Below are 139,364 nucleotides of genomic sequence, written 5' to 3' on the forward strand. Positions count from 1 at the left end.
GGGGCAGTTCATACCTCAGCTATGGTTTCAGAGTCTGCAGACCAAGGCATTACTGAATTACACTATTCATATTGAGACTCACAGCTGGAGATTTGTTTTAAAAACAAACAATCTTAGATTCTGGAAAACAAGGTGGGAGCTTGAAGAGGTGGCCAACAACTGATTGGTGTGTACCAACTGAATCCAAGACACATCTGAACCCCTTCCACAAAAAGGGAATTGAGCCCAGCAGAACACCTTTTATTTTATTAAAGTACGCAAAGTAGTTAATTCGTGTACACTATTAAAACCTGGCTCAGTCTTTAAGATTAACATCTCTACATGTTGAGTGAAGCCACATGACTGGTGATCTCCATCAAGGCACAGCACATTTCAGCCACTTGCCTCTGTGAAATTGTTAAAGCTACTCAATATAAAATAAAATAATGGAGACAGGCATTCATTAAGAGGAGTCCCAAGTTAGATGCAGGTTTTTTCTCTACACCCAAGAGACTGGGAAAGGAGGGCTCCGACACATTGGTGCGTTATCAACACTGAAATCGGTCTGAAAAGTTCGGAGACTTTGGCACGGTCAGAGGCTGGTCACTTGGCTTCACCTCCAGACTGCGGTACTTGCGAACTGGGTTTGCCTTGTGTACCTATAAAAACAAAAAGGACCGCTAAGGGTCAGGTACCATAGCTTTAATTACACTCATCCCAATTCTACCACAGTACAGATCAGCAACCACCAAGAGGATGCAGTCAGGGATCTGTGTTTAGGCACTAAAGAGTAATCACTGTGCTTCCAGTGGCCTGGGTACAACAACCTAAGCAGGAGTTTTCAACCAGAGGTCCAGGGGCCCCCTAGGGGGCCTCAAGCAGGTTTCAGGGAGCCTTCAAACAGGGCCAGCATTAGACTCGCTGGGGCCCAGGGCAGAAAGCTGAACCCCCAACGCATGGAGCTGAAGCCCAGGTCCCTGAGCCCCGCCACCTGGGGTGGCGGCTGAAGCCTGAGCAATGTAGCTTTGTGGGGGCCACAGGGGCACGGGGCCCCAGGCAGCTGCCCTGTTTGCTACCCCGGAACACCAGCCCTGGTTTTTATATGCAGTGGCGCAGGTGGCTGTAGAGTTTTTATAGAATATTGGGGGGGCCTCAAAGAAAAAGAGCGAGAACCCTGCCCGAAGCAACAGGACGTGCATTTGTAGGAGCCTGCTTTGGTGTTTTTACTGTTCCATTCAAGCCCTGTACATGTACCCTTAGGGGCCTGAAGTGCTGATGTGCCAGGTTAAAGAAAGCAATCTGGCACAAGTATCAATAATACCCCAGAGGGACTGGTTTTTAGACCAATTTAGGAGACGGGGCCTTGGCAGGTCATTACAGCAGTAGACTCAGGACTGCACTTGGCTGCTGCATGTCCAAGACAGACAAGTTCATAAGCCCAGGCAGTCTGTGTTCCAGCCCCTGACCAGGAATAGCCTGTTCATTTACCAGTTCTTGTCTCAGCCTGGCGAGTTCTTCTTTCTCCCGCTCGGCCTCTAGCTGTCTGGCTGCTTCGTGAAGCTTCTCTTTTTCGGTTTCCAACTCAGCCAGTCGCTTTTCGAACTCTTGACGTTCTTTTGCTCTCTTTTCTGTCGCTAGCTCAAAGCTTTCAGCAACTATGGAACCAGAAAGGTTCTCTAAGTTTAGAAAGAGGGAACAACATTGGCACAACAGTCACCCAAAGCATAGCTACATTAGGGTTAGACGGAAGCCTCCTCCTCTAGAGGACCATGCTTCAAGTGTATAAGGAAGAGCTTTATGCATCTGGGATGCTCTGATACAGTATCAGTTCTCCAATAATGGGCCAATGAATGTAGACGCTGGTCAGTCTAGGGCAGAGGTTCCCAAACTTTTCTTATTGCGTACCTCCTTCCAGAGCTACCAGCTGCCAATGTACCCTTACCTTTCTCATCACTGATACGGTGTGCGTGTTCCTCTTAACACACCCGTCTTTAGCCATCTGTCCATATTTCACAGTTACGTGCACACACAGTTATAGTGCGATGTATACAGCCGAATCCAAACAAAAAAACCACCACACCCCGACTAAGTTCTGAGCTCAGCTAGACTGGACAGTTGCTGGGCAACTGAAGCACACTTGATGGTGATTGGAGGTGACGGCTGTGTGTGTCAACGTCTGTGTTTTCATTGGCACATTTTGAAGTAAATTAATGACTGTATTTTATATAACAAATAGCCAAAGCTTTAAATCTCTATGGGAGAGTTGCCTAGTTTGAAAATGCAATAAATAAATACAATCCACCATTACACAATTTCTCCCATGTACCCCCCCCCCCCCCCAGAGAGATCTCTCATACCCCCAGGTATATGCACACCACAGTTTGGGAACCCCTGGTCTAGGGCACTTCTTGGAAGAGTTCTTTACAAACAGGCTTTTAAAGGAGAAAGTTGTTGTAGGATAGAGAACAGACAAAAGCTCCCAGTTCCCACAAACCAAGCTTTGCCCCTCTTCATAAAGGGGAAGGGAAGGAAAGACTGGCAGCTGCTACAGAAGTGTCAGCTGTCTCTACAGGGAGCTCCTTGCATGTGCTGTACCTTATCCCAAGCTAGTAACCATTATCTGCCAACTGCAAAGCTGTTAACGCAGCTGCCATGTTAGAACAGAAGATGGGGCAGTGAAGAGGAAAGCCCCCCACCCCTCTTTCCCTAGGGACTCAGGCTGTTAAGAGAATTTGTTGATTAAGTATTGCACAAGTACCACTAGCTATGTGGATACTAAAAAGGTATCAGCAGGTTTTCCCAGTGCAGTTCAACAGCACTTATGCGTCAGCCCTGGACTGCCAGCAAGCCAGTGCAGTGAGTGCATGTAACTCCACCTGATATTGGCTTGCTATCCTTCTTTGGCACAAAAGGCTCCTGGTGCACAACAGTATTTGGATTAGCTTTGAAACACGCTGCCTCTTTCTGCCGTTTCAGGTCTTCTTTGATCTGCAGGGGAAGAAGGGTCCTGTCAAGAGCTGAGTAACTGAAATGCACCCCACTCACTGCTGCATGGAGAACAAAGTTTAGACTTTAGACAATTCAGTAATTGAAAATGGAGCGAATTTAAACCCAGAAGAGATGTAGCCAAGCAGCTCTTGTCTGCTTGGTATTTGTACAGTGAGCTGCCTGGAGAGCAGCTTCAGAAGCTAATGGTCAGTTTTATTGTAGCACTTGGAATTCCAACATCAAACAGACTACAGGAGAGCTCCAGCTGTGCACAGCTGACCTGGGAAATAGCAAGTGACAGCTGTTCAGGGGTGCTTTTCACAATACCAAAGGTCTGATGAGACTTGAACCCAAGGCAGGATAATTCGCTGCATGAACCACTGTGACTAATGAACTGATTTTAGATGCCAACAAGCATTAATCAGTACTTGATATAGACGCCAGACTCTTCAGGCCCAGCTCTGAAGAGTTGCTGTGGCCCAAAGTGCCATAGAATTGCTGTCCCATTAGTCCTACCTGTTGCTGCCAGTTCTGCGACTTGGTAGCTCCCCGTTCATCTGTCTGCAGATGGAAGGGCTCTGGTTGTGTTGCATTCTTCACTTTTTTTTGTGGCAAGTTGATGTGGTCAAACTGAGGCAGGGGCAGTGCTTTGAACTTTGGTACCTACAAGAAACAAATTCAAACCTGAATAATGGTAAGAGATGTGCTGCTTGAATTAAGATCACCCTTACTTTTCAGGTGGCAAATCTGAAACTGATTAAGGGAAACACTATACTCCCCCATCCTCTGGAGCTTACTGGCACAAGAGATGCCAAGGGTAGGGTTTTCAAAGGAAACTAAGGAAGTTAAGTGTCCAATGCCTATTGAATTTAAAATGGGATTTGGGCTCCTAAGTCCCTTGGATACTTTTGAAAACCTTAAGAAATTTAGCTGACTCAAGAGGAATGAGCATTTACATGGATAAGGTTATTCAGCAATGCATTAGTGATTAAAAAGATAATCAATGGTTTAAAGGAGGAATAAGGTTTTCCTGCTTCAGGAAATGTATCAGACTAATGGGGTTAGGAAGAAGCTTGCTTTGCAGGCCTGCCTTTCCATAACTAACTTTTGAAGGATTTCTGGCACCTTCCTCAGAAGCATCTGTTAGTGGCCCCTAGACCACACAGCCCAATGCATCGATCCAGAATGGCAGTTCCCAAGCATCCTCTGAATGTTGGGCCAACAAGAACAGAGGGAGAGAAAAAACAGGAATTCCATTATTTTCCTCCAGGAATTTAAGGACACTAAGATGGACAGTTGGAATATCTTCCCAGGTGAAGATATTCCCTAGAGATCCATTTACTCTTATCAGGGAAACTGAAACACCAGCCCCCAGTGATTTTGTAGCACTCTCTTGAGACCTTGCAAAATAGGTTTCCAAAAAGCTGTCCATTTTGTCAGTCTACATGAGCAGTTTTGCTTGAACATGAAACCCCACAAGCATTTCTGCCAGAAGCAAGAAACGGGATTTTTTTTTTTTTGGAAACAGAGTAATTAAAGACATTTCCCAGCACGCACCTCCTCTTTCTGCAGCTCTTCTATTTTTTTCTCCTTTTGCACCCACCTCTCTCTGTCACGAGAGTCAAAAGAGAAGGGGCACACTTCCACATGCCTCTGCTCAGGGGCTTTAGGTTTGAAGGGCACTCCATAGTGTGGCATGGGGTTAGCTTTGATCACCGGGACCACCTCCTCTCCCTAAAGAGAGATCAGCATTAGGAGACAGGCTGAGAAACACAAGAGATACTTTCATCCTCTGACCAGTGTTCTTTGATGGCAGATTTAGGACTTTTGGTGATGGGAGATTCGTAGTGTTGCTAAAAGTGAAGGGCTTAAGACCGGCACGTTGTCCTCTCCTACTAACAGGCACAGTACAGTGTAACAGACTGCTACAGGAATAACAACGCAGATGCATCCGATGAAGTGAGCTGTAGCTCACTAAAGCTCATGCTCAAATAAATTGGTTAGTCTCTAAGGTGCCACAAGTACTTCTTTTCTTTTAACGCAGGTATCAGTCTTGAGGCTTCTTGGGGAACAAGCAAGATTTTGCATTGTTCATAGTATTACTAAGTTCTACTTTTACTTTTTCAATTTCCAAGTCAAATCCAATAGGCTGTGTGGGCTCTTTCACAGGGGGTTTCCTGGGCAGGATTGGCCCACCCTCTATGATCCTTGGATTAAGCTCCTGAGCTTTGAATTTGCATCTGCATGAAGAATGAGGGGACAATAATCTACACAGAGAACAAGGCTGAGAACAGTCACAAGGTTGGATTGTAGTTTCTCCATCCACCCTCAAGGGCCCTGGGTCTCCCCAGGTAGACCGTGGTAGCACCAAGGTGTTTCAGCCAGAAAGGCCTTCACCCTGCTTATGAAGACGCTCCCCTTGCCCTGAGAATAACTGTAGGGGAAAATACAAATCTTGAACACCCACCTCCCTCCCCAGCAGATTAGCATCAGGGCCAGAGTCCTCACTCCTCAAGAAGGCTATAAGCCATGTAGTTTTCCCCAAGACGACAAAGTTAGTGGCAGCAGCAAGGGGCACACCTTCAGTACCTCAGGAGCCCAAACAATGTCCCTTAAAAAAAAAGGTCTACTCAGTTAAATGTATTTTCTAAAAAGAGAATTTGATTTCTCTGTAGGACAGATAAAAGTGATTCCCTTTGGGAGGTAATGGCCATGGGAAAGAAGGCTAATTGGGGGTCTCTCCATTTAGTCATTTAACCAGAACACCCATTACTGCTTATGAAGTCACTGCTGGTTGGCTATGGGAAGGGTAGGGTCCCAGCTGCCACATGCTATGGAGCCCAGAAACCATCCCAAATTAGTTACCTTTTCTTCCTCTCTAGTAGGCATTCGGACTCTGTTCTTCAGTGCAAAGGCTGGGGATTTAGGAACTGTAACAGGAAGGGGCTTCTTTTCTGGAACACCCTGTCAAGAGGAGATACTAAAGTGAGAATTTAGCCCTGACTAGGCAATACTTCACAGGAGCACCCTGGCATAAATTAACCCACTGTAGTTCTTAGAATCATAGAATATCAGGGTTGGAAGGGACCTCAGGAGGTCATCTAGTCCAACCCCCTGCTCAAAGCAGGGCCAATCCCCAATTTTTTTTGCCCCAGATCCCTAAATGGCCCCCTCAAGGATTGAACTCACAACCCTGGGTTTAGCAGGCCAATGCTCAAACCACTGAGCTATCCCTCCCCCCAAAAACTAAGAAAGAAAAAAAAATTAAAGGGACTGGATAGTCATAGGTAGGGCTCTGTGTCTGTCATGACGATAGTCATAAGTTGGAGCTTTGTGTCTGATGTGAAGGGATATTTGGAGCTCTTTGGTAGACACTAACTGCAGTACAGCACCATAGAGAAATATGGAAGTATGCTCTGAAATGGAAGCTTACTGCTACTTCAGATGTTCTCATTTCTTGAGCGGAGCTTGTGTTGCCAGAGTTCTTACCACAACATCCTCCAAGATTTTAGCTGGACATGGCCTGGAATGGAATTCAAAATGCTCTTCCTTCTGCTGCTTCTTGCTCTCTCGCTCCTGAATCCTTTTTTCAATTTCCAAGTCAAACCCAATAGGCTGTGTGGGCTCTTTCACAGGGGGTTTCTTGGGCAGGATTGGCCCACCCTCTATGATCCTTGGATTAAGCTCCTGAGCTTTGAATTTGTATCTGCATGAAGAATGAGGGAACAATAATCTACACAGAGAACAAGGCAGAGAACAGTCACAAGTAGTTTCTCCCTTGCCACAACAGCAGAAATCAGCAACAGTGACCAACAGTTGAGCCTTCCATACTTCACCTTATGCATAGCTCCACTTCCTTACTAGGAGTAAGCAAGGATCAACTAAGCCACTCACCACATTTTGAAGGTGGAGTTCCCCAGGCTCAACCTTACCCACTGTATTAAGTGACTACGTGTTTTTACTTTAGAACTCAACTACCAAAAAGAAAAAACCACCAGTCTGGTTGTAGGAGAGTTTATACTGCACGTGGTGATTGTACTTGCTTATTAGGGGAGTGTTACTAAAAGTAACTCTTGACTAAGAGTTAGAGTCCTTTCCATTTTCCATATCTACTTTAAATTATCAATCCTATATCCTTTTGCTTTAAATATAAATACATAAAGCCCATTTATACTATTGTTTATAGCTTTACACAAGACTCTTCCTCAGAAGTGGTAGTTTAGCACCTGGAGACTTTTGGGTTGGTTAAAGGTTGCTCTATGACATAGTGTTAAGGAAAAGTTAGCACATGTGACTCCATTTTGGTTTGGGGCCCACCATTGTCTAAAAGCAAGCACATCATGCACCAGGAGGAGTGTTCCTTAGATAAGACATAGGATATTTCAGTGTCCAAACAATGCTTCTACTTACTGTCGGAGCTTCTCTATTTCCTCTGCCTCCAACTCAGCTGCACTCTTGCAAGTTACAGGTCTGAAGCGCTGTCTTGTTTGAAGCAGTGGAGTTTTGGGCTGTGTAAGCCTGGCCTTCAGCGGCTTTACTGGAATTGGACCTACAAATCCAAACCACAGAAACTAGCAATTAATAGCTGGAACTGAAACAGACACAAATTTTAATTAGAGCAGACGGCCAGGCTCAGAGACACTCACACAAAGTAGACAGAACCTTAAGAAGTTATTGCTTCCTGCTCCCGTTATCTTGGTACACAAGTTACCAGCTAGCCCACTTTGCTAAAGCTTACTTTCATTGGTCCTCCTGCTCCTCAAATGGTAACGAGAGGGAGTACATTTCTGGAAGTTTTCAATCTGCTGAGCAAGGGGGACATACTCTGATGTAGTTTCATCAAACTTCCTTTTGTTGCCACAGGAGAGATTGAAAGGTTTGGGGACAGTGGGCCCCTTCACCACTCGTGCCTGGAAAGAGAAGTTGCTGGTCATTATAACAACCTAAACAAGGCACCCCACAAAAGCTTCACTCTTACACCAGTGTAAGACATCCATCTTCCAGCTAGTAAGGGAAAGTGTCAGTGCTTAACATGTAACAAGGAGGGAGGCTTTGTACAATTGTTCATTTAATCCTCTATGCCAACTGATTAAAGCATTCTAATCTCCTCCTTCAATATGTTCTAGTCTGCCACCTCAGATACTGTAGTAATATCTTCAGCTTATATTAAATGAACCCCCTGAAGCGCTCTCCTCCCAAAACTACTTTAACAGCAAGAAGAGAGAAGAGAATCCATGCAGAGATGAGAGCACTGCTCCCACTGATTTGAACAGATGTGCACGCTCAGTGCTGCTGAGCATAGACCCTACTGCACTGATAATCAGATGTAGCTAAATAAACAGACTCCAGGTTGGAAACAGAATCCTTGGTATGTTACTAGGGATGAGGACTTGTAATAGCTTTGCTGATAAGGAATCACCTGTAAGGGAAGAATACTTAGTTCCCACCTCAGAGATCTGAAGAGTAGGTGTACTGGGGAAGGCATACTACTCTATTTTCAGAGGATCCTCTTTTTGGAGCCTCATGGGAACTCAACCTGTTGGAGTAATAGATGGGATTCCAGATTCCACTTACACCACTTGTGAGCTGACTGGACATACGACAAGCTCTGGGATGGGCCAGATTGGAAACCCTGCAGAGATGCTGACAGCCAGCATGGTGATGCTCAGTAAGACCACAGCACCTCTATTAGTCTGTCACATCCCACATGACCTCTTACATTCACACCCAGTGAATTACTACCAGAAAATCCCACACTAGCAAACAGTAGAACAGGAAGAGGCACCAATAGATTTAGAACAATCAGGTAGCACCCTTGCTGCCCTATCCTCTCACCGGAGATGCAGGGTGCTTTCTCAGTGCTGCTATGAAATCCAGCTTCTTGTATTCATTCCCAGCTTGGCTTTCCGTGTGCTGTTTAATCCTCTCATCTGTGCAGAAATGGAAGTCAACTGGCTTTGTTACCTGGCCTGTGGTTTTCTTCGCAGGTTGTCCTAAAAAGGAGAAAACCCCATGAGACTGATACCGAGGAGGAGCAGTTTATGTTCGTCCAAAACCTGTGTTCTCTAAGCAGTTATGTGCATTATATCAGGCCTGCAAACTCCTCCTCAGCCCTTTATATTTCACAAGATAATTAAGCTTTGTTTCCAGGTAGATTTGTGGCCCAATACACTTTAGACATGCCATTTGATATGGTTCCAGAAACATGCTGTTAAGAATGTGGAAAATATGTTTTTGTGGATGTGTCTACCTCTGTCCATTCAATTATGGTCATGCCATCTGCTACATGGTGCAGAGATCTGACAGACCCAAGCAGAGTTACATCTGCAAGAAGGCAGATGATGGTTGTAGCCAGCCCAAACCCAACACTTAAATACTAAAGAACCTGGAAATGGTTAAAAGCTTGGTTAAAAGCTTCAGTCCTGAAACTATGGGGAAGAGGAGGGTCTGGAGATTAAGGCCTACGTGAAATTAATGCAGATTAAGGTAAGGTGTGAATTTAAAGCAGAGTAGCCATTCCTCACTAACTCCCTGTATGAGTGCTCTTATCCTGGATTAACTCAATCCACTTCCAAAGTGGATTACACTAATATGGAATAAAGCCCTTATTCCAGAAATCAGAGTATCCACACAGGGAGCCATAGTTAGGGTTGCGAAACACTCACCAAAGTCACTGTTTCCGTGACTTTCTGCAACCTCTGTGAATTTTGCAGCGCTGGAGCGGTTGACCCCAGGACCACCCTAGCATCTGGGGAAGCCCCAGGGCAAAGCCGCCACGGAGGAAACCGTCCGGGGGGTGCCTGGCCACCTCCCGACCAGAGCAGCAGCAGGGACATGGGCCTGCATGGATTGTTGTGGGGTGGCCCCACCCCCCAACAACTGGATCCTTCCCCAACAAATCATGTTCATCTATATGTCTGATAATTATGTTCTTTACTATAGTTTCAGCTAGTTTGCCTGGTACTGAAGTTAGGCTCAACAGCCGGTAATTGCCAGGATTGCATCTAGAGCCTTTTTTAAAAAATTGGTGTCACATTAGCTATCCTCCAGTCATCTCGTAGATAAGCAGATTTAAATGATAGGTTACATACCACAATTATTAGTTCTGCAATGTCACATTTGAGTTCCTTCAGAACCTACCATCTGGGCCTGGTGATTTATTACTGTTTAATTTATCGATTTGTTCCAAAACCTCCTCTAATGACACCTCAATCTGGGACAGTTCCTCAGACTTGTTACCTAAAAAGAATGGCTCAGGTTTGGGAATCTCCCTCACATCCTCAGCTCTGAAGACTGATGCAAAGAATTAATTTAGTTTCTCCACAATGGCCTTATCTTCCTTGAGTGCTCCTTTAGCATCTCGATCATTCCATGGCCCTACTGGTTGTTTAACAGGCTTTCTGATGTACTTAATTTTTTTGTTATTACTTTTTGAGTCTCTGACTAGCTGTTCTCCAAATTCTTTTTTGGACTAAATTATATATTGTGACAAAGTTCCTCCTCTGCCTTGGTAGGTCCTGCGCTTATTGGCAGATTTGCTCGCCTCAGAGGTTTATGGCAGCCCTCAGTTTGGCCACTTTCGTGGCTCAAATCTGCCATTCACTCAGTTAGCCTTATCCCTGGCCAGCATGGGGAAGAGGAAGAACAACAATCCCAGCAGTCTCTGCTGATCTACCTAGTGGATCGGGGAGCAGGCCAGAGACCTTCCCCTCTGGTGGAACCCACAGTCCAGGTCAACTCCTCCGGTATCAAGTAGGGAGTTGGGGGGATGGAGGGAACCCGGGTCCACTCTCTACTCCGGGTTCCAGCCCAGGGCCCTGTGGATTGCAGCTGTCTACAGTGGCTCCTGTAACAGCTGCGTGACAGCTACAATTCCCTGGGCTACTTCCCCATGGCCTCCTCCAAACACCTTCTTTATTCTCACCACAGGACCTTCCTCCTGATGTCTGGTAATGCTTGTACTTCTCAGTCTTCCAGTAGTATGCCTTCTCACTCTCAGCTTCTTGTGCCTCTTGCTCCCAGCTCCTTGCACGCACCACAAACTGAAGTGAGCTCCTTTTTAACCCAGGTGCCCTGATTAGCCTGCTTGTCTTAATTGATTCTAGCAGCTTCTTGATTGGCTGCAGGTGTTCTAATCAGCTTGTCTGCCTTAATTGTTTCCAGAAAGTTCCAGATTGTTCTAGAACCTTCCCTGTTACCTTACCCAGGGAAAAGGGACCTACTTAACCTGGGGTTAATATATCTGCCTTCTATCACTCTCCTGGAGACATCTGGCCTGACCCTGTCAATATTTATACTTCACTTTCCAGAGTTTATGCTCCTTTCTAGTTTCCTCAATAGAATTTAACTTCCACTTTTTAATGGATGCCTTTTTGCCTCTGTTTCTTTTACTTTGTTTAGCCACGGTGGTGCTTTTTTGGTCCTCTTACTATGTTTTTTAGTTTGCACCTGTAGGGCCCACACACAGGGACTTACAGTGCAGTACTCTGGTGCACGCTGATACACCGCTGTGATCTGAACTGTGGTATAGTGGAGATAAGACAAGAGTCCTCAGAAAGCAGGGATACCAGGGTTAAGTCAGGACTAACTAACAGTTTGTCTACAGATAGACACTCAGGAAAATTGAGGTCAGGTGCGGCCTTTTCCTGCTGCTCCTATTCCTCCTCCAGGAACTGTCCTGACGATTCTGTTGGTAGAACCTCAGAGGAGGTTGTGGCCTGAAGTGCTTCCGCTGAGTGGCGGGAGTGTGTGGGCCCAAGGATTTGAGGGTGGCTCTAGAAAGCTTTCAGGCTATGTAGCCTTTTATCTGTCTTCTTGGCGAACAGTCACACCCTCAAAGGGGAGGTCCTGTATGGTCTGATGGACCTAGCATGGGAGACCAGAGACCTGGATCCAGGAGCCCCTTCTCATGGCCACCCCTGTAGCCATGACTCTCGTGGTAGCATCAGCACCGTCCACCACAGCCTGGAGGGAAGCTCAGGAGATTAGCTTGCCCTCTTCAACCAAGGCCGAAGACTCGGCACGGGAGTCTAGGGGGAGCAGCTCCGTAAATTATGCCATTGCCACACAGGTATAATAAGAGTACCGCCTGACAACAGCCTGTTGGTTGGAAATATGGAGCTGAAAGCCACCCATACAATAGACCTTTCTCCCGAAAAGGTAGAGTTTTTTTTAGCCTCCCTGTTTTTGGGAGAGGGGCCTTGGAAGCCTTGCCGATTGCATTGATTGGCAGCGTCCACAACAAGGGAATCAGGTTGTGGGTGGGAATATAGGTGTTTGTAGCCCTTAGAGGGCACAAAGTATCACCGTTTGTTGCGCTTGGCTGTGGGTGGCAATGAGGCTGGGGTCTGCCACAGGGTCTTGATAGTGCCCGCAATGGTTTTTGTGAGCCGCAAGGCAATCTGAGAAGGTCCAGAGGGTGCGAGGATATCCATCATGGGATCAGAATCCTCAACTACCTCCTCTGCCTTGATGTCCAGACCCTGGGCAACCCAACACAGCAACTGCTGCAACCCCCTATTGTCTTCAAGCCCCGGCACTATGACAGTGCCTGCCAGGGCTTTGTCCGGCAACAACGAGGCCCCCGAAAAAGGCAGCTGCTCCCTGCCGTCAGTAGCCAAGGGGGCCTGTGACTCCAGGAGGTCCCAGGTAGGTGCCGACGTGGACAGCGCCATGCCCCTCAGAGCTGGGGCTGCGGATGACAGTACTGGTGCTGCTGTCAGTGCAGGAGCCGCTGTCGGCGAAGGAGCCAAAGTCTAAGCCAGTGTCGATGGTGTTGACGCAGGTGATGGCTGCTTAGTGGCTGGTCGATTGACTGGAGGTGGAATAAAGGTGGCTGAAGCTACCAACACTGCCGCTGAGTGGGACCCCTGGCTCCTTCCCTGGCTCTGGTGGAAGGCCCAGAGAGGCCAGAAGGGCCACTGTGATAGGTTCTGCCATTGCGGTGGCCATCGTGCCGGGTAAGCCCATCTGTCCTGACGCAACCTGGACCTCCTGCTCCTGGACTCTGATTCCAAGGTCTCCGAAAAAGAAGACCACAGAGAAGCTGTACTTTGGGGAACCGATTGTTGGGAGCTTGGGGACCGACTGGGCTCTCTCCCCGGAGGAACTGGCGCCGGAGGGTGCCACGGAGAAGGAGAACGTTGGGACATCGTCAGCTTCCCTCTTGACTGCACCTGGTGCTGGGGTGGTGCCAACGATGCCGGTGACTCCTATGTGCTAGGGGGTGCCGTGAGGCGCAGCAAGTCCTGAGCAGCCTCAAAAGCCTCTGGTGTCAAGGGGAGAGGCAGTTGCTGGCCACTAGGGTCCAGCAAGTGCAGCGGGCCCCAACTCAACTGCCTTGCCTGGGCAGGAGTCGACGCGGCCCTGCCCGGGGTCTGGTGCTGTGGCCCAACTGAGGCCTCACAGTCTTTGGCTCCTTGGGTCTGACCCAGGGAGAACGATCCCTCTCCGGCTTCTTTTTCTTCTGAGGCACTGGCAACTGAGATCGGTGCCTGCCCCAATTGGCCGCAGGAGGAGCCATACCGGTGCCGAGCGTCTCGGGAACAGTCATTTCTTGGCACAAGTTCCCAGGATGACGGTACTGGGGCGTTCTGCGTTGACAATGACATGCTGGGTGAAGGGGTCCCCTGACCCCGGAGCCAAGTGGGGATGGAGAGCTGCCTCTACAAGGAGAGCTTTGAGCTGCTGTTCCCTTTCTTTAATAGTTCTGGGGTGGAACTCGTGGCAAATCTTAAACCAGTCCTTTTGGTGACCTTTCCCTAGGCACCTTAAACAAGAGGCATGAGGGTCACTCTTTGGCATGCTCTTAGTGCAGACCTCACAGGTTTTAAACCCTGGGGACCGCGGCATACAATGGCTCTGGGAAGTTGGAGGGTGTGTGTAAAAAACCCCAACTACCTACTATTCAAAAAAACTTACTAAAGATGAACTATGGCACTTGACAGGAAGTGATGTGTACCAGTGCTGGTGAGGACAGGCGGGAGCTATCAGTATCACCAAAGCTAGGAAATAGCCTCCTCTTCGGAAAGTCTAGGACGTGAGGCATACCGCTCTCAGTTCTCGGACATTGATGTGGAGAGCGAGTTCCACCTGAGACCAGAGGCCTTGAGTCACCTGATTGGAATTGACATGAACAAGCACTCGAAGAAGAAAGCAGGGATACCAGAGTTAAGACGGGACTATCTAACAGTTTGTCTACAGACAGACACTCAGGAAAATTAATCCAAATTAATTAAAGGTGTGAATTTGAAAAACAGATTCGTTAAATTCCATTAAGTCTCTGTGTGGATGCTTTTGTTCAGAATTAAAGTGACCTTAATTTGGCACAAAAGTGAATTAAGCTAAACTAAATTAAAGCCACCTTAATTTTGAACAAGAGCATCCACATAGGGTTTTAATGCAATTTAAAGGTGTGAATTTAAAGTGGGTTAGTTAATTTGGATTAATTTTCTTGAGTATCCCTATGTAGACAAGCCCCAAGTCTTTAGGGAAGTGATCAGCGTAAGTAAGAAGATAGGCATGTAAACCTTTTGTTATTTTTACCGTTTTGTTTTGGAGAAGCTGTCTACAGTCACTGCTTTCATACGGAGGACATGCCCAAAGGAAAGCATCTGGCAGGTGCCAAACTCTGTTGGGTCCCGCCGCCTGCCAAGGAACCAGTCTAAAACGGGGCTGAATCATAGGATTCTACTCTGAGAAGTGGAAGTGCTGCTCCTGGAACCATGACATGCAACAACCCAAACCCTCTGGACTAGAATTTATACAAGACATAAGATAACCTGTGGATGGGTTAGTGAAATCAGGATAGATCAGATTCCCATGTCAGGATCAGTGCATTTTACTTAGAGTACACCCACCAAAGAAAGGAAGGTGAGAAGCAAACAGCTAACGGGGCTCCAACTGCGTTCCTTGTTCTTAGAAATGGCCATTTGTTGACAATTCCCTCCAGAAGGCACTATCCATAGCCACACCCTCACAGGTCACTAGGAGGGCATGGGATGCTAAGCCTCCATGTTTAGCTAGAGCCTACCTGAACCAGCAATAGCAGCTTTCAGGGACTCTTCATTCTTTTTGCGCAGCTCCATTGTTTCCTGCTGCAATTGCTTCATCTTTTCCAGCTCCTGCTCCTCTGTGCTCTTTAGCTTGCCAGAAAGATACTTCCTCCTGAAAGAGTGAAGTACATCAGAAAGGTAGAAAGAGGAGTTGTGATGCATGGCCAGAAAGGGTTAAATATCCTGCAAAATAAGTAACCCTCAAATGACATGTGGAGGAATGATGTTTGTGTGTATTTACATATACATGAGTAGGGTCAACGATGTAATCAACGGTCCCTGTCTATGCTGTATTCTGATAGTCCAGAGATCAAAAGAACATCCTAGCATTTAAATTAATCAAACATGGAATATCCTGGTATTCATCTTTCTTTGAAATGTACTCTGAATGGTGGAGGAACAAGCAAATGGCCTTATGTTAATTTGTATAGTTAAGTACTAGTGATAGACTCCCTTCAAAGTCATCCTAATTACCTTTTGTTCCCAGAGGAAATCCCAACTTGTCAAAAAAGGACATTAAATTGTATAAAAGATCCTTGGGTACTGATACTGTCATCTGAGATCTGCTTAGGCTTCATCAGGGGAAGTCTGAGTCGCAAGACTGAGGTCCCATTTATGCTGGTACACCCTGAATATGATATTTGGGCATCGGACTATAACCTATGAACTATTTCTAAAAGAACTCTTTGCAACTACAAAGCTCACCATCTCTGCAATGAATCTGAATCTTACGAATTGAACTCATGTCTATGTATATTGATCTTTTAACTATACTCTCTCTCTCTCCTGTTTTTTAGTAAATTTTAGTTTAGTTTATAAGAACTGACTGTAGCATATATTTGGGTAAGATCTGGAATATTCAATAACCTGGGAGGTACTGTGTCCGATCCTTTGGGATTGGTAGAACCTTTTCTTTTATATAATGAAATAAGATTTTCAGAAATCATCATATTTGACTTAGGTACCTGGATGGAGGCCTGAGGCTGGATCCTTTAAGAGAACAGAAGTTGTTTGGACTTCTGAGTAACCAGTAAGGTAATAAAGAAGTTGTTTTATGCTGTCTTGGAACATCTAAGCGTTGGAATATCCACTAGCTTTTGGGGAATTGTCTGCCCATTCTTTGCAGCTCACCCTAATTGAGTGACCACAGCTGGCCCCCACTAGAACCCCAGTCACAGGAGTAAACAACTTCCACAAGTTTACAGGAAGTTTACCTGCTCCTCTTCAACAGCCTGAGGAGATACGAACCCCTTGCCAAACCTCTATGATCTCAACAAGCATAACTTCCCATTTATATTTGATATTGCATTCCCACCTCACAGACACATCAAGTGAAGAGCTACAGAGCAGAGTTGTAACTTCAGTGCAGAAGTCTAACTCTCAAGTTCCAGAGACACTGTTCAACAGAGTAAAGCCTAAATTTTTGGTTAACTACAGTCTTTGATTTTGTATCTCGAGGAGTACACATACAGCTAGTTGGGCACCTAGAGGCTACCTCCTCATTTGTACTGGAGGGTTACTGCATACTTGCTCAGAACACTTGTGGGCACACCGCCTCTCCCACCCCCCAATATAATAGCAAGACTTGAGACCACAAGCTTTCCTTGAATGGTCATATTTTAAAATTACAGCTACTAGCACAAAAGAGGTTGTTTCCATTCACAGGAAAGCTACGTACTTCAGCATTGTTGGCGTGGTAGGCATGGTCAGCTTGCCCTTGGATCTGGCTGGGGAGAGTTCAGTGCTCTGGGAGTGATCTCTGTTCATGGATACTTCAGTCATTCTCTCTACACTGCTAGAGCTACAGTAACAAAAATAGATAAAGATCAACACAAAACTGAGCAAGCCACTCCTGGACGCCGGTGTTTTCAGTGCAACACTGGTTCTAGCTGTCACTAACATGCACTGGACATCCCAAACACCTAGTGAATTCACTAGTCATCTGAAGGTAACCCAAGGAAGAGCTTACCTGGCCATATACCATGGCACAGGTGGTCTAGTTTTCCCTGGTACTCTGTTAAAGCTGCAAAAGGAAAGACTAATTACTGAAGTTTCAGAATGTAGCTTCTCCTTCTGGAATGGGCTCTGATGTAGGTACTGTCCTCTGTTAGGTGGAGAGAGTAATTGCTGAGGCATACATCCCATCCTGTGACAACTGCACTAGTGTATTGTTTTCTTGCTCCAAAGTTTCCTAGCATATAGTGGAGTCATATTTAAGCTGAATCTGAGAAACATTCTCTTCTCCTAGTCTAGAACTGTTCGACTCCATCCTCACTAGTAGCATGAATCAAGTTTAAAGACAGTTCACAGAAGCACTGGGCCCAGAGTGATAGGGATTAAGAAACTCAAAGTTATATCACTCACTGTATCTCCCCCACCCGCCCAGCATTCCTCCTCAAATTTGTGGGGGCAAAAATAAAACACAAACAGAATGACTGGATTCATTTGTTATGGAATTAGTATCATGAACCAGGTCTCCATCACCTCTACCTAAGCCTGCAAGTCCACCTCATCTAGGCTGAAGCCTATCAGAAGCATGGTCTCTAAGTAATTCGAGAGATAAATAGCAGCACTCCCACCACCCAGCCTCAAGCAGGACTTTGGTGATGTACATTTTCTGTTTCTTGGTGGGTGGATCATCTTCCTTTTTGATGGAGGTGACATTGCATCTCTCTGCTTTGACTTTGGCCTGACGTTTGCGTTGCTGGGCATTCTTCTGTTGTGCTGAAAGTCTTCTGGATACCCTCCTGCAGGAAAGAACAGTGTCAAGTCTCTCATGCAGCCTTTGGGAAAGACAGTCAGTTCCACATAGTGTATTTCAATATCTGCTGGAAAGAGTCACTGAAATCCAGATAGCACTACATACAGATATGATTCAGAGGAGACTAACAGCAGCTAATTGTTACACTGCTAATTGGAAACCTAAATCACTCCTGTTATTTGTATTATGGTGCAAAGCCACCTTGCGCATCTAGGTTGCAAGTCTGAACTCAGCCTCGCTCAGTAGAAACTTCTGAGTATCACCATCAGCAAAGGGACTCTCACAGCCTCAGTCCAATTCCAGATATCTACACATCCTGGAAGTCACCAGCACAGCTGGCTATCTCAACCAACAGGTGTGAAACTGAACTACCTTCTTACCCCTACAGATGGGGCCTCCGGGTTAGGAAATCGTCACATTGACAGAATAGCACAGACAAGCTCACACAGTGCTGTATATGGTGGGTTAAGCTGATGTCAGTCTCCAGTTCTATCTATATGGAAACACTCATGAAGAGTTGAGACTGCTATGCCATCGTTGCCCACCTAGCCCAGGACACAGCTTGGACATGCTGCTGCTGAGGGTCATCACGAGGCCTCACACAGAACTTGGTTAAGCTGACAAGCATTCTTACCGCTGAGAAGCTCCTGAAGGGGCGGGAGGTGAAGCATCATTTGAGGGGACTCTCCAGGCTGCTAGAGAAACAACAATATTCTGTGGTCTCAACATTGCCTGTGCCATTTCTCCCGCCTCTGTCTCATGGTTTTCACCTAATTGGGTGAAACAGGGAAGTTAGTCTCTGCTTTTGAACAGGTTAAGGCTATGGCTACACGAGACATCTTACAGGGGCACAGCTGCACCTGCGCTGTTGTAAGCTCTCTAATGTAGCTGCTGTAAGCTGACGGGAGAGCTCTCTTGTCGACTTAATCCACCCCCAACGAGCAGCAGTAGCTATATTAGCGGGAGGAGCTCTCCTGCTGACCTAGTGCTGCCCACACCAGCGCTCAGGTCAGTGTAATTTACATCACTGGGAGGTGGCTTATTCACACCCAAGTGACAAAAGTTATACCGATATAAGTGGTAATGTAGACATAGGCTAAAAGAGAGTAGAAGAAAATACCACATGAAAGCTTGCTAAATGAGAATAGACTAAGGTGGTCCTGTACAGAACAGACTGAAGGGCCACCCCTTCCCGCCCCCTCCCAACATTTTTTAGAGACTGAGCCTCAGGAGATGTTAGTATGCAACCATAGAGATAGTTTAGAAAGCCAAGGGCTTATGTTTATAGATATTATAGCAGACCATCAGGAAACAGAGAGACACCATACACACCACCCTTGTCCTAGGAAAAAAAGGACACAGGGATTTTAATGAAAAAAATCAGACCTATGAGTTTGGTCTCTGAAATATGTAAGTTTTTAGTTCTCTTTTCTGCAACTTAAGACAAAGATGCCTTATCTAGTTTAACTTTTGCCAACCGTTAGTTATGATAAGAACTTATTGTTTCAAATCCTTCCCGCTACATTTTAGTAAGCCTTGTTTTACAAAGAATTCTGCTGTTGAGTGGGATTTTCACATAGTTCTCTCTCTCTGAGAAAAGCATCCCAGTTTCCTGGAAAGAGACCTAAAGGATAAAGAGTTCTGAAACACAGATACTCCACGCCTGTCTTGGTCCAAAGAGCATGGGTGCTCCCAATAAAATGTGCTGCAAGTGGCTCCGGCAGGTAACTCTTAAGGGGGAAACGTAGAGGATACAGAGATGGAGGCAAGTCTATTGGTGGCATTTCCCCATCAGCAGGGGAGTAATATTAACCCAGGAAAGTGTGTTTATAAGGTGACAAATGGGTATGGTGTCTTGTGCAGATGTAAGATCCTTTATAGAAAGTTCACCAGGTTTTGAGTTGACACCACCTCTAGCATTAGAACCCAACTGGAGACTGTGTAAACAAACAAGAGGAAAAAGTTAAACGTAGAACCCCAGAAGCAAGAGTTTTTGAGAGACCTCACTAAATTGGACAGTAGAGAGGCATGACCGAATACGAAGTCTGGTGAGAAGACAAATCTAAGAAGGCAAGAAGAAATTTCACACATCTCCAGAGTTCATTTCTAAACTTTGCTCGTGAACTAGCAAGTCTGCAAGTGTACTAAGACATGTCTGTCATATCTTTCCAAGAAGGCCATAACAAGCTCACAGATCCATGCTGGACTAAGCCATTATGCCCCTTAGCACCAATGCCTCTCAACTTCTAGTGGATGGAGGTTATTTTTTCAGAATTGTGCCAACTTACTGGATTTCACCATTGGTGAAACAATAGCTTGAGGAAGATTAGCCTTTGAAGAGGCAGGCTTGTGCTGCAAGAAAGTTGCCACATTCTCTGCAGGAGGGACATTCTCTGAACTGGCTTTCAGATCTGTGAAAGAGTAAACACTGTCAACACACTCTATATTAAGCATTTGTAACAATACCACATGGTATACAAGTAATTATGATGTTCATTAAGCCTTTCATCAACTCACTAGTTCTGATCAGGAATAGCATTTTACTGTACTTGGGTTTTAGACATGTCATTTACTGCATAATTCAACATAACCTACTTGCTATAGAAGTCAAGCCTAACGCAAGAGAGTTTCCCAGGGCAGGGACATTTTCCTTTCCCAAAGCCTCACCTCAGCAGAAAGCAGACACCATAGTCTCCCAAACGCTAAGATACTTACCAAACCATGAATCTACACTCTGCACGTCATCATCATTCAAAGTCCTGAAGTTGATGTAGGTACTTTCTGCATCATAGGAATAGGAAGACTGTGGATGAGACATTTTCACCGCAGTCTTGTCCCCAGCAGTCTGTCACATGTACAACCACAAATCAGTTTTAGATTAATCACTGGAAAAAAGTTTTAAATTTAGGTTATTTACTCTAAATCACAGTAGGACTTGTTACTGCTCCACACAATGGTGGAAATGTTAGACCCTGAAAGTCACCAGTATCAAGCATCTCTAGAGATGGAGGACAGAATGCATCAAACAAGACTCCTACTTGGGCTCAGAAGCACTAGGTACTATTGCAACTGCACAGAGCATCTGTACTACTTTTCATGTCAAATTAGAACAGTGGTTTATCTAAAGTTTGTTGCCCTCTTATTATAAAGCTCTAGATTCACATGAAAGAATCATGCCACACCCCTGAATATAGAAATTGCCCCTGAACATTGCTGAATGGCTAACACTTTGGGGACAAGCCCAGCCATGGTTCCATCCACAGAAGTTGGGAAGGAAGATGCTGAGTGTTCTACCAGTGTTGACCCTAGCTCCTGCAGAGGGTCTTCCATCTGTTGGATCAATGCTAGTAAGTGTCTAAAGCTTAGATTTTAAGATGATACCACACCTAGTCCTCCAACTGTCCTCTTTCATCCACATAGCCTCCTGGCTGCCGTAAAGATGAAGCGAATAGGTCTCTACTACTACTCTATTCCCTCTCCCAGTTTGTTCGGGAGGAATGTACAGTTTCACAATTCCACAGAGGATTCTGAACAGCAGTGCAACACTATAGTCTTGTTAATTTAAATCTACTGCTGCTGCTGGGCAAAACCAAGAGCAGCTTTAGCACTGTAGTTGTAGAGTCAAATAAAAATCATGGCATCAGGTCACATTGAAAGTTTTGCAGCTGTAATGGCTAGAAGCTTATTTTGAATGGAAAGTTTAAGTTCTGCAAAAAGTGATAGCTTTGCTGTGCACCCGCCTACCCCACCAACCACACTTGGTAGGGAGATCTTCCCATTCATTGCTGGCAAACACATTTTTCAAGTTGTGGTCCTTAGTCTGATCAAGAGAAACCTTCTACGCTTTAGTGTAGCCTTCATAAGCAACTTGGGAGTTCTGCTACCATCTTATTATATTAAGCACCTCCATAAAAAAGGACTCTCAGCAACAATCACTCACTCAGTACAACCACGCCTTTGTACAATGAATGTTTAATTGCAATACTACAGAAACAGACAAGTGTACTAAGCAACAATGCTGCAATGTCTCTTTATTTAAGCATACATACAGGACGGCAATGTAAACCCATGGAGAATGCCACATCACTGCCCTCACAAGTTTGTCCATGTATGCAGAATGCCAACAGCAGACCTTATGGTTAGTCAAAGAAACACTGACAGACAGAAAAAGTAGTCCTAACTTTAATTACAATAAAAGTTGGAGACATGATACAACACTTCAAGTTTAAGTGCCAATATTAGGACATGTCTACGCTGGCAGAGTTATAGCACCGCTCAGAGCGCGTTGAAGGGAAACCGCTGTTGTATGTTCACACTGTCAGCTGCCTGCGCAACAGCGTGTTCACACTTATGGCACTTGCAGCGATATTCAGAGCGGTGCACTCTGGGCAGCTAGCCCAGAGAGCACCTCTTTCTCTTATGCCGCTAAGACTTGTGGGAAGGCGGAGGGTCAAGGGGCATCCTGGCTCCTGTCCCAGTGATGCATTGCTTCGCATCCCAACAATCCCTGTGCTTCCGTCCGCATTTGGCGCCATCTTTCAACGGTTTGTGTACTGGGCGCCCTGCCTCTTTCGGGCTGCAGGAATGGATCCTGAACTGTTGACCAGTACGCTGCTCACTCTGACCAACACATCATGAGTGGCAGTGGAGTTATTCCTTAAACTACAAAAGCAAGAGAATTGCGACTTATGCATAGTACCTAAGACATGATGGCTTGTGGCATTCATGGAGGTGCTGACCACAGTGGAACGCTGCTTTTGGGCTCAGGAAACAAGCACTGAGTGGTGGGAATCACATCGTGATGCACGTCTGGGATGACAAGCAGTGGCTGCAGAACTTTTGGATGAGGAAAACCACATTCATGGGACTGTGTGAGGAGCTCGCCCCAGCCCTGCGGCGCAAGGACAGGAGAATGAGAGCTGCCCTGCCATCGGAGAAGTGCGTGGCGATTGCACCGCGGAAGCTGGCTACTCCAGACTGCTACCAATCGGTCGCTAACCAGTTCGGAGTGGGAAAGTCTATTCATGTTGACGGAAGTCTGCAGGGCCGTTAATCGCATCCTGCTCCGAAAGACCGTGACTCTGGGCAACATGCGTGACATTGTATATGGCTTTGCACAAATGGGCTTCCCTAACTGCAGAGGGGCAATAGATGGGATGCATATTCCAATTCTGGCACCAGACCACCTTGCCACCGAGTGCATTAATCACAAGGGGTATTTCTCAGTGGTTCTCTAGGTGCTTAAGGATCACCGTGGGCATTTCACAGACATTACCGCAGGCTGGTCCAGAAAGGTGCATGACGCACACATCTTCCGGAACACTGGCCTGTTCAGGAAGCTGGAAGCAGGGACTTTCTCCCCAGACCAGAAGATCACTGTAGGGGAAGTCAAAATGCCCACTGTGATCCTGGGAGACCCCACCTACACCTTAATGCCATGACTTATGAAGCCATACACAGGACAACCTGTCAGCTGCAAGGAGCGGTTCAACAACAGGCTGAGCAAGTGTAGAATGACTGCTGAGCGTGCTTTTGGCCGTTTAAAAGCCTGCTGGCGCTGCCTCTATGGGAAGTTGGACCTGGCCAAAGACAATATTCCTATGCTTATAGCCACATGCTGTACGTTCCATAATATTTGTGAAGGGAAAGGTGAAAGCTTCACTCAGGGCTGGGCCGCAGAGGCTCAGCGCCTGGAGGCTGAGTTTGAACAGCCAGAGACCAGGGCTACTTGAGGGGTGCAACATAGGGCCATAAGGATCAGGGATGCCCTGAGGGAGCAATTTGAAGCTGAAAGCCACTAATATCTGCTGCTCTGCTGGGAGGGCAGTGCTTGTAATGCTAGGAGGTGATTGGTGCAGATGATGCAGTATGTGGGTTTAACAGTTGTATGCTGCTTTGCAGGGCTCTTTTTACTTTCAATTAATAGAATAAAGATTGCTTTCAAACCAACACAATCCTTTTATTAAAAACAACAACCAGAGGAGAGAATCAAACAAAACAAAAACAAAACCACACCAGCAGTGAGAGGAATGGGGGAAGGGAAGGTCCCAGGAGAGGTGGGGTCCTGGGACGGCTAAAGATTTGTGTATGTCCAGGGATCACATCCAACCTTCTCCTTTGGAGTACAGTGCAACAGGTACTGTACTTCAGCAGGGCCAAACTGCAGAGGGATGGGTGTTGAGTGTAGTGAGTAGTGGGAATCCGCAGTGCTGGACTGGGGGGGCCGGGCGCACAGGAGAGGACTGGAATACCACAGGTATAGACCGGAGCCAGGAGGTTGATAAGAGTGTGTTCGCGGTGTCTGGGGGGGGAGCATGGGAAAGAGTTTTGTGACAGCGGCTGCAGAGGAGGACAGGCATGGAGCTGCTCAGTTTGCAGAGCTAGTATCGCCTGGAGCGTGTCTGCTTGGCGCTCCATAACCTTTAAGAGCTGCTCTGTGGCTTCATTCTGGCTTGCTGCATTCTCCTTTCGGTCCCTCGTCTCACTGTCCCACCACTCCTTCAAATTCCTGTTTCTTGGCTGTTGAGTGCATCATAACATCACACAGAAAGTCCTCCTTAGTTCTTCTTGGCCGCTTTCTAATTCTGTGCAGCCGTTCAGCCGCTGATAACAAAGAGGGAGGCTGGGCTCCCAAGGTCATCTCTCTGAAGTTTAAATGCAACATTTTACAGAAGCAGTAATGTTTGCAACACACAGAACAGGGATTTAAAACACAGCCAGTACTCACACACCTGTCACTAACTGACTGACCCCAGGCAAGCACACATGAGCCTCAAGACCCCCCAAATGGTGAGTAGCCACAGGGGCAGGGGAAAATCAGTCTTCCCGGACCCTGCTGTACACTGGGCACGTGGGGAGAGCCAGCACTGTACGGTGGGCCTGATAATCATTCCTGTCCCCACACTTTCCACAGTGGCGTGGGAAAGTTACCGTTAATGGGGCAAGAAACAAAGCAGCTCTGCCGGAGAACTTGCGGCAGCGGATTGCCCAGTATCGCCACAAGAGTTTCCTGGAGATCTCTGAGGTAGATTTCTGTGAAGTGAGGGAGTCAACCAGCAGCTTATTTCGCTGCTCAGACCAAGCATGTGGTAGGAGACAAGCCTGCTTTCTGCAACCCTCCTTCCCCCAACAACTTGCTTCTGCGATTCCCAAAATCAAATCCACTTACCAGGGGCCTCCTCTCCTGTTTGCGCTTCGCCAACATCAGACAGCTGAGACTGGCTAGCCTCCTCCAGGGTAGAAAAGAGCTCCTGGCTGCATGCATCTCTGACCTCAGTCATCCTCTGCCTTTGGGTCCCCCTCCAAGATTTCCTCCTCCTGACTCGGTCCACTCTCGACTGGCACGTGAGCCACCGAAGTATCCACAGTGGTCTTCGCAGTGGAGGTGGGGTCGCCACCGAGTATCACGTCCAGCTCTTTGTAGAACCAACAGCTCGTAGGCCCAGCACTGGAGCGGCGGTTTGCCTCCCATGCCTTGTGGTAGGCGTTCCGCAGCTCCTTCCCTTTGATCCTGCACTGCAATGTGCGCCGGTCATGGCCACTTTCCGTCATGCATCGTGAAATCTGTCTGTAGGTATCATAATTCCTACAGCTGGAGCGCAGCTGAGACTGGACAGCCTCTCCCCAAATGCTGATGAGGTCCACCAGCTCGGCATTGCTCCATGCAGGGGATCGCCTAGTGCGTGGAGCAGGCATGGCCACCTGGAAAGATGTGCTGAAACCACCGCATGCATCACTGAGCAAACAGGAAGGGGACTTTCAAAATTCCAAAGGAATTTACGGGTGGGGATGACAGTTGACCACCTGAAGGCAGGGCAGTAGAGTTCAAACAGATGACCATAGAGGCGAGAACAGGCATTGTGGGACACCTCCTGGAGGCTAACTGCAGTGCTGTAATCGACCACGGTGTCTACACTGGCACCGCAGCGCTGTAGGCCTAGCACAGAAAGCTGTACACCTCTCGTTGGGGGTGGTTTTTTGTAGCGCTGCAACTGCGCAGTTTCTGTGCAGTAAGTAGCTTGGTAGCGTGTATACCTCGCAAGTTACTGCGCAGAAACTTGCCAGTGTAGACAGGGTCTTAGAGACTCTCGGATATAAGAGTAATCCAAGAATGAAGTTACAATTACTTACATTGCAACCATTTAACATTTTGCACACAAGATATTTGGTCCTTTCATCAGAGCTCGTAATGAATAATGCAAACGTTAAGACAATATGTATGCTGCAAGAGAAATATTTTGGCCGGGGGGGTGGGGGGGGTTGCGCGCAGCGGCACTGGAAACCATACTGCAAACGGCTGCATAAATGAACACAACCACTTCGGAGGCAGGCGATATTCTTGATCACCAGAAGCTGAACAGAATAGTTCACTGCTTAAACAAGCCAGGCATGTTTCAGTCCAGAGCAGTTTATATATGCCTAAAAATGGTTGGCTCCCTTCAGCAGGAAGGTTTGTCTGGGTATAAATCAGAGTACTATTAGCAGGTGCCATTGTAATTTACAACTCATGGACCCTCCCTTCCAAAATTTGCTGCATACTTGAGAAACCTCCAGTCCCCCTAACATAGAAGTGCTGTAGCTAGGGAGAAAGTTGTCATTAGAGAAGAGTCAGCTACATGATTGTGGAAATGTCAGGGCAAGAGCTTAAAAAACTGATAAGAGGCAAGCAGAAAAGAAAGCCATGGCCAAAACCAACTGTAACTGAGCTCAAGACATGGCTGGAATCGGAGGCCTTCCTGCCCCTCTTAATCAGGATTGGGTTTCTGTCAACACTACTAACTTTTTTTTTTTTTTAAAATCAAGTGCGTCATCTGCATTCTTCCCTCTCCAAACAAGCCAATCTGCCAAACTGGAGCACCAGGCATCAAATTTCACAAATATTTGTACCCACTGCAAGATTCCAGTGCCAGACTGCTGTAAAGTTAACAGCTCACTGTGAAGACAAGTTACTTCTGTTCTTACTGTGAGAAATCTAGAGAATGTTGCCTGATAATGGGGAGGCAGTTCCCGAATTAGGAGTACACTTATGTTCTGCAAATGTATGTGGTTAAAAGGATGGTCAGACAAGCATTAATAAAGTGGGAACGTTACCCCAGTTGTACACAGTGCACTACACGTTTCTTAGAAAGCTAGCATGGAGCTGGCAATTAGACTCCAAAGAGACGGAGATACGCCATTTCCTTATCTAACAGTTTGCTCAGATTGACATTTATAGGTCTCTTCTCCCATTCCTCACACTCTGCATCCATTCTCCAACCAAGTCAGATTTATAGCAGAATAGTAGTTTACTAGAATAGCATCTCAGAGTTGTGCACATCAGTTTGAGCTCTGGACTCTGCCATTTGAGTCTAGGCAGATTATGGAATTTAAGATGACTTGACAACTCCTTAGAAACGGTCATTCTAGTATTTATAACCAAGATGAGTTTAGTCAGTTTGTGGCTTATATACTTGTATACTGTGCAAGGTGCTGATATGCATTTTGAAATCCCAGATACACTGATTAACCAACACATCTGACCAGAGGAGTAAAGGCTGGCATCCCACCTCAATTTTTCCTGTAATACATTGTTAAATAGCAGAATAGGACAATTTCTTCTCCCATATGATCTGCACTGGGAACATGACCTGCTGACACCATTTTCATCAAAGGACAGTTTTTCTATGGTGCCAGGCATGGGGCACATCTACTTTGCCAAGTTCTCACTCTGGCTGTGCTCAGCTAGTTGACCAACATATGCTGCATGTGTGAAGGACAAACATGGTTAGTTACAGAACTGCACTTCATAGAGTACATAAAGGACAAGAGTTCAAGTGGTCAGTTTCTGTTCAGACTAAGGGCTTTTCTATGTATGGAGTTACTCCTGAATAATTATGTGTTGACACTCTTATTCCAGAATAAGGTTGCCTTGGAGTAAGCTAAACTGGAACAAGGCACTCTTACTCTGGAATAAGAGTGCCACAATTATTCAAGAGTAACTCTTGCGCTTTAAAATTTACAACCAAACCTAATCCAAAATAGTTTTCAAGCATAGACAAGCCCTAAAATCAACCAGAGATGTACCCAACTTTCCAAAGAACTAATGAATTACATATAACACGAGCATGTAGGGACAAAATTAGAAAGGCCAAGGCACAAAACAAGAACAAGAAAACATTCTACAAATACATTAGAAGCAAGAGGAAGACCAAGGACAGGGTAGGCCCATTACTCAATGAGCTGGGGGGGAACGGAGGCGGGGAGAGAACAACAGAAAATGGCAGAGGTGCTTGAGGACTTCTTCGTTTTGGTTTTCACCAAGCAGCTTGATGGTGATTGGACGTCTAACATAGTGAATGCCAGTGAAAATGAGGTAGGATCAGAGGCTAAAATAGGAAAAGAACAAGTTAAAAGTTACTCAGACAGGTTAGATGTCTTCAAGTCACCAGGGCCTGATGAAACGCATCCTAGAATACTCAAGGACCTGACTGAGGAGATATCTGAGCCATTAGCAAATATCTTTGAAAAGTCATGGAAGATGCGAGACATTCCAGAAGACTGGAAAAGGGCAAATATAGTGCCCATCTATAAAAAGGGAAATAAGGACAACCCGGGGAATTACAAAGCAGTCAGCTTAACTTCTGTACTGGGAAAGATAATGGAACAAATAATTAAGCAATCAATAAAACTCATGGATTTTTACAAAGTTCAGTGGCCAATGGCCTCAGATATTTTTGAGCATATTTGCCTACTTTAACCAGGGAAGCAAGATCTGGGCTTTGGTTGTCAACCTGCGGCCCAGTCAGCACATAGCTGTGGCCCATGTGACATTCTCAGAGCCACACAGGTAGTATTGGATGTAGCCCACAAAAGGTAAACAGGTTGAGAACCACTGGATTAGAGCATAAGGAACAAAGAATCATTGTGCTCAGTTTTCATAATAAGCAGGTACACATCTCTTCAGATTTTAGAATAGTCTAATATTGGATAGACTTAAGATTGTCAGTAAAGACAAGACTCTCTCTCTTATGGAGAGCCAGAACTGTTCTTTGTTCCAGACTTTGTAACCAGAGTGTTTCTGAATTTCAAGACTCATCAACATCAAACATGCATAGTCTACCGAGGACGACTGTGCCAACCAGAGAGACCACAAATGATGATACAGCAGGAGGCATCGTGTAGTAAATTTCCCAGCTGTGGCTCAATCCTGCAAATGCATGAATCTCTGGGGCTGCCCCCGGGCAATCCCAGGTAAGGTCAGGATATGCACCTCTTTGTGCATCAATGGACAGTTTGAAAGCGGTGTGATGGGGTGTTTTTGTCCATTCTGGCAACGTGGCCAAAAAGCATCCAACACTGCTTTTGAATGAGAGTGACTGAAGGAAGATCAGATATTTTTTTAAAACTTGTGTCTTGACACCTACCTTGTGTTAGTAACTTGTTACATTGCTGTCACATCACAGTGCCTTTCAATAAATAATGGAATAAGCCTTAAAATCCCTACAAGATCTTATTATTCAATTTTACAGATGGGAAGACCAGGGCAAGGTAAGTAACCTGCCCGACTGAGACACTTTCTCAGGGCATGTAGTATCATAGGTCATCTGGTTACCCCCTGCCTCGAGTGTGAGGAGTCTATCTTGTGGCAGCTCTTGTACAGCACTACTCTACCACTCAAACCCTCTTCTCAGGACTCTGCCAGTCCTATTTTGCTTTGCAGGTTAACACAAGATATACCCCTATCCCTGAAGGGCATTCTCCCTATAGCATCCAGCCCCGTCACTGGACACTCAAAACTTACCAGTTAAGCTTTTGCCAAGAGACAGTATACATTACTCCTAGGGAAATTCTGCAGGACTGCACACCCGCAGAACCCCCCACCCCGATTGCCTGTGCTTCCCTGCAGAAAACGGCAGGAAAGAAAAGGGAAGACGCAAGGTGGTTTGGGGGGTGGGGGGAACTTGACCATGCATGCCCTTTTTGGGGGGGATTGCAGAGAGGTGAGGCATGGGGGGAGCACAGGGGTTACTTCCTGCTAGCCCCCTGCCCATTTCTGCAAGCGCAGAACTGCCCAGCTGATGGACTCCCCTGACTCTGCAGCTGAACTCTGCCTCCTAGTGCCAGTCGTGCGCCCCTTCTGCACGCTAGAAACCTTCAGGTTTTCTGTGCAACAGTGAGTGCCGGCAGTGGAGCTGGGTAAGGCGGTGTGGGGAAATGAGGTAAGGGGGGAGCAAGGAGAATGTGGGGAAGGGGGATGAAATGGGGATAGGAGAATTGGGCCCCCCCCCCCCCCACGGGAGGAGCAAGAGCCCGGCATGTGGCATCCCCTCAGCAGCAGCAGCTGGGGCTTCCCTGTGAACCAGGTCAATCGAACCCTCACCCTGACAATCCCTCCCCCGCATACACACACACCTGGACCCAAACTCCACTGAGCCCCAACCAGCTGCACCTGGACCTCCCCCCGACCCTCCCCGCCAATCCCCACCTCCATGCACCCCCCCCCGAGCCCCATCTCCCCACATCCAGACCCCCCCCCCGCTGAGCCCCAACCACCTTCACCTGGATCCCCTGCCCAGTCCCACTGCTCCTGCACCCAGAAACACCCCCCAAATGAGCCACATGTGTATCCAGATATCCCACTGAGCTGCTTGCACACAGATTGCCCCATGCAGAAACCTCTCACCCCACATCTGGATCCCCCCCATGCTAAGGCCCTCCACACTTGGATCCTGCTGGGCTGAGTCTACCCACTCACACCTGGTGTACCTGGCCAGTGGTGCTAGAACAATTTTTATAGTGGGGGTGCTGAGAGTCATTGAACCAAACTGTAAACCCTGTATATAATGGAAACCCCTTCAAGCCAGGAGTGCTGCAGCACCCACCACATCCCAAGTTCCAGCACCTGTGTGCCTGGCACAGAGGGGCAGGGCACCAGGGTGTTTATGGGACAGACCCGGCCCTTGCACTGTGTCAGGGTCGGGTGCAGCCTCACTGCCCAGTCCCTGTACCAGCGGAGGTAGGGGCTTCAGGGTGATCTCCTATCTCAGTGCGGCCAGTGACCTGTGCTCCCCACTGCCATGCTGAAGCCACATTTATTTATTGACAATTTTAAAATATTGTGCACATAATTTTTTTGGGGGGTGGGGGGGGGCGCACACAGAATTCCTTCAGGAGTAATATATAGAGCTAGAAGCTTACACCTTGAATTTCACACTTTGCTTAGTACCACAGCACTGAGGTGTATTTAACATAAGAATAAGTTTAAGTGATACAGAGTAAGGATAACGCAAACTGAACTGGATACAAACAAAACAGAAGTATAACATCGTTTCTAGAGACTAAAAAGTAACTTAGGCTACCATCCTTGCCTAAAGCAGTTTCTCTCCGGCAAACTCCTTCGGCAGAGCATGCCTGTTTTCAGTCAAACCAAGCAGGAGCCATTTCTTCAAGAATCACCCCCCTCTGCCAGGGAAATGGCCAGTGTTCCTCAGTGAATCAGATCACAGGGTGTTGTCTTTGCACCCCATTACAGTACAGTAAGCCTCTTAAAGGCATTCCCACTGCTTGTTCTCTAGTATGTTGACACCATGTTGCTTTCTCATCCCCATGTTAATTTGTTTTTCCTGTTTACTTCACCTGCAAATGTAACTCCCATTGTATTTGGCTCAGAATGCTTAATTTATGTATGACTAGGGCCCTACCAAATTCACAGTCCATTTTGGTCAATTTCACAGTCATAGGATTTAAAAAATCCTAAATTTCATTATTTCAGATATTTAAATCTGAATTTTCATGGTGTTGTAACTGTAGTGTTCCTGACCCCAAAAAAGGGGTAATGGAGGCGGTTGCAAGGTTATTGGGGGCGGGGGGGGGGGGGGGGGTCGTGCTATTGCCAGCCTTACTTTTGTGTTGCTGCTGGCGGTGGCGGCACCGCCTTAAGAGCTGGGTGGCCAGAGAGCAGCAGCTGCTGACCAAGAGCCCAGCTCTGAAGGCAGCACCACCGCCAGCAGCAGTGCAGAAGTAAGGGTGGCATGGTATTGTATTGCTGCCTCTACTTTAGTGCTTCTGCCTTCAGAGCTGGGCCCTTGGCCAGCAGCTGCCACTCTCCGGCCACCCATACTTCTACACTGCTACTGGCAGTGCTACCTTCAGAGCTGGGTGCCTGGCAGCAGCTGCTGCTTTTTGGCCACCCAGCTCTGAAGACAGCGCAGAAGTAAGGGTGGCAAGACCACAACCCCCTACAATAACCTTGAAACCCCCATCCGGCCTCCTTTTGGGTCAGGACCCCCAGTTTGAGAAACGCTGGCTTCCCCTGTAAAATCTGTACAGTGTAGGGTAAAAGTACACAAAAGACCAGATTTCACGGTCTGTGACATGTTTTTCATAGTCATGAATTTTGTAGGGCCCTACGTATGACAGAGAGATAACTACCCTTCCCTCTGGTCTGGAAGAAACTGGTTTCTCCCTTTGACTGGTTACAGACTTTAAAGCATAATATAGTAGGTATACATCATTCCTCATAGTGTTAATACATACACATAACAATGATACTAATGATCAGTGCATTACTAGCTTTTACTGATAAGTCACAACATTCTTTACATATAAATAATAGGACAGCAATGTGTTAGGTGTAGTGAGTTTGGCAGGTCCCATAGAAGTTGCTGACACTACAGTGAACCCTTTGCCAATTGGCACTGAGGGGTTCAATGCCATCCAGGAATTCTATGGCAGAGCTGCTACTGCAGTTCCACTCGACCAGTGGTTCTCAAATTTTTTTTTTCGCAGACCACTTAAAAATTGCTGAGGGTCTTGGGGGACCTCTTAATGATCTTTCCAAATGTTTGTACCAGTGTAAAGCGCTTTGGATAAAAGTGCTATATAAAAAAAAAAAATTAATACTTTTTTTTGTTCTACAAGTAAAAGCACATAACTCATTTTAATATCAGTAATCTTACCTTTTAATGCAATGGATGTGCCCTCTTCCCCCGCTGCAGCAGCCCCTGAGCTGGGACTGGGAATAAGAGGTTGTCTCTCCCCATCTCCCTCACCGCAGCCACAGAGCAGAGGCTGGGAAGGAGGGTCATCTTTCCCCAGCAGCCGCAGCCCTGGAGCTGGGGAAAGTCGCCTCTTTCTCTGGCCGCCGCAGCCCTGCACGTCCTAAATTCTCCCAACCCCCACTTCTCACCCCACTACCCCCTCCCACCTACCCCTTATTCTCCCACCATTCCCGCAAGGCCACCTCCTCACATGACATGTGCATCTTCTCCATGGTCCAGGCACCTAATGAATGGAACCACACCTGCGTGGGTCCACTAATTAGGTGGGTGGCCCTTTATTCTCTTGTGTGTGGCCGCCCAGGCAAGCGCATCTTAGAGGGAACTATCCGTGGACCACCCGAATGGAGAGTGGTCCGCAGACCACAGTTTGAGAACCTCTGCACTAGACCTTCCTTTATGAGTTCTAGCCAAAAGAGAATAGCAAGTGCTCTATGACCACCAATTAAACACTATTTTAGAGTCCTGTGGTATCCCAAGAACAATACTGTGTTGACATCAGCATTGATGTTCAGAAGAGACAAGTCTAGCCATCAAGACTAGCTAGAAAACACCAAATACTACACCTAGAAGATTTCTATTAGTGAGTTATAAATAGCTTCTGATACCACACAAGCCCCTGGGTCCCCATGCCATTCCCCCCCCCCCCAAAATACACATTCCTATTTTCAAAATTCTTTCCCCTCTTGTGTGAAAGCCATAATACATGTGCATGACAGCATTCTGCAAAGTAAGACTGGAAAATAAGAAATATTCCCGTAGTCTTAAGTTTTGCTTGTAAACCACATTTCTGTCTAAAATCTTTGGTTTAAGTTACCCTTCTAAAGGAGTTTAAGAATACGATAATCTAACTCATGAGTAGAGCTGGTTGAAAGTTTTCCAAGAAAATAATTTTTCCATTGGAAAAATGTCAATTTGTTGATATAGAAATATTCCATTCTACAGGAATGTGTTGATTTTGACAAAATTATTTCTAAAATGACTTTTGAAGTTCTCTTTTTAAATGTGCTATTGTGTAATTTTTGTTGTTACAACATAGGCACAACAAAAATAGAAAGCGTTTGTTCTTAATAGCTAAAGGAATCTACCCGTCTGATGCCAGATAAGTGTTTGTCTGTATATGTTTTGCTTGCAATGGCACCCGAGTGCCACAGAATATGCTCCAAGAAGAAAGTCTGGGATATACACCTTAATACACTTAAAACTGCCTTCACCAAACAAGGATATTCCACCAAAGAAGTAGATGGCATCATAAAACAGGCTACCATGAGTCCCTGAAAGAACCTGCTCCAATACAGCAAAAACCCACCGATCACAAAACCCCTGCTTGTCAGCCACCACCCCACACTAAAACCCATACAGCATATCAAATAACGACAGGACATTCAGGAAGTGCTCCCCATCAAGACAGACATCTTTCCCAAAACCCTTGTTCTGGCCTTCAAAGAACCCCACCCCCAAACCTCACCAGAAACCAGCGCCCCACGGACCAGGCCACCCCAGACCGGATGCAAAACCTGCAGCCACATCTCCACTCCTCTATTAACCCCCAACCCCCATTTTGATTTGGTCAAAACTTCGGCAAACGTGCCAGCTGAGTCAGGGCTGAGAGACGGGCCTGGACCCCCGCCCGCCCCTCCTAGCAGCAGGCACCGAGCTCAGAGCCAGGCACGAAGCCCGAGGAGCTGAGCTTCCCCCAGCTGCTCGCCCCTGCGCCCCCAAGGCGCGGGGCCCCCAAGACAGACACCCCCAGGGACCCACTAACGCCGCCCCACCCCACAGGTGGAGACCCCCCGCCGGGGAAGGAGCCCGCCGCGACGGAGGCGGCCTAGGGCCTCATCCCCCCTGCAGCCCGGGACGGCGGGAAAAGCCCGAGCCCTCGAGAGGCGAAGGGGCCCCGTTGCTCAGGAGCCAGCCGGGCCGAAACCCACCTACCACCGCTACCGCCAACCCCAGCCTCGTTCTGCTCGACAGTCTCCACCACACCGCTTAGCTCCGCCGTTAACGAGTTTGAACAACGGTCCCTAGTCCAAACTCACCAATCACCGCGGGCTGTCGTCCCCATCGACCGTGAAGATTGGACAAGTCGCGGGAAGGGGCGGGAAGAAGCCGAGTACCCGGATGAAAACAAGCCCGCCCTGCTCTCTCATGACACCAACTGCCATTACGGAGACTTCTGGAACATGTAGTCTCTAGACTGAGGGTGGTTTGCACGGCAGCCGAGCGGGGAAACCACACCTCCCAGAAGGCATCGGGAGCCGGAGTGTGTGGCCAATCCGAGAAGGAACTTTCAACGCTGGGGTTGAAGTGGCCAATCAGCTTTTAGTAAGTAAGGCGCTGTTTGACTACGTTCCAGGGGGCGGGGCAATTGGTGTCCTTGGTGGCTGGAATATTCCATTGTGAATCCGAGAGGTAACTATGGAGGTAGGGCAGGCAGACTAGAGGTGAGACTGGCACATGGGCTATCCCCATACCCAACCCTTCCCCCAACTCAGTGGGGTGCCATGTCTCCCTTTCCTTCCAGCCCCTATTGCCTCCCACTCAGTGGGTCGAGCCACGTGATCTCCCCCAGCTTAGGGCCTTATGAAGGCTCAGACAGGGGACAGAGAGGAAGTTCCTAAGAAAAGGGCTTCCTAGGGAAGCAGGTGAGAGAATTCACTAGGAAAGAAAACGGGGGAAGAGTACTCCTAGCAGGAAGAGGATCTGGAAGGAAAGACCTGTAAATACCAAGCCCTAACAAAACCTAGAGCCAGCAAGAGGATTTCACCAGGTAGTAGTGGGAACTCCAGCTTGCAAAGGAATGCTATGCTGTTCTGGAGAAGGGTTGCCTTGGCTTGAACTCTGCAGGAACCTTGAACCTAGATGAGAAATCCTTTCGTACTTGATGACAAGAGGCACTGACTCCAGTAGAGGGTCCTGGGTCAAAAGGCCTCAGTGGTAAGGAGCCTGTATGGAGGAGGTGGATGGACTAAAACTAACTCAGTCCCCTTTGGGTGGAGGTTTACATGCATAACACATTCTGCCATTGGATTAAATAAACTACACACCTGAAGGGGTACAGGGCAATATATATAAGCCTCTTGGGACTTTAGTGAAAGTACACTATGGGACAGTAAGGCTGAGATGCAACTGCAGTTCTGCACAGGACTGGCATGGGACACTCCTTGGGTGACTGCCTACCATTACAGGGGCCAAAATGAACATATGTAAGGAACTCACCCAGGAATAAGGACTACTGCAAACCTTCCCATCTTTTGCAGCAAACTCCAGGGAGGGGTGCTGGAACAATTTGTATAGTGGGAGTGCTGAGAGCCATTGATCCAAACTGTAAGCCCTGTATATGATAGAAACAAACTTGAAACCAGGGAGTGTGGCAGCACCCTAGTTCCAGCACCTGTGACTCCAGGGTGCCAGCCCCCCTCTTGGCCAATACACTGAGAATTAAACTGGAGCTCTCCAGAGCTGAAAAGATCAGCTGTTACAACTTGAGCTACTGTAGCTGGGGACTGTAACAACTCATATCCGCTGTAGACAGGCACAGAGGGGAACTTGAAACACACAGTCATCACTGGATTACATCATGCGCACACTGACCTGCCTGAGCTAACAGATGCAGAGTAGCATGTACGCAATTAAAAAACCCCAGCAAGACATGAGATATAATTCTTCTACTCTATTCCATGCGCATAAGGCCTCAGCTGGAGTATCATGTTGAGTTTTGGGTACCACATTTCAGGAAAGATGTAGACAAATTGGAGACAGTCCAGAGGAGACTAGATTAAATGATTAAAGGTCTAGAAAACATGACCTATGAGGAAAGATTGAAAACATTAGATTTGTTTAGTCTGAAGAAAAGAAGACAGAGGGGGACATCACTTTTCGAGTACGTAAAAAGTTGTTATAAGGAAGAGAGTTAAAAATTGTTCTCCTTAACCTCTGAGATAAGAGGCAATGGTCTTAAATTGCAGCAAGGGTGGTTTAGGTTGGACATTAGGACAGATTGCCTACGGGGAGGTTGTAGAATCTCCCGCAGTGCAGGTTTTTAAGAACAGGTTAGACACCTTAGGGATGGTTTCAGAGTAACAGCCTTGTTAGTCTGTATTCGCAAAAAGAAAAGGAGGACTTGTTGCACCTTAGAGACTAACCCATTTATTTGAGCATAAGCTTTCGTGAGCTACAGCTCACTTCATGGGATGGTCTCAGTCCTGCTGTGAGCCCAGGAGCTGGGACTAGATGACCTAATGAGGTCCCTTCTGGGCCTCCCCTAGTGATTCTATGGAAAGGCTCCACTGCATCCCCACTTCTTTCTGCCTGGGGAGGGAAAGAGCTGGGCCAAACCTTACATGCGGGGCGACCAGCTGTGCTGATTTTATAGGGACGGTCCCCTTAGTTGGGGCTCTGTCATATATAGGAGTCTAGTACACCCCACCGCCCTCCTGATTGCTGCCTGGTGGCCCTGCATAGGTGACTGATGCAGCCCTGGGGCTTTCCCGCGGGGAGCCCCGGTCTTGGGGGTGGAGGCCCCGTAGGCTGCAGGCGGGGCTGGCCCCGGCAGGACACCCAAGCCCACAGGGCCCAGCCCGCCCGCCACATAGTGACCTCACGGGGCGCTCAGGGCACGGAGCGGGCCGCGCGACGCCGTCCCTTTAAAGCGCCACTTCCCCAGGGCGGGCACGCGGGGTCGCCCGAGCCTGCGCTCTGTCCCAGCCGCCCGCTGGGTTGCGCATGCTCACCAGTCCTGCGTGCGCAGCCGCACGCTCAGCGCGACATATCTCGCGCATGGGTATTAACGCCCAGGCCTGGCCGGAAGTCCCCGCCCCCAGCGTGAGACCCCCTTCGTGCATGCGCACTCCCCTCTCCGCCCCGCCCTGCCCTGCCCTGCCCAGCCCAGCCTAGCCCAGCCAAGGTGGCCGTTGGGGGAGGGGCAGGGCAAGGCAGGAGGCCGCTGAAGCGGCTCCGGCCCCGCGGGCGCCCAGCGATCTCTGCCCCGGCGTCTTCCTCCGCGGGGGGGCGGGGAGCAGGGGGCTGGGCTCTTCGCCGGCCTCCGAGGTGAGAGCGGAGGGGGGCAGGCGAGGCGTGAGTGACAACTGGGTGCTACCAATGGGGGGGGGGTGCCTGTTGGCCCCGCCCCTGAGCCCAGGGGCGGGGCCATGGGGGGCACAGTGGGGGAGGGGAAAGGAAAGGAAGTGGGGGGGCTCCCTGTCTCCATCTCCAAAGTGTGTCTTTTTTTTCTTGCTGTTTGTTCCCCTCCCAGTGCTGGGGGCTCTCCCCAGCAGGGCCTTGGGCTAGGGCGGATCTCAGGTCCTGGGTTCCAGGTAGTCCCTCGTTCATCCCCTGAGCCTCTGCATGTGCGTGTCCTTTCCCCCCATCGCTCGGGGACAAGGGAACTGGAAGGCAGAACTCTTCAGTGACTTTGCCAAAGCCAAGAGATTAGGTGTATGGAAGGCAGGAGTCCTGTGCTTAGACCATCCTGCTACTCGTGGCTCAGAAATCACACTGGCTGCTCAGCAAAGAAGCCAATTCCTCTGTGGGCAACCAGCTAAGAGGGAGTTTCTGGTAGCGTAGAGCCAGCAGCAGCAACTAATTGGTACCTCTCCCACAGCCATGAAAAAAGAGGGTCCCCCCCAAGAGTGGTTTGCCAGGGTCCCAACAGTCAGCCCTGGATGCTTGTAGGAGACTATGAATAAGTTATGATCACTAGGACAAACTTCCAGCTCTCAGCATCAGTGAGTTACATCTGTAGGGTTTTCTTCACAATGAAGGGTGCTGGAACTTTAGCCTCCCTCCCTCCTCCAAAAAGTAACAAAGGCTAAGACCAAAAATGTTGCTGATTCACATGCAAGACCTATCAGGAGTTGGTGGTATAGTACTGAGTGAGCGTCATTAATCCCAACAGATCCTGCAGCAATTAATCATGCTCACTCTCCTTTTCAACATATATGTGGGACCCACTGAAAAGTTTATGAAATGCCGTGTGTTCTAATTCTGCACCCTCTGTTGATGGCGTGTATCCCTCCAAACAACAAAGGAGTATGAACTCTTGGGTTCTCCTAGGTATACAGATTGCAACACTGGCAACAAAGACCACCTTGCCAGGAGATTGCAGCTCTTTCTTTTGGATGAGTACTTAATCACTGTAATCAACTCTCTCCTAGCTTCTCAGTTAACTACTGTAACTCCACCCGGGTCTGAAGATGAAGGATACATAGAAATTCTAAATTGTGCAGCATGCAGCAGACTTTGTTTAAAGAAAGAAACTGCTAAGAGCTCACCACCTGGGGACTTAAAAGAGACCAGGGGCTCCCAGTTCATTCTAGAATATAAGAACAACCATTGTGGGCAAGACCAATAGTCCATCTAGCCCAATAGCCTGTCTTCTCACAATGGCCACTGCCGGATTCTTCAGAAGAAATTAACAGAGCAGGGCAATTAACAAGCAGTCCATTTTCTGTCATCCAGTCCCAACTTCTAGCAGTCAGAGGTTTTGTGATACCCTGACCACCTTGGCTAATACCCATTGGTGGACTTATCCTCCAGGAATTTATCTAAATTATTTTTTGAACCCAACTAATAATTCAGACAGGTGAATAGCAATCTTTTCTTTAAAGGAACACTACAGACTAGATTTTGACTATCTTTGAGATCACCTTGACATCTGTGACCCTGTGAAACAAATGGTGCTCCAAGCCAAGGGAATGCTCTGGCTGACAGAGTCCAGATGAAACTTGCAAGAGCAAAGCCATCTCAACAACTGGAGCTCCTCAGCAGAGGATATAAGAACTAGCCCAAGTCTGTTTGCTTTCAGAGGATGATTTTAAGAGCTTCCAGTGCTGATGAAAGCAGGAGAATGAATTTAAAACAAAACAACAATAAAAACCTAGGACCTCTATGTAAGGTGTCTGAGCAAAGTATCAGAGTAGCAGCCATGTTAGTCTGTATCCGCAAAAAGAAAAGGAGTACTTGTGGCACCTTAGAGACTAACAAATAAATTCATTAGTCTCTAAGGTGCCACAAGTACTCCTTTTCTTTTTGAGCAAAGAATATTTGGCACCTAGATGCTGTGTTGAGGGGCTTACTACAAATGCCTGAAAGAGAGGGCAGCAGGAGGGGACTCTTGCTATGTATAGAGTTCCAAAGATCTGGGGGCTGGAAAGGGGGTGGGGCAAGGGAAGGGTTAGAAGACTAGTGGGGGAGGGACATGAGGGATGGAGAGTAGGGCAGCTCAATGCATCTTGTGGGAGGGTCAGGGAGCTGCCTACTGCGTGCTGAGTCAGTGGCTGTCTTTCTCCTCTACAGCTGGTCCGACAGGGGCAGTGAACTGAGATTTCCCAGGCCAGAGCTTTCTCCCAGCAGCTACTCTAGAGGGTGAGTAGAAACATGCATGTATGTTCTCTCTCCAACCCGTATTCTGGTGGGGAGCCTATGTATCTTGTCTATTGTTACAGATCCTTGTGTAAAGGAGAGGTTTAGGTGAGGCCACTCTATGCTGCTTCCCCTTGTAGGACCTAGGGCAGGGTAGAAATGAGACAGAGAGAAGCTGCTCCTAGTAAAATCATAGAACTGAATAAAATGCTTTTAATAAAGAGTATTGAGATGAAAGTAACTGCAGTCAGTGACTGGACTACCTGGTGATTTCTTTGTGAAACAATAAGATTTCTTAATACAATTGGTTACAGAAAGCGCTGAATATTTAGAATAACAGAAAACCCTGGCCCCCTTTCCCCTATACATGGTGACTGTGTATTTGTGATGATAAAACATTGAAAAAGAATGTCTCTGTAGGGTTATTTTTGTCCTTCTATTACTCTCGGGTTCTCTGGTAATATTTCAGGGTTTCCCTCAAAATTCAAGGGTGCCAAGTCTCTCTCACTTGTATATGTGATTGTATGCATTCCTTTTCCCTGGAAACCTCCCTCTGCAATGATTAACTACCTCAGAAGTAATACAGCATAGATTTAATGTGCTTCTAGCCTTTACTTGCTTTTCATGGGCACTCTGAAACTATTATGTGACTTCCTCTCCTAACTTTTTCTAACAAAGTAGGGTTGAGGGTGTGAACCTATAACTGGGATCCCAGTAAAACACATAAGGGGTCTCTTATAGGATTTCCCCAAGGTTGTAGTGGCACTCAAATCCAGCAAAGAGGAACTGTGCACCTTCAATACACCTGGAAGCTGGTGAAACTCAACCCAGGGCTAATCCTCTCTGGAATGGAAAAAGGAAAATGATGCTGTAAAGCTTTAAACAAGTCCCTGTGCAGGCTGGCAGCTGCTATTGTTCTAGACTGAGCCTGTCTAATTGTTGGAAAATGTTACTTGACAGGAGTGAGAGAGGGCTGCATTGTTCTTTTAGTGCAGAAGCAAATATTTCAAGGGACCTCACCCAGTAGTACCGGTCCCTTTAAAAAAAAAAATCAGGGAGAGCTTTGATCTTCTCTGGGAGGCGGGGAGGAAGGGGGCGTGAGGGAGGGAGGGTTCTTTGCCTTCCTGCAGCAGAGCAGAGCTGCATGCACCACTCAATCAAGGTAATGGAGGAACAGGCAGAGGGTGAGCTCTTGGGGCTCCAAAGCCTCTTTCTTTGCTTTCAAATGTCGAGCCTGCAGTGTTGCATGATCACTTCAGCAAGAGCTGCTTTTTCTTCTGAAGCTTAGATTGAGACTAATCGGCAGTGGCTGGCTGGGCACTGAGCCCTTGTTGACCTTATGCAGAGGTGTAGAAACCCCTCAACCTTCTGCACAGCTACATGACAAAAGAGCTTTCAGGCTTTCCTTGGTTCATGTAGAGGTGGCTGAACTGATTGCATTTCATGTGCATGTGACTTGTGGCTGTTTTAGAAGCAAGTCCAAGGGTTTTCAGCCTAGTTCTCATAGAATTTGATGGTTTTCCAACAGTTTTCTGAGGTTCTGCCTAATGTATGACTGCAAAAACACTTGAGGGTCTCAATTTAGGAAGAAGCTACGGATGTTAATGCCCCAAATGTGAGTATAATGTTGTATTAACAGTTTATTTGCCTCTCTTTTCCCTCTGAAGATTGTCTGCTCAGGGTTCAGATGTTTGCCTTGACTCCAGAGGAGAGCAGAGTCTGGACCTGGTAAGCACATTGGTCAGCTTGTGTTCTGGACCATGGACTCCATGAGAATCCCCCTAATGTGAAAATGTCGAACACGAACAGAGAATTAGTGATTGACTTTCTCTCCTACAAGCTATCGCAGAGGGGATACAGCTGGAGTCGGTTTGAGGGGGAGGATGAGATCAGGACTGAGTCTGCAGAAGAGGCTGAGATGGCAAGCGTCCCTAATGGGAGTCCATCCTGGCATCCGGGTGCCAGCCACATAGTGAATGGGGCTGTCGGGCACAGTAACAGCCTTGAAGCCCACGAAAGGGTTCCAGCAACTGGAGTGAGGCAGGCGCTGAGAGAGGCAGGAGATGAGTTTGAATTGAGGTATCGGAGGGCCTTCAGTGACCTCACTTCCCAGCTCCACATCACCCCTGGCACGGCATACCAGAGCTTTGAGCAGGTGGTGAATGAACTCTTCCGGGACGGAGTGAACTGGGGGCGCATTGTGGCTTTTTTCTCCTTTGGAGGAGCCCTATGTGTGGAGAGTGTTGACAAGGAGATGCAGGTGTTGGTTGGACGCATCGTCTCATGGATGACCACTTACCTGACTGACCACCTAGATCCCTGGATCCAAGAGAATGGCGGTTGGGTAAGAACATGTCTCACTTCCAAGGGGAGCGCGCTCCCCACTCATCTGACCTTATTGGCAGCTATAGTGCAAGTCTGATTAAAATGTAACTGGCTGAACACCTTGTGCATGCTAGTAATTGTCATAGATGTCCATAGTGAAACAAATGCAACTGGAATGGGCCTTTCCCTGCACATTCTTAGCGGTTTGTCACAAGGGGTCACTCCATTGTGGCAGAGCAAAAAGAATTGATACCGTGCCCACCAACCAGGCATGTCTGAATCACTCTTTCTTCTCGGCCTCCTTGGATGTTGGAGAAACCCTTTTGGCAGCCCCATAATCCAGGCTGGCTCTTGAGATGGAACCCCTTGTTCCTTAGCATGTCCGACAGTGGTTGGGAACCCAGCTCAGGACTGAACCTTCCTTCCACCTTTGTTAATGCAATGATCCTAAAATGCTGGGGGTGGGCTTTCCAGCCTAGTGAGATGGATTATATGCTAGCCCTCCACCTCTGGAGACAAGAATTCACCTTCTGATTTGCTCACAAATAAAGTAGGCCTTCTTTCCCTGGGTATCTGTCCTCCATGTAGTCTGAGAATTGAGGTGCATGGCTAGAACTGCGTAAAGAGAGCCAGCCAAAACTCCTGCTGCTGTATACCTGGCTCCAATCATGGTTGTTTCCCCCCTGCTCTCCTGAGCACCAAACTTGCGTACCTTTTTAATGGATTTGTGTTAACATGAGTAGGTGTTTCCAACTGAAGCCCTCAGTCTATTCTGCTCATCACCAGATGGCTTGCACTGTGGAACTTGGTGTGTCCAGGGGATTTTGCCAATGGGAGATATGTGGCCTGATGCTCTAGTTTATGACTTGTTTTAACTCCTGCATTCTGGTGGCTCTCTGTACTAGTACTGGCTGGACAGGGAGGACAGTTCCAACTACGAAAACAATGAGGAATCCAGTGGCACCTTAAAGACTAACAGATTTATTTGGGCAGAAGCTTTTGTGGGTAAAAAATCACTTCTTCAGCTACTGGCAGTGGAGTATTGTTTCCCTTGCCCATTGATGAGCTGTGGTTTTGAAAATTGTGTTCACCTTCACAGCCCCGAAGCCACAACCAGTAGCCCACCCTGAAATCTAGAGGAGACTTGAGGAGGTGCTGGGGAGTCTGGAGACAAGGTTCTTTCAGCCTGGCCTTGCTCTGCACCTGCTCCTGGCACAGGTGAATTCGATCTGCCTCTTGGAGCTCAGGGAAGCCCAGCATTGGATCCAGGATAAAGTAAAAGAGTGGAGGCAGAAGGGAGGATGTTGCGCCCAGGAATGCTTGGAATGCAGTTGTCCTGGGGCACTGCCTGGGCTGTGGCTACCCAAACGGACTGAATTTTGTTTCATGTTAATAACCAGGATTCTCACTGACCATCTCAGCAGGCTGTCCCTGGCCCATTAGCTCTCTAGCCTTGTAGATCACCCTAGCAGCAGCTAAATGCTAGGTTTCATCCCTCTCCTCTCCAGCTTTGGCTTTTAAAAACAGAGATTAGTCCTGGAATTGGGTGATCAAATGGAGGTTTCCCAGTCTCTGTGGCTGTTGCTGCTGGTGACGATTGGGTTGTATCCTGGAGACCTAGGCGATAATGCAATCTGATTTTGTAAATGAACTCCCTGGGAGATTTAGATTAAATCACTGATGGAAAGTCACTGGTCTCTGCTTGTTGGGAATGCAATACCCCTCCCCCACCCCGACCGAGTATCACAGTGTGCTTCCTTTTTGTCTGAGCACAAATTCATTGTTTGAAGCAAATATTTGTTCAGCAGATTGCATGAGGGCAGGATTCCTCTGTGTCTGACACACCCACTGGCTCCTGCTCTTAAGATGGCTATTAGCCGTTTTTGTTTGTTTGTTTTTTTTTTGCCAGACAGAGAAGCAGCTTTGCTCTGTCCCGGTATCCCTGATTGTGATTCTGGCTGGTTTGTATTGTTTGTTGCAAGCTGGCCGAACTATGTGACACAGCCATTGGTGCAGGGAGGCGGTGCAAATGCCCATGATGCCCAAAGAGAAGGTCTGGGCTGTTTCTGTAGGTTCTTCTACACTGCCAGCTGTAGAAAAGATGTGGGATGCAAGTCTATTACAGTCTGGGCTTCGAACCAGACACCAGACTGGAGCTTTGATAGCTTTAGTGGTGGTGCTTTTGGCCTTGTTAGCACTAGGCCTTCCCCCCACCCCCAGATTTCCCAATCTTGTTCCCTTTGTTCAGCTCTGCTGCTGCTAACACTGGTGCTAATGTTAATATTGCATCACAACTGTTTGTAAAAGTTCAGCCATCCTAATAGGGGTGGAGGGTTATAGTTATCTTCTGTTTCACCTTCCCCTGCTTCTAGGTGCAGAGAGAAACCATTGGCCTCTTCGTAGGTAGTTCTGCCATGAGCCTTTAACCAGTGAGTGCTCCTCCTGGCCCAATGATGGAGTAATCTCTCTGTCACTGTCCTGTTTGCACAGGGTTACTGCTCACCTACAGTGTGTATGGTGCATGCTGAGCAGCTATTGCCTGGCCCATTCACAAAAAGGTGCCATAGCCAAATCTCAAACAGAGGAATGCAAGTTCTGGCTGGCCTGCTCCTGGTATATATCAGAATAGTTTGTTTTCTAGAAAAAACAAGGAGTCGTCCTTGTGGCACCTTAGAGACTAACACATTTATTTGGGCATAAGCTTTCGTGGACTAAAACCCACTTCATCAGATGCATGGAGTGGAACATACAGTACAAGGTGCCACAAGGACTCTTCGTTGTTTTTGCTGATACAGACTAACACGGCTACCTACCACTCTGAAATTTGTTTTCTAGAGAATCACAGCATTTTACTGCCTGCCGATCCCTGAGAGAGGGCAGGAGTAATACCAGACAGTCTTTTCGGGTAAGAGTTCCTGCTTTCCTGGTGCTGGTGAAAATGAAAGAGCTGCTGTGATGCTTGGGATGGAGGGCCAGGGTGCCATGATCAGAGTGAAATCCTTGCTTTTTTAGAGTGGGTGTGAATAATGCTTTTCTGAGAGCTCCGTAAAGGCTGGGCGTGATTCATGATGAATGACTCATTTACATTTCTAATAGAGATCTGGTCAGAAAGTAAAGGCTGGAATTGAAGGTTCTGGCAACATCTGTGCAATTCCATGAATAAGTGGGAACTGGAGAATATACTTCTGTTTGCTGATGCTGACTGTCCTGTCTCTTGACTGGGGCATTGAGCTTTGTCCCATTGGAGTAACGCAGACAGTTCCCTAAAGTACTGATTTCCTGGATGCTTAACATGTAAACACCAAGGAGGCAAAGAAATTGAGGATGGCTCAGGGGAGTATAATGAGAAGTAATGGGTGAAGATTCACCAAAGGAAAGGTTAGGGTTCAGATTTCTCACTGGAAAGAACTATTAGTCCTATGCAATAGTGGAATAGTTTCTCAAGAAAAATAATGCCAATAGAATTATCTGAAGTCTGAAAAACTTGACATCACTGGAAGAGGGATGGACTAGATGAAACCTCTTCCCCCTTCCTCTGACCTGCCCAACCCAGATTTTCCAGATGCTGAATGGTAGCCAGGTTGGACAAAGTCCTGCTGAGTTGCATTGCAGCAGGATGGAGTCTTGTGGTGCTTTGTGGAGAAAACCGTCTAGAAAATATGATTATGGAGAGTCTATTTTCTAATTGTCGGTTTTTTTGAATGATGGGGAAATGACACAGACACTTGTCGTATGACAGCAAGTTGTGCTCTGCATACACCCTCTGCTTTCAGAGAGAGAACTTGAGACATTGCATCTCACCCTACAGTCAGACTTTTTGCTCCTCTTCATGTCTACTCCTATGATTAACCAATTTATTTGAGCATAAGCTTTCGTGAGCTACAGCTCACTTCATCGGATCCATACTGTGGAAAGTGTAGAAGATCTTTTTATACACTCAAAGCATGAAAAAATACCTCCCCCCACCCCACTCTCCTGCTGGTAATAGCTTATCTAAAGTGATCACTCTCCTTACAATGTGTATGATAATCAAGTTGGGCCATTTCCAGCACAAATCCAGGTTTTCTCTTCCCCCCCCCCCCCTTTTCTTTTTGCGAATACAGACTAACACGGCTGTTACTCTGACTCCTATGATTGCTATTCCACTGTAGGGATTGGGAATAACCATGTCGAGGCATTCATCTTGTTCTCTTAGAGACTTCTCGAGTGGACTCAGTGGTAGAGTTTGTGGCTGCTGAATTGGAATTAATTTGCAAACTGGATACAAAAAGAAAAGGAGTACTTGCGGCACCTTAGAGACTAACCAATTTATTTGAGCATAAGCTACTTAGGCTTGAATAGAGTCTGGGAGTGGATGGGTCATTACACAAAGTAAAACTATTTCCCCATGTTCATTCCCCCCCCCACTGTTCCTCAGAAGTGCTTGTCAACTGCTGGAAATGGCCCACCTTGATTATCACTACAAAAGGTTCCCCCCTCCCCCTCCTGCTGGTAATAGTTCACCTTTAGTGATCACTCTCCTTGCAGTGTGTATGGTGACACCCATTGTTTCGTGTTCTCTGTGTATATAAATCTCCCCACTGTATTTTCCACTGAATGCATCCGATGAAGTGAGCTGTAGCTCATGAAAGCTTATGCTCAAATAAATTTGTTAGTCTCTAAGGTGCCACAGGTACTCCTTTTCTTTTTGTGTGCAGATGCTAAATCCCTGCTTGGGTTGGATGAGCAAACCAGATGTGATCTTAAGCCCTCCTATCCTGGTATGCCGATCTCTGTTCCTAGCATGTAGGACTCCCATTGCCATCTAATGGAGTTTGTATCTTTAATTATGCCTATTTAGACCTTTCTGCTCGGGCAGTGAGAGGTTCACTGGCTGATCAAACAGCTTGGATAACCAAGATTTGGTGTGTAGTTAACACTGTGAGATTAACTCCTGTTGGAGTAAGCATTGATTCAAATAGGTATATTGTATGTTTAAAAGAGCTTTATAGAATCCACTACATTTTTCAAGGAAATGCAGCTATCTCTGGGTGGAATGTAGTCGTTTAACACACAGCAACACTGCAAAACAGCTCGAAGACATGGAATGAAGACTAGGTACTTGGGTACCACAGTGATGAGCACAGTATAAATACCAAAATAGAAAAATACCGTATTCTTATTAAGTTACAAGGGAAATCCATGTGGGCCAAATACAATTATGCAAACTGGACTGTGGCTAGGGTACCAGAATTAATATTCAGACTCTTATACAGAAGTGCCATGGGATCTTTAATGGCCATAAGTTGTCAGTATGACATCTTGGACAAAGGATGGTATTTCCAGGTGCACAGACCGCTTTAGGGTCTTCTCTGAGAATGCACGTTTTCCCTCTTTGTGACAGAGAAGTGCTCTCTAACTGTAAGGCTCCTGCATTATCAGGCAACTGGCTTTCCCTATTTTCTTTGCTCCTCCTGTCTTCCAAACAAATATCCCACCCATTCATCTACTCTGCATGCTATCTAGGGCTGGGGAAAGATGTCTCTCTAGGCATCACCTGCCTGGGTTAAATAAATATTTTTCTGAACACCAGATGGTTTTCTTCTCTCCCAGCTGAAGCCCTGAAGATTCTGTCTTCTCTTCCATCAGATTCAGTCACACTTGTGTGGAGCAGGGAGGGTGTATCCAGGCACTCCCTGCAATCATGATGATCAGTTCCCGCAGAAGACTAACTCAGTACCAGGTGGAAAGAGAGGGTGGCTAGTTGCAGATAGGGGCAGTCTGAACAGTGGGATTGTTTGAGATCTCTGCTCAGTGTGCAGACCTTTGGCATCTTCTCAAACTGATTCAGAGGTGGGAGGCTTTTCTGCACAGCTCTTCAGGAAATGCCATTGGAATGACTTCCATTGCTGCTTCCTGTCCCAGCCCAGCAGCAGAATTCCTGCCTGCTAAAAAGTGAAAGATGGAAAGAAATCTTTGCAGACTTTCACTCTTCACCCCACTTCCTCAGTTTCTGCCTCTCTTCTCTCCCTATCTTTTACCTATGCAGCGTCTCTCTCTGTGTTGTGCAATTTGATTACATTTTTGAAGGTCTGTGATCAAAGCAGGAATTTGCATGTTAGAACTCCTGATCTCTCACCCCCTTGTTCTGTCACTGACTTACTCGGTGACTCAGAGCAAGTCCCTTATCTCCTTTGGACCTCAGTAAAAGGGCATAACACTTCCCTACTTTGCAGGGTGGACTGTGAAAATTCATGTTTGTAAAGTTCTCTGAGATCCTGGGATTCAAAAAGCAAAGTACTTTAAAAATACCCCAAGATGCATTTCCAAACTATTTTTCACTGTTACCGATTCTCAGCTGTTTTCGTTAACTTTAGTTCCCCAGGTCTGCTGGTGCTGTTTGAAATTGGAGTTCAGGCCCCGACTGTGAGCTGCCCAGGGTCTTTGCATGTCTGTGCTATTGAGATGCCTTGTCTGACCCAGCCAGAGGGGTTGGGAATGGTGAGCCCTCACTCTCACCATGGAAATTGCTGCTTTCTATGCATGTGCCTGACATGCACTGCCACACTTTGTTTCTGGATCCCTAACTGGATGTCAGAAACTACATAAGCCTCCCTTTATATAATCCAAATGGGAATGCACCCAGCAGGCCCTCGGGGGAGTGTGGTGGAGGCTCAGTGTGGAGGCTGAGCCGTCATGTGATGTTTCAGGGCCTTTGCAGCTCTTCTTTGCTCTCTTCCCCCCCCCCTCCCCCCAGCCATGTTGTTGAGTGAAAGTAGGAATGCTGTGGGAATAGAGTCCCCTTCTGAGAGAACCAGGGGCGCTGCTCTAGGGCAAATAACTATTTCCCTAGCAGCTACTAAGCCTAACCAGTCCTGGGAGAAACTGGATTGGCAGGGTCGGGAGGGGAGGTGGGAATGAGGATGGGCTCATCCGAGAACCTTAACAAAGTCTGATGACAAAAGTGGGAGCCATCCCTGATCGATGCTGGTTGTTTCTGAGACAACAGCAGAATTGCTAGGCAGAGATGTCTCCCCACCTCTGTGGTGATCTGTATACTGATGGCTGTAGGAGCTGTAACTGTTGTTGGCATCCTCCAGGGCATGCTTAAGTGGCCTTCTCTCTGCTGGGTGGTGCTCTCCTCTCCTGCTGCCCCTTCTGGCAGGGATGCTGCTCATGGAAAACCCTTTGTTCTGAAGTGGCTAAAGACTAACATTGGTAACAGGGAAGGGAAGCATTTGGTCCCTCACAGACATCGCCTTGGTTAGGATGGGACCTGGGATTGTCTGTTTAGCTTTCCTCTCCAGGGCCAGAGTTTGTCTCTGAACATTCCCAGAACTCCCCTGGTCCTATCTATGCTGTGCCAGTGACAATGACAGTCTATTGGCACAAGACCTTCTTGCCCTGTGGTGTGCACTTAAAGCTGGACCTGCGAGAGCTCTCTCCACTTCACAGCATCAGACCCATCGGTCTGTTTCTAAAGAAGGAAGTGTGGCCTCGTCTGAACGCACAGGGCAGCTTCAGTTGTGTCCTCTGGGGCAGTGTTCGTTGCTGTAGCGTTCAGGTGGGGGGATAAGGTTACAGTTTGCCACACAAGCAAAACAGCCTAAGCTGACTGGAGGGCAGAACCGTTAACAGACGGCTCCAGCTGGGGGTTACTGGGGAGCAGGTGTGGGTTTCGTGACGGGAAAATTTGAAGAGAGACATGTTGATTTTGAATTCAGGAGGCCTGTAAGGTTGTGTGCCTTCTGCCACAACTCACATGCTGGCAAGCTGGGTGACCTAGTTATGGTGCAGAAAACTGCTTGCTTTGTTTTTTATTTTTAGGCATTTCACTTATTTTTATCCTTGTGTTTATTTTAGATAGAGCGCGAATACAGGAGCTCTCAGTGCTGGGAAGGGCAACCTCCAGGCAGAAACGCCCAGTACAGCTCCTCCATGCAGCCAGCATCTTTACATCCGCACGTGTTTTCTCCCAGGCACATGCTCACGTGTACTGATCCACTGCTGTCTCTTAGGATCCCTTTAATGGGGACCCAAATGCCCACAGTGCTGGCACCTGCCTCAAGGAGAGGGAGGGAGGAGTGGATGAAATTCAAAGGCCTCTTCGGAGTTTTAACCAGAGAAGTTCCTGCTGCCTCTGGGATTATTTGAATGCAGTGGTGGTGGTGGTGTTTGTTTTTCCCCCTTTTAAAGGGAGCAGAGAGTTGAATGAACCTGGAGTTGAATCTACTCTCCTGATTGCAGTGGGCTTTATACCCTCTGGACTAACTTGCAGTCTCTTCTCTCTCCCAGTATGAGAGTGTCAGTGTCCTTTTTTGGGGGGAGCAGCACCTGACTGGAGAGGGAACAGAAGGCACAAAGAAGGGCAGTACGCTGGGTCTAGTCCACGGGACAGCCTGATCATAGAACAAAGAGCAGCCAGTTTCTCTTTACCCCAAGTACTTGGCCTCCAGTTGCCATTCAGACTTGGGAAGCAGAGATTTGGAGGTAACATTTGCATCAGAGGAGCTGAGCTACTCTGTAACATCGACTTCCGAGGGAGGTCAACATGCAGCCAGAGCTTCTGAAGCAGGATTCTGTCGCTGTTGTAAACTGTGCATGAAGGGATGGATATGTATAGCGTACTGTGAGGTGCCTTGCCTGTGACGAAAGCAGCAGGTGCAGGCTGGGTTGACTTGTTGGTTGGAAATAGAATCGTATGCTTGGGCTGAAGAGGGGGCAATGGACAGAACTGTCTGTTTGACAGCACAGGTGTCTGAGCACCTGGAGTCCCCTTACAGAGTGGGGACAAAGGGGGGAGAAGAATGAAAGATCTCTCCTCCCCCTCTTCCTCCCTCCTCCACTGCTGTTGATACCAGTGCAGTCCTTCCCCTGAAGCAAAGAGCTCCACACTAAACAGAGCAAAGGTGAGGGAAGCACAGGGCTCTCAACACCCAGCCACACATGGGAGTGAGCTGCCAGGCTTACCATTGTGTGCACTGGAGTTAGAGCAAGGGCTTGTTTGACTGCTGCATGCTGGGACTGGTCAGTGCAGAGAGGAGGGGAGCAGCAGGACAGCTTCCACTTGGATGGTTTCTGCCCCTTCTGGACCATTTCACCGGTGTTTTGGACATGATCTTGGGCCCACTCACAAGTCCATGGGAGTTTTGCCATTGGCTTCAGTGGGAGCAGATTAATGGCATTCCGCTGGCGGGAAAGGTGTGGTAACGCTGTTGTCTCAGGCAGTGACTAGCTGTGCTGGCTAGTGATCCCTGGCCAGGAAATGGAGGCTGTGTGCAGATGGTCACGAGTATCCCTCAAGTGAAGCCCCAGCTTTGTGTATCGAGGGCATCTGATTTGAACGCCTGTAAACCTGTGGCCATAAGCGCTTGGTTATGCTTATTCCATCCTGAAATGACGTGGCTCACCAATATCTTCTTGGATTAAACAATTATTTGCTTCCAGTGTGTGACAAGGCCCAGAGCAGAGTGCTGCAAAGGAGCTCTCCTGCTGCAGTAGTTCCTGTTGGTCAGGAGGTTTCTTGCTAAGTGACTTCATGGGCTGAATCACTTGAGACTTCACATGGATTAACAGGAACTAAATGAATGCATCTCCCTCCCCTTCTCTGGCTCCATCCCAGGGCGGTGTGGGAGGAGGAGCTCTGCTCAAAGGGTCCCTGGGACTTACCCAAGAGAGAGGGGCTGAGACAGTCTATTTAAAATTGGAGTGGGTCCGTGTGTGGAAGGAGGAGCGGGTCCTGATTTCTTGTCTGTTCCCAAACCTGACCATTTTCCCAAGGCATGTTTTTTGTGGGGGAGCAAGAGGAACGGGAGCATGTTCTTACATGCAACCTCTCAGTCTGGGGGGAGATGCCTAAGAAATGACAAGATCGCACTCTGGTCACGGGCTTGAGAGCACTGTAGGGCGTGCCCCAGCTCTGGCTCCAGAGAATGAGGAATGTGGTCATGGTGTCAGGGTCCAGTGAAGCCCAAAGGTTGTGTCTTTGCAAAAGCTGCCTCCTTGCAGAAACTGTTGCCTCATACCCAGTTCTACCAGGATACAGGAACTTTCTTAATGCTTGGGGGCGAAGAGTGTGGCTGGGTGAAAATGCGGCTCCGTTCCTCTCTCTGGGCACCCACATGCTGTAGGCATGGTCTCCCCCAAAAGGAGGTGCTTGTGTTACACAGCAGCCTCGCTAGGCACACAGCCTAATATCTTCTAGGCTTCAGATAGTTCTGACACGAGACAAGGAGTCTTCCCACTGCCCCTAACATGTGCCTCTCTCACCAAAGGCCAGCAGACTGGTCTGCCCTGTTGGGGCTCAGACACCATCTGTCCAGTGGGGAGAAGCCGCATAGAGACTGTTTTTCCAAAAGGCATTAAATGGGTTAGTCCACGGAAATGCAATCCCATTCCCAGCAGGTGCTAATCTCCTGCGTGGATCCAGCTCGACCTACATGTTCCTCACTGTGCTTTTGTATTATGGCTTCATGGTTCCCAGCTCTCCCTCGCCTGTGTGTTCCTGGTACTGGTTCTGGTCTATGGCTCAGCCCCGATGATTCTGAGGGAATAACTTTCACTGATGAAAGTTGGATGCAAGTGGATTAGTCATTCATGCCAGCTCTTGTTTTGCTATGAATTAATGTTTCATCTGATGGCTGATTGCCTCGCAATAGAGAGAACACTTCTGTCCTCTCCAGTCTCTTCTGCCATGCCCAGAGCAGGCCAGGCTGACTCCTGGGATGAAGAGAGGGGCTGCAGCTCTCTGGATAACCCCTCTGACACATTTGGGAAATGCTGAAATTGCTGGTGAGCACTTGTCATCTCGAGTGGTGCAAGCACGTTGTAGGTTCTGTGAAGCTGGTGATGAAACCAGTTTGACAAGCGTCCCTGGCAGCAGGGTTAGGAATGGAATGTGCTAGTGGCTGTCTCTGTTTAGGAAAGTACTGGCTTTGGCCATAGTGTGCACTGAACTCTGGAGGTTTATTATACTTCCCACTCCAGTACCCAGTCTGGGTGGAGCCCTTACGCAAACTGGGACAGCCTGTGTGCCTTACCTAATGCTAGCTGGTGTCCTGGTGTGTGTGTGGTGGTGGTGGGGGGGGGGTAGGTTTTATCTCTACTCAGCTCTGGGTCACAACATCGTGGAGTTTGACAGTGATTGCTGAGGACTCAGGGTTCACATCACCCAGAATTCCCTGCTATTGTAATTGAAATTAACCAGCTGCTTCCATGTAGGTCAGTCATTTGCATAACAGTTAAAACGGAGTCCCTGAAACACTTGCACCTGCAGAGTCTGCTTGTGTCTCCCCCCACTCGCCATGGAAGCTGACAGTGAGTTACTGACAAAGCACTTGAAAGAACACTAGGGGCGGAACAGCAAAGCCTCGTGTGTGGAGCAGCTCTGGAGAGGGGTTGAGGCCTGTTCTCTGATGTCAGATTCTCCTGACGGGGGAAGGTGGCATATTTTCTGAAATATTTTGATTGCAAGGGTGGTGCTGTGTGCCACTGGCAGTTACAACCGCTTGGACATTGCTGCTGCCTGACACTCAGGTCCAGGCTTTGAGGGGTGTCTGAGCAGCTATACAAAGATGCCGGGGGCTTGTGAGGTTTGCAGCCTGTTGGCCGGTTCCATGGTGGAGAGAGACAGAGCAGGGGACCTCGGGGATCTCTCTTGGGCTCTAGTAGTCACGTGGGGACCCGCTAAGCTGTGTTTACAGGATTCTAGCAGCAGCCTTTGGGAATAGTCCTGTTTTCAGTTTTTCTGATAGTGCTTTTCTCCATTGAGCTTCATCTGCAGGTTTGTACATGCCAATCCCACGTGGTGAGTTGGGTAAAGGGCAGCTGCTGTTCCTGGGCTTTGCTGCACCAGGGTGTTTCCTATTCCACACCTTGTCTTGCTCGTCTCTGTATGAAACCATTCCCAAATGCACATTAATCCAAATTCTAATGGCAGCTTCTGCCCGGTGGTTGGGGTGCATCATAGGTATTGTAGCTGTAACACAGCTGCTGTTATAGTTACGGGTATACCAGAAACATCGAGCGCCTCATTTGAGGGGAAAAAAGAAAAGGAGTACTTGTGGCACCTTAGAGACTAACCAATTTATTTGAGCATAAGCTTTCGTGAGCTATAGCTCACTTCATCGGATGCCTTCAGTCGTGAGCTGTAGCTCACGAAAGCCTATGCTCAAATAAATTGGTTAGTCTCTAAGGTGCCACAAGTACTCCTTTTCTTTTTGCGAATACAGACTAACACGGCTGTTACTCTGAAACCTGTCATTTGAGGGGAACAGTGTCCTGTGGCTAAACACCAGCAGTTGGGCGTCAAGAGCCCTGGATTCTGTTCCCAGCTCTGCCACAGACTGTCATGTGACTCTGGGCTGGTCACTTAAACTGCTTTGTGTGCAGTTTCCCCATCTGGGATAATAGTGATCCGCATCATAGGACAGTTTTGAGAGCTAACTAATATTTAGACAGTGCTTTGAGACTCTTGAAAGAGAAGTCTCGTGTATTTGCTGAACTGTTTGGGCTGTTTTTCTCTAATGGTACACTGCTCTTTTATGACCCTCTTTCCCAAGCAGATCTTGTTGGGGTGGCAGAGAGAGCTGTGTGCATGGTGGTCACCCCGCTGTGTGTTTAGTCACTGGGTTGGAACAGTCCCTGCCTTACAGGCATGGGCTGTAAATAAGCAGGTGTGGCAATGGCATTGCTAGGTGGAAGGTGTGGCCCTTGGGCTGGTCTGTTGCCTGTTTCCTCCACATGGAATGTTCTGTATGAAAGGCCATTGAGTTTTTTTCTGAACCCTGCCCAGACTAGCTCTGCAAAGATACAGCAGAGGAGTCCCTCCCTGTCATCTGCTCACACTTCCTCTGCGACCGGAGGGACTCCTCTGCTGTACAGAGCCAAGTGACCCATTTGCATGCTGGCACACTTCAGCCATGCCACATCAAGGAATCTTTCTTGGTACCCAAACCCCTTTTTTCCCCTATTAACTGCCCTGCTCTCCTCTGTATCCCAGCCATGGCTCAGACAATCTGTTGCTGCCCAAAGAGACTAGACAGGGATTATCCCCCTACATCTGCTTCCCTCACCTGTCCTCATGGATCACTGCTACTCGCTGAATCCTGCTTGTACCTTGAAAAAGGAACTTGGTCTGCTTCACTTGGCCCTGTCCCCAATTTCACTATAGAGAGTGCAACTAATTTCCTTCCCACCTGTCTAGTGTTAGCGTTTCAGATAGTTACCTAGACACAAGAGAATGAAACTAACCCAGCTCACAGGGTTGGTACGACTGATACATTTCAAGCACTAGTTCCCACTAGTCGCCAGATAGGGATGTGAATGCCAGTGTCCTGGCCAAATTTCAAATCTGATAGAATATGGTTATCTACTGAGATACCTCCTTCACACACAGTTGACATTGTTGGCACTGTTTAAACAGCTGCTGCATCTCACCCCAGAGGTGGCTGCATTTTATGGTGGGTGAAGTGATCGGTAACTGCCTGCTTTACACATTTAAATAGATATGCAAAGTGTTGTGGGACCTTCAGGAGGCCAAGCTCAGTGTAGGTGTAAGATGGGTATCATGCTTTCAGCGCTCTGGAGGGGAATGAGGATCCCTTCTACTTTTGTGCCGGGTCAGGTGGTGAATGGAGCTGATGGAGTGGAGTACGGGCTGTGAATCTAATTCTGTGTATGTACAATGCCTTCTGACCAGCAGGGAGGGTGAAGGTGGCAAAAACAAATACAGAGAGATGCTGAACTGCACTGCTGAACCAGTGAATGGTTCCTGGATGACTTGGAGGTGAGGTGATACCTCACTACCTATTGGCATAATTGCTTCTATTATATTTCACTGTCACCTACTGCCCCATCCTTGTTAGTGTATCTGTTGCCTCTTGGGTGGGGGGGGAAGAAGGGGATGTGTGAAATGCAGAGAGATTGTAAAACAATCTACCCTTGGGAGGCTGGGGTAAGCCAGTACTGACTGACTGTGAGCCTCTTTGTAAGTGCTGTTGCTATCGGAGAGTCATCGTTTGAGCAACTCAGGAATTCTAAACATTTCCTCTCAGATAAAGGTGACTGGGGGAGGCTAGAAATATCTGGACGTGTCTGGACTAGTCTGAGATCCAGAACAGGGGACTGAAGAGGTTGAAACTGATACTTGTGGGGGCTAGACCTCAGGTATAAGGGAAGCGAGGCCCTGGGTCAGTGCATGAACTGGAAGGTAACCTGCACTTTGCTAGTCTCCAGTGTGTCCACCAATCCTGAGCTAAAGCAGCCTTGTCCCTTCTGCCTGCCTGCCCCGGTCTGGGCTTGCTGAGTCTGGGAACCGAGCGTGGGATGGGGGTAGAGCCCCATGCAGCGTGGCTGGAATGGAGAGCATTAGTGACTTCCATAGAATTCTCTGGCTTCTCTAGGCACATCAACATGGAAAGGGACGGGGGCCACTCTGGTGTGCGGCCCTCGGTGCCCTGCCAGCTGCATGTTGTCCAGTTCTGGAGGAAGAGGAGGGGTGCTCCATGCTCCTCAACTGTTGTCCCTCCCTGCCTGGAGTGCCTGATAGCTCCATGTATTCACCAGATGCCATTTATCTCTTGCTCAGCAAACACTTTCCTTTCTTAGAAATAAGCGTTTCAAAACAAGTCTAGTTCCAAGAAGAATTCTAAGGATTTCCACAAGCTCAGAGGCAGATACTATCAAAACTAGAAACAAAATGCCAGGCCAGCCTGCTTGCCCTATCGGCACTCTGCCAAGCCAGCCTGCTTCATCTCTCAGGCCCTAGCGAAGGCCCTTCGTTATGCTGGGTGACCTCTCCCTAGCTCCCTGTAGCAGTTCTGTTTGCTAGGGTGTCTGCTGCACAGTGTCTTGTGGGGGAGGGGCCGTTGGTTTTATTACCAAGTGGAAAGACTTATTTCTTGGTTTCTTTGTGCCAGTTTTTGGTGCTGTGATTGTGTCTAAATCCCTTAGTGCTGCAAATCTATGCAAATATTGCAGCTTGTCAGTTACCTAGGCATGCTACCACTCTGCCTGATGACAACGCACCCCCCTTCCTGGAAGCCTTATTAGAGCAGGGCAAGAGGGTGCTTGGGGACTGTGTAGGGGGAACAAGGATTTTTTTCCTTATTTAGCATTGGGCTCAATAAAAGGATCTCCACGGTCTTGATTTCCCCCGCCCCCCAAACATAGCAGTATTGGTCACCCTAAAAACAAAGGTCTGGCGCTTTCCTGAGAGGATACGGAGACTGCAGCATCCGGGGTTGCAGCGGGAGGGAGGGAAAGGGCTCTAGTGCACCTGACCAGGGCCAGACAGTGCCTTTGTCTCTTACTTCCCCCTGTCGTCTTGTGAGGCAGCCCCAGCGGAGAACTGGCAGATCAGGGAACTGTTGGGCTGTGAGTCTAGAGAATGACTGCATGGACCCTTCTGAATAAACACTGTGTTACCAGGGACACTTTGGTGGGGAGGGGGGAGAGGCAATATATGCACTCAGAATGGAGGTTGGGGAGTGGCAAGGTCACGCATATCCACACAGAATGGCTGTTTGCGGTGGGAGGAGCTTATGCATTCCTGCCCAGCATCTTGCTGGGGAATCATTAACTAGCCATTCCTGGGGAGCAAAGTGCTTCCTCTGACCCTGTAGCCCAACGTGCTCTGGACACATCGGTGGGAGTGTGTCATAGCAAATGACCCCAATAGGAAGAAACTGGGTGTCCGTGGTACAGAAGGGAGCTGAACCGTCACTCCCATGGAGCAAGGCCAAAATTTTGATTGTCTGCTCCTGGGATGCATCTCCCTTTTCTAAACCTTTCTTATGTGATGGTATTTGTGTACCCCCACTGATGCCTGTGTCGTGTGAACCCCCAAGCCAGCACGAAGTACACAGAAGCGTGCAGTGTTCTGTCCCACTCCTGCTGCCTTTCAATATCTATCAATAGAAAGAGACTTTGTTCACAGTGCACTTTATACATTAAAATATCCATTCCTGGGATCTGGAGCCTGCTCCCCGTCATCCATCTCGAGCTCTCTGCATGAGACAGATGCTTGGAGGCTGCATGCTTTCTCTTTCCCTTCTGTATGTGGAAAGGGACATTGTTAAGGCTGACATGCCCAACCGTTTAAACGCCAGTCCTGGAGGGGAAAATCTATCCACTTTCCAGCACTATTGCTGTCATCCCCGTGTGTTAGCTGGGTACAACTGCCAACACATTCAGGGCTCGGTTTCTCTATTATCACAAACACAGCATGCTGACCTTCCTGCTCCCACCTGTGAATAGGTAGGACATTGGAAATATACAAGAATCCTGATCTCTTTCTCTCTGGGCAGGATTCTTATATCAGTGGCCTGTCTGCTCCTCACAGCAATGGTGCAGGGGATACAATGTAACAGGACTGCAGGGCCCAAAGAAGCTGATAGGTTTCACTTTAGGTCTATCGGCCTTCTGTGTTCCTCTAAATGGATGGGAATTATAGTCACACACATCTGGTTCATCCTTCCCAATAGAACAGTGAAAAATAAGGCTGGCATGGTGGGACACGTGGTATAAGTTAGCAGGAGTCCGTGCTGGCTGGGGAATGCTTTGTGCCTAAGGTCCACTAATATTTCATTTCATTAGAGCAGTGTTTTGCAATCAGTAAGTCATGGCCCCCAGGGGGACAAGAAAGGCGAACAGGAGACTCCAGTCACAAGGTGTTGAAAACTTTATAACAATCTCAGGTTTAAAAAAAAAAAATCTTGTTCCTCCCCGCACACTCTGAGCCCTCAAGGTCAACTATTCTCTGTGAGCCTCTCAACATACACCATAGGGGCTTATTTTTATCACTGTTACATGTTTTTACTCTGACTTTTATAGTGAATGTAAGGGGGTTGTGAAAAGTTTGACTTGGGAAAAGAGGTCACCAACCTGATCCAGCAGAGAAACAGCAGTAGTGGGTATCTGAAGCTGCAGCCACAGAGACCCTCTGACACCTGGATCTGGGCCCTTTCCAGCTGGCCGTAGCGTGAACTACTTATTAGGTGCTCTGAAGCACAATATAAACGGGAATGAATTTGTCCTCATTAACGCCCCTGAGAGGTAAAATGATCCCCATTTTACAGGGGGAAATTGAGGCAGAGAGGGTAAGCGATTTGCTCCAGGCCACAGCAAGAATTGATGTCGCTTGGGATTTTACATGACCCCCATCTGTTCCAACCAGGCCATTGAAAAACTTGCTTTTGAAATTGCACATTTATCAATCTCTGCAGCAGCCTCATGTGGCAGCCCACAAAAGGGTGGGTCTGTGACAAATGAGAGAGGCTTCAGGCCAAATTCAGTCCTGAGGCAAGCAGGTGCAAAGCCACAGGGCCTCTGAAAATCCCCATATCCCTGCTTACTCCAGGCTGGAATTTGGCCATCTGTGAAAACCTTAGCATGTGCACACAGCAAGGTTGGGAAGGCTGGACACTCTGCAAGGAGCTGTGATGGAGCCACACGGTTTGAGGATGTTTCACGTCTTCTAAGTAATGGGGGGAAGTGAGCTGCATTTTCTATGACTTGTGGGGAGGAGCCAATTTAAAAGCAATTGGCTGAGCTACTTGTCAATCACAGCTGTAGCTTAGGAACTGAAACCCACGTAGCTGACCACGGCAACACTCACAGCTTGTCTCTTGCTGTCTTTTCTGGTTGGTAATGGGGACATTACCAGGTGTTCCGTGCAGTTCCTTGGCACAGCTGTGGGAGTCAGGAGAACCCTCTAGAGGCTCAGGCAGCGGGAGGGGATTTAGCAGTGAGCTGCCGCCTGTCTGATTTCTGTGCATCGCACAATAAGGCGTGACACAGACACAGGGTCACTCCAAGCTGATCTGTGCTGTTCCAGACTGGCTGACTTACTGCAGCCTTATTTATTCAAGAGAAAATCCTGCTGGGAAAATGGCAATCTGAATATAATACAAGCCCCGCTCCTGTGGGGGAAGAAAAGGGCCCTCAGCCCAGGTCAGGTTCGTCCAGGACACAGAGCTAGCTTCTCATGCAGTTCTCTGGAAGCAAATCTGTGTCTGGGGCCCATCAGTTGCTTGTGGGGCGGGGCGGGGAGATGCTCGGCTGCAAGCTCTCATTACCGTTGTTTGTTGTCGTTTCGATTCCCATTTGCTGGCCCTCTTTGGTATTGAGTTCTGTGCAGTGCAGTTTGTGCGTAGCAGGGGGGCAGGCCTGTTTACTTACCCAGTGAGCTAGAAGAAGAACAAAGCTAGCCTCAGATTTGCCCTGCTCTCTGGAATGCTGTGTTGGGAAATGTTTGCCAGGCCGGTTCCTGCTTTAATCTGACGGACAGGTATGCTTGATAAACTTCAGGGCTGCCGGGGGTAAAGTTCTTCTGTAGTCTGGCTGCATACTGAACTTGGACCCCTCGTTCCATGAGAGCCAGGATTGCTGTGGTTCTTGGATTAGAGCACCTGCCCTGGCAGGTCCCACGGTCTCTGATGGACAGCTGTGCCGTTTACCTGCAGCAGTATACCTTCCGCAGCAGGAGTTTCTCATCTCCCCATCCCTCCCCAGGGTCAGACTTGGGCTTAATACTGAGGTATCTAAACAAAAGCCTTGTGAATGCCCATTGCTCCTGTTGACTTCAATGGGAATTCTGCACTTGGCATGGGGTGCCCAAATTTGGCCCACATTGTATTGCCGTATTGGGAAGAACCTCTTGCAGGCTGCATTGCAGCCCTGTACCTGTGGGTGGGGTTGGTGCTCTGCTTGTGGGGCTTATTTTGGAGATTTGGAGTGTCTCGGTAGGTGGGAAGGAGTTAGTGTCCTGGGCGGGTCAGCAGAGCTGCTGATGTTTCCATGTGCTCTGGACCCAGATTATCAGCAAACTCCCCAGCCCTGGAAAGGCATCTTCTCGAGGTCCTGTCCAGCCCTCTGGCTCTCTGACCCTTCCAGGGAACCAGCTCAGGGGAGGGTGTGGCCTACCTCAGTCATTCTCGGATTGCAGACCAGGCTTTGCTGGTGCAAGGCTCTGCTGGGTGGTTGGGCGTGCAGTCAGGGCCTGCTCTCTAGCCAGACTGAACGTCTCACTGAGGAGATGCCATGGATGTCTTCAAGCTGCCTTCCTGCAGCGACAATTGGAAATGTCCCTTCAGGCCAGGGCCCCTGCTCTATGCATTGCTCTCAACTCCATGCAGCCCCAGGGCTAGCCTATGTCTTCGGGGGGCTCTAAGATGGGTGAGGATGTCTATGCAGCTCAGGGAATGAGCCTCCCGGCCCCACTGGGCAGACGTGTGCTAGCGCAAAACCCCTTAGCCCTCCATAACCACTGCACACGGTGCTTGGAAGTTGTGGCTTGGGTGGTGCTCAGGCTGCGTGGCGTAGCAAGGGGAGGGCTTCAGACCCTGCAAAGGGAAGGGCGGGGGACTGTGGGAAGAGGGTGGATCCTGCCATCAGTGGTGCAGGACTGATGCAGTTGGGTGGGTGTGGTTACGGTGAGAGTGCTTGTCCCTTAGGGGGTGAGGGTCTCCCCAAATCCAAGCCAGTGTGGCCTTTTGCCCTCTCCCCTGACTACCTTCCCAGCTGCTCCCCACACGATCCCTCTGATTCTGTCCTGTCCCTTCTCTGTGTCGTGGGAGGAGAAGTTGGGCTCCAGTGGCCTCCTGTGCTGGCACGCTTTAAATCTACGTGTATTTCAACATTCAGATGGGGGGCAGGAACCTGTCATCTGTTGGCAGGAGGTGCAGGGCTGGGACGAACCGGGCAGAGCCCTGAGTGGCTGCATTCCTGGTAGATGCCTCAGATTGCTCTGTGCCCTGAAACTCCAAGGATCTTGTTGTCCCAGAACACCCAGCTTCCCAGAAATACTCCTGGAGCTTGATAATGCTGAATGCAGGGCACGGTTGTGGTGGAGCTTGCTGCAGAAGGGCGGGTGTGTCCCACTGGGCACTAGCTGTGGGTGGGAGGAGAGGAGTGGGCACAGAGCAGACAATAACAGACATGTGGAGTTTGTTCTTAGAGTAACTGTAGGAAATTGGGCTCCAGTCATGGAATGGTTTGCCCAGTCCAGCCTCCCCAGCAGACAAAGCTCAGCTGTCTCCTTGCTGCTCACCCCCCACCTTCCTGAGTTCAGTGCGCGTGGTGCGCCTCCTGTCCTGCACTCGTGGTGTTCTCCCCTCCCTGACACACGCTTCTCTCATGACTGGTCCTGTGCTTCCCCCTTTGTCCTCTTTACACACAGTTCGGGGTGGGGAGCACAGGGCTTGTGTGTCCATTCAGTGCCCCTGCCTGAAGGCTGACATAAGTAGGGCCTGCTGGGGGAACACAGATGCCAATCTTCCGCCTCTTCTCCTCTCCCACACACTCGGCTGCTGAGAAACTCCTGATTCCTTTTGGGTTCTGACAGTGCCAGTGCTGTACCGTGGTGAAAGCCAGCCTCTGGCAGGTCCCCAAGATATTGTTGGTGGGAGGGTGTAATGGGTAGTTCACTGATCTCGGTAGGCACGGTGCGCCTGGTGGAAGGGGTAAATGCCTGCAGGCCTGGCAGCTGGGTGGAGTAGCTGCAATTGGTGCTTGTTCTGTGGAGGAAGCTGAAGTGCCTCGTGCCCCACTAGTGGGGCACAATCTGTGGAGGAGTCACTGAGGCCTGGGGGAGCTGACCCATCCTGCCCCTCGGAAGGGCCAGGGCTCTCTGCCATTAGGCAGCCTCCATGTGCCCACGCTGCAGTCTGGGGACCTGACCCGATGGCTGTTTAGGGCTCCGCCCTTGATCTCTCACTGGGAGTTCTGCCCCACCCTTCCCGGGGAGGGGAGCTCAAACCAGAAATGAGCCAACAGTAAGATGGCAGCTCAGCTGCTGAGCACTCTATTGGTTACACATGCACTGAAGAGAGAGCATTCACAGTGCAGTTACACAGTGCTTCCCTTTCAGAACCTGTTCTGGCCTCCTTCACCTGGAACATTAAACCATTACATTAAACCATTACACATGTTTTATATGGTAAAGATTAAACAGGTTTAACAATCCAGCCAGACTTTGGCAGAAACGGCAAGTGTGAATGTAAAGTGCACAAGTCCCTCGTGGCGGCAGCCAGAGAGCTGCTGGTGCCAAGATGGGAAAGCAAAGGCTCTGCAGACAATGGGCAAAGTCTGCACCCATAGAATCATAGGACTGGAAGGGACCTCGAGAGGTCATCTAGTCCAGTCCCCTGCACTCATGGCAGGACTAGGTATTATCTAGACCATCCCTCACAGGTGTTTGTCTAACCTGCTCTTAAAAGCTCCAGTGATGGAGATTCCACAACCTCCCTAGGTCATGTGTTCCAGTGCTTAACTATCCTTATAGTAAGGAAGTTTTTGCTAACATCTAATGCGAACCTAAATCTCTCTTGCTGTAATTCATGCCCATTATTTCTTGTCCTGTCCTCAGTGGTTAAGGAGAACAATTTATCACCCTTCTCCTCGTAACAACCTTTTATGTACTTGAAAACTGTTATGTCCCCTCTCAGTCTTCTCTTCTCCAGACTAAACAAACCCAGTTTTTTCAATCTTCCCTCATAGGTCATATTTTCTAGACCTTGAATCATTTTTGTTGCTCTTCCCTGGATTCTCTCCAATTTGTCCACATCCTTCCTGAAGTGTGGCACCCAGAACTGGACACGGTACTCCACTTGAGGCCTAATCAGCGCAGAGTAGAGCAGAAGAATTTCTTCTTGTGTCTTGCTTACAATACTCCTGCCCATACATCCCAGAATGGTGTTTGCTTTTCTTGCAACAGTGTTACATTGTTGACTCATATTTAGCTTGTGATCCACTATGACCCCCAGATCCCTTTCTGCAGTACTCCTTCCTAGGCAGTCATTTCCCATTTTGTATGTGTGCAACTGGTTGTTCCTTCCTAAGTGAAGTACTTTGCATTTGTCCTTATTGAATTTCATCCTCTTTACTTCAGACCACTTCTCCAGTTTGTCCAGATCATTTTGAATTTTAATCCTATCCTCCAAAGCACTTGCAACCTCTCCCAGCTTGGTATCATCTGCAAACTTTATAAGTGTTCTCTCTATGCCATTATCTAAATCATTGATGAAGATATTGAACTGGACCCAGAACCGATCCCTGCGGGACCCCACTCGTTATGCGCTTCCAGCATGACTGTGAACCACTAATAACTACTCTCTGGGAATGGTTTTCCAACCAGTTATGCACCCACCTTATAGTAGCTCCATCTAGGTTGTATTTCCCTAGTTTGTTTATACAAAGGTCATGTGAGACCATATCAAAAGCCTTACTAAAGTCAAAATATACCACATCTATGGCTTCCCCCCCTATCCACATGGCTTGTTACCCTGTCAAAGAAACCTATCAGGTTGGTTTGACACGATTTGTTCTTGACAAATCCAGGCTGACTGTTACTTATCACCTTATTATCTTCTAGATGTTTGCAAATTGATAGCTTAATTATTTGCTCTATTATCATTCCGGGTTCAGAAGTTAAGCTGATTGGTCTGTAATTCCCCTTATTTCCCTTTTTATAGATGGGCACCATATTTGCCCTTTTCCACTCTTCTGGAATGTCTCCCGTCTTCCATGACTTTTCAAAGATATTTGCTAATGGCTCAGATATCTCCTCAGTCAGGTCCTTGAGTATTCTAGGATGCGTTTCATCAGGCCCTGGTGATTTGAAGACATCTAACTTGACTAAGTAACTTTTAACTTGTTCTTTTCCTATTTTAGCCTCTTCTGATCCTACCTCATTTTCACTGGCATTCACTCTCTTAGACGTCCAATCACCACCAACCTTCTTGGTGAAAACCAAAACAAAGAAGTCATTAAGCACCTCTGCCATTTCCACATTTTCTATTATTGTCTTTCACACCTCATTGAGTAACGGGTCTACTCTGTCCTTGGTCTCCCTCTTGCTTCTAATGTATTTGTAGTGGGCGCTTTCTTCCTTGTTACATTGTTGGTGCAGGATCTCTGTTCGTTTAGCGTGTCTCTGAAATCGTTTCCTTTTTAAACCTGGGTAGCCCAATTTGTCTAGGCATTAGGGTGATTCTCAAAGGAAACTTCCACATCCGACGCCTTTCAGTAGCTTTCGTTGCTTTGCCCAAGGCTCCCCGTTCTCTTTTTCAGCGTTTGAGTTATTTTCGGTGTCTTGGGAAGTGGATGCACACATGCCCTTCCTCTGTGTTTTGCAAGACCCTTCTGCAACAGGAACACACTCATTGTTCTCTTTCCCCAGTGCTGCAAATTGGATCCAATTGTCTTGTCCTTGGTGAGTGTTCTCAGAATCTGTACATTGTCCTCCTGGATTTTCCAGCCAAATCTGACAGAGTTCTTGAGACTCTTAATAGGTATTTTAATCCACACAAGTCCCTCATGTTCTGCATTTTTCTGCAGCCTTGTAGGGCAGTGACCAGGGTAGGGGTGGGGAACTTCAGGAAAAAGGAGCTGAGTTTCCTGGGTGTCTTGGCTGCTGCTCAGCTAGCTTCTTCCAGAGCAGGGCAGGAGGCTGTTCTCTTGACTGCTGCCTAGCAAGGCTCAAAGGCATCTGTGTCAGTACCTGCTCTCCTCAACGCAGAGAGAGGTGTGGGGGTGAAGGAGCAGTCACTGGCATGTGGTGAGGCAGCGAATAGGGTGACCAGATGTCCTGATTTTATAGGGACACTCCCGATACTTGGGGCTTTTTTTTATATGGGCTCCTATTACCCCCCCACCCCTTGTCCCGATTTTTCACACTTGCTATCTGGTCACCCTAGCAGCGAACAAGAAACACAGCATTGCCCAGCCTCCCCCCCGCCCCGGGGGGGAATCTACCAGTCCATTTCATGCCCTGCTCAGCGTAGGAGGCTGCTTGCAATGGTGCTGTGGTGTGTGCGCCTGGAGGCCCAGTCACCGTGAATGAGGTGTGTGGTGTCATTTGGGAATGACCTTGTGGGTTTCATTCAGGGAACCGGTATAAGCTTTCCTGGCACAAACAGTCTTTTGTTGGTATAAGCTGCGTCTGTACCAGGAGGGTTTGCTGGCACATCAAGGCCAGCAAAGCTTTTCTAGTGCAGACTAGACAGACTAGGCCAGACTTTTCCAGTGCAGAGCCCTCACACTGTTACCAACTCATGCAGGGCCCACCTCGGGCAGTCACCTGACTCGAGAACAGGGCTTGTGACTCCGACCTAGATGAGTGCCCGGGGGAGCAGCAGTTCAGGAATCTCCTCGTCTCCCATCTCTCCTGCTCACAAGATGGAGCCTGCGTTTGGTCATTGTCTGGCGTTTAAATGTGAGCTCTGCCTCCCCTCTACTCCCCCACACTTCTGCAGCTCCCTAACCTTTCTCTCTCTCTCTCTCTCTCTCCACAGGAGCGCTTTGTGGATCTCTATGGGAATGACGCTGCTGCCAAGAGCAGGAAAGGCCAGGAGCAGTTCAACAGGTGGCTTCTGACCGGGGCGACTGTGGCAGGAGTGCTCCTGCTGGGCTCTCTGCTGAGCCGCAAGTAACCGGACACTGACTCCTCCCCTGGGCCCGCAGCAAATGGCAAAAACCCGTCACGCTATACTCCAGAGCAACGTGATCATTCCAAGGGGCAGCGCCCCTGCCTGCAGCCCAGCTCTAAGGGCGGGGACTCCTGCCCCACAGATCTCTTGTGGCCCATGTGCCGCCATCTCCCTTTTATCCCAATCTTCACTTACTGTTGGTTTTAAAAGCCCTGAGACCAAGGCAGTTGTTCTGCAGGCTGCTCCCCATAGGCTGCTGGGGACCCCAGCCCGTGCCCCAGGTCACCAAACAGCAGGGATGGGTGGGTGGAAACATGCTCCCCCTGGGTGGCTAGGGGGGAGACACAAGTGTGTGTGTGTGTGTGTGTGTGTGTGTGTGTGTGTGTGTGTGTGTGTGTGGAGGTGTTTAGCGTAAGGCTCTAGGGGCAAGCACCGCCCTTTCCACACAGCCCCACTGTCATTGCAGGCTTTGTACGTATCTAGGAAGAGCCCCCAGTGCTTGGAGGGGTGTTCCAGGAATGCCCTGCATGTCCAGCTGTGGGCGTGGCAGGGAGGCGGAGCTGTTAACCATCAATGCAGCTTCCCCACCTGGGCGGTCTGTGAGGTCAGCTGGTGCTGCAATTGCCTGGCTGTTGTGTGCGGCGCCTGGAGCTGGTAGGAAAAGGTTAGGTGCAGCCAGGGCCCCAGGTCTGCCCTTAGCAGACCTCAGACCATTTTGTCTAGTAAAGGGGTAGAGTTTACAGTAGGTGTCTCCCCAGCCCTGAAGGTCCTAATCCTTCCCCTGTGCTGCAGGAGACTCTTCCCAGAGCCATGCACTGCTGCATGCGCCCGAATCTGCTCTCCTGCTGCGTCTGGCTCCAGCGCCGAAGGCCCCGTCTCTACGCTGGCTGTGCCCCGCTCAGGGCACTCTGCTGGGACGGGCGTCAGGCCCAGCTCGGTGTTCCCAGGCATGGGTGCAGCGGGATCCTCATGCTGTTCTCTCCCTATGAATGTAGATTTCTGCAGTGAGTTACACTGTGCTGACTTCTTCCCTTTTGCCCTAGGCTACCACTTTTCCCTACATGCTCCGAGCACCCCACCCCACCGTTCCAAGCAGGTACCCCACGTTCCTCAGCTCAGCTGCTCCATTCGGCAGTCGCTAAATGTGGCTGCTCCAAGCATGGGCCTGGGGCTGCAAAGCGCAGGAAATAGCCACTCGGTTTCCCGCTTCTGGGGACCAGGCATGCCTGAGTTTGCTCTTCTTGCTTGGAGTCCCCTAGCTAATGCCAGGTGGGGTACTCACGGACAGAGAAAAACACTGTCAGCAGCAGTGCCATGGAAGGTGTTTACGTTTGGCTTCTAATTGCTCCCTGCCTCTGCTAGCGTCGCTCTCTGGAGAGCCCGCGGTGGCTGCTGCCCAAGTAGCTTGCAGCAAGGGCAGAAGTAAACACTGCTCTGCTCAGGGCCTGGCAGGAGTTAAGTGGGGCTGCCCCAGCAGTGATGGAACCGCTTGCCCCGCCCCCTTCCTGTGCACACCCTCTGGGGTAGCCGCAGAGTCCGTCTGTCTTTCCTCATCGCTGTGCGGGTTGGCAGGTTGGGAGGAATAAAGCGAGACTGCGGTGGGGGCAAGTGCTGCCCCACAGGGAACCAGCAGGAGCAGGGAGCTGTAGCATCCTCCTCCCTGGGCAGGGGGGAAGTAGGAACTTGATCTCTGAGGAGATGGAGGAGCCTGGCCACTGGAATAGAGCCGAAGCTCAGAGCACGGCCAGGGGCAGCCCAGCTGGCAAGGGAGAGAAGGGGCTGGAGATGGAGGAAGGCCTCGCCCGCCTTCCTCATGGTTCCACTTAGCTGAGTTCCAAGTCTGGCCACGCTCTAGCAGTGAGCAGGGCAGCTCCCCCCAGAGTATTCAGAGCTAGCTGATGGCCCCCTGCTAGCTCCAGGGTGGCAGGTACTCCCCTGGAGTGCTCCCCGCTCACTCAGCAGCGGCAGACTCGGTCAGATACCTGCCCGGCTCTAGTCTCGGCCGTGTTTTTCGGGATTGCCTGAGTAACAGCAGCGTTTGGTCTAATGCTGGTCCTGCCGCCATTCCATCTCCAGTGTGCATTCACCTCCTCGCAGGGCATGGCATCTCCTGCTCCTAGCGCAGGGACATGCCCTGCCCTCCCTCCACATGGGTCTGCGGCAGGGCTGTACTCTGTGCCGCTTGTCACCCTGCACCTCCTGTTCTCTCCTGCAAGCTGCTGAGGAGGAGCTGGGCCCTGCTAGTGCCTGTCTGGCATTTCATCTCCCTGAAGCATTAACGTGAAGCTGGCTTTTGAAACACCCCCCACCTCCTGGGAGTCCAGCGTCCACGCCCGACAGCCTAGCAGGTGTCTGCTCCTTGTACATATTTTCTGTGCTCTGCTGTAAATACCCGAGAGTAGGTTTTATTCATTTGTGAATATTCTAATACTATTTTTGTTAACTGTATGTCTGTATTTATGTGTGTTGACAGTGCTTCCCCATCACCCTGCAGGGCATCTGCTGTGCACTCTGCACGGGGCAGGCCCCAGGGCTGAAGAATTGTGGTCCCCCCCCCCCCCCCCCAGGAGAATCAGGGCAAGAGAGCAAGTCCCCATAGACACTAAGAACCCACCTTGCACTCTCAGCTCCTGACTCAGCCTTTCACGGTGGTGCTGGCCGGGCAGTGTGGGGTTAGGCCCACCTGATCCTTTGTGTGCGGAAGTCACTCCCACACAGCTTGTGGCGGGCATTTGAAATGCTTTGATTTGCAGGTGGAGGCTCAATCCTATTAATAAACTCTGTTGTTGGAGCTGTGTAGTCTGTGATTCTTGCTGAGAGGGCCCTGTCCCTGCTGAGAGGCGCACCTGCAAAACGCGGCTACTGCTGCTCCCTCCTCTCTCCCCTGTCTTCAATTCACCCGCCAGTGCAATGCTACTGTAGACAGGGCGCCGGTTGCTCTTAGTCGCTCCAGCCCTGCTGATGGCAGGTGGAGACAGTGTCGTGTGGAAACACCTGTGTCCTCTCTGCTCTGCCTGCACGGAAACCCCTTTCCACGCAGTGTGTCCAAGTGGAGAATGCCTATCCAAGCCCCTCCGGGCCAGGCCGATGTAGTGGTTAGTGGTGCCCGGGTGGCCCTACCTCCCTCTGTGAACCAGGAGGTTTGCCAGAGCCCAGCACTGGGAGCTAAAGATGCCTGTGTTCCAATAGCTGCTCTGGCCCTTCGTTGCCTCAGGTGAGTCACTTATTCCCATTGGGCGCAGAGGCAGAAGCCCCGTAGGTTTCGCCCTGCTCCAGAGCCACAAGGATTGCTGGCAGGGAGCTCTGAAGATGTGTCCTGTGACGTGCTAAATGAATGAACCGCACTTGCAGAGATTCACCTGGAGCGGCCTGCAAGGGTAAGGCCTGAGCCCGACGCTGCTGCACAGGCTGGGTGCATGGAGACGGAACGGAGCTGTCTGGGCTCCCAGAACTCCATTAAAATACTCCCATGAGCCCTGGGCTTCCTGCAGTGCCCATGGCTGCAGATAAGAACTGGAGATCGGGGAAGGGAGAAGAGCCTTTTAACCCGAGTAACTCAAGAGGACAGTAGGCCTGCTGTGGGCCAGGTGATGCTTTAAGGAACAGCACAAGTTTGAATGGTTCCTCGCTGTACCCTGGGGGACAGGAGTGGATGGCTCTGAGGGGGCCGAGAACAGTGGGTCTCCCCTCCCCTCCCCTTTGGCAGGTACAAGACGGAAGCTGCACACTGGATTTACTGTAGTGTTTTATTCCATGTGAGCAGGGAATGGACAATGCCAAATGCTCCTTTACCAGAGACAGGCCAGGCCACGGGACGGATCCCCCAGTGGGACCGGGAGGAGCGGTGCACAGACTGGAGCCAGCTCACTGCCCAGGACCAGGAGAGGGAGCACTTCAGACAAGGCACAAGGGGGTCGGGTGGGGCTGGCAGCCCAGCAAAAGATGAGGGTAGGGGAGAGAGGCAAGAGTGGCTTTGCTCCAGCAGCTCTCCCCCAGAGCGCTGGCCCCTTCCTGGGCTGGGGCGGGCCGTGAGGGTGGAGAGGGTCTCCTCTACTTCTTCCACTCGTTCTTGTCGTAATCCCACTTGGCGGAGAAGCCCTGAATGGGGTTCATGCGCATGTCCAGCATCCTCTTGACCTGCTGAGCCTTCCACTCCTCCGTCAGGGTGTGCGGCTTTGGGGGGAACACTGGGGACATGGGGAGGGGAGAGCTTAGAGCACCAGTTTGCTCAGGACCCAGCCTGCCTGGTTCTCCACCCGACGTACCGGGGCCATGACCAGGTTATTCCCCATCTCCCCTCCCACCGGGGCGTGAGGATCAGCCTGGCCGAAGCCCTAGGCCGCACTCGGGCAGGCTCCAGCCGCAGGTGGCTCCCATCGATTTCACGGGCGGCTTTGTGCTCCTCCCCCCGCCCCCTTTCCCTCCCCGTTCACGGCCAGGCTGGGCCGGGGACCGTCGCTGGCTCCATGGCATTACATGGACACCAGGCCAGCCCAGCACCCGTCCCCTGCTCGCCCCTCTCCCGCCTCCGGCCCCTCCTCAGCAAGAAGCACAAGCTGGCCTGGCTCAGGCTTGTTTACTGCCCGGTGGTCCAAGGGCAGCGGGCGGCCAGAGGCCTCTCCTAGGAGTTGCTGGCTCAGGCCCCCTCTGCCGGCTGAATGGTGGCTTACATTGCAGGCTGCTTCCCCAGGGAAGGGTTTGAGGGAGAATATTTGTGGCGGTTTGTTTGGCCCTGGTGCCGTTTTAAAGAAGGTTCTTAGAAAATCTCCAGACTCTTGCAGCCTGTGTGCACCGGGGGGTGAGTGCAGCAGGGGCCAGAGGGGGTTTTCAGGGGATCTGAGGACCAATGCCCCAGCTGGGTCTAGCTGTCAGTTCTCTAGAGGGCCTGGGCTGAGCAGGGTTAAGAGCAGACCCACTCCAGGGCATGCTCAGCTGGATAGACGTCTCCTACCCAGCCCCTTTATGCCCAGTGCCAGAAGCCAGGGCCTCAGTCCCCAGCCAGTTCCATGCCCTGCTAGTACTTGCCCCATCCCAGTGCTGAGCACGTGGCCAGTTTCAGGTCCAGGCCTGGTTGGCAGCAGAGCCAGGTTTCGAATGACGTGTCTAACAAATCCCAGCTCAGGCTGGGGCAGGAAGTTCTGGGCAGCAGAACATGGGGACACCCTTAGAACAGAATTATTGGGGGGGGGGTGGGATTTGAAGGGGGAGCCTCTACATAGTCAGTAGATTAAGTCACTACAGCCTCCCAGCCGTGTCCCGTTTGCCTTCCCACAGGTTGTCCTACAAGCATATGGTCCATCCCCCCCTTACCATAGACTCGCTGCCACCACACGATTAATCCAGTGAAGCCAAAGAATACGAACATGCCTCCTAGCACCGTCTTCCATTCGCTGGATGGCCTGTTCATCTGTGCGAAGGTCTGCTTGAACTTCAGGTGATAGACTAGAGAGACAGGCGCGAGGCTAAGGTGGCACAGAGAACCCCAGCCCACTCTGGCAGCCGTTCCGCTAACCCACCCTGGGGGCTGCTTGAGAGATCGTGTTAGCACGGCCATTGCAGCCCAGAGGTTGCCTCCAGATCCCATCTGTAAAGGGAACTACAGACAGTTCTGGCAAAGGCTTTGTGGTGGCTGCTAACCTCTGAGCCCCCTCTGCCCCCTTCATTCCATCTGCTGCTCCCACAGGCTATTCCTGGGGCCAAGCCCCCGTCCCTTGCACGTCCCATCCCGCCTTTCCTCCTGGGAGCTGTCTATGGATTGTCAGGCCTGCTCTGGCAGAACTTGGACAGCAGTTAACAGGCGGGTTAGAGACACGGTTTAAGCTTTCAGACCATGAATCCAGATGGGAAGAGTGCTGAAATTGCAGGGGCTGTCCCAGGATAATGGCTCCTGCTGCTTGGCAAATGCAGAGATGTCTGCTTTCCAAGGCCGTCCGTCTGTGATGGCCCAACAATGGGGCAGCTCCTGCTTCCAGCAGGGTAAGCATGAAGCCCCGCGCACAGCAGTCTGTTTTGGGGAGCTCTCCTGTCAGCATTGGGGCAGCTCCAATGGTGGAGCCAGGGCTTGGGGGTCTCTTCATCTCGCACTGTTCTGAGCAGGGTTAAGCACCATGGTGGAGAGGCCAGCAGGGCCCATCTACACTAGTGCTACTGCTGAGGGCAGCAAAGGTGAAACTGGCCCAGTGCTTGAAAACAGGACGAGTTTTTGTATGGGAGACGCACCGTGGAGAGTCTATATGATGGTGTTAGAGAGAGACAAACCCGTCTGCACCTGGACCAGGGAAACGGTGGTAGAACCATGCTGGCAAGAGGGAGATGGAGTGGGCTGCAGTGGTTGGGTCATGCTCTGGGAGCAGAAGAGCTGGGCTCTGCCACCTACAGGCTATCTGACATCAGGTAAGTAATTTCACCCCTCCCTGCAGCTTCTTTGCAGTGGTGATGATGCTTCCCAGGGCCCATTCATTAGCATTTCTAAGGCACTGACATGCCTGAGAACACCAAGGCCAGGGTTAAGTTCTCCATGGTGTAGGGAACTGGCATAGGGGAGGGAAGACCCTGGAAGTTGCTTTGCCCGGCTGTAAACAGCTTTCTCTGTACGTTTAAGAGCCATGCTGAGGAGGCAGCGTCTGGTCAGGACAGAGCCCAGTTCATGGTTACCGCTGTTACCCAGCCGACGTATCAGCCCTTTGTGGCTATGTGCATCCATCTATGTGGTGGATTCTCTTTCCACACTTCCAGCCCTTCAGCCACCCCTGGTTCCTATCTAACCGAGGAAGCCTGTGTATTTCACGCAGATTTGGGGTGGGGCTGGGGCTTAGTGTTTCCATGCTCTTGGTTGTAAGTTTTGTCCCGATGTAAAAGGCCAGTTAAACAGGGGTTGCCAGCAGGTTGTCATGTGCACAGAGCTTCCTTGGGCTAGCTCAGATGCAGGCGGGTGCAATATTTGCTCACTCCCCAGTGACTAGATGCATTGACCTGGAACAGATTTAACTGTTTGGCTGCTGCCTGCTCAGGACAAAGGGCTATCGATAAACTGCCGGCTGGCTTTGTCTGGCTCCTCTTGTGATCAAGAATTCTGGGGTGACACAGCATCCTCCCTGGCAGACACTCCAGCTGGGGGAGCAGCGTATTTAAGGCATTACACCAGCTGGTTTACCTGGTATGTCAACTAATGGCTGAGCGGAGAATGCAAGTTACAAGGAGGTTGGTAGCGGAAGGGTAGGGAGCCACTCCCTGGCTCTGACTTTTCAGAGGCTTTTGGGCCTCAGCAACTTAAACACCTGGGTTAAAATTTCCACTGGCACTGGGTTTGATCACTGACTGGAGGCCTGGCATATGTGAGAGCTCTGATAACTGGAGCCTGACCCTGCCAGATGCTGGGCACCCTTTGCTCCAGCTGAAGTCAGCAGGGTTGGGGAGGCTGCAGCTGGCAGGATGGGGCTCAGAGCTAGGGATGTCTGGGGGGAATCCAACTCTGCATATGCCAGTGCTGATCTCAGCCAACACCAGAAGCCCAGGGCTCCAGGTACAGACCATGAGGGAGCCTAGGGATGTTTCTCAGCAATCGCACACTCAAAGACAATGGACGATGCAAGTTTCCTTCCTTTAAATGAAGCAGACCTACAGTAATGCCAGGCTGGGGAGATCTCTAATACCATGGTCAGGAGAGGTGTGGTTATGATGTCTGTGTGTGCAATGGTTTAGCTGATTGGAACACTCCTGAATAGCCCAGCACCTCCGTCCCTCAGCCAGAATGGCGCTTGGGGCATTCACCCTGCACATACTCTGTAAGCAGCCCCCTGTTCCCAGCACATTCACAAAGCCCCTCAGCCAGGCTAGGGCCTGTAGGACTAGACCTGGCTCTCCCGCCCCTAACCGATCCAGGACACTCACTGGCTTCCGAGGCCCTGGCCCGCCCAGTTCCCTGGGTCCTGCAGCACTTCCTGTCCCTCCACCGCTGTGTCCCAGACGCAGGCCTGCTCGGTCCCCAGGCAGACCCCCAGCCCACAAGCAGGAGCTGGACGCTGCGCAGAGAGGATGGGGGGAGGTAACTGACCTGACCAGACCATCCCCCTGCTGGTGCCATGACCTCCCCCCTCTCCGGTTCCCACCCCAGCAACAGGGCTTCCGCCCCCTCCTGCTTACGGGCCACTTTCTCCTCGTTGCTCAGCTGCTTCCATGATCCCTTCTCCTTCTCCTTCAGGGCCTTCTGCTCCGCGCCCAGCTCCTTGCAGTAAGGGACGTCGGGGAGTGGGGAGCTGCGCTTGTCATAGTACCGGGGCACCGACATGTCCTCTTGAGTCGCCACTGGAGAGCGAGATGGCAGAGACTGGCCTCAGAAAAGCCCCAGCACATCCCCACCGCTGCCCCCAGTGCCCTGACCCCTCTTCTTTGCCAGCCCCCCCATTCCTCAGTGCCGTAGGAAGGCCAGCCGGGGGGGGAGCGTCCATCTGTACAGGGTCTGACCAGCGTCACCTCAGCCCCGGCCCAGGGCTCTACAGGGAACTTGACTAGTCTTATGGCCATGCTCCAGCTGAGCAAGATACACACAGCAACTAGTTAACGGGGCGGGACCTAAGGGGTTAACAGGGTAAAACAAAAAGAACAGGAGGACTTGTGGCACCTTAGAGAGGAACACATTTATCTGAGCATAAGCTTTCGTGAGCTACAGCTCACTTCATCGGATGCATGAAGCTCATGAAAGCTTATGCTCAAATAAATGTGTTCCTCTCTAAGGTGCCACAAGTCCTCCTGTTCTTTTTGCGGATACAGACTGACACGGCTGCTACTCTGAACCCTGGAACGAGCATGATCAGGTAAGGTGGGCTATTACCAGCAGGAGGGAGAAAAACCCTTTTGTAGTGATAATCAAGGTGGGCCATTTAAATTCCCCCCCCCCCCCCCACTGTTCCTCACACCTTCTTGTCAACTGCTGGAACAGTCTCTGTGGTGACACCCACTGTTTCATGGTCTGTGTGTATATAAATCTCCCCACTGTATTTTCCACTGCATGCATCTGATGAAGTGAGCTGTAGCTCACGAAAGCTTATGCTCAAATAAATTGGCTTGTCTCTAAGGTGTCACAAGTCCTCCTTTCCTCTGAAAAGGGTAAAACAAGGAGCACTTTGTGGGAAACGGGCACTGGTGCCATCTTGTGGATAAACTGGGAATAGCACTTGAAAGCTGCTGCCGGTGGCCAGCATGGGACTGAGAATTGGGTTTGCGGCTAATTTCCACTTGTTGATGGAGGGAGAGCAGGGTGAGAGGCGTGGCTACAAGGCGTTTAACATTTGTTGTCTTTTTTTTTTTTTAACCCTGGTGATTTCAGGAGTACCCAAGGATTCGGGGAGTGGGGGGGGAGACAATAACAAAACGCAGCATTGACCGAAGCGTTAAGTGCCCTTTCTGTTTCGGTTTTCACCATACAAGTTAGCAGTGATCGGACGACTAACCTAGCAAACATCAGGGTAAGTGGAGTGGGATCTGAAACTAAAATACAAAAAGAACAAGTTAAGAATTACTTAGACATGTTAGATGTCTTCAAGTCAGCAGGACCTGATGAAACGCATCCTAGCATACTCAAGGAATTGGCTGAAGAGATCTCTGAGTCATTAGCAGTTATCTCTGAGAACTTGTGGGGGATGGGAGAGAACCCAGAGGACTGGAAAAGGGCATAAAAAGAGGAACAAGGACAACCCGGGGAATTATAGACCAGTCAGTTTAACTTCAGTGCCAGAAAGATAATGGAGCAATCAATCAATCAATCAATCTGTAAGCACCTAGAAGGAAATAAGGTGACAGTCAATATGTTTTTGTCACGAACAAATCATGTCAAATCGACCTAATATCCTTCTTTGACAGGTAACAGTCCTTGTGAATAGGAGGAAAGCAGCAGCTGTGATATAGTTTGACTTTAGTGAGGCTTTTGATACTGTCTCACGTGACCATCTCATAAACTAACTAGAGAAATACAGCCTAGATGGACCTGCTGTAAGGCGGGTGCAAAACTGCTTGGAAAATTGTACTTGGAGAATAGTTATCAATGGTTTGCATTCAGGCTGGAAGGGCAGATCGAGTGGGGTCCCTCAGGGATCTGACCTGGGTCTGGTTCTGTTCAATATCTTCATCAATGACTTGGATAATGGCATCGAGAGTACACTTATAAAGTTTGTGGATGATACCCAACTGGGAGGGGTTGCGAGCCATTTGTAGAACAGGATTAGAATTCAAAATGATCTGGACAAACTGGAGAAATGGTCTGAAATAAATAGGATGAAATTCAATAAGGACAAATACAAAGTACTACGCTTAAGGAATAAGCAATTTGCACAAATACAAAATGGGAAATGACTGCCTAGGAAGCAGTACTGCAGAAAAATCTGGGGTCAAAGGGATCACAAGGTAAATATGAGTTACCAGTATGATACGGTTGCAAAACCCATTCTGGGATGTGTTAGCAAATGTGTTGTAAGCAAGACACGAGAAGTAATTCTTCCACTCTGCTCAGCACTGATAAGGCCTCAACTGAAGTATTGTGTCCAATTCTGGGCACCACACTTCGGGAAAGATGTGGACATATTGAAGACAGTCCAGTGGAGAACAACAAAAACAATTAAAGGAAAACATGGCAGATGAAGGAAGATTGAAAAAATTGGGTTTGCTTAGTCCAGAGAAAGAAGACCGAAGGAGCACATGATAACAGCAAGTTTCAAGTACGTAAAAGGTTGTTACAAGGAGGAGGGTAATAAATTGTTCTCCTTAACCACTGAGGACAGGACAAGAAATAATGGGCTTGAATTACAGCAAGAGAGATTTAGTTTACACATCATGAAAAACTTCCTACCTGTCAGCGTAGTTAAGCACTCAAAACAAATTACCAACGGCGGTTGTGGAATCTCCATCACTGGGGATTTTTAAGAGCAGGTTGGACAAACACCTGTCAGAGACGGTCTAGATAATACCTAGTCCTGCCTCAGCACAGGGGACTGGAGTAGATGACCTGTGATTTTCCCTGAGTTTGCGGGTAGTGTTAAAGGATGTGTTGGGCAAGTGCTCACACCTCAATTGAATCTTTAACAAAGACTTCCTTTCTCCCAAGTGTGAGTTATGCACTGAAGTTAAATGTGTGCTTATCGTTTGCTGCAGTCTGACTAAAAAGCCCAATCCTGCAGAGTTGCTCAACTTTCATTCTTGGGGTGGCCTCATTTCTCCACTCAGTCTTCTTGGCCACATAGGACCCTAATTTCTAATGTAAAAAGATGCAGAAAGGAGAAGAAGAAGAGTAAAGCCTACTGTCTTTCCAGGCCCACTTTATACATCCCGTCTCTGCCGGTTACCAGTCAGGGGCCTTCCCCAGCACTACACACCCAAGTTTGTTCTATTCGCTAGGTCCCACGGGGCTAAACGGAACCAGGACGCTGTGATAGCCAGGAAGTTAGCAAGTAGCCCCATCCCTACGGGAGAAAGAATCACAAGTAGCTGCACTATGAGCACTTTTGAGCAAGCAAATATCTGCCGTAGGAGAATTGACCGAAGAGCTCCAGCCACTGGGCTGAAATTCTGGCTCCATTGATGTCAGAGGCAAAACCCCCAAGGACTTCAATAGGGCCAGGAGTTCCTCCAGGTCTGGTGGGCTGAGCCCTGGGGCACATCGGCCTCAGACCGGAGCAGGACTTGAGAGAGAACTGAGTCATTTTATGAGCAATGTTCAGTTATCCAGGCTACAATTCACCCACGCAGCGCTTGTGCAGTGCTCTGAGGCCTAGAGAATACTGATGCTGGGTAAGTGCCAGGTTAGAGGCACCAAGTCCCATGCTCCAGGGTGGAAGCAGTTTGCATGCAGGGATCAGGAAGGAATCCACTCCCTGTTCTCCGAAGTGTAGAGTTGGCCCCTCAGAGTATTACTGGGAATAACTGGGTCTACACCGAACAACACACCTGCATGTGGCCTAGGTCAGCAGACTCCGGGGCGCAGGGCTTGGGCTGCAGGGCTGTACAATTGCAGTGTAGCTGTTCGGGCTCCGGCTGTGCGGGCACCGTTGGCTCGGAGAGCCCAGCCTCCTGCCTGAGCTCCGCAGTTTCACAGTCCTGCAGGCTGAGCCCTGCCAGCTCGAGTCAGCTGACCTGAGCCAGCCACAGGGGTTTAACTGCAGTGTCGGGACTGAGGCCAGGAGTTTTTGCCTCCAAAGGGCCAGCAGCCCCGGCTGGAGGCAGGCTGCAAAGCGGGCCGGCCTGCACTGCGGAGATCTACTGTTCCCCAGGGCGCGTGCAAGGCTGCTTACGCAGCCCTCCGGAGGGAGCTCAGCTGGAGCCGCAGCTCCAGCACCCGTCTCCCTCCTCTGCCTGACGGGGAAAACAGAGCCCGTGAGGCTGCCCCTGCCACTGCCCCCAAGAGAAAGGCAGGAGGTGACCGTCAGAGTCTCCACTGGCTCCCCTGGGCCCCCAGAGCTGGCTTGCAGGGGCGTTCGGCAAGGGAATGGCTCTTACCATGTCCGCTATGGCCATGTGCTGCTCTGATGCTGGCAGTGCCCAGGACTCCTCTCCTGGCCAGGGTGCCCACGCGCAAGGCCGGCAGCGAGAGCATCTGTGGGATCGAAGCATTGGGACCTCTGTCACGAGGGTGGGCTGTGCTGTGCCGTACAAGGGGGGAGCTGCACCCCAAGGACCTGCCCCAGCAGCCCCTCACCCAGGAGAACCCCACAGTCTGGCTCGAATCCACGATCTCCTCACCCAGCATCCTGCTGCCACAGCCTTTAGCCACGCGTGGGCTGTCCCCAGCAGGCTGTACGTAGCGAAGGCCAGCCTTTGCTCCCCGGTGCCGGCCGGGAGCCTGGCTGGTCAGTGTCCCCGGCACCACGTGGGCTGACCCCGCGCTCATGTCCCTCCCCTCCCCCATGGCAGCATCAGGCTCATGGTGAAAGGCTGGGGGCTGCAGAGCTGGCTCAAATCGCTCGGTGCCCCTGGTGGCAGGGGAGGGAGGGACCGTCCCTGGGGCTGGCCGGCCCTCCCCAGCACAGGTAGCTCCAGAGACCTGGTCCCCAGAGCGGAGGGGCGGAGGATCCCGTCTCAGGTAACTCTGCTCTGGAACGAGGCAGGATTGTATCCCGAACCCGCTTCCAGGGGGCAAAGGCACGAGCAGCAGCCCTGGGAGCTGGCACAGGCAGCTGGGTTCTGTTCCTGGCTCTGCCACTGACTCCTTGGGTGACATAGGGCCAGGCACGCCCCCCTCTCTGTGCCTCAGTTTCCCCATCTGCAAGACCTGAGTGGGGGCGGTGGGAGCACTGGCATTTGGGACGGGCCCGTCGAGGCTTGGAGGAAGGCTGCCGGCGCGTCCCTGCTCCTGGTCCCAGCAGTGCCAGCACAGCTCGTCCCAGGCCCGGCCCACGAGTGCCCTTCCCGGCTGGGTGCATGCGCCGGGCGTGCAAGGCATGTGTTGCCTTCATTGCAAGCCGCTCCAGCTCGGGCCTGACAAGACTCATTCTCCTGTTATTCACCAGGCCGCTCTGCCTCCAGCTTTCTCCCCTGCTAGCGCCAGCCTCTGCTCCAGCTCCCGGGGCCCAGGAGCGCAGCTGCTGGCCTCGCGCCCCCGGTGGGCGGGCAGGACACAGGCCTGCCTGCTGTGGGGTCAGCAGCCTTTAGGGGTGCCACCTGGCCAGGTTTTCCCAGGCTCATCCCTGTCTCGCGGTAGCTGGGCTGGGCAGTGTGCCAGCCGGCTCAGCGCATGCTGCCAGCCGGCCAGTTGTATGGGCACCCGACGATCCCGGGTTCTTTGTACCTCAGCAGTGGCAGCCCTACCTGTAATGGCAGCCCCCCCTGCGATGCCAGCCTGGCACTGGCCATGCCTATGGCCCCCACGCTGCAGAACCTGGGCCCTCGCTGCTCAGTGCCCAGCCTCGGGGAGGGCTCTGTGCCCTTCAGCTCGGGGCGTCACAGCTGCCTCGGTCTCCACGGTCTAAATAAGGCAACTGGGACTTGGCAGGGCCCCGTCCTGTCTGACCTCTACCAGCAGGACACGGCTAAATCACATGGGCAAAGGTACAGGGACGGGCCTGCAGGTATGGTACAAAGACCCCCAGCCCTTGGCCAACATTGGGGGCAGTGGGAACTGGGGCTGCTCCCACCTGGGGGGGTGGCCGGGGGTGGGGGGGGTCACCCAAGTGCACTAGACGCTGATGTCAGAGCCGAAGGGATTCCCCTCCCTCCCCTGCCCCGAAATGCCAGGCGTGTAGGGGGAGCCTGGGACGCCCCTTCAGTCCTGTGGAGTTACAGATACTGCCCCGCTCCTGCCTTAGGGACCAGCCCGTCTCCCTCCGCCAGAATCGGCCCCACGCGCGCATGGGGAGGGGGCCAGGCACTTTTGCAGGCGATTTCCACCCGAGCCAGCGTGGGTGAAAGCTGCCCGTCGCCCTCTGCAGCGGGTGGGGGCCAGGCCGCTCTCCAAGGTGCAGCTAGACCAGAGGCAGCAGCTCGGCGTCCCTGCCCCAAGAACCATCCGGCCCCTCTGTTCGCGGCCCAGCCCCGGGCCCGAAAGGCTGTGGATCCTGCAGCCCCCAGCCTCACATGTGAGGCCAGTGCCGGGTCGCTGGGCCTCCGGCTGCCTCGGTCGGCCCCGCTGGCACCAGAGCACGCAGGGCCGTGTGTACTTACTGCAGGACGAGGCAGGGCGGGCAGCAGCCAGCTGGGAAATGGAGGCAACAGGCGTCCCCGATGTGCAGCTTGTGCAGGGTTCTGGGCATGGGGCCAGCGCACACACTGCCCAGGCCAGCAGGACTCTTATTCTAGAACAACTCAGCTGCACGGACGTGGGATTGTGGGAGAACATACCACCCTGCAGGGCCCCCCGCCGCCTGCCAGCGCGCAGCCTCCGAGGGGGCACCCAGAAATCCAGCTGCTCAACCCTCAAGCTCCCCCTCCCACCCAGTGCCCTCACGGCCGAGTACTTTAGAGGCAGGACTGTGTGGGCTGGAATGGATCCCTCCAGCAAGCTGGCAGGGGGCCAGTTCCCAGACAGACGCCCCCCCAGAGCCGGAGACGCTGTAAGAGTCCCTGACGCAGGCAGGCTCAGGCAGGGGAGGAAGGGGGGGGCTGGAGCCACTGGTCTGCAGCCCGCTGGCTCCTGAGCCTGATGCAGGCAGCGACGGTGCTGGGGCCGTTGCAGGCTGGTGACCTGTGACCCTGTGTGCGGCTGGGGCCCCAGCCCTGAGCACAGCTGCAGGCCAATGTTCCCGTCTTCCCATGGCCCTGCTGTCGCCCCAGGGTGCCTGAGAGGGGCCTGGGCCCCGGGCCCCGCGTGAGGGAGAGCTGGGTGCTATGCTGTGGGGGGGGCCGTCCCACACTCCCTGCTAGCCGTACCCATTGTACCCCCAGCTCCGGGGGATGTGCGGGGCCCCTGGACGGCATGCCCCAGAAATCCTGCTGCTTAGGTACAGCAGGGGTCTGCGTGTTGCGCACCCACCCACCCCTGGCTCAGTGGCTCTAGGCTCCCTTCCTGCGCAGCCCCTGACGGAAGGGATGTGCAGCAGGCAGGGCTGGGGAGATGGGGGTACGGATGGAGAGGCACAACACTGTAGGCCCCTGGTGACTGCAGCCAGCCTAGCGTGAGTTAGAGCAGCCCAGGGGCTGCCCCATGTAGAGGCCAGCCCCAGAACAGGGAGGTGCAAAGGGGGCTTAAAGCTGTCTCTCCCCCACCCCTCCAGACAGCAGGCGGATCAGAGATGCGGGCTCAGGGCTAGGGGGACTGGAAGGTCTCTGTGGGGAGGGGAAGATCTGGAGCAAATTGGGGACTGCTGGAGGGGGAGGGTCAGAGGGGAGGCTTTAACATGACAAGACTGAGTGCATAAAAAATTCAGTTTTACTTAAAGTGACACAAAATTCCCCCCTCTGGCCCTGGTCTCCAGGCCAGCTCCAGGGTCGGCAGCAGCAGGATGCAGGGGGCGAGGGGAGCCATGGGGGGTTGCACGTTCTCCTGTTGGGCAGCGGCTCTCTCCAAGGGGGGCTACCCAGCCCCGGCAGCTCAAGCCTTGTACTGCACATCTGTAGCTACCAACACAAACCCCTGGGAAGACAAAATGGCAGGATGAGAGGCCGTCCGTGTTTCATGACAGCGCTGTGGGGTTGTTTCACGTCTGGTGTAGGAGCACTGGCCATATGGGCTCAGAGACCCCCCAGCAGGGGTCGCTGCTGGGGAAGGTGTGAGCAAGGCCCCTGCAGGACCCAAGGCCAGGGGCACCATTTGGGGGGGCAGAGGAGCGCTAGTTCCTTCCCCCGAGTTTTGTACCTGAGGTCTGCTCACAGCACACATTCTAGCCCCAGCTGGACCTCATAACGGCCATGTGATGAGTTCTGAGCTGCTGCCAGCCTCTGCCTTTGGAGCAGGGAGTTTGTTTACAAACAGAGGCAGGGTGATTAAGATTACAAAAGGCTTGTCATTAAATTAAATTAAGGATCATTAGATGATCCTGAAAGCATTGCCAGGCACTCGAGTTAAAACAGGAAACAAAAGATAGGAATAAATGGGGAGAATGGGGAGAGGTACACCCACATCTGGAATACTGCGTGCAGATGTGGTCGCCCCATCTCAAAAAAGATACACTGGATTTGGAAAAGGTACAGAGAAGAACAACAGAAAAGATTAGGGGTATGGTACACGCGTATGAGGAGTGATTAGTAAGACGGGGACTTTTCAGCTTGGAAAAGAGACGACTAAGGGGGATATGATAGAGGTCAAACAAAATCATGCCTGGTGTGGAGAAAGTAAATAAGGAAGTGTTATTTACTCCTTCACATAACACAAGAACCAGGGGTCACCCAATGAAAATAACAGGCAGCAGGTTTAAAACAAACAAAAGGAAGTATGTCTTCACAGTCAACTGGTAGAATTCTTTGCCAGGGGATGTTGTGAAGGCCAAAACTATACCATTGTTTCCCAATAAGACCTAGATACGTTCCTGGAGGATAGGCATCAATGGCTATTAGCCAGGGTGGGCAGGGATCCAACATCATGCTCTGCGTGTCCCTTGCCTCTGTCTGCCAGAAGCTGGGAATGGGGGACAGGGGATGGGTCACTTGGTGACTTCCTGTTCCGTTCATTCCCTCTGGGGCACCTGGCACTGGCCACTGTCGGAAGACAGGATACTGGGCTAGATGGACCTTTGGTCTGACCCAGTCTGGCCATTCTGATGTTCTTATATAGAACCCAGATGTATCTTCCCCCTGCTGTAACTCACTAGACCCCACTCCCCTCCCAGAGCTGAGGTAGAACCCAGGAGTCCTGATGGGGTCTCTGTCCCCGCAGAGTTAGTAACAAAGTAAGAATATACATTAAAATTTTAAACCTAACCAGTATCCCTTAAGTGACTTGCCACAAGATGTCAGAACATGTTGGTATTAGAGGTGAGTGGGGCTAATATTTATTTATTTTTCTTTCTTTTATATAGGAATTAGAAACAGTGCTCTGCCAGATAATTGCTAAGCTGTCTGCCAAAAAATACTAGAGTTTTCAGGTAGCCCCTGGAATCACGGTCAAAGATTCTCCCCCTCCCCCGCGCAGTCTGAAAAGGTACCCCCGGCCAAGGGCTTGGGGGTTCCCAGTGCAGACACTGGGTACGACATGGAGCCAAGGCCATGGCTGATCCCTACCTGGTTGATTTTGACACGGGGATTCACCAGGCTGACATTATAGACGCTGGGCAGGGGGAATCCTTTCTTCAGCTTCTCTGGGGAGACGAAAGGAGCCCTGGTTAGGGGGAGGACCCAGAGCCTGAGGGTGGCCAGGATGGGGACTGCTATTCCGAGAGCAGGGAAACGGGGTGGGGAAATGAGGCAGGACTTACTGTTCGCCATCGGCAATGCAACCATCCGCAGCGCAAGCTTCAGCAGGGTCTCCAGAGTCTTCACCTGCAGAACACAAAGCCAGCTGGTGAGAGCTGGTATGGGGCAGAGCCTGGCTCCCTGGGGCCAGCAGGGCCGTGAGGGACGCAGGGCAGAGCCTGGCTCCCTGGGGCCAGCAGGGCCGTGAGGGACGCAGGGCAGAGCCTGGCTCCCTGGGGCCAGCAGGGCCGTGCGGGACGCAGGGCAGAGCCTGGCTCCCTGGGGCCGACAGGGCCGTGCGGGGCGCGGGGCAGAGCCTGGCTCCCTGGGGCCAAAAGGGCCGTGCGGGGCGCAGGGCAGAGCCTGGCTCCCTGGGGCCAGCAGGGCCGTGCGGGGCGCAGGGCAAAGCCTGGCTCCCTGGGGCCGATAGGGCCGTGCGGGGCGCAGGGCAGAGCCTGGCTCCCTGGGGCCGACAGGGCCGTGCGGGGCGCAGGGCAGAGCCTGGCTCCCTGGGGCCGACAGGGCCGTGCGGGGCGCAGGGCAGAGCCTGGCTCCCTGGGGCCAGCAGGGCCGTGCGGGGCGCAGGGCAGAGCCTGGCTCCCTGGGGCCGACAGGGCCGTGCGGGGCGCAGGGCAGAGCCTGGCTCCCTGGGGCCGACAGGGCCGTGCGGGGCGCAGGGCAGAGCCTGGCTCCCTGGGGCCGACAGGGCCGTGCGGGGCGCAGGGCAGAGCCTGGCTCCCTGGGGCCAGCAGGGCCGTGCAGGACGCAGGGCAGAGCCTGGCTCCCTGGGGCCGACAGGGCCGTGCGGGGCGCAGGGCAGAGCCTGGCTCCCTGGGGCCAGCAGGGCCGTGCAGGACGCAGGGCAGAGCCTGGCTCCCTGGGGCCGACAGGGCCGTGCGGGGCGCAGGGCAGAGCCTGGCTCCCTGGGGCCAAAAGGGCCGTGCGGGGCGCAGGGCAGAGCCTGGCTCCCTGGGGCCAGCAGGGCCGTGCGGGGCGCAGGGCAAAGCCTGGCTCCCTGGGGCCGATAGGGCCGTGCGGGGTGCGGGGCAGAGCCTGGCTCCCTGGGGCCGACAGGGCCGTGCGGGGCGCAGGGCAGAGCCTGGCTCCCTGGGGCCGACAGGGCCGTGCGGGGCACAGGGCAGAGCCTGGCTCCCTGGGGCCAGCAGGGCCGTGCGGGGCGCAGGGCAGAGCCTGGCTCCCTGGGGCCGATAGGGCCGTGCGGGGCGCGGGGCAGAGCCTGGCTCCCTGGGGCCGACAGGGCCGTGCGGGGCGCGGGGCAGAGCCTGGCTCCCTGGGGCCGACAGGGCCGTGCGGGGCGCGGGGCAGAGCCTGGCTCCCTGGGGCCGACAGGGCCGTGCGGGGCGCAGGGCAGAGCCTGGCTCCCTGGGGCCGACAGGGCCGTGCGGGACGCAGGGCAGAGCCTGGCTCCCTGGGGCCGACAGGGCCGTGCGGGACGCAGGGCAGAGCCTGGCTCCCTGGGGCCGACAGGGCCGTGCGGGGCGCAGGGCAGAGCCTGGCTCCCTGGGGCCGACAGGGCCGTGCGGGGCGCAGGGCAGAGCCTGGCTCCCTGGGGCCGACAGGGCCGTGCGGGGCGCAGGGCAGAGCCTGGCTCCCTGGGGCCAGCAGGGCCGTGCAGGACGCAGGGCAGAGCCTGGCTCCCTGGGGCCAGCAGGGCCGTTCGGGGCGCAGGGCAGAGCCTGGCTCCCTGGGGCCGACAGGGCCGTGCGGGGCGCAGGGCAGAGCCTGGCTCCCTGGGGCCAGCAGGGCCGTGCAGGACGCAGGGCAGAGCCTGGCTCCCTGGGGCCAACAGGGCCGTGCGGGGCGCAGGGCAGAGCCTGGCTCCCTGGGGCCGACAGGGCCGTGCGGGGCGCAGGGCAGAGCCTGGCTCCCTGGGGCCAGCAGGGCCGTGCGGGGCGCGGGGCAGAGCCTGGCTCCCTGGGGCCGGCAGGGCCGTGCCCTCTGCTCCTCAGTCTCTGTGGACCAGGGGGCACAGGAGCTGTCTATGTGCTGGGGGGACACCATGTGACCCAGCTGGGCAGTGCAGGGGAGGAGCTGTGTGTGCAAGGGCCAGGCGTGGGGTGCTGACGGTGCTAGGGTAAGTGTGGGAACAAGGGAAAGGAGAGACTGTATGTGAGTGAAAGCGACTGTAGGAGGGAGGGTGACAGGCTGTGGATGAGTGTATGTGGGAGTGGGTGTCATGCAAATGTGAGTGACAGGCTTCAAGTGTGCATGTGTATGTTTACTGTGTGCACAAGTGTAACTCACACGCTTCCTGGGTGTGGTGTTCGGTCCCATCAAGTGGCACCAAGACCACTTGGAGATTAATTAATCTACGACAGCCTTAGCTGAGGGCCATAGGGCTTTTAGCTCATGCAGAAGAGGCTCCTGCTTTTAGCTGACGACCAGGGTCTGCTGGTGGTCCACACGCCCAGTGCATCGCGCTCTAGCTGCACTGCTGTCTGGGGTCTGCTTGGCTGCTGTTATTTGATACTTGCAGTCGGAGCTCAGCGCTCCGCGGTCCTCAGGCCAATCTCCCCTTGCAGTGCCGGGGCAGCTTTGCCTGAGCAAGGGCTGTGCACAATGTGAGGCGCCCTTGAGGATTTAGGCCCCTGGAAACCTCCTTGTCCTGCCCTTCCCTGCCGCCCTCCCAGCCCTGCCGCTGGCATGGCTCACCTGGACCGAGCCTATGTGGGACCGCACCACGGACATGCTGAAGCTGTTGGAGACACAGAGACAAAGGTCAGGGCTGAGCGGGGTCTCCCCACAGCGGTAGTGGCTCACAGTGTCCCACGGAGCCAGGCCGGGCACCGAAGGGGAGGCTGAGCTCAGGAGAAGCAGCGCTGCTGGGAGGGCTCTGAGTTGGGTTTCTCGCTGGATGGCTATCAGTCCTGGGAGGAGTGGGGGTAGAGTGGGGCTCCCAGCTGGAATGGGACCCCCAGGGCTGAGACATAAGCCCCTGGAGGTGGGGGTGTCCAGCTGGGATGTAAATCCCAGAGAGGGGCCAGGACTGGGTTATAAACTCCAGGGGATATAACCTCTCATGGGCGTGGGCCCCTGGCTGGGACATTTGTGGGAAGGGGAGGGGAGGCTCCAGACAAGCCCCAGACTCACTCAGTTAGAGCCACGGAGCCCCCGACCTTGGCTGAGTCGAGATGCAGCTGCCCCGCCAGGCTGGCATCCTGCCAACAAAGTGAGACGTTACTTGGATTCTTGTTATCAGCAACAGCAGCTAAAATGTGGCCCTGGAGGCCCCACAATATCCATGCCCCTCTCCCACACCCCCCGGAATCCCAGCTCCAGAGCGCGGGACACCAGCCCTCCCCCAACACCCCACGAACCTCAAGCCAGAGAGCTGGGGCCATGCCAGCCCTGCACCAATGCACCTGGGCCCCTAGGAGAGAGGGATCCAGGATGCCAGGTGAGTGGGCACAGCAGTGGCCCAGGGGTGTGCCCAGTGCTTACCAGGTCCAGCAGGAAGGCCGAGGCCAGGGTGGCGTTTGGCAGGACGACGAAGGCCTCGGCTGAACCAAACAGGGCCAGGGCCAGGCTGTCCGGGCGGCAGGTCAGCAGTGGCTGCTTGCGGGCAGACAGGTGCAGCTCCATGGGCATGTCAGGGTAGAGCTTCTTCAGCTGAGCCAGGGAGCAGAGCGGCCCGTGAGATGGACAGAAACAGCCAGTGCTCAGCCCCGAGCCAGAGAGACATCCCACCGCCTGGGGCATGGGCTACCATCCTCCCCCCGGCCCCGCAACCTTGCCCCATCCCCCCATATGTACAGAGGGTGACACAAACCCTGTGTGTACATGACCCTGTTCCCTGACCCCTAACCCACACCCTCTGGGAGTGCATGACCCCGACCCTCGTCCATGGGCACGTGATCCCCTTCCTGTCTTCCTTCGTGTGCAGGGATCTGAACTTTGTGTGCAGGGATCAGATTCAGTTAGTGGGGATGCGTTTGCCCCTGTGCCAGGCGCAGCGGTGAGGGCACAGTGGCTGCCCCAGCTGACTCACCTCTGGGAAGAACAGTCCCATGCTCCCTGTGTTCAGCCGGATGGGGGAGCGCTTCGGGATCTGCAACACAAACACATGAGACACCGGGTTGCTGGGAGAGCACGTCCCAGTGCCTGAGCAAATGCCATCCGGGACAGGCCAGGGAGACTGCCAGTGGGCTGGGCGGCCTTCTGCTCGGAGCTGCTCTGCTCTCACTCCCCTAGAGCCGCCACCTCTGAGATGCAAAAACCCAGGACATGCGGGATGATCCTGAGCCCAGAAACCTGCCAGCTGACAGCCTGCGCTGAGCACCCATACAGCTCTTGCAGGTCAGCGACCTCAAACGAGGGACGATCCTGGAAAAATCTGGACAGGTGCTGTCCCCTTGTGGGCAGCGCTGGGGCACGTTGGCTTTGGTGCTGTACCTGCTCTGTAGATAAACAGCCTCCCCTCCAGACAGCACTGAAATCATATAGCAAAATCTCCTGCAGCGACCGGATGCAGCTATCGGGAAAGGTCGGGTCTCCCGGGGGGCTGGACAGGGCCCACGGGCTCCTGAGCATCACCCTATTCTGGGGCTGAAAGAGCAGGGGGAGCGTTCACCTCACCAGTCATGGAGGAAGGGGGAGATGTCCTGGGAGCTGCTTAGCCAAATCAGGGAGAGGAGAGAGCTCCCCTCTGCTCCAGCTCAAAAAGCAGAGTGGCCCCTCCGCGTCCTACATCGCTGGCAGTCCCAGTGCCGTACCATCTCGTCCCTGAAGTTTTTCCGCAAGGCCCCTGCCGTGAAGTAGACGAACGCAGCTGAGTTGGCCGAGAACTCGGAGAGGCCGAGGAGCAGCATGTGGTCCCCCTCGTCGGGCAGCAGGAAAGGGGCGGGGGAAAAGGGGCTCTCTGTGTGCTTGCCCACGCCATAGAACTCGCCCTGGGGGGATGGAGAAAGGACATGTTACGCACCACTCCCTGGGGATGGGGCGACTGCTGGGTCAGGCCCGGGGCTGGATGGGCTGTACAGGAGAGAATCACAGCAACTGCTGGTCAACAGAGTGGATTTGGGACTCAGCCTCACGTGTCCGGCTCTGCCAGCACGTGCCAGGGCAGTCTGCAGAACAGCAGATCTGCTTTAGCCCAACACAAGTCATTAGGCTCAGTGCAAGGGGGACGGGGTCACTCTATGGCCTGGCCAAACAGGAGGTGAGAGCCAATGATCTGACGTCCCTCTAGCCTGAGATGTCACAGGGGGCCTGAGAAAAGCAGGAAGCTGCAGGCTCCATCACTCCAGAGACAGGCAATCAGCCCTAATGTTGAGCAACCAAACCTGACTGGGTTCAGGGGTAGGTGCGGGTCCATGGAGGGGCAAGTCACACTGGCAGCTCTGCTCCCCTCACACCTAGAGAGAGGTGCAGTGCCCAACCAGCGGGACTGTACTCTGCATAGACAGCACATGCCAGCAGAAGAGTCAAAGATTTTGATTTTCCCACTTTGCCCCTGAAGAGCAGATTTTCCCTTTACAAACGTCACGGCTGCTCTCTGCCCAGGCCATCATTTTCCTGCTTGGCAGGTGTCCTGCTCCCAGCAGATCCAGGCCAGAAGACACCCACAATGTTCTGGGAAGTCCACCTCCTTCTGGAAGGGGGTCTGGTGCCCCGCCCGGCTGCTTTACCTTCAGGTCCATGTCTCCATGATCCCTGGCAATCACTGGCTTGTTGACCAAGGAGTAGTCAATTGCAGCAAAGGGGTCGATCTGGGCTGAGACTGCAGAGAAGCCACAGACAGAGGAACACTGCAGCACAATCCAAACCAGTGAGTCCTCTCATCCCCTCCCAAGTCGATAACGTCCAGACAGCTCATCTGAGTCAACCCCAATGCCCCCCAGAAAAAGCTGGGGGACCAGCCTGTCTTTTTTCATTTCTTCTTAATCACCAGCTGAGTTGAATTCGCATCCTGGATAAAGTCTAGGTTTCGACCCAGATTCAGCCGTCCTGCTGCCTCACACCCTGATTCCACACCTAAGAATTCCCTGATATTTGCCCCAATTCTCAGGCTTTCAGATAACTCATCCCATCTGCCCCCCATGTTGCTACAGGTCTCCATGGCTCCCAGTTCTTACCTTGCATGGTCTTCAGGACTCGCTCCAGATCACTGATCCCTTTCCTGAGCTCAGGGCAGAGCTGGATGGAAGAGGAGAATGTTACAGGTTCAGAAACCCTTTCCCAGAGGAAAGAACAGGCTGGGAGTTCTTGTGGGGGCATGGAGGAGCTGTTCAGGATCAGCCATAAGGTGAATGGGGAGGGTTTGTGGATACTTTAGTCACCTCCTGTTTAATTTCCTTCCTTCCTTTCCTTGTCACTTCCTCAGGCTTAGAACTCTCCTCTGAACAGAATGGCCTTGGGTTTCTCAGCTGGGTTTCAAATAGAAACACTGATACAATCCCCACCCAGGAGCTGCTCTCCACTGCCCCAGGACGAAGAGGTGTCCAGCATGACACACAGGGGCAGGGATGGTAGTGGGACCATATTTCACCCCATGTACCAGGTACATTAAGCAGGAGGCCTGAAGTGACCAGCACTGGTACAATAAGGCTAAGTGTAACACACTGGCCAACATCTCCCTCTAGTGGCCTGATCCACTAGTGGATAACAGCCTACCACTGCTGCCAGTGAGTGGAGTTAGCTCAAGCGAGAAAGGTCTATGGAGCTGTGCTGAAGACGTAGGAGCAAGCCCTGCTGATAACCCGTGTTTGGAGGGCTCACACCACAAGGACCTTGTACTCAGCAGCTCCCCTAGTGGCAATGAGTGAATGAGTTTAGTGCCTGGCGGGAGAGGCCAGGAAGGAAGACTCTTGTTCAGCATTACCAATCTCACCCTCCTCCTAACTCCCGAGTCCTGGCAGACAGGGCTGGGGAGCTGCTATCAGCAGGGTAAACACTCACCTGCCTATTTAGTTCATACCGCAGGGGTGCCTGGAGAGCCCCCGTGAACAGATTGTAAAGCCAGCTGTGGGGAGAGAGAAGGAGAAGAGTCAGTGCTTAGCGCATAGCTATGGGTGGGAGCTCCCGAAGCACTCAGCGCTGGCCCAGCTCCGTAACACTCTCAGCGCTGTCTAAGGCAGCACTCAAAGCACTGGAAAATCCCACTCTGAACAGACAACCTCTTCAAAGCCTGGGATGAAACTCCACCACCCTCCATTCACTATTGACTGCAAGCACTTGCAGTGCCATCTTCCTGAGTCTGCAGACAGCCTGAAACCACAGCTCTAGGGGACATGACCTGCCCCCATTCATCTCCGGGGATACTGACATTTATACCTATGGCGCTGGCTCACCAAGACCCCGATTTTCAGTGACCTAGGTGTGTCTCTGTCTGCCTGGTTTGCACAATTTCCGACTGGGTAACTGCATGTGGCAGGCAGGCTGCACGCCAGCCCTGCAGAGACCTGCATCGCTTTTCCCAAGGCCTGAGGCTGAAGACAAGAGTGACTTGGCCAAGTCAAAGTTCAGTTAGTAAAGAAGGGCCATATTGTAACCTCCCTCTTTGTGCGACTCTGCAATTGGCCAATGGGAGATCTGTGGCGATGGACGGACGTGCCCCATATGTCATCAGCCTGGCCACAGACTATAAGTAAAAAGGTAGATTGGCCCCCCACGGCAGCGTGACTCTGACACCCTGACCTAGAGGAATAAAACCACAGACATGACCTGATCCTCTGAAAAGACTGCTCCGAACCTGCCCCCATCTCCCAGCCAGCCCTGCAGTCCAAGCCTCAGCATGGTGCTTTCTACACCAGGTGCAGACAGTGAGAAGGCCTGGGCTCTGTGGGATAGAGAGGGCGTGATGTGCAGAGCGCAGGCCCCCCCGCCACCAACACTGCCCCACTGTAAGGGGGCTGACAGCATAAGCAGCCTAGCTGAGCCCAGCTCTGGGGATAAGGGATGTAGCAGGGCCTCAGAAAGCCAGAACTCACCTGGCTCCATCATGGAACTTCACATCCAGCCTCCCGATGCTGGAGTGGCAGTTGGTGCTCCACACCTGGGGACGGCCACTGTCATCCCTGCTCACCCCGAGCTCAGCGGAGAGGGACAGGTCCCTCACGCTCAGGTCAAAGGAACCGCTGTCGGGTCTGGGAAGGGAGGAAAGCACAAGGCAGTTTAGCACCTGCCGGCTAGCGGAGCTCGGTCTGCCCTAGCTACTGGCCCAGAGGCAGGGGTGAGAGCCCCAGGGAGACGGCACTGGAGAGCGGAGTCAGAGCTGTACCTGCAGAGGGACAGGGCAGGGGCAGGGGCAGTGCCAGCTTCCCACACTGCCCTGCGCTGCAGGGACTTCCTCCAGGGGTTGGGGGAGCAGTACCCCCACGACCCATCCAGTCCTTGGCCTCTGCTCAAGGCTGCCAGCTGTGCTGGTGGGTCCTGTGGGGCACCTGCCCCCCTACGAACTGCACTCAGCACCCCTTGCCCAGAATGTGCCACTACCCCTGCACGGAGTTGTCACCTCCTTTCCCTGCCTTCTGCTCCATCACCCCAGAGCAGTGCCTCCCAGTCTGGCCCCCCCCCACCAGGTATCTGTGCAGCCACGGAGGGGAGCCAGGGCATGGTGGGAGGAGATGAATGAGGGGAGGTTCCCTCTTGCTCCTTTCCCTCCCTTCCAGCTATGCTCCTGCACCAAGGCTCAGGTAGCAGGAACACCCCCCAGGCTGTGTCACCGATGGCCCCTGGGGAGCAATATGTCCACAAAGGAGACAGCATCTGGGGCTCCCTTCCCTTGGTCCCTTTAGCAAAGGGACTCACACACCCTTTTAGACCCATTGACCGAGCTAGGAAATGAGGGCCCTGCAGGGCTTGGGGCCCGCAACCAATGCCGGGCACTGTGGGGGGGCTAAGGAGCTGGTAACCATTGCAGGAGCTGTGCCCCACAGGCGGGAGATCAGTGCTCTCAGCACAGGCAGGAAGGGGGTTCAACGTCACCCTCTTGGGGTTGCACCGCAGGGTGGCACTGGAGACAGCAGCAGCAAAGCGGGGCCCTGTCTGACTGCTCCCCTGAGCAACACTGGCCCCTGTCCAGACCCTGTGTCAGCATCTTTAGTGCCAGCATCAGCCCCGCTGCCCTTCCCACAAGGCCACGGTCAGGCTGGGGAAGTCACATCTGCAGGTGCGCGCCCCAGAGCCCCCGCCCAGTGGAGGTGACCCAGCTCTGATTATGGTGGAGAATAGCACATGGCATCTGAACTGGCTCTGGCCCTTGATGGGAGTTTGGGGAGCTGAGGGGAATGTGGGGGTGGGGTCCCCGTTGTCCTTGGGGCTATGGAGGGCTCCCAATGGCCACACATCACGGCCGCAGCGGCAGATTAACCCTTACATGAACAGAACTTTCACTCGCCAGACACCGCTGAGCTGCATGTGGGCATTGCTGACCACGAGCCTCACACCTGTCCCCTCGGAGAAGCTTACGACCGACTCATTCAGCTGCAGCTCTTGAATCTGGATCCTGCGAAGCAGCAGAAAGACACCCATCAGCCTGACTGCCCGAAGGCCATACGCTCCCCCAAACACCCCAGTAACAGCTTGTCATGGGGACCTCGGGAACTTCCAGGAACCTCGGTGCGACGCTCCACAGTGTGTGTGGCTGGGAGATGGACTCCTGGGGCTGCTCTCTTCACAGCCTCTCTGGCTGCTGGGTTCTAGAGAAACTGACCAGAACTGCGAGTGTGTGTCTGGGAAGGGGGGGGGGGGGGCGTGTGTGTGTGTGCGCACATGCACATCTGCATATGGATGTGTGTGTGTGTGCATGCGGGTGGGTGGGTGTTTGGCCACAATTTTCAGGACAACTTGGCATGTTGGGTGCTGAATCCTGGAAAATCATGCCCTGAGCTTGACTGAATGTCCCCCCGTTCCTCACCACTGCAAACACTCGGGGAGCAGCACTGGTTTTAGCAACATGGGGAAAGGGACATTTATTGCAGTTGCTCATCCTGGGAGTGTGGGCGAGAGAGAGAAAGCAGGTCAGATCTGTGTGTGTGTGTGTTAGAGCAAGTCAGGGCAGAGCTCTCTGGGTGGAGTGTGAGACAAGGAAGCAGGTCCGTTGGTATCACCTATGCAGTGGAAAGGAGCGTGTGGCTAAGAGGAGGTGAGACGCACTCACAGAGGGAACGCGGGGATGGGGATCAGCCTGAGTGGGCGAGGTGCGAGGGGAATGGGGCTTTGAGAGGATTTGTTAGTGGAGGAAGTTCAAGAAAAACACTCAAGGTGCCTAATTTCTAATGCGCCTCCAACAGCTCGGTGCATCGAGCTCCTGCCCTGGCCGCTCGGGTGCAGTTTGGAGTCACAGCAGTTGAGTCACAGTGGGCACTATCCAGAGGGCAGAACATCTGCCTGTTCTTGGAGGCCAAGGTTACAGGTCCTATGAAGCAGCTCAGGGCTCAGAGCCCCAGCACCTGTCCTGGGGCCAGAGACACTGAGCTGGAGGTGAGACTGTGACAGAGATGGCCGGCAGGGAGAGTCTAGCCAGCTAAAATACCCACCACCATAGCATCTGGGCACCTCACCATCTAACTGTAAGTGGGAGAATGGTCCCGCTATTGTGGGGAACTTTCCTGGTTTATACACGACCCCGGTGAAATGGGCTAGCGAAAGATCTGAGTCCTCGCTCCCACTCCCTTTACTCAGGGGCCTGCCTGACCTCAAGGGCTCCCCTTCCACTCTCCCATGTGGCAGAGTCCTCCTAACCTTGACACGGCTGGGCCCAGGATTCCTGGGGGGCTGGGCCCACAGTCTTGTCATGGGCACGTAGGGCAGGGGCTAGGGTGTCCCCACTCTGGGGCACTGTCTCTGCACCGGTTGCTTCCCTGCCCCACTGCTCACCGCAGAGTTCATTTCACCCTGCCCCTGGCCATCTCGGGAGCGCAGGGACATCGGGGTCACAAGCCCCTCCCAGCCTGGCCTGCAAGGCCTTGGGCCTCCCTGCGCTGGGCCTGGGGCCCGGGGCCCCTGGACTCCCCAGCCGCTCACGTGCCCGGCCCCGGCCCCGGCGCCGAGCCCAGCCCCATTCACACGCTGGCTCCAGCTCAGCTCCTGGGGCTGCTCCTCTGGCCCCGACCCCGGCTCTGGCCCTGCTCCCAGCCCAGACGGGCTCCTGCTCTCCCCTTAGCTCTGCCCCTCTGGCCCTGGCCGCTCCACGTTACATGGGACCCTGGCCTCCTGACTTCCTCATTGGCCTGCCTGCCCTGTCAATCAGCCTGACCTGGAGCATTGGCCTCTCCCCATTGGCCCTGCGGACTGCCAGTCTCAGAGTCCTGATTTCCCATTGGCCCTCCCTGTTTCTTTTGGTCCTGGGAGAGGACCAACCAAAAAACCGGCACTAAGTTTCAGTGCGGGCCCAACAGTCCCCTTATATAATGCATGTGGCCCAAGGGAGTCTGGGGTGGAGCAGGGAATTGAACCCGGGTCCCTGGCTGGTGCCTGTTCTGCTCAGCCACCCTACCTCAATACCGTGGTGCTGGCTCAACTCAAGCCGGCTCTGACCCTGCAGCTGAGGAAGCCAGTCCCGATGGGATCCATGGCACGGAAGGGAGGGAACACCCCTCCGCTGAGATCCCCGTCCTTCCTCATGGCTGCACCCCTGTCTCCTGGGGGGTCAGGGCCATGGTGGGAGAGCATTCTCTCATTCCATACGGATGGAGGGATGGGCAGATGTGTGGAGTGGCAGCTCCTGCAGCACTAAACCAGCTCACATAGCCCATGCCCAGCCCCAAGCAACTCTCATCAAAGGACCCAGGAGTCCCAGGGACAAGCCCAAGGTGTCCAGCGCAGAGGGCCTGGGAGCCCCACTGACTCTGTGTGGGGGAGGCAATGAGTGCGTTCCTGGCCCCAGCACCAGGGAGAAGGAGACGCGCTCTTACCTGGACACGGAATAGCCCATGTCCCCGATGAGAGGGATGTTGTATGAACCATTCAGATCCGGGACATGCTCCCTCTTCAGCAGGGACTTCACCAGCTCCAGGCCGAACTGCTGACCTTGAATCAGAGAGCAAGCTGGGGTCACGGCAGGGCCCACGGAGAGCATGCTGGGGTCACGGCAGGGCCCACGGGGAGCATGCTGGGGTCACGGCAGGGCCCACGGGGAGCATGCTGGGGTCACGGCAGGGCCCACGGGGAGCATGCTGGGGTCACGGCAGGGCCCACGGGGAGCATGCTGGGGTCACGGCAGGGCCCACGGGGAGCATGCTGGGGTCACAACAGGGCCCACGGGGAGCAGGCTGGGGTCACGGCAGGGCCCACGGGGAGCAGGCTGGGGTCACGGCAGGGCCCACGGGAAGCAGTCAGGGGCATAGCAGGGCACTGCAGAGAGCAGCCAGGGGCTGTGGGAACAGGAAGGAGGTGACAGTCACACATCCTCCCTCCACGCTGCCCCACAGCATGCAGGGGAAGGAGCGCTCTGGGAACATTCCCCAGGCTGGCGGAGTTAGGTCATCCCCCTCGGTTAATACAGCACATGCTGCAGGGAGTGGTGAGGCTGCTCCCAGAGCGTGGATCCCAAGGGACAGATGCCAGGCCCTGTTTCTGGCTCAGAGGGAGAGCAGGGCCCTGGGGATGTCTCTGCACAAGGAAGCCCCAGGCTGGGAGCACAGGCCACAGTTCCGGTGAAAAACAAACAGGGTAATAATTATGCAAAGCCACAGACCGTACTCCAGGCCCTTCTGCGTTACTCTGCCTTTCAGGCCGGCATTGGTTCCCTCCGCCCGAGCGCAAGCGCCCAGCAGAACAAAGACAAATGCCCAAACCATCCTCTAGGCCTGGAGCTGGGATCCTCTTCACCACCTGGAGCAGGGAGACAAAGGTTCAGGGCTAGCAGCATGTGATGGCGCGGCGCTCCCAGGACCCATCCCAGAGCTTCCCATGGGCAAGCTACAGGCCTGGCGCTGGGTTCCCAGGGCTGGGTTCCCAGCTCAGCTCTAAAGCCTGACTTTGGGCCGGTCCTTTGCCGCAAGAGCCACGTCACAGGGAAACCACTTTTCTTTCTCCCCATGGAGCTGCTTGGCAAGCCTGGAACGGTGAAGGCAGCCTGGGGACCCGTGAATACAGCCCTAGCCAGTACCTCAGCTCCTGATGAGACCCGTCACTCCAAGTGCACACCTGGGGATAAACCCAAGGCACGACCCCGCATTTTATATGGTCGCTGGCTGGAGAGGACATGCTGTGATGTAACGGGGCCAGCTGGGCTTGCCCCTCTGATGACTCGGCAGGAAAACTTTGTCTTTTGTGCTTCCCACTGTTACTGATACTTGCAACAGAGCCGGTTTTTGCACTGCCCGTGACGCTAAGACACTGTTCCTGCGGCCTGCCATCGAAACCCCGTCCTTTCCCCACACGGTGACTCAAAGGGGAAACCAAGAGAAAGGCCCGGCTGATTGATTTGCTTATTTCCATCCGCGCCCCTGTTTGCAAAGGTTTTTTTTCTCACACAAGCTGCTGGGGAAGCAGCTGCTCTTTGCATGAACACAGACTCCACACAGGCTGGGCGAGGAGTCATGCAGGTGTTGGGGGTTCATTGCTCACTGTTTGCTAGTTATTAATCACTCTCCTGCCTAAAAACAACCAGTCTCTCAGGCAGGCGGCAGAGCTGACATCATGTGACCAGGATGAGGGCTCACACTCCAGGAGCGAACAATCCCATGACACAATCCCTGGGAATGGCCAGGCTGGATCACCTCCAGGTCCACCTAGCGCACTGACTCTAAAGGGGCAGCACCTGATGCTGCAGAGGAAGGTGGCAGATGGGGGATACTCTGCCCCTACCTATTAGAATGTATTATTATCTGTATTACCATAGCACCTAGGAGCCCAGGCCTGGATCAGGACCCCCTTGTGCCAGGTGCTGTACAAACCAGTGACGTCCACATGCATGCTACGGTGGTGGCTGGGCAGACCCCTGCTGGGGGAAGCCTGGTACAGGAGCTGGCCCCACAGCAGCGGCGAGGAGAAGCAGCCTTTGCTGCCCCACTGCCCACTCACATTTGGCCCTGCAGCCCCTCCAGGACGGGGCCATGGCCCAAACCTGAGCAGTGCTGAGCTCTCCATGCCCCAGATTGTAATGCCACTCACTCAGTTTGGGCCCTTCCGTCCCCTTGTCGTGACGGAGCTGTCGGTGGGTCCACCAAGGCTGCGTCTCCTCACCCCTACTGGGGGGCTGACTCCTGCACCAGGGCTCCCTGCCAGGGGCCTGCCCAGCCTCACTCCACCTACTGCAGCCCCATCCCCTCTGCTCCACCTGCAGGTCTCACTCAGCCACCGCATCAAGACCTGCTTCAAGTATGGGGAGCTGCATTGAGTGTCCATGTGAGGGAGCGGGCTGGGAGAGGGCAGGTGGGGAGCCCTGGGGTGGGGGGCGATGCTCGGGGGTTCAGTTGTGCATGCCGTGTGAAATGTTTCTGGGACACCCCAGGACAAACACAGAACAAAACAACAGTCCCTGCTCCAAAGAATCTACAATTTTGGTGGGTCTCATCCTAGTCTCTAATAGCAGGAGGTTTAATAGCCCTTCCGCCATTCTGTGCTAATCCTGGATATTCTTGTTATCCATGAAATGTCCAATCCCATTGTGATTCTTGCTAAATTCTTGGCCTCAATGGCTCTCTGTGACAGTGAGTTCCACAATCTCCTCTCACATTGTGTGAAAAGGTATTTCCTTCTATCGGTTCTGAATTTCCTACCTTTTAATGTCATAGGCTGTCCCCTTGTTCAAGTATTACAGGAGCGGGAGAACAGATGCCTCCGATCTCCCTTCTCTAGGCCATTTATTATTTCATAGAAGTTTAAAGGGAACAGTGATCAATTCTTCAGCAAGTTCACCGAGGGCAGGAGAAGAAGGAATCAGTTTAGGTTGCAGGTTAGGTTCAATAGTAGGAAAAACTTCTAACTCTAAGGAGAGGGGCACACTGGACCAGGTTATCCAGGGAGGTCATGGAAGCACCTGGAAGTTTTTTTTGGAACAGGTTAGTCAAACCCCTCTCAGAGGTGGTCTAGGTGCACCTAATCCTGCCTCAGCTCAGCATGAGGCAGAGCCGAGATGACCTCTGGAGGTTCCTCCAGCCCTACATTTCTATCATTCTACAATCCTTCCCCTTTCACTCGTCTGCTCTCTAAGGCAGCGACCCCAATTGGTTCCATCTCTCTTCGGAGGAGAGTCTCCAGACCCTTCTCTGGACCCCTCCAGTTCTGCACTCTCCTGTGCGCCATGGGGTGCCATTGTGTGGAAGAGACATTAGAATATTCTCAAAAAGAACAGGAGGGACTTGTGGCACTTTAGAGACTAACCAATTTATTTGAGCATAAGCTTTCATGAGCTACAGCTCACTTCATCAGATGCATAAAGTGGAAAATACAGTGAGGAGATTTATATACACACAGACCATGAAAAAATGGGTGTTTATCATACACATTGTAAGGAGAGTGATCACTTAAGATGAGCTATTACCAGCAGGAGAGTGGGGTGGGGGGAGAGAAAACCTTTTGAAGTGATAATCAAGGTGGGCCATTTCCAGCACATTTCCAGGAGTTAACAAGAACGTCTGAGGAACAGTGGGGGGGGAGGGGAATAAACAAGAGGAAATAGTTTTACTTTGTATAATGACTCAACCACTCCCAGTCTCTATTCAAGCCTAAGTTAATTGTCAAGAAATTCCCTGAAAAAGCACAAGAACAAATCTGCACAGACACACCCCTGGAACCCCGACCTGGGGTATCTATCTGCTACCCAAGATCCATAAACCTGGAAATCCTGGGCGCCCCATCATCTCAGGCACTGGCACCCTGACAGCAGGATTGTCTGTCTATGTAGACTCCCTCCTCAGGCCCTACCCTACCAGCACTCCCAGCTACCTTCGAGACACCACTGACTTCCTCAGAAAACTACAATCCATCGGTGATCTTCCAGAAAACACCATCCTGGCCACTATGGATGTAGAAGCCCTCTACACCAACATTCCACACAAAGATGGACTACAAGCCGTCAAGAACACTATCGCCGATAATGTCACGGCAAACCTGGTGGCTGAACTTTGTGACTTTGTCCTCACCCACAACTATTTCACATTTGGGGACAATGTGTACCTCCAAATCAGCGGCACTGCTATGGGTACCCGCATGGCCCCACAGTATGCCAACATTTTTATGGCTGACTTAGAACAACGCTTCCTCAGCTCTCGTCCCCTAACGCCCCTACTCTACTTGCGCTATATTGATGACATTTTCATCACCTGGACCCATGGAAAAGAAGCCCTTGAGGAATTCCACCATGATTTCAACAATCCATCCCACCATCAACCTCAGCCTGGACCAGTCCACACAAGAGATCCATTTCCTGGACACTACGGTGCTAATAAGCGATGGTCACATAAACACTACCCTATACCGGAAACCTACTGACCGCTATGCCTACCTACATGCCTCCAGGTTTCACCCAGACCACACCACACGATCCATTGTCTACAGCCGAGCTCTACAATACAACCGCATTTGCTCCAACCCCTCAGACAGAGGCAAACACCTACAAGATCTCTATCAAGCGTTCTTACAACTACAATACCCACCTGCTGAAGTGAAGAAACAGATTGACAGAGCCAGAAGAGTTCCCAGAAGTCACCTACTCCAGGACAGGCCCAACAAAGAAAATAACAGAACGCCACTAGCCGTCACCTTCAGCCCCCAACTAAAACCTCTCCAACGCATCATCAAGGATCTACAACCTATCCTGAAGGACGACCCATCACTCTCACAGATCTTGGGAGACAGGCCAGTCCTTGCCTACAGACAGCCCCCCAACCTGAAGTAAATACTCACCAGCAACCACATACCACACAACAGAACCACTAACCCAGGAACCTATCCTTGCAACAAAGCCCGTTGCCAACTGTGCCCACATATCTATTCAGGGGACACCATCATAGGGCCTAATCACATCAGCCACATTATCAGAGGCTCGTTCACCTGCACATCTACCAATGTGATATATGCCATCATGTGCCAGCAATGCCCCTCTGCCATGTACATTGGTCAAACCGGACAGTCTCTACGTAAAAGAATAAATGGACACAAATCAGATGTCAAGAATTATAACATTCATAAACCAGTCAGAGAACACTTCAATCTCTCTGGTCACTCGATTTCTGACCTAAAAGTGACTATTCTTCAACAAAAAAACTTCAAAAACAGACTCCAACGAGAGACTGCTGAATTGGAATTAATTTGCAAATTTGATACAATTAACTTAGGCTTGAATAGAGACTGGGAGTGGTTGAGTTGAATTATGGAATGAATTATGGTTGAATTATGCAAAGTAAAACTATTTCCCCTTGTTTATTCCCCCCCCCCCCCAGACGTTCTTGTTAACTGCTGGAAATGGCCCACCTTGATTATCACTTCAAAAGGTTTTTTCTCCCCCCACCCCACTCTCCTGCTGGTAATAGCTCATCTTAAGTGATCACTCTCCTTACAAAGTGTATGATAAACACCCATTTTTCATGGTCTGTGTGTATATAAATCTCCTCACTGTATTTTCCACTTTATGCATCTGATGAAGTGAGCTGTAGATCATGAAAGCTTATGCTCAAATAAATTGGTTAGTCTCTAAGGTGCCACAAGTACTCCTTTTCTTTTTGCAAATACAGACTAACACGGCTGCTATTCTAGAATATTCTCAATATTATTCCCTGTCCTGTTCCTCAGGAACCCTAACACCTCGGCCGTGTTTGCGAATGCACTTGTGCTTTGAGCAGAGTCTCCATCATGCTGTCCACAATGTCCCCCAGGTCCCTCTTCCAGCACTTTAAAGGATCATAAGAACATAAGAATGGCCAGACTGGGTCAGACCCAAGGTCCATCCAGCCCAGTCTCCTGTCTGCCGACAGTGGCCAATGCCAGGTGCCCCAGAGGGAATGAACAGAACAGGGAATCATCAAGTGATCCATCCCCTGTCGCCCATTCCTAGCTTCTGGCAAACAGAGGCTAGTGACACCATCCCTATCCAGCCTGGCTAATAGCCACTGACATGGCCCTAAAAGTACATCTACACAGCAGCTAAACCACCATGGCTGGTCCAGGTCAGCTGACTCAGGCTCGGGTTGCAGGGCTGTAAAACTGCCATGTAGACGTTCAGGCTTGGGCTGGAGCCCGGGCTTTGGGACCCCATGACATGGGAGGGTCTCAGAGCTCAGTTTTTAGTCCTGTTGCCTAAGTCCCACGAGCCCAAATCAGCTGACCTGGGCCAGGGAGGGCCAAGCTGTGTGTCTTTTTGTTCCAATATAGATGTAGCCTAGGTGACCAGCTTGGGACCAATCGTAGGTTCAATGGAGTCACATCAGCTGCTCAGCCCACACTTGTGCCCAGTAAATGTATCGACACAAATCCGGAGCTGGGGACAAGCGACTCGTAGACAGAGCAAAGGGCTAAACTCAAAGTCAGTTAATTCACACTGAACAATTCCAGCCCCATGAACCCTGGGGCCAAAAGATGTGCAAGCCAAAGGAAAGAGAGGAGACTGGGGAAAATCCTGGGGGCAGCCTTCCCTTTTGCTAACTGTGTCACACACAGAGCAACTCCCCTTCCTGGCTTGCATAGAGCAAACTAGATACCTGCCAAGTGAATGAGAGAGGAAGGGAAGAGCCACTGGACACAGGAGGATCAGGAGCCGTCACCTCTCGGAGCAACTTAATGCCAGCTAGTGACCGTGCAGGTGGCCCACTGGAATCACTGAGAAGACATCCATGGGACGCAATGGGCTTTGGTCAGATCCTCAAAGGTATTTAGGCTGCTGACTTCCATGGAAATCAGTGCAAGTTAGGTGCTGAGGATCTCTGAGGACCTGGGCCATGGTGCCTATATGTCTGGGAAGAGGAACCCCAGCAATACTTCAGCTAGAGAGCACTACAGCAGGAGATACCAGAACTAGGTACCTACTGGTGTGGTCCCCGGCTCTGGCGGGGGACATCCTGCTTGGGAAGGCACCTCGAGTAGGATTTTAAGTATTTGAAGGAATAATAACCACTCACATGCAAACCCCAGAGGCTGACGTCTGGGCCCCACTGATGTCAGTGCGAGTTTTGCCATTGACTCATCTCTTGGTTTGATGTCAGTGGGAGCGGTTCCCCAAGATTTGACCCCTAGATTGTGAATGCCCACTTCCCTGTTGGCAGAAAGCAGCACCGGTCGTGCCAAGATTCCTGCAGCCCGCAGCCTTTTCAAATCTGTCACTTGGCAAATCTCACCTCCTGCCCCACACAAGACTTGGCTTAGCTACTGCACACGTCTGATAATACGGACACCAGCATGCACCCGGTCCTGCCTCACTAGGAAGAGACCAGCTAGAGTGGAGTCAATGGCTGGATTCCTTCTCCAATGACTCTAGCCAAGACTGGAAAAAACCTAAACTGGAAAATCACATCCCCTCTAGAATTACTGCCCCATAAGGAACCCTCTGAAGCAACTGCCCAGTCTTAATAATAATCGTAGCTCGTACTCACGATGCTTCGTTGTGCTTCCAGAGAGAGCGTCTTTCCCACGAGGAGCAGAAAGCCCACCTGCCTTCCAGCAATGTCAGAGGGCTTTGCCTCATACCACGCCCTACCGGCTTGACAAACACACAGGACTTTTCCACACCTTGTTTGCAGGCAGGAAGCAAATCAGGTTAGAGCTGCCTGACTCCCCATGTTTCCTTGCAGAAAGGAAGGAGGGGAGCACAGGCTCTCTGGGACTATCCAGCCATATTGCCCCAGAACATCCCCCTGGTACGTGATCCCACCCTGACAAAGTTGGAGGCTATCTCCAGAACTCACCCTCCCCGGACCCTCCTGACTCTCAGTCTTGTCTCCAAGCCCAGAGAGGGCTGCCAGTCACCAGACATGGGCCGTTGTCCACAGAAGGAAAGCCATTCTTTTGGCTTCTACCCTTGGCTCTGCCTGACACACTGGTGACTTGAGCAAGGCACGTGGCCTCACTGGGCCTCATTACCGGAGCTGTAAAATGGGGTCAGCATCACCTATGCACCTGCTGGCCTCTTGCTGGCTAACATGTGCCTGTTGAAATGTGCAAACTATTATTATAGCAGTGGTCCCTGCTGCAGCCTGGGCAGATATTGCAACCCCTGGGAGTCACATGGCTGCTTACTCACTCTTCCTCCCTATGCTGAGATCCCCCCCTGCTCTGGGTCGCCCATGCAGCATGTCTTGACCCAATCATTCTGCACAACTATGGACAGACAATAACCAATAAGACGAGCCCCTAGTCTATCCTTCGGGTCCTGAATGCACTGCACAGGTAGATGAGTGAATTGTCTCTGACCCAGTGATACGAACCCTAAAAGCACAAGTCAGCTGGGCTCCCCAAATCCTGGCGTAAACCTTCACCGAGACCTCACTGCAGAAGGGATGATCTTGATACCTGTTTGCTTCTTGGCTCTGAAGTCCTTGCAGTGTCCAAACTGGTTGATTCCAGTGGGTCTAAGTCCCAGCACCAGGACAGCTCCTGTTCTTATAGCCTGTGTTGACATTCAAGGTTTCCCACTTCTTGACGGTCTGGTTGAACCAGAAAGGCGCCAGGTTTCCTTGCTCCTAATCTCAACAACACTCGCAGTCCCCACACCTCCAGCTGAGTCACTGCCAGCCAAACTGGGTAAGGAGTGAGCTGAGCTTTAGGAAGAACTGCTGCTGCTCCCCTGGCATTGTGGGCATGGCCTGACTCACGGGTGGTTCACATCTAGTGGGCCATGCGTCCCCAACACGCAAAGAAGTGGCCAGTCCCTGCGATAGGGAAATCCCAGGATGGATCATCCTGTTAGAATCTGCTCTCCAGTGAACTCCGCTGGCTTGACAGAGCGCTGGCCAGAGTGTGCTCCAGGAATGGGGAGAACGCAAGCACCTTTGCATGGCATCCCTGCGGCTCCCCATCCAGAATGCCGTTCCCAGAGACATCGATTCCCTTAGGGCTCTTCCCAGGTGCACAACAGCCAAGGAGAACTGTCTCTGTTCCCTCCACGGCTCCTTTGTGTGCACGTCGCCACCCTCACCGTGTGCTCTTGCTTTTCCTTCCCTTAGGAACTCAGGGCTTGTCTGACTGATTCTCCTGGAGCCCTGGCGTACTGGGTAGATTAGCAACGTCAGAAGAGACGCAGAGCTGCTTCGGCAGCATGCAGCTGTGGGCGGGGGGGGGGGGGGGGATGGGGATGCTGAGCTAAGGGTGTGTGGACCAGGATACAATGTGGCTATCCCCAAACAGGGGTCTGCCTTGCGATGGAGCCTGGAATGAGCCCAGTACCGACACATCTGAACCTTTAGCTCAGTCTGAGACATGGATTAAACACAGCTAGGTCCTTCTACCTGACCGGGTGGTATCAGGCCTCACTCAGCCGCACTGGGCCAGACTAGTTGCCGTGAAACCCCGAACCCTGTGTGTTTTATTAGACTCACATCCCTCCCCATGAGACTGCTGGGCTCAGCTGTGGGCACGAGCCCATGGAACCTTGCCAGCAGAGACAGAGGAGCTGCAGAGCCTGATAACTCGTGCGCAAAATTCCAGCAGGTTTTTCTTTATTTCAAATACAACAAGGCCACCTATGTACAGCCCAAAGGAGCACCAGAGGCCGAAGGAGGGGTTCATCCAAGGGGAGGGCCATCAAGGCATCAAGAGGAGTTGGAGGGGGACGGAGTGGGCAACGGTGACCCCTTTCCTGGTGCAGCGGGACCTTAGCCAAGATGCCACGGGAATGCAGCGGTGCCGTTTACAGACTCCCCAGCTGCACATTCCCTGGGACCAGGGCTCAGCTTGTCGGGGTCCCTTCAAATGCTGCCTCCATCAGAGGGTGCACCTCACTCACAAGCTTAGCAGGGGAGACTTGAATCCTGAGGCCCGACTGTCCCATTTGAAGCAAATTAAGAGTGAGCCTGTGCCAGGGCAGCCGTGCACACTCCTGTCTTCCAGAGCGGCACTAGTGGGGGGAGCGGGAGGCTTTAGAGAGGCCAGATGAAAAATCCTTTTTTACCTAAATGCATCCAAATGCCCCTGATTCACAGCTCCCGGAGCCCCACTGCCAGCAGCTGGCCCACGTTAGAGCAGTGAACGCTGCGTCGCGGTGACGGGGAGCAGGGCAGGAGCAGCAGCAGAAGCAGGAGGCTGGACTGTAGCAGTGTGGAAGCTGCGTGCAGTGTCCGGATGCAGCCCAGAGCCCCCGGGGAGGCTACAGCTCATGTCAAGTGGGGTGCATCGGGAGAGCTGAGGAGACGCTCACCTGACTCGGCGCAGTGAGGGGTGCAAATGCCTCTGCTCTGTAGCATGCCACAGAGAGCTGCACCCGCCCAAGTGCCTGGAAATGCAGAGCGTGGGTCCATCCGATCACCAGCAGCCCTTCAGGAGCAGGGATCAGACCTGGAAACGATTCAAGCAGATCCCAAAGCACACAGGTTCCACTAGTGTCAGTATGGCAGCAACCCACTGTCCTTCCGCCGGGGTACCCAGCATCCCCCAGTGACCACTGCAGAAGAGCGCCAGTGACCCCTGCTGAAAGGGCGCATGGCCAAATTGCCCCAGGCAGGGTTAGCTTGTTCCTTGTCTATGCAGCTGGGGGGGGAGAGTTGAGTTCAGCTCAGACTGCCACAGTGGAGCCACAAACACACATATGCAGGCAGGCAGGCAGGCAGGCACACGTGCGCACACACACACACACACACAGGTGCACATCCCTGCCCCCATGCTTTGTGTGCTCTCATGCACTTTTGTGCTTTCTCCTTTGCTTTGGTTAATCTAAGATACAAGTCATTCAGCTGAAGGCTTGGGAAAATCTAAACAAGGGGAGTGGCGTGTGGGGAGGGTTTGACTTGGCCACACCTCTTTTTAGGAAGGACACACCCACTTTTTATTACAGAGTCCCAGAGAGGGGAATGAGCCCCACAAATCACCTTTCCCCATCTGTCTGCAGCAGGTGGGGAGGCCGGGCTGTAACCCACCCTGGCAAGGGCTAGGCGTATCTGGTGTCTTTTCTGTTGACTGTGCCTTGTACCCCAGCTGGGGTGAACAGGCCGCGAGTGTCCCAGCAATGAGGCAAAGTGGCCCACGGATCCAGGAATGTCTCTCGAATGCTGAGCACTGATCACATCTCTTACTCTAATGCCAAACAGCGAGGTCAAGGCAAGGTCAGGCCCTGGTCAGCACCTATCAACTCTGCTGCCCCCTTCCCTCCCCATTCGCCTGCCTCCCACCTGCCGTCCCTCCACAGGGATTTTGCAGAGGCAGGAGTGATGTTGAGCTAGCTAGGGGCCTTTTATCCACCTCATCAGGGACGCTGACATCAGAGGCAGGAAAGACGAGCTCTTTGCACCTGGCAGAGCAACAAAAGGGCTTAAGGAGCCACAAAGCGGCAGCGATTGTGTTGGGTTTCAAAGGGGACGGTCGCACTAACCCTTTCCCTTTCATCAGCCTGCGGGAAAGAAACCAAAACCTTCATGCCCAGCTTCCGTATCATCCCAGGAGCCCTGAGGAAAATGGTTTCTGAGCAGCCCCCCTGTCTCATCCTTAGCCCTCTCTCTGCTCAGCCCTTGTTGGGGTACAGGGGAGCTGGCTCTGCTATTTCAACCCCCAGCACCCCTCTTGCCCCATCGCAAAAACAGGCCGGCCCCAAACGCCTCACCCCCCTCGCCTTGTGCCAGAGGAGGAAAACACCCCCCCCCATACTTTCTCCCCACACTCAGTCCCACCCTGGGATCTCTGGCCATCCCCACCCGTCACGGTATTTCTGGTCTCACATCCTGGCAGCCTGGGATTCAGAATAAGCAGGTGGGGTGGGTCTGATGGGCAGTTTTGACGCCCAGTGTGAGTTTTACCCTCCATCTTTTCTATGACCCGCAGGATGCAAACTGGGACTCCTTGGAACATCTCAAGAGAACAACAGCATCTCTGGGGATTGGGGCAAAGGAAACGGATTCGCCCCGCTGCGTTTGCTGTCTCTTTTGCTCTCTTCAGCACTGCCCATGCTGGAGGTGAATATCCCCCGCCCCGGAACGTAGCACAGGGCAGGCAGCAAAGCAAGGGCAATGCTGTTCAGAGGCCAGATGAGTAAAATAAAGGGAACTGAAGGAAAGGGCTGGAATTGTGCCGTCTCCCAACCCTCCGCCGCCCCATGGCCCGTGGGGAGCTGGAGCCGGTGGTTACGTTTGGAAGCCGTTTTAGAACCGGTTGTTAACTCGCTTCCCTGCAGGGGGCGCTGAGGCTTTGCTGGGCTCCGGACCGGGAAGTGATGTGATTCCTCCTCCAGCCACAGGGGGCGCTGCGCTGCGGGAGCCACGTGGGCTGCCGCCTGGCCCTGGACACGAGCCCTGGTGCTGCGGCTGCTCCCCTGGCCCCGGGGCTCCCGCTGCTGCCGGGTGGGTCCCCGGCTGCTCTGCTGGGCCTGGGCTGCTCCGAGCCGCTCTGCCCGTGAGCGCCCCCCACCCTGCCCGCAGCCAGCCCCCGCTGCACCCCCTGCCCTGCCCGCAGCCAGGCCCTGCCCTGCCCACAGCCACCCCCTGCCTCCAGCCACCCCCTGCCCTGCCTGCAGCCAGCCCTGCACCCCCTGCCCGCAGCCACCCCCTGCCTCCAGCCACCCCCTGCCCTGCCTGCAGCCAGCCCCGCACCCCCTGCCCGCAGCCACCCCCTGCCTCCAGCCACCCCCTGCCCTGCCTGCAGCCAGCCCCACACCCCCTGCCCGCAGCCAGCCCCTGCCTCCAGTCACCCCCTGCCCTGCCTGCAGCCACCCCCGCTCCCCCTACTTGCAGCCACCCCCTACCTCCAGCCACCGCCTGCCTTCAGCCACACCCTGACCTGCCTGCAGCCAGCCCCGCACCCCCTGCCCACAGCCACCCCCTGCCCTGCCTCCAGCCACCCCCTGCCCTGCCTGCAGCCAGCCCCTGTCTCCAGCCACCCCCGCACTCCCTGCCAGCAGCCAGCCCCTGCCTCCAGCCACCCCTGCACCCCCTGCCCTGCCCACAGCCAGCCTCGCACCCCTTACCTCCAGCTAGCCCTGCCCCACGCCCCTGTCTGCAGCTGGCCCCATGTCCACTGGTGCCCTGCAGTTCCCAGGGCAGTAACCCTGCACACCTGCTTCAGTGAGGGGGCAGGGAGCAGCTGGGACCCACACACGTGCACACCCTAGGGTGACCAGACAGCAAGTGTGAAAAATCAGGATGGGGGTGAGGGGTAACACGAGCCTATATAAGAAAAAGACCCAAAACCGGGACTGTCCCTATAAAATTGGGACATCTGGTCCCCCTAGCATACCCCCAGGGCGTGGCGGGGCCCCACACATGGGAAACGGAGCTCATTTCTAGCTCAGGCCCATCTTTTTAACAAAGAGCTTTCGGCAGGGTTAACACACACCCGTGTTTTCCTGGACAGGTCAGGCTTTTTGGTTCTTAAATCACCGTCCGGGAGGAATTTTTAAAATTTAAGAATTCCTCCCAGGAAAATACGGACATATGGTAACCCTCTGGGTACAAAAAATACATACTGGGGCACATCCCTTACATCAGAACGTTTTATAGGGAACGGGTTGTTAAGATTTTGGCAGCTCATCACTGCCCATGGCCTGCGTGCAATTCTGGGCATGCACAGAGCCCTTGGCACTAGCAAGGCTCAAAGCTCTTTACAAAGGCGGGGGGGTGGGGAGGTCAATATTACTGTCCACAGTTGTCAAATGGGGAAGCCGAGGCACAAAGAGGGGGAGTGACTTGCCCAGGCACAGACACCAGGCCAGTGGCCAAGACAGGCACGGAAGCCGGCTCTCCTGATGTGCCTCTCCATGTCCAATCCTCTGGACCCCAGCACTCCTGAGAAATCAACTGTGCTCCCTGGAGGAGGAGAAAAGCCAGCATATCCACTGCATGGGTGTTGGACTACATCCAGGCTGAGCACCCATTTATGGTCTTCAGCATGTCATAAATAGAGGATCCACCAGAGGGCACCATTGGACAGGATTCGGCATCCCGAAAACCAGCCTGACCCAGGGGCTGGAACCTTTGCTGCTCTGCCCCCTGTCCCCCCACAGCCCCGGTTGCAATGGGGCTCGGGCAGGGTCTTGGTTTCTTACCACTCCCTTGCTCTCATCCACGCAGGGACGGACACTCTCACAGAAGCCAGAACCCCAGGGAATCAGGGACTTTGACTTTCCAGGGCATTTTTAACATTTGTGACAAACCTGGGACCTTTCCACCACTTTTCACTCCCGGCGAGCGCCCTTCCCTGTTGCTTGGCTGCTTGTGAGTGACTCCAGACCCGGCCTCTCCCCTTAGGCCCCACTCTCGGCAAGGGCTTGCACACACTGCCCTGGGGGCACTCCCAACCTCCCCCAGCAGGAGTCGCTGCCATGCTCCTCTGAGGGCAGGCTCTGGAGATGCTCACAGCAAGAGGGGGGCTGGCCTCCAGCCTCAGGAGGCACTGGGCGGGTGGGGGGGGGGCACACAGCTGCTCCATCTACAAGCACAGGGATCTGGTCCAACATGCTTACCATTCGTTTCTCTTCGCCTCACCTTCCTCCGGGTCTGCAGACCCTGTGATTGCGGCCTGTGGCAGGATGACTCTAGTTGTCTCTCGAGCTCATGTATCCTCATTGCTTCCATTGTTTCCCCTGGTACCTTGTCCCGTGTGTTTGTTACTCCGTGCAAGGAAGAACCCAGCTCAGATTCCCTCCACTCTAGTGTGGGTGATGGATCTGCTGGGGCTGCTTTCTCAAGGGCCTGGAGAATCCCAGAGGCTCTAGAATCGGCAGGCCTGGCTTCTCCTTTGCTGCCCGGCACTCACCTTGTATCCCTCCTATGGAAGGGTGACAGGTAGATCGTACGCTGCATTCCAGAGAGACGCGAACTGTGTTCCCGCACAATAGCGGCATCACCTGTTGCACTCCCTATCCCTGAGATGAAAGCTGCCACACTGGTCACTTGTGATCATTAGGTAGGAGCAGGAGTTAACCCAGCTGAAATACAACTGATCAAGAGTCTTGTCTGTCCACATTGCCAGTTGGCAGCCTTCTTCACACCCCCAGCTCTGTTAAACAACTGCCAGGTTCCACCCGAGAGGTGGCTGCATTTCAGTGGCAAATTAAATTAATCCTATACAAAGTTTTCCAAGAACTTTGGGGACCCCTTGGGACAAAAAGTGGGGTGTAAATTGAAGTGTTAATTAGGGTTATTATTACTTCCAACAATAAGTCATTTCCAGCGGCCTGTCCCATTTAGCACATAGTCCCTTGCTGGGTTTCTTGCTCCCTGACTAATTATCTCACATTTCTCTTCATTGCCTGCTTGGCACCTGCAGGCCCAACAGCCAGAGCCTCGCTCTGCCTTGGCTTGTCCCTCATTTATTCAGTCTCCAGGTTTTGTAACGCCTGCCCCTGCAGAGAGATAGCGTGAAATCCAGAGCTGTATGCATAGAACAGCTAAGGGCTCAAAACTGACACACACACACACACACACCCACCACCCCCCGGCCCTCCTCCCACACCTACTCTCCCCAACTACAAAGGCATCCCCTGACATCTGCCCTGCCTCTGAGTCCGTGGGCTTGTCTGGAGCAGGGAAATTGGCATGGGGTCAGCACTGATGGAGTGACACTGGGGCCAACCCCTAATGTAGACACACTGCATCAGTACAAAATAGGGCTGGGCCTGGTGTCACTTACCCTGGTAACTTCCCCCTCTTACACGCCTGCAGCACACCTACACTTGGCAGTTGCGCTGGGGTCGTTCCCTTGGTGCAAAATGTATCTCCAGCATAGACAGGGCCTTAGCAGACTTGAGACATGGGTGTGTTTGCCTTTTTTTTTTTTTTTTCATGTAATTGACCACTCATCCCCCCTGCAGCTTTCTTAATCAGGAGAGACTAACACCATCCCAATGGCAAATTCTCCCCCTGAATTCCTGGTACGCCAGCGGGGCCATGGAGCAGCAAGGACAGGAGCTAAGAACCGCGCAGAGAAAGGGGGGCCAGGAGGATCTCTAAATCCTTAAGAGCTACCCCGTCATTTCTCTCACACACACCCCCTAAAGGAGCTAGGGCTGTTCAATCCATCAGTGCTACAAGAGGCAGTAGCTGGCCAACGAAGTGGCAACCTGCAGGGGATTCCAGTCAAACGACTGTCCTGGCTCCCTACGGCCAAGGTCCTGAGCCTGCCCAGCGGATGAGGGGTTAACCAGGGCAGGCTCCACCAGGGAAGTGCTGATGATTCATATTCCATGCAGCTAACTTGGGGCGGGGGACACTATGTCCCACCTCATGGCCAGCTGGATGGTCTGTGAGTGGCTGAATGGGGAGGTCTTCTGGGGTGTGTGGCTCTGACGGGCCAGGTTAGCAGCCGGTGCTCAGAGTCAGCCCAGGCCCCACTCACAGTCACTAGCACTGCCACCTTCCAGCCACAGGATCCACGCTCTGGGGCACCTGTCTGCGCAGTGCGCCAACCCCCCCAGAGCAGCACCCGCTGGAATGCCAGGCGAGGCCCCATACGCCATGGGGGTGTAGCTAAGGGGAATGACACTAACCCTCCTATTCTTCCCTGACTTGTGCAGGAGCTTGGCAGAGCTTCAGGGGCCCCTTGGATTGCGCTTTCCCTCCTGACCAGCCACCCCGGGCACGGCCCTGCAAATCCAGCACAACCCCCGGCTCACACCATGGCACTGAATACCGACACACTGCAGCAGCTAGCTTAGAGCCCAGGAGGCCGCCTGCAAGTCAGGCCGTTCCTGGAAGCTCAAAAGAGACAGTCACACTGCTGGGACGTTCTCCCTTCTGTTTGGCTGAGGAGGGGGGCGAGGGAGTCCACCCAGCTCTCCAGAGCTCTTGAATTAAGCCAACCCCAGAGTGGAGAAGGGGCTTCCAGGGCAAACTCCCCACAGGAATGAATGGGACGGGTGGGGGGAGCATGCCCTCCTTCACACACACCAGGGAAAAGGTCAAAGGACTTGCAGTCCTAGGACACGGTCACAGGAGCCACCCCGGACCTGGGAACAGCGACTTGCCTGCACACTGACACCTGGGCACAGGGATCGGTCCATACACTTGCGCCCAGGGACTAGGGTCTCCCCCATCCAATGGAGTCAAAGGCTCTCTCCTATACCCCTGTGCACTGAGTACAGTATCCTTGCACATGGAGGTGATGGGCCATGGCTCTCTCCTGCACTGAAGCCACGGGGGTCGGGTTCTCCCTAGACCCAGCTGCCCATGGGGCCTCCTTGGTTACACCTCCTCGGTTCGGAATGTCACACGGACCCCGAGGAAAGTCCATTCCATGCTAATGCTCAGTGAGTAAATCAACCCTGCTGGGGCATCTGGTGCCCCGGAAGGCTTGGGTGGGGTGAGTCAGCCCTGCCGGATACAAGAGGCCAGCACCAGTCAGGGCTGTGGTGCCCTTTGCCTGTCTAGTGCCCTTTGAGGCATCCCTGCAGCTGGGGCTGGAATTGCAAAAACCCTTCTGATGCAATTTCCTCCTTCTGAGCCTGTCTATTTACAACTCTGCTTATGAGGTTTTGCAACAACATGCACTGGAAATGCAGGCAGGCCTGGCGTTTCCAAAGACAGAGCAGCACCCTGCACCCCTCATTCCCTCGCCCCTGCGAGGTCACTGCTGGATTGGCCCTTCACAAGCTCCTCCTGCTTCAGCAAGAGGCCAAGCAACTCCCCCTTCAGCTCTGCGGTCACAGCAAAGGCGAGGAGCCTGCCTTCCAAACAGGGCTGAACCGCTGACTCAAGGGATGACCTCGAACAAGTCACTTTTAAACCGCCTTGTGCTTCAGTCAACCCAGCTGGAAAACTGGGTAAGGCCTCGACCTCACTGCAGACCAGATGCTGCTTCTGAGCTGGGGCGATTTGGATGAAAAGAAAACTCATTGCCCTTTTCTGGGCCCCTGGGAGCCAAGGGTGGGGGCTATTGCGCTTCTGTCCCTGGCCCTTGGCTGCACGGTCCCATTCAGCCACCCACCTTCCTCCCGGGGAGCATGCTATTCTTAGAGCGCTTCAAAGTGGCCGAGAGGGCTCCAGCCTGCAGAGGAAACAACTTGTTTTACACTCGTGCTTCAAGCTGAGATCAGAGCCTCCTTGTGCTAGGTGACAGTCCCTGCCCCAAAGAGCGGACTGTGGAAACAGGCAGCCAGAGGATGGGAAAAAGGACAATACACAATCAGCAACGGGGGAACTTGGGCACAGAGGGATTAAGTGACTTGCCCAAAATCACCCAGGGAGTCTGCACAAGACCTAGACCTCCCCAGGCCAGTGCCACCACACAAGCAGCCTGCAGCCTTCTAACCATACACCCACACTTGTCTAGTGCCTCCTCTCCAAGGATCTCAAAGCACCTCACAAAGAGCAAGACATTCTGTCTTGTACCACCAGTGGGTGGCTGGTCAGATCGTTGTTCCCACTTCCTAGCTAGAGAAACCGAGGAAGTGATGTTACTTCCCCAGTCACACCAGAAATCAGTGACAGAACTCACAGCAGAACTCAGGTGTCCTGCCTCACAGCCCTGTGCCCTCACCTCTTGATCTACTTGCTTCACACTCGCTGTCACCTCCTTGGTTCTAGCCCTAGGCTAGTTACTGTACCCTATGCCTGAGGGCCCTCCTTTTGTAGTCCCATACATGCCAGCATCACAATTCTCATAGACCTACAGGCCAGATCATGCACCCAGGAAGACAAATCACTGTAGAAAAAGAAGTATGAGATCAGATTCTTTCCTGCTGGGACCCCCAATTCAGTGGGTCATGGAAGAGTTTCTAACTAACATGCTAAAGCAGGTAAGAACCAGCCCAGGCTAAGGGGAGCTGCTCTGTGTGTTCTCAGCTCGGTGTGGCTGGTAAGTGGTTAAGCTATTTACTTTCCAAGCAGCAGTTGAAAAGAGGGAGTTTTGTGTGTAACGTCTCTCTGTGTCTCCCTCCCTGGGTCTCTTGTGCAATGTTGCTCTGTTCCCAGGGCTGAGATGCAGCTGTGGGGGTGGGACGTTAGCTCCACAAGGCAGCCGTGTGTGCTCGGGAGGGGGGCTGAGTGTTTGTCTAATAGATCTGTGCCAAAGGCAGGCCGCCTGCCTGGGAAGGGCCTGCAGCCTCAGACAGAGAGGCGCCTGTGTACACCTGGGGAAGTTCAGGTTAAATAACTGCACATTCCTTAGCACACAGCTGATTGAAACATTAACAAACAGGCAGGCTGAGCCAGGCTCCAGATGGGCTGGGAGCGAGCCAAAAGGGAAAGAAGAACAGAGCAACTCAGAAGAGGGAGCAGCACTGAGAACACCGGGCTCCTCTACGAGTGAGTGTGTGTGTGGGGGGGTCCCTGTTAAATAGCAGAAACCTCAAAGCAAAACTTTTACCCCCCACCCAGAGCCAAGCCAGCACCCCAAGCGCAGGGGCTAGCTCCCCTCCCCAGGGCTCCCAGCACCTGCGCTGGGCAGAAGGGTTGGCACCTCTGCCTTCCTTTTAATTGAGGGGAGGCAGGGGGGCCAAAGGTATGGTTTAATGGTTAAAGACCCTAAAACCCAATAGAAGCAGGGTGGGAGACGTTTATGACAGTTTTGAGGGAGGGGAGGATTAGCCTCTGCAGAATACAATGGATGTGTGGCTGTTAAGGGATTTAATTTGTGTACATTAGCCCTGGTGCATCCCAGACTCCCATTTAAACCTAGTAGATACTGGAAGGGGGCAGGTTATCAGTTAACACAGATGCAAGCTTGGATACAGGAGATTACAAAGCTTCAGCTAAACTGCCAAAGAGGAAGGACAGCGAATAGATGGACTAAAGTGTCCTCCCCCTCCCCCCCATGGTAGGCTATAACCAGGCTTCCAGGCTGTAACCAGGCTTTGATTTCATTGGTAAATGTCACTGTGCATACACAGGATATTTCCATTAATAATCAGAATTTATAAGTGGCAAATATGTGAACTCCTGGTTGATTTAAGGCTGTTTACTTCAGAGAGGGTGAGATGTGGTTTTAAAGTTATGACCTGTTAGCTTTTTGAATCTCAACAGCTGTCTTTCTAGTTAACACCTCTGGTGTCCCCCATGCCGTTTTCCAAAATTGTGACAATTTAAGCTGATCGGTTAAAATAGACATGCTTATACCTCTGATAAAGTATAAAGTGAGTTCTGTCCAACCCAGCTGGAACAGTCACCCAAACTGGCTGAGTCACCGCTTTTGCCAGGGAGCCAGGCCACACTCCCACAGGCCATGACCCAGAAGGTTGCTACTGGCCCAACAGGTCATTACGGGACAGACATCAGCACTTGACATAGGGAGCAACATGTTTGTTCATGGCACTCTAGTCAACCCTCGCCAGCATAATTACACTGCCCCCGAGAGTGTCCAGAATTTCACTCCACCACAGCTGGACTTTCATGACCAGACTAACCCAGGCTGTCGTTGCTCAGGCTTTCGGCTTGGACTGTAAGCTGAGGCTAACACGAATGCAGGCATCGCCTTTATGAAGCAATTCAGTAACTAACCAGTTTGCACCCCCTGCCCTACAATTTACTAGTTCTGGTCACAGAGCCAAGTCCAGCAAAGCACCATTTAAAGCCATGTTTAGAAGGGCCCCATTGACTGGCAGGGGCAGAGGGGAGCCAGGGCACAGGAACGACAAAAGGAGACAGTTCTCCATAAACAATCAGCATTTGTTTAATAACAAAAACTCCAACTATTGTAGAACAATATTCTCGGTAGCATCATTGTAATATACAATACAGGGAATATTCTCAGCAATCTGAGAAGGATACAGGTTTAGGTTGCTTTTTATAAAGTTAAGAGTCTCCCATACAGAAAAGTCTCAAGAGTCTTTGATGTCGCAGCAGCCGTAGAGCCAGGGGGCTGTTGCAAAGAGCCCCAGTCCCGGTTCCTGTTCCTCCTTCCAGGATCCCAGAAGGCCCCACTCGCAGGCGAACAGGAAGGCTCAGCACAGACTTGCATCCTCATCTCCTTCAAGAGGCTCGCCACAGCTCTCCCTTCAGACTACTCCTGTGGAGCTAGGGAGTGGGGGGGGGGGGGGGACATCGGCCAGACCTCCCCCTTATGGGGGACAGGAGAGAGCTGCTGCTCTTCAGCCCTAGGAGTGCGCCATGCTCCCAGGCAGGCTCTCAGTGGCAAAGGATCCTGTCGCTGGCACTCACACAAGCAGCCTGCGGGAACAGAGAGGAGGCAAAGGGTAAATCACAAGTTGGGGCCATGGTCCTGCTCAGTCTCCAGGTCACAGGGCAGCACCTGATGGCAGGCTTCCCTCCTCCCCATCTCATGCCTTCAGAAAAAAGCCACATTGGTCAACACCTTAATGCTGCATAGGGACCTAGCCTGACCCTCAGGGATGGCAGCTGGGGGTCGCTCCAATCCTCCTACAACCAGACCAGGCCAAGCAAGGCATTTTACAGTCACAGCCTTCTAGACACAGACAGAGACGCTTCCCAAGCCTTCTCCTCACCCTTATTAGCCTTCCCTGGGTTAGGAGGCTCCAGGGGCTGGCTGCACAGGGAGCCCCCCCCGGCCTGGGAGCCAGATCAAGGGAACTCATACCACCAAAGTAGGGCAGCTCCGTGCCCAAGCACGGCTCTGGGGAAGCTCACAGCAGGCTGGTCAGGCCACTCAAACGGGAAAGAATGGCATTGCCAGACAGAGAAGCAGGGCACCCCGGGGGGGAAGGAGAGGCAAGTAGGAGACCCTGGAGCCCAGCACAAGTTGGGGGGGGGGCGGGGGCACGGAAAAGCCCCGGTCAGACGGCAGGAGAGGGCAGACGGGAGCAGGCACAAGGGCGCGCAGCCAGAGGAGCAGGAAGGGGGAGAGGGGCCCCGGAGCAGGAGGGGGTCCCAGCCGTCTCACCTCGGCGGCGCCGCCGGGCTCCCCGTCGGGGCCGCCCCCCAGGGGCTGGCCGCGGGCCGGCGGGTGCTGCAGCTCCAGCTGCAGGTCCCAGATGTAGTCGATGACGTGCTGCAGGATCTCCACCTTGGAGACGCGGCGGTGGCGGGGCAGGGTGGGCACCAGCGCCTGCAGCCGCGAGTAGCAGCCCTTCATGTCGTAGAGCAGCGAGGCCGCGGCCGCCGCCTGCTCCGCCTGCTCCAGCAGCGGCAGCCCCCGCGGGGAGCCGCCGGCGGCCCGCGACAGCGACACGCTCTGCTCCGACAGGCAGCGCACGGCCTCGCCCGCGCCCCCGCCCAGCCGCACCCGCTTCAGGGCGCAGCTGGGCCCGGGGGAGGCGGCGGCGGCGCTGGCGACCTTCATGCTGGGCTGGGAGCGGGAGGGGAATCCGGCGGCGGCAGGACCCTGCGAGGAGCACTGGCCCGCAGCGGGCCACGCCGGCAACTTATAGACTGCAGGGCCCTGGGGGGCGGAGCCAGCTCCCTTCCCAAGCAGCCAATCCGAGAGGCCCTCCTTGAGGGGGCGTGGTTTCCAGCCCCGCCCCGCCCCCTGACGCCAGTCCCCGTGCAGCGCGCTCGGAGGCCGCTTTAAAGGGACAGTGACGCGTCGAGACAAATGGGGTTGGGGCGGGAGCGTTTCACGTGCGCGGGGAGGGGGGCGGCGTGCAGGTGGAGGCCGCTCCAGGGCATTTGGCCGGGAAAGGGGGAGGATTAAAGGAATGTGACAGGCACTTGGAATAGCTTTTTAATGACTCTTCCGACACCGCCCCCCAACTTGTGGGCAGAGCCCCCTCCCCCCCGCCGACAAGTCCAGCTGCCCAACAGGATCTACCCGGGGGGCAGAGAGCAGAACCCCCCCACCCCACCCCACCCCGCATGCAAGAGGCGGACAACACTGCGGGGCTGGCGGGGGGGGGGGATATTCTGCAGCATAAGGAGATAAGGGGATATTCTGCAGCCAGACCGAGTCAGACCAGTGGCCCAGCGGGTGACCCTCCGGCCAGGGAGATGGCTGCAGCTCTGCCGGGGAGCGAGCGGTCGTTAATGAGCGATTCACTGAGCGGGCGCGCAGCGCGTATGAAACTAGGCCATGCCCAGGGCTTTGCTGCATCCCCTCAGGTGTGTCGCGGGGCCACAGGGAGACTCACACCTGGCCCCGGCATGGCGAGCTCGTCTCCGCCCCGAGGTGTGGTTCCTGGCCATCGCCCGGGGGCGCTGGGGCCGTTTGCTTCTTGCGCCCACACGCGGGGCCCGCACGGCGGGCGCGGCCGGGGCACGAAAGCAAACGCGGGGCTGGTGTGACAGCCGGCGGGAGGGGCAGACGAAGCGCCCGCAGCAGGCCCGGGGGAGCTCGGCAGCGGGCGGGTGCGTGGTTCCCCAGCGCGCCGGAGCTCGTGCAGCGCCCGCCTCCCGGGCTCGCCTTGCGGGGACTGTTTGCAAACCCCCCCCCGCCCCCGCCCCCGGTTCGCGTCTCCCCCGGCGCTTTGTAGCCCGCTCATCGCCGATTTTCTCCTCCGCGTCTCCCCCGCTCCCGCAGCCCCGGCCGCCGCCCGCCGGGCTCGGCAGCCCCCGCCCCCCTCCGCAGGCTGGTTCTGTGTCTCAACAAGCTGCTCAGACCGTTAGACGCCAGGGCTGTGACGTCACCCATTCATAAAACCCTGAGTGCTGTCAGCCTGGCGCCTCGCGGGCGGTGCCCATGGAGACCGCGAGCCGCGAGCCTCCGCCGCCCCCCCCCCCCGCCCCATCACCTGCAGCCGGGGCAGAGCCTGAGAGCCGGCCCTGGCCCGTCGGTCACTGATCACCTGGCCGGCCGGGAGAGGAGATTACCGCCCCCGCCCCCTCGCACCCGCACCGCCTCCCCCACCGCCCGCCGGGCCCCGTGCATCCCCATCCACCAGCGTGGGGCGGGGGGGCTCCTGCCCTCGCCCCCCCCCCAGGCCTTCCACTAGCCCCTGGTGCTGGCCCCGGCAGCCCTCCTCCGGCTTGGATGGGGGGCGGCGGGGGCTTGTTTGCTAATACAAGTAAATCAATATTTCTGTACATATGCAAAATGTAGGAAGGGGTCAGGAGCCCCCCTGGGTTGGTTCCTTGCACTTCTGTCACTGGTGTTCACAGCACTTTCCAGCCACCCCTCTGTTCGGTCTGATGACACGATAGGAAGCAGAGACCATTAGTCCTGCTTGACCGATGGGGAAACTGAGGCACGGAGCCATTAAGGGACTTGTTCAGAATTGGCAGGGCCAGGAACACAACTCACGTCTCCTGACTCCCAGGCTAGTGCATTATTCAAAGACCACCGTCCTTTTTATCCTGTTATTTGTTAGAGCTGTATTTTATTTGCAGCTGAGCAATAGTCTAGCTTCTATAGGTTTTTATACGACGTTCATCACCATAGCATCTGAGCACCTGGCAGGAGCACATTAATCTGTGTTGTCATGTCTGTCCTGTGCCCGGGGTCAGAAGTGTGTGACGTGGGGCATCGTATTTTGGATTTATTTCTTCTTTTTTTTAATGTCTACACATATATCTGACCTGGGCCCAGGGTAGGTGCACCTATGTATGTCTGTTTATGTGAGAGAAGGCAGGTCAAAACCACGTGCCTTGTACTTGAGGTAGAAGGGGGTGAGATTTGGGATGGGCTCATAGACTTTAAGGTAAGAAGGAACCATCGTGATCACCTAGTCTGACCTCCTGCACATCACAGCACCTCACCCACACACTCTGGCAACAGGCCCAGAACCTCTGGGTGAGTTTCTGAAGGCCTCAAATCTCGATTTAAAGATTTCCAAGTTACAGAGAATCCCCCATTTACTCTCTTCCCAACCCAAATATGATGATCAACTAGACCCTGAGCATGCGGTTGAGACCTACCCGCGAGACACATGGGAAAGGTCCTTAGTTCCTGGGGAGTTCATTCCACTGCGTTGGGCCAGCCCCCAAGGAATCTCTGTCTCCTGCACAGAAGAGTTTTACTCTTAGTGTAATGAGTCCCACTGCACCAGAGGAGAAAAACTGGCTAGCACCGTCTACATCTTGACGCTTTAGGCTCTTTTAGTGACACTGGCCCCAGGTCACTGAGTGCCTGGACATAAGGGCTGAGACATGGGTCCCCATGGGGTTCTATTCCTATGGTATCTGGCTACAGATTGGGAGAGCAAATATGCCAAACAAAAGCCATTGACGTCAGATTTTCTAGGGCCCTCAGCCCTCTCTCTACCATTACACCCCCCCACCTCCCACTTTTTCACGCATACATTTGGGCTTGCACAAAATCTTGACTGTGCATAAGTTGCACGTATGTCCCTACATCAGCTGGTCAGACACCAGGTGCCTGTCCCATCGGCTTGTAAAAACTGCCAAGAGTGGCCAGGGGGCTGTGTTGCACGATTGGGTGCTTAGGGTTCACCCTGCAAAAAAGAGGCATTTTGGATTCCCAGTTGTTTAGACTGATAGAAGCTGTTTCTCGCTGCACATGCCTTCCTGGGGTTGTCTTTACCAGACACACACAGCATTGCCAAGGCTGTTCCTCCTACACAAGGCTCTTTCGTGGGTCAAATTTTGATGCTACAAATTTTATCTTTTACATTTTTATGGCCTGACATGGAACATGACTCAGGAGACATTGCTCCTGTTTATTTTTTGTAGGAGGGGGATTTTCATGTTATTTATTTATTTTGCAGTTGTAGATGACTCAGTGTTTTCATCTCCCTCGACTCCCCCAGCGACCTCTGGGCTAACTTCTCTGCAAGATGCGTCAGGATGAGGAGACAAGAGCCTGCGACTGGAGGCAGAGCTAACTTTAGGCATAGGCAGTGCAAACCACTTCATGGGGCCCTGGCTGTGTGGAACCCCTGGCCACTTGCTGGCAGTTAGACTGGAAAGGAGTGGCCTGCTTCCCAGCTGGCTTGATCTCTTCCTTGGACAGTAGAGCCAGAGAAGGCTCATGACTCACCCCCCACTGCAGTAGTTTGGGGTGCTGGAGGGGGTCACTATCAGGATTACTGCAGCACCTGCTCTGGTTAAGGATCTGCCAACATTTCCATGATTGCTCCTTGTTTTCGGAGGTTTGTAACTTGGCTGGACTTTGCCTGGATTGAGACTTGGCGTCAGTGGAAGGAGCCTTGGACCCAATTAGGGTGCTAACCCTCCAGGATTGGCCTGGAGTCTCCAGGAATTAAAGATTATGTCATGTGATGAAGTCTCCAGGAATATGTCCAACCAAAATTGGCAACCCTAGACCCCGTACAGCTATGCTAGGAAAGCTCTGATCCTTTCTGTCCATGTCAGTGTTCAAAGCCCCTCACCCCGCGGAAACCCCGACGGAGGAGCTGGGACAGTCTGCTGGAAAATCTGCTCCTTTTCCACGGGGGGTGCGCATGGAAACTGTCACAAGAATAGAATTCACAAGAAAGGAAACTGCCCCACCTAAAGACCCGTGAGGCTGGAACTGAAACGCATGCAGAGCCGTGGCTGCTCCTTCGGCCTTGTATCAGCCGCGCCGTCGGTTCCTGTCTGTCTGTCCCGGAGAAGCTCTTCTGAGCCATCCAGCAGCGATTCGTGCCCACCCTGCAGAGTCCCGGGATGGCAGACAGTGGAGAGGGCATGGTCCAGCCCACTCTGCCAGGGTGGGACTCTTCACGACTGTGGGCCCGATTCTCCCCACCTGGCACCAGGTCTAGGGGCCAAGAACTGTATGGAACAGCAGCATTTCACCGTAACGACTCCACACACCTCAGGGCAGTGGGAAGCAGGTCCCATACGTAGAGCTGTGAGTGAGGGGCTGCCAATCAGTACGGAGGCACCACAGTGGATAGAGCTCAGCCCTAGGAGGCTGTTCCTGACGTAAACCTTCAGTTCTATCTGGCTTGGCCTTGCCTACAGACAAGTCGTGCCTATGGAAATCAGATTAGAAACCAACCTGGGTAAATCAGGGCAACTGCTGTTTATAGACAAGGCCTGCATGTCACCCCGTCACCCCGGTGCTTCCCCAAGCAATTCCTTACTCTTTGAACTCAGCGGGTGCTGCACTTTGCAGGCCCAACAGCAAAGACGACGGTCCCATCTGGCACTGCGTGTCCAGCCCCCCTGAAACACTCACATCCCACTTCCCCGCAAACAGCCCCACTAGACCCAAGTGCCCTGTAAGGACCAGTGCAGCATCGCTCTGAGAAGAGCCAAAGCAGGCATGCGAAGCACAGGCTCAGGTGAAGCAGCAGCAAGCAAGAAGCCTGATCAGCACCCAGCGGGGACATGTCTGCCCCCCAGTCTACGTATCATAAATATATTCAGCATCTGTCTCAGCATCTCCTGACAGGACACTGACATATGACATTGGCCACTCGCAGATGTTGCCCACATGTGTGGACGCTGACATGCTGGCACATCTGCCCCCCACCTGCCACCAATACAGCCATCCCTGGAGGGGAGAGGGCGTCTGCATCCTGCCTCTAACCTTACCCTGCGGCAGTCAGATCGCTGCTGGCGGGGCAGGGAGCCAGGATGGCAACAGATGAGGGGTCTCGTTCTGCAGCTCCAGCAGCCAGATGCCTTTTGTCGCACAACCCTGCAAACATCAGGCTGGTTTATGAGGACATCCATCATCCCACGAGAACGGCAATCATGCAGCCTCTTCGCATTCCCCCTAGACACACGGCTAGTCTGAGCAGCAAGAACAGAACAGGGCAGCCAGGGCACAGAAGCTGAGGGTAGCAGTTGAGGCTTCTCATGATTCCTGTTCTGGGCTCCGTGGACCATAGGAGCCTCTTGCGGGTTCCCTTGACCCATGAAAGACAATAGACCGGGCTGGAAAGAGGCCAGAGGAAGGCTGCAAGGCTGCGGCAGAGTGGAGCAGGCAGCATGGCCTGGCGGTCAGAGCAGCTGGCTGGGAGTCAGGAGGGCTGCGAGCTCGTTCTGCTGCTGCCACTGATCGGCTGCATGACCACAGGCAAGTCAGTTACTCTCTCTGCATCTCCCTTTCCCCCTCTGTCTAACGGGGAGGATGAGCTCTACTGCAGAGCGAGTGGGGGAGGGGCAGTGCTTGCCAAGTGCTTTGGGTGCACTGGGCGGAAGGTGCTATAGGCAAGAAAAAACCTGAATCACTGTTTAGATTGCAGCAGCCCGGTGTGCACGGCACTGGACAAACACAGACCAAAAGACAGGCCGTGCCCCAAGAGCTTCCACTCGAAGCATTCATTACTATCCCAGGATCCCAGCCGTGACGGCCTCCTGCCTGCCTACACGCCTGTCCTGCACACACACTGTACAGACCCACGTAAGCAGTGACAACGAGAACGGGAAGGCTCCCATCCATGGCGCAGGACACAGACTACGCAGACGTAGCTAAACCTACACAAGAGCCAAGCAGATCCCCCATACATGATCCCGCTCCTGCAGGAGTGAAAGCACAGGAGCCCTCTGCAGGAATGGGCGGCAGGGGATGGGTCACTTGTTCTGTTCATTCCCTCTGGGGCAACCGGCACTGGCCACTGTCGGCAGACAGGATACTGGGCTATATGTGCCTTTGGTCTGACCCAGTGTGGCCGTTCTTTGAGACATGGTGATGCCAAGGGGATGGTCAATGAATGCTGGGGACCACCTCATGGGTGTGGCAAGGGCTTCCTGCCAGCCAGGCCAACACTCCTGGATGCTGCAAGGGTTACAAAGCCTCTGACACATCAGTGGAGACGGTGGTTGCCTTGAAGTGGAAGCATGGCCAGGCACATGGGCTGCCCCTCCAGGAAGCTGTCAGGCCTGGCCTATGCTAACTGCACTGGTGCCATATCTCATCTTTAGTTAAACCGGAGCAACAATGCATGCGGACAAGCCCCAGGAGGGGTGGTGGAGTAGGTACGGTCCAGGAGTGGGCATCAGAACTCTTAGGTTTGCTACAGACTTGCTGCGTGACCTTGGACAGGTCATTTAACCGTGTTGTGCCTCACTTTCCCCAATTGCAAAATGGGGCTATTGATATATTTACCCACCACGAGGTGCACTGATCAGTAATGTCTGTACAGGGCAGTCAGCGTCTCCCTGCCCCCTGGGAAGGGGCTCCAGAAACGCAGAGTAGGATCCGTATTCTCAACTCCCCAGCCCCAAGCGAGGTTTTCCATTTCCCAGGCAGCTTGAACCCACTGAGCTCATACAATCCATCCAGGGCTCCTGCAAAAAGCTCCTGGCTCTTTCCCAAGTCTCCCTCTTTCACTCTTTTCAAAAGCAGCTTAGATAAGGATCTGTGCCCCATCCTGCCAAAAAGAGACTCAATGAAAACTGGGGGTGGGGGGTGGGGCGTAAAGAAAAAGTCACTCCAATCTGCAGCCTCCGTCCCCCATTGTGCGCGCGCACACACACACACGAGTGTGAATATAATATTTCGGCCTCTCCCCCTCCTGCTCCAACTCCCCCTTGAATGTGTGGCCTGTAAACCAGATGAACCAGAGCCCAGCTGTGCAGCGGTATTGTTGGCTCCAGCAGGAAGTATTGACAGCCTCTGCAGGGGAACAAAGCCTGAAGAGGTTAGAATAGGGAGCCCCAGACAGAGCGGCTCCAGCCCAGCTCTCGCCCACAATCCAGCACTGATCTCCCATTGTTCTCCCGCTGCCCTCCGCTGGCTAAGTGGTGACCTGGACTGGACAGGCTGCCAAGACAACAGGATGTGAAAGTTAAAGGTGTTATCGCGGGAAGGCGCCTTCACACCCAAACTCCGGGGCTAGGAAATGGCTCCTTGCCTTGGGAGTGGGCAGCACGGGGCTCCTTCCAGCTTCGGCAGGGGGTGTGATCGCACTGCCTGAGTGGGTCAGTGGCAGTCACCCTGGGGTGGCCCCCAGCCCTGCCATTCCTTCACTAACCCCCATCCTCGGGTCGGGTGGCTGGGGATTAGAAAACACTCTGGCGTGGGTGGGACGTTCACTCCCACAAGTCACCCAGCAGGAATCTGCCTTCCTTGCTCCAGGCCTGACAGCAATTCCAGCCGCCAACCCTCCCGCAATGCAGCCGCCGGGTCGATCCGGCCTGCGAGTGCCGCGTGTTGACGGGGGCTGTGGCTGCTTCCACAGCTGTTGGGGTACCAAATTCAGTTGTCTTGTGAGATGAGTGACTGCTCAGCTGGAGTGCACCCCCACCATGATACACCCCGCCGTGTGCCAACCCCCAGGGCTGGTGGGAGCCTCCCCTGAGGGAGCGGCCACCTTCTCCTTGTAGCAGTTCCGATGGCAGGTCCCATCGAACACAATAACGGTCTGAGCAATGACCCCAGCAGCCAGCAGTGCTTCCCCCAGCCCTCCGTGAGCAGGTGCCCTGGAGCACAGCTGGGCACTCGCTGGGGCTCTGGTGTCCATATGGGCTGTAATCAGGGGGTGCCCACCTCCCCAGCCCCTAGCCTGCCATGTACCTGGCTCCCCCAGACACAGCTCAGGATGTGCGTACCTCTGCACCACTCCCACGCACACGTCACTGTGCCTCAGAACCACACACCCACCTTTGCACCCCTTGTGTTTCACTCGCACAGCTTTGCACACGTCCCCGTGCCTCACACCAGAGACAGCCATTCCTTGGCATGGCTCTCTCATCCTGCCCGGCACATTTCCTGCACACACCACTGTGAGCACCGAGCCCCCCGGTCCATACACACAGGGTTTGCTGGTGAGAGGCGCTGACGGGATGTGAGCAGCCTGGCCCAGCCTGCCGCCTCCCCCCAGAAAGGCTCTGCTCACTGAGCCAGAAAATGATCTGGTTTAAAATGACTCAACTCTGCAGAGCTCAGTTTGGGAAGGGACAAAAAGGTACTTAAGGGCTAATTACTGAGCGCACTAAATCCATCTCCCCTTTCTTCTCCCGGCCGCCCTGTGCAGGGACATCTGGACACAGGAGGTTTGGGATTAATCTGGCTGCTCTCGCAACTGAAAGGTGCGCTGGCTCCTCTCCCCCGGGCTGCCTCCCCGATGGCTTCCTAGCACGGCCACGCTAATACGGCCCGTGACAGCTGTGTGTGCCGCGGCCTCCTCTCATCTCCGGCCCACTGGCTGATAGGGATCGGCCGGCCCGGAGCAGGTGTGCGAGTGAAGGGCAGCAGAGCAGGCGGGGGAAGGGGGTGTTGCGCCCTCCCCACTCCGCAGGGCCTGTGGGAAAACCAGCAGCGTGTCTGAGAGCTGGGGAGGGGTGGGGGGGGGGAGAGAAAGTGTGCAGGCGTTTCCTTTGCAGCCGGCTTTACCCAGCCCTGCAGAAGGGCTGCCTCCAGCCTGGATTCACTGCAAGGCTGGTCCCAGGCACCTGCTGCAGAGGTGGGGCAGGGCAGGGGGCAGGAGCTGTGGGTCACAGCAGCAGGGCACTGCCCGGCCGATTGCTGCCTGCCAGGTGCCCGCCAGGGTGGGCTGCCTCACTTCGGGAGCAGGTCAAGGACTCAGATGGGGAGAAAAGCAGAAATACATCTGAGCAGGGCAGAGTGTGGGGAGGGGGCAGGGTCCATGGGGGAGGACGGTTGGCAGAGACAGGCTCCCATTTAGCTTTAACCCACCCCCTGGCTCCCAGGGTGTGTGGAGGCCCCTGGTTGGAAGTGGAGACTAAAGTGGATGTAGTTTTCACAGTCTTGCAGTTGGGCCCTGTTGTCTCAGGCCAGCCCTGACTTGGAGCTGGGGTGGAGGACACACTCAGGGGCATCGGTGGCAGGGAACAGGCACAATTCTGCCCACCCACACAACGGCACCGTCTCGGTCCTGGAGCAGCCGTGCCCAGCCGTCTCTCAGCTTGGCTGCAGCAGTGCGTTCTGCATCTCCCAAGCACCGGCCCCACAGTGCCCAGCTGTGCTGCTGGGAACGGTCCCTTTGGGCCCCTTCCAAATGCAATGAAGTCCTTGGTGCCTGGGCTCCTGCCACTGAGCTGGGCAAGTCCCTCATTCAAGCCTGGGCCGCCCAGTCCAGCCCTCTGGAGTGTCTTGATGGCTTGTCAGTGAATCTGGATTGGCCAGCTGGCCAAACTACCTAGGTCCCTATATCCCACCCCACCCTCCCTTCTCAGTCTCTCTTACTGTGCAGAAGCAGCAAAGGAAGAGAAAATACCCCCTAGGCCAGAGGTGGGCAAATTACAGCCCGTGGGCCACATCCAGCCTGCGGGACCGTCCTACCCGGCCCCGGAGCTCCCGGCTGGGGAGACTAGCCCCCAGCCCCTCCCATGCTGTTCCTCCTTGCCCGCAGCCTCAGATAGCCACACCCCAGCGCTCTGGCCCTCCGCTCCTGCCGGGCAGCGCAGGTGGTGTGGCGGGCTCCGGCTGGGCAGCGGGGCTGCGAGCATGGTAAGGGGGTGGGGAGCGTGGGGTTGGATAAGGAGTAGGAGATCCCGGGGGGCAGTCAGGGGACAGGGAGCAGGGGGGTTGGACAGGGGGTGGGGTCCCGGGGGGCAGTTAGGGGACAAGGAGCAGGGGGGTTGGATGGGTTGGGGGTTTTGAGGGGGGCAGTCAGGGGGCGGGAAGTAGGACGGGCGGATAGGGGGAGGGGGCCAGGCTGTTTGGGGAGGAACAGCCTTCTCTACCCGGCCCTCCATACAGTTTCGCAACCTCAATGTGGCCCTCGGGCCAAAAAGTTTGCCCACCCCTGCCCTAGGCAGTGCTGCATGGGCTGTTTGCAAGCAGGGCTGGGGAAATCCCCCTGCTCCTGGCTGGGTGTGCACAGCTCCTGGGCTGGCTGGGGAGGATGCAGGGACCCTGGCTATTGTCCTGCTGCAAAGTCTCTTGCTGAACCCTAGCAGCTCCAGCCAGGCCTGCCCCACACGGCACAGCACACCAAACCCATCTGCTGCAGCCTCGAGCCGAGCCCAGCTGTGGCTCCTTTCAGCTGTCTGTCTTCTCTCCCTCGCTCACACCCCCGGATTCCCAGGGCGGGTACTGCCGGCACGGCGGCCCCTCCATTCACACGGCCCAGATGCACGCCTTGTGGGTGCCCTGTTCCCACACAGGCTCTCAAAGCAGCTAATTAGCCCCCATCTGCCAGCAGCAGCCCCAGCAGCCCACCACCCGTGGCATGTGAGGGGCTATTGAGGAGCAGGGCATTGTGTGCAGGAATGCCTTTCACTGCCTGAGCGCGGCTCGGGGAGCAGGGCGGGCGGTGCAGCCAGGCCGGAGGAACAATGCCAAAGGGCCTGACTCCGCTCACTGTCCCTCCAGCCCTGCTTAGCTCTGTAGCCAGGCTCATGGCACATATTAGCCTCATGTCAAAGCTCAGGACTCTAGGGCCAAAGGGTCAAGTCGTAGCCAGTTCCCTACTAGGAATAATTGGCCTGGCCCAAACCCAGCTCACCTCCCTGTACTGCCCCCAGAAGCCCACTTGGCTGATGCTCACGAGCTCCCCAAGGGCCTATAGTTTGGTCAGAGCACACGAGGGGCTGAAATCCCCCTGGCCAGCTCACACCCCTCCACCCAGTGCTCCATAGACCTGAGAGACACAAGCAGGCGAAGCGAGCCCCAGACGGGGAACCAGGAACAACGCAGCTTGCCTGATGACCTTGGGGCAAATCACTGCACCACCCTGTGCCTCGGTTTCCCCATCCGTTACAAAGGGATAATAAAACTGGCTTACCTCCTGGGGTCACCGTGGGGTTCCATTCACAAATGCTCGCACAGTGGAGGGCCAACCTCATCACTGGTGGGAGCCCACTGAAGTCAGTGGCATGACGTGACGATCCATCCGGCTCCCACAGTGCTAGCTCATCGTGGTAACTGGAAGGGGATTGCCAGTGGGAATCCAGCTGCATTTCTCCTGGCATGGGCATGGCGCAGGGGGGGGATCTGAGCTCGGGAGAAGATGCCAAGCAGCAGATTCTACCACAGAGTGAATGGTGAGGCGGGGGGCTGCCTAGATGCCACATAAGGAACCCATGCATGGATACCCCAGGGAAAAATACCTAGAACTACCCGCCCTCACCCTGACCATGCCTTGATTTGACACACGAGCCACTGTCTGTAGGCACAGAGCTGTGGGAGGGAAGGGAAGAGCAGAAGACTTGGACTGCAGTGCTGGCTGGGTGGGAGGGCACTTCCAATCCTAGGGCCAAATTCCCAGCCTACCTGGGCACGTAACCGGTGCACGCAGTCCCCGTGATCGTGCATGAAACTTGCAACTGCATGGGCCTTCTGCATTGTGCAGCTCTCCACCCAAACTCTGAACGAGCCAAGGGCCTGGGGGAAAGCGGCGCAGCCTGTGACCTGACCGACCATGAACTGCAGGGAAGTGGCCAGCCCAGAGGTCATGATTGTTCTAAACCTGGAAAGGGTGAACATCTAATGGAAAAAAATGAAAGAGCGGCCTTTGCTGTGCCACTCAGGGGCCTGGCCCCGTGTCCCAGGTACGGTGCTGCCCTGACAACCTCAACCTTTTCCAGGCCACCCACTCGACACACAAAGGAACTAATCAGGAGCTTGACTTCCCCCGTGTTGGCCGGGGGTTACCCAGTGCTGCTGTAAGGTGCCTTTGGGGGTCTGTGCAGTGAGTGACCCTGCTTCGTTTTTCACATGGGATGAAAACCTGCTGGCTCAGTGGGCTCTGTGACATGAGCTGGCTGGGCTCAGCTCTGGGTCCTAGGGGCTGCGGCACAAGCCCCCCCTGGATGGTTCCCTTTGCTGGTAGCCCAGGAGAGAGGTTAAGGGCTCAAGGGGGGCCACAGGGCAGAGTCCTGTTGACAGGCCACTGGAAACGTGGCTTCCCTGGCTGCAGCTGCTCTATGGTTGGAGGGTCCCAGCGCCTGGGCCAGGGGCTGCAGCCCCTCACCAGAGCCACATTCCCAGGGCTCTGCTCTGTCACCAGCCCCCCACTCCTTGACTGGGCTGCTGGGCTGGGGCCCAGAGTTCCCCGTGCGTCTTCTCCAGCCGGGCCACACCCCGTGCGCTCCCCCAGGCAGGCAGGGCAGTTCCTGCTGCCCGGTTCTCCCCAGAGACTGGAAGCAGCTCATTAAACAAACACGCGCCCAAGGCCCCAAGCTGCCACCTGCTTCCATGTCGGGGAATTGGTATGGGCACTGCCGAACTCCCCGGTGAGAGTGACGTAGCCCAGCCCCTCCCCCAGGGAGGTGAGTGCAGCAGTGGGGGTGGGGGTACAGCGGACGCAGAGCGTGAGTGTGTGGGAGGCTGGAGAGGTGAGTGTTGTGAAGCTACTTCCAGGGACAGCCCCAGTCCCAGGTGCACATAAACCTCCTTCCCGGAGCCCATCACCTCTCGGCGCCAGGGGAGGGAAGGAATCAGAGAGGGAGGAAAGGGGAGCTCCAGAGAGCCGCTGAACGGACGAGCCAAAGGGCATTTGCAACAGACAGCCGGGAAGCCCGGAGGCCAGGGAGTGAAAGAATCCAAGGTGGTACGGAGGAAGAGGAGGTTTCATGAACTGCTTTTCTCTCCATTATGCCTTGCGGTGGGAAAATCAAACAGGTGGTTTGAAGGCCATTGACAATGTGCTCCGGCTGCGGCGTGAAAGGCTCCGGGACGGCAGGGTCCCTGCACAGCATCTTGGACAGCCTCGGACTGTGTCAGAGTGCAAGACGAATAGCTTCATTACCATGTGAATTCTGGGAAACAGGAGAGGAGGCCAGTAACACCATCCCTGTCCATATGGCACTCGCTCAGAGCTAAGCTGAGGATTGCTGGCAGATCACAGCTTCTTTGAGCAGAGCAAAGGTTGCCCAGCAGCCGTGGATATCAAAGGCGCTGCAGACTATAGGCTATTCACTTGCGCTCTTCAAAACAAGGTTTCTGATGAGACCACACAAGGCAGGGCTGTTCCTGGAGTTCGGTCCATCCCCAGCCAGCTCCTCCTCTCCACATCAGCACAGGGGAGATGACCCGGGCTGTCACACGTGGCACCGCAGTTAAAGCGTTAACGTACTTGCACGTGGCTGCCTTTGAAATGAGAGACTCGCTCAGGTTAAAACCCAGCACATCCTAACCCCTTCGTTCTGGGGGCTCAGAATCTGCTCCAGGATCTGGATCCAAATTCTGCTGCTGGGCCCGTCTCTACAATGGGCCAAATCAAATCCCTGGCTGAGAATCCCCTTGGCTTTGCCACGGTGGAAATCCAGAGCCCCATTCTGGCAGCTTGTGGTCCCTCACTTATGTTACTGCTTCTGTGGGCAAGCACTTTAGTCCCTTTATATCACAGGGTGTGGGGGGAGCATGGCAGCCTTCGCTGGGGCTCCAGGTGGGAACAGTCCACGCAAACATTTGTTCCTACTGGACTCTGACCTGCAAAGGCCTGGTGCCATGACTGCAGCCAACACAGAACCCCAGGGCCACACACACAGTGCCGCTGCCCCAACGGATTTACCCTGATCCACTTGCATTTATTGCAGACAGCGTGGAATCCGCACGGTCACTCCTGATTCACTGCACCTGCAGTGCAATTACTCAGCCCCCATTCTCCGCAGGCACTGGAAAATCCTGGAGCCACCAGCGCTCACCCCACGGCTGGGGCTTGTCTACACTAACAGCGCTGTGCCGGTGCAACACGCCGGCGTGGTTAACCCACCTCCCCCAGAAGCCGTAGCGGTGTCGACAGGAGCAGCTCTCCCACCGTCTACCCTGGGAGCTCGGCCAGAACAACTCCGCCACTGCACGCCGAGCTGGCTCCCTGCAGCCCGTGCGGGTTGACTGCCCAGGCACGGCAACCCTGCAGACGGGGCACACTGACTGGATGCGGAGGCAAATTTCTGCTGACTGTTCTGTGCAAACAGCAGCCAGGCGGTCGAGGGCCTCTGGGGCTCAGCAGTGAAATTGCTTCCGCCAGTGGCTTCACGCCCATCAGAGCAGTGGCCTGGATTCCGGGTGCTGGATCGGTGGACTCAGAGCTGGGACGGAGTTACTGCAAGATCAAAGCAATCAGAGTGAATCCCTGGGCACTGGAGGCTCGCTGCCTTCCTGGGAAATTCCTGCTGCCTGGCCCGGGGGAGGCATGCGAAGAGGGTGGCCTGTGGTCACGGAGCTGTCCGTGCAGCCAGGGTGTACTCCTGGCAGGGAGAGGGCCAAGCACTGCTCATGTTTATACCGGCCGCTGCTGTCCCTTACACCAGGAACAAACAATTCCCATCCATCGCTGCCAACAGCGAAGGGGGGCAGTGACCTGGGGGCTAGGAGGCTAGGGAGGGTGTGGGCTGTGCTGACAGGATCTCCCTTCTCCTGGCACTCTGCACAGGCCCACCCCGGCCAGGCAGCCCAGGGATCGTTCACAGCCAACAGGGCCTTTCCAGCACCTCGCGTAGGGCACAGGCTCTGGTGGGCATTTAGCTGGGGCCTGGGCCCAGAGTCACCCTGGTGTAACTCCTCCCACGGTTGGCCCACAACAGGCAGAGTCCAATTTCCTCCAGTCCTTGTTGTTGCTCTTTTCCTCGCCTGCCCTGAAACACCCCCCCCCCCCCGCCCCTCATGCCCCTTGCTCAGCCAGGGCTGGGAGAAGGTGGGAGGGGGGAGGCACCCGGTAACCAGCTTTGCTCCAGATGGCACTTTATTTTGCTCAGATGTGCAGCTCCTTCACATGCAGATGGCCACGTTTGTCTCTCTCCACTGGCTCTCTTAGCATGACAAAGCTGGGAAAGGGCCGGGGAAGCAGCCCTGCCTTTGTGAGCTCCATGAGAGGCCAGAGCCTCCACCGCGCCTTTCTCTTGAGGAGATTAGGGCTGGGATACGGGGGAGGGGAGCCCAGCAGAGGGAAATGCTGTTCCTTGCTCCTCCTTCCCCTGCATGGGGGGCTACTCCTGATTTACCCTGGCACAGAGGAGAACAGGGCCGGCATGGGCAGGTTTGGTGAGCATGTGGGCAGATGGGCTCAGGCTCAGCCAAAACCCTGTTTGGCTGAGGGCATCTGTGCTGAGCGAATGCACAGAGCGTGTCTGTGTCCAGGGCTTCGTGCTGCTTCCATCTGACGCTCTGTGCGGTTCATCTGGAGGAGCCGTGAATCACCGAGCTGGGGGCGGGCGAAGTCGGAAGGCCACATGGCATTGGTTTGGGGGAGAGTTACGCTAACCATTAAAAAATCCCAGGCATGACATATTCCTCCACACACGCACGTGCACACACCGACTTATGGCAAGACACGCTGTTGTGTGCACTGACGTGCGGTGAGACGCACACACACACACACCTGTGGATACTGACACGTTGCCAGACACGGTGACACACACCCACACACACGTACAGACATACAGATGCAGTGACACAGCAATATTCACGGCAGACACCTACACAAAAAGAACAAAACTTTGTACTCCTAAAACCCCAGGCCATGGCCCTGTCTACAAAGCAACGCTAATGATGGTTTACATCACTATACAGTTTTCACCAACACATTCTTCCCCTGTTCTGTATACACAGCCCTGCTAGCATGCACACACCTCTGGGGTGGAGGATGCAGCTGACTGGGGTACCACAGCACAGTGCACAGAAGGGGGGTGGGTGGGCAGCAAGAGACAAAGACAAAACCCTGGTCTCCTGGGACAGGTCATTGGAGATTTAACACCCAAGCGAGCGGGAAGGACCTTTTTTGTAAGTGTTGTCCCAAAGACACCCACTGTGTAAATCACACAGGACTTGCGTTATCTGCCCGGCCATGGATTCAAACTGCGGTCTCAGGAACTCAAGGTATTTCCAAGCTGAGACCTCCCCCTCGCAGCCAGTTCCACCAATGCAGATAACGCCACCACAGACAATTAAAAGCAGCACCAACAGACAACGGTTTTATCCATCACCTGAAAATATCTGCCCAATTCAAGCCCAGTCCCTCAGCTCTCACCTTCTCTGAGACACACCCGAAAATGCACAAAACTCTAGCCCTGACTATCACATATTACATGAAGGACTGACAAAATAGCTGACTACCTATGACAGCAAAGAACAATTAGGGCTAGAGGCTTCATGAACATCGGCTGAATACAATGGAACAAATCTACCCAAAGCATTAAAAGGCACCAAACTTTAGCATGTGTGTGTGTCCTGGACAGGAACCAATGGGCTGGGATGTAGGCTATTTATCAGGGTCCGTGTCCCTGCCGCTGGCTCCTCTGCACTGGAGTTAGGAGGCAATCAACTGCTTCGGGACATAATGCCAGTAACGAACCAAACTGGAGCACTGGTTCGGCGTCCGAAATCTGCCCTCCAGTGCAATGGCTTCAACTGCCCGGCGTGTGCGACTGGCAGGTGGCTGTGCTAGAGGACAGTGACAATCCGTGGGGACAGACACAGGCCGGGGCAGCATCTGAACAAAACAGCTAGGGCCTGATCCTGCTGTCCGGGAGTCTTGAAGGGGAGCAGGATTGGGCCCGTAATCATGAAAGACGGGGTCAGTAGCGTATGATCAGATGGAATTGCTCCGTTACAGCCTGACTCATGCACACCCTTTAGTACTGACCCCCCTTCCCCGAACTCTTGCACCAGGACGCCTGGCTCCGCTCCATGCTCCTGGCAGGCCGGTTTCCCAGCAGCCTTTGCTCACACACCTGCCAAGAGCAGCTGGAGGTGGGAGCCAGGTGGTGGGTGCATCGCACAGCCTGCTAGCCAGCCTGTCAGGTGCTCCCCGGAGAAGGGGGCTTCCCAGGGGCCTCTAAGGTCCTGAGGCCACCTCTGCTGCCAGGTGGGAGAAAAAGTAGCCCCGTCACAGAGGGTGAAACAAGAGGCGCCAAGGCAGATGTGACCCAGCGCTGGCTCCCTTTGCCCATTAGCTCACTAACTGCACAGCTGTAGCAAGGACAAGGCCTGGGAGCTGCCTGAGAAACTCTCTATTCCCTCCCCCTCCTGGTCTCTTCCCCTCCCCTGGCTCCATCCGCTTCAGCCCAGACCAGCTGGAGCCAAGCGCCCCTTCCTGGGATTTATCCCAGCTTCCTGCCCCTCCTCGTGCAGGCAGTCGTCAGGCTGTGGCTGTTCGCGCCTGTTTCCTTTCTCCGCTGAAATCGGGAGCTGCACCAGGGCGCGGGTAGCCACCATCCATCATTCCCCAAAGCGGCGTGAGCAGGGCTGGCCCCGGCACCAGTCCCCTGCTGCAGTCAAGCACCCCAGCTTGGCTGGGAATCAGCAACCCCAGGGGAAGCTCCGGAGCCAACGGGATGAGGGACAGCTGGAGAAGAGAGACGGGCCCTGGTGTTATTAACTCTGGGCTCGGACCACAGCAACCCCCGCAGCAGCTGTTTACTAGAGGGAGGCTCTTCGTGTCACAGAGCTCGTCAGGGCCAACTGGGGCTTCGGGGTCATGCTGGTGCGGATGTGTCAGACCAGAGCAATCCCAGGCTGCCAGCTCTGTGGGGCAGGACTGGCTGTTCTGTGTTTGTACAGCACCTAGCACATGGGGTCCTGGGCCATGGCAGGGGCTCCTTGGTGCTCCCACCAGTCAACTAATGGATGGAAACTGGTTTGTAATGAACAACCCTGGAATCCCCTCCTACCCCCGCAAGCAGACATGGAGGTCACTCACTTTTCCCCAAGATCACTGCCACCAGCACGTCTGCTCCTGAGCCAGCCCAGCCGCCCTCCCCAGGAGACATAGACGCCGGGTCTGTTCTCGCCTTCCCATGGAAGTTCTCCTCCCATTGCATTCCCACTTGGGGTACCAGCAGCGGGGATGCTAGTGCAGACGCGGGCCGGGGGCAGCTGGCAGTTTATGCCCAGCGTGGTACGGGCCTGCACTGGGGCAATGCTAGGTGACAGCAGAACACCCTCCAAAGTACCTCTCTAAGGTACTCAGGCCAGCTGGTGCCGGGGGGTTGTGAAACAGCCCTTCACAAAGACCAATTCTCACAACCCTGCAGGCTCCAAGCACTAGGTCACACCCCCCCCCATCTGATTTGTCACAATCTTATAACTTGATGGGCCTGAGGCAACAGCCCCGATTGATCCAGTGACAGGATGCGGAAGGTTCCTCTAGAGATGCAGCTGCCCTGGAGAGGAAACCAGAGGATGTGTCGTCTAATGGCTACAGCAGGGCCTGGGAATCAGGATCCCTGGGTTCTGTTCCTGCTCCAGTAACTGGCTCCCTGTGAAACCCTGACCAGGTCCCTTCAGCTGCCCGTGCTCTGTGGTGCTCATGGGAACCAGGCAGGTGCTAACGCTCTGCTGACAGGCAGGACTGGGAGACCTTCCGTTAATATGGGTAAAGCACGTGGAGAGGCTTGGATGGTAGGCACTACAATCATGCAAAGTGGGGGCAGGAGCTACCAGCTATAATGCAGGGCCCTGCTTCTCACAGGGTCTAAGGGCACTGGCTGCTCCCAGCTCAACCACTTAATTTAAGTCCAAAGTTTTAACTCCAAGGAGCATAGGCAGATGGGAGCATGTGAGTTCCCGACGTGACCCTGAGCAGGGCTGCAGCACAACCACCCGGGCAAAACATCCCAGCTGCAGACACTGGGCGACGTGGCAGCTTTGAGCTCAGGGTCCTTCCCCCCCTCCAGTCCCCAGGGATGCTTGGAGTCGTGACGTTGGTTTAGTCCTTTGGAGAGATGGGACCCGCTGTGAAACTCACGTTCTGATCCCGAGCCCACCCTGGGTGAGAGTTCTGCGGGGGTCTGGCTCTGGGGAGTCCAGGCCACAGAGAGGCCAGAGCGAGAGCAAAGGAGCTGAGCTGAAAAAGCCTCATTAGGGCCTATGTACACAGGGATTTTTGCACCACTGTAGCTACACCAGCGCAGATGCCCGCGGTCGCTGTAAGGTGGGTGTGGGGGGATAATTCACACCAACGCAAGGCCCACTTTGCACTGGTGCAGGGAGTCTTCATTAGAGGGAGCAGGGCTGGCACCCGTAGAATTACATTGTGGTACGGCCCCCTGGGCCAGCGTCCCCTACCGTGGACCCACTCACGGTTCCAATCCAGCCCAGAGGAATTGCAGAGAGTTACTGACCATGCCTTGAAAGGACAGGCTCCTTGCAGAGCATGGGGGTGGAGGGAGCTGGGGGTGGGATGGGGGCAGCCCCGGTGCAGGAGATGGACTAAGGGGCCATGTATTCCTGTCCGCCATGCCCTGCTCCAAACACGGCCCTGGAAACATTCCTGCAGATTCTGAAAGACAAACGGAGATTTCCTGCAGGAGTGGCGCACATTTCCTCCGCTGGAAGACGGCTTTCCCATCTGGAGGGACCCCACGGAGAGAAGGAAGGTGGTCTCAGCAGCTGCCCAGACAGAGTGGAGCCGGCTTAGGGGGAAGAGCGACCCAGCCTGGGAAGCTGTGTTATTGTAACAACTAACAAGCCCAGGTGCAGAGCTGTTTTGCTGGTGAGCACACCAGGGGCAGGCAGAGAGAAGTGCGCACACAGCGCCTCGGGCTGCAGCTCATGCTGGCACACGCAGCAAGAGCACGGGGATCTTCCCGCGACCTTTCTGCTTCCTTCTTAAATGCCCTGCCCCTCCCCCGGTCTGCATCCCCATCTCTTATCTGTTCCAGGCCAGGGCCTCGCTCTGCTCCAAGGGCGAAGGCAAGTCCCCCCGGCCTATCCTTCCGCTCCTAATTCCAGGGCCAAGACACCTCGAACTCGTCAGGCTAGCTGCCTGGAGGGGGGGGAGGTTGGCTAGCACGCAGGCCTCGCTCCAAGGAGCTGGCGTGGGTATCTGCTGAGCAGGGAACATAAGGCTGGCTTTGTTCTGGCTCTGTGTGCAGACAGCGTCCAGGAAAGGGACAGGAAAACGAGGACAAGGGAGGTAACAGCGCGACAGCATCCCCAAGAACAGGGAAAGGCTCCACCTCAGTGCTCCCAGCCTCCAACAGGCCAAAGCATGGGATCAGCACAAACCTGCCCGTGTTACCTGCTGTAATGAGGGGTCTGGTGGGAGACACCGTGTCCACATTCA

At 53.1% G+C, this 139,364-nt stretch overlaps 5 protein-coding genes across 13 annotated transcripts; 1 reads left to right on the forward strand and 4 right to left on the reverse strand.

The window, feature by feature from the left end:
• Positions 1-256: 256 nt before the first annotated feature.
• TPX2 (TPX2 microtubule nucleation factor) lies at positions 257-34,835 on the reverse strand. 6 transcript variants are annotated; one of them, XM_074970376.1, is made up of 18 exons: positions 34,752-34,768; positions 20,497-20,626; positions 20,070-20,192; positions 18,416-18,551; positions 17,633-17,767; positions 16,990-17,043; positions 16,699-16,821; positions 14,999-15,132; positions 8,803-8,960; positions 7,706-7,877; positions 7,378-7,516; positions 6,457-6,700; positions 5,833-5,931; positions 4,525-4,701; positions 3,484-3,630; positions 2,856-2,967; positions 1,468-1,655; positions 257-638 (listed from the first exon to the last, which is right to left on the reverse strand). In XM_074970376.1, the coding sequence occupies exons 2-18, from the start codon at positions 20,597-20,599 to the stop codon at positions 528-530; spliced, it is 2,355 nt and encodes a 784-aa protein (XP_074826477.1). In that variant the 5' UTR covers positions 20,600-20,626; positions 34,752-34,768; the 3' UTR covers positions 257-527. The 6 variants fall into 6 exon arrangements, with proteins under 6 accessions (XP_074826477.1, XP_074826483.1, XP_074826478.1 ...); XM_074970377.1 differs by having other exon boundaries at positions 258-638; positions 6,457-6,673; positions 34,748-34,835; XM_074970378.1 differs by lacking the exon at positions 16,990-17,043 and having other exon boundaries at positions 258-638; positions 34,748-34,835.
• A 5,277-nt stretch (positions 34,836-40,112) lies between these two features.
• BCL2L1 (BCL2 like 1) lies at positions 40,113-69,472 on the forward strand. Of its 3 annotated transcripts, none has more exons than XM_074970007.1 (3): positions 40,113-40,181; positions 41,846-42,522; positions 66,776-69,472. In XM_074970007.1, exons 2-3 carry the CDS (start codon positions 41,971-41,973, stop codon positions 66,911-66,913), a joined length of 690 nt encoding a protein of 229 aa, XP_074826108.1. In that variant the 5' UTR covers positions 40,113-40,181; positions 41,846-41,970; the 3' UTR covers positions 66,914-69,472. The 3 variants fall into 3 exon arrangements, with proteins under 3 accessions (XP_074826108.1, XP_074826109.1, XP_074826107.1); XM_074970008.1 differs by lacking the exon at positions 40,113-40,181 and adding an exon at positions 41,276-41,340; XM_074970006.1 differs by lacking the exon at positions 40,113-40,181 and adding an exon at positions 41,278-41,362.
• A 1,171-nt stretch (positions 69,473-70,643) lies between these two features.
• On the reverse strand, positions 70,644-81,713 carry COX4I2 (cytochrome c oxidase subunit 4I2). Of its 2 annotated transcripts, none has more exons than XM_074970011.1 (5): positions 81,554-81,713; positions 79,394-79,490; positions 75,053-75,214; positions 72,221-72,352; positions 70,644-71,097 (listed from the first exon to the last, which is right to left on the reverse strand). In XM_074970011.1, exons 2-5 carry the CDS (start codon positions 79,488-79,490, stop codon positions 70,961-70,963), a joined length of 528 nt encoding a protein of 175 aa, XP_074826112.1. In that variant the 5' UTR covers positions 81,554-81,713; the 3' UTR covers positions 70,644-70,960. The 2 variants fall into 2 exon arrangements, with proteins under 2 accessions (XP_074826112.1, XP_074826110.1); XM_074970009.1 differs by lacking the exon at positions 81,554-81,713 and adding an exon at positions 80,702-80,822.
• Positions 81,714-82,794: 1,081 nt separating this feature from the next.
• Positions 82,795-105,726, reverse strand: LOC141997311 (bactericidal permeability-increasing protein-like). The gene is made up of 16 exons (XM_074969620.1): positions 105,125-105,726; positions 97,374-97,510; positions 96,592-96,706; positions 94,053-94,181; positions 92,665-92,820; positions 91,634-91,697; positions 90,811-90,871; positions 90,364-90,455; positions 89,449-89,625; positions 88,725-88,784; positions 88,178-88,345; positions 87,827-87,894; positions 87,389-87,431; positions 84,739-84,802; positions 84,545-84,621; positions 82,795-82,961 (listed from the first exon to the last, which is right to left on the reverse strand). The coding sequence occupies exons 2-16, from the start codon at positions 97,474-97,476 to the stop codon at positions 82,920-82,922; spliced, it is 1,419 nt and encodes a 472-aa protein (XP_074825721.1). The 5' UTR covers positions 97,477-97,510; positions 105,125-105,726; the 3' UTR covers positions 82,795-82,919.
• Positions 105,727-117,336: 11,610 nt separating this feature from the next.
• On the reverse strand, positions 117,337-118,992 carry ID1 (inhibitor of DNA binding 1). Its single transcript, XM_074969492.1, has 2 exons — positions 118,544-118,992; positions 117,337-117,852 (listed from the first exon to the last, which is right to left on the reverse strand). The coding sequence occupies exons 1-2, from the start codon at positions 118,940-118,942 to the stop codon at positions 117,811-117,813; spliced, it is 441 nt and encodes a 146-aa protein (XP_074825593.1). The 5' UTR covers positions 118,943-118,992; the 3' UTR covers positions 117,337-117,810.
• Positions 118,993-139,364: the final 20,372 nt, after the last annotated feature.

The sequence above is a fragment of the Natator depressus genome, chromosome 13, assembly GCF_965152275.1.
Source record: "Natator depressus isolate rNatDep1 chromosome 13, rNatDep2.hap1, whole genome shotgun sequence".
In the NCBI taxonomy this organism is placed as follows: Eukaryota; Metazoa; Chordata; order Testudines; family Cheloniidae; genus Natator; species Natator depressus.

What these genes read in the sequence shown, in the direction of transcription:
- TPX2 (XM_074970376.1), bottom strand. Translation starts at nt 20,599, where the DNA reads ATGTCTCATCCACAGTCTTCCTATTCCTATGATGCAGAAAGTACCTAC. An exon ending in AAATCTTGGAGGATGTTGTG is followed by an intron (nt 5,932 to 6,456) that starts GTAAGAACTCTG and finishes TCCTCTTGACAG; the next exon opens with GGTGTTCCAGAAAAGAAGCC. An exon ending in CCAGGCTGAGACAAGAACTG is followed by an intron (nt 639 to 1,467) that starts GTAAATGAACAG and finishes TTGTTTTTATAG; the next exon opens with GTACACAAGGCAAACCCAGT.
- BCL2L1 (XM_074970007.1), top strand. Translation starts at nt 41,971, where the DNA reads ATGTCGAACACGAACAGAGAATTAGTGATTGACTTTCTCTCCTACAAG. An exon ending in TCCAAGAGAATGGCGGTTGG is followed by an intron (nt 42,523 to 66,775) that starts GTAAGAACATGT and finishes CTCTCTCCACAG; the next exon opens with GAGCGCTTTGTGGATCTCTA.
- COX4I2 (XM_074970009.1), bottom strand. Translation starts at nt 80,746, where the DNA reads ATGGCCAGTGCCAGGCTGGCATCGCAGGGGGGGCTGCCATTACAG. An exon ending in AGGGGGGGCTGCCATTACAG is followed by an intron (nt 79,491 to 80,701) that starts GTAGGGCTGCCA and finishes TCGATCCCACAG; the next exon opens with ATGCTCTCGCTGCCGGCCTT. An exon ending in CAACGAGGAGAAAGTGGCCC is followed by an intron (nt 72,353 to 75,052) that starts GTAAGCAGGAGG and finishes CTGTCTCTCTAG; the next exon opens with TCTATCACCTGAAGTTCAAG.
- LOC141997311 (XM_074969620.1), bottom strand. Translation starts at nt 97,476, where the DNA reads ATGGTTTGGGCATTTGTCTTTGTTCTGCTGGGCGCTTGCGCTCGGGCG. An exon ending in CGAGTGAAAGTTCTGTTCAT is followed by an intron (nt 92,821 to 94,052) that starts GTAAGGGTTAAT and finishes CTCCCTTCCCAG; the next exon opens with ACCCGACAGCGGTTCCTTTG. An exon ending in AAAACTTCAGGGACGAGATG is followed by an intron (nt 88,785 to 89,448) that starts GTACGGCACTGG and finishes TTTGTGTTGCAG; the next exon opens with ATCCCGAAGCGCTCCCCCAT.
- ID1 (XM_074969492.1), bottom strand. Translation starts at nt 118,942, where the DNA reads ATGAAGGTCGCCAGCGCCGCCGCCGCCTCCCCCGGGCCCAGCTGCGCC. An exon ending in AGCCCGGCGGCGCCGCCGAG is followed by an intron (nt 117,853 to 118,543) that starts GTGAGACGGCTG and finishes CTGTTCCCGCAG; the next exon opens with GCTGCTTGTGTGAGTGCCAG.